The sequence below is a fragment of the Eschrichtius robustus genome, chromosome 5 (assembly GCF_028021215.1).
Source record: "Eschrichtius robustus isolate mEscRob2 chromosome 5, mEscRob2.pri, whole genome shotgun sequence".
Classification (NCBI taxonomy): Eukaryota; Metazoa; Chordata; class Mammalia; order Artiodactyla; family Eschrichtiidae; genus Eschrichtius; species Eschrichtius robustus.
The window spans coordinates 5,601,247-5,745,425 of NC_090828.1; the positions used below are offsets into that span (position 1 = coordinate 5,601,247).

At 50.0% G+C, this 144,179-nt stretch overlaps 1 protein-coding gene across 4 annotated transcripts; it reads right to left on the reverse strand.

Moving 5' to 3' along the window:
- Window positions 1-22,517: 22,517 nt before the first annotated feature.
- Window positions 22,518-113,726, reverse strand: SH3BP4 (SH3 domain binding protein 4). Of its 4 annotated transcripts, XM_068544184.1 has the most exons (6): window positions 113,562-113,724; window positions 77,220-77,295; window positions 42,438-42,685; window positions 35,492-37,851; window positions 25,399-25,587; window positions 22,518-24,584 (listed from the first exon to the last, which is right to left on the reverse strand). In XM_068544184.1, the coding sequence occupies exons 3-6, from the start codon at window positions 42,553-42,555 to the stop codon at window positions 24,360-24,362; spliced, it is 2,892 nt and encodes a 963-aa protein (XP_068400285.1). In that variant the 5' UTR covers window positions 42,556-42,685; window positions 77,220-77,295; window positions 113,562-113,724; the 3' UTR covers window positions 22,518-24,359. The 4 variants fall into 4 exon arrangements, with proteins under 4 accessions (XP_068400285.1, XP_068400284.1, XP_068400286.1 ...); XM_068544183.1 differs by lacking the exon at window positions 77,220-77,295; XM_068544185.1 differs by lacking the exons at window positions 77,220-77,295; window positions 113,562-113,724 and adding an exon at window positions 60,963-61,035.
- Window positions 113,727-144,179: the final 30,453 nt, after the last annotated feature.

Here is a 144,179-nt window from a genome sequence, read left to right on the forward strand (position 1 = left end):
GGGCTGTGGGAGATCTCTGCCCCGGAGGCCACAGCCCTCATTCCTCACCATCCTCCCGCACAGCTGGAGGTGTCAGCTTTTGGGAAACGTGTAGGTGATGCAGTGTGTAGTATCGTGGGTCCCTCTTCTAGGTTTCTTGCTGTTACTGAGATAATTCATGGAAACCAAGCCTGGAAAAGCACGTCCCACCCTCTCCTCCTGCTCCAGCCCAGAAGCTGCGGTGATGGGCAAAGGTCTGGGGGAGGGGGGGGTGTCAATCAGAGCCTCCTCTGTCCCTCCCAGCCAAGGTTCGGTCCGTGCTCCCAGCTCCCCAGGGAGTAGAGGGAGTGCAGCATCGAGGTCAAGGTCAGCCTCTCCCCCTGGTCTCCTCAGAAGGTGCCTCAGGGCTCCAGGGGGCTGCAGGGTGGAGGGGGGGGGGCGGGGGGGCGTGGCAAGTGTCCCATGGGGATGAAGACAAGGAGGCAAGTGGAGGGAACTGTGTGGAGACCCAACTGACCATGTGTGTCCAGGAGTGGGCGTGACTGGGCAGCGGGCCAGGATGGGCTGAGACCAGAAGGAGAGGAGTCCAGCCGCCACTGGTGGGAGGCTCCGTGGGGGAGGGGAGGGGAGGGAGGAGAAGCCCAAAAGGAATGTTCCAGAAGGAGTCGGAAGCATCAGTTTCCAGCCACAGGGTGAAGAGCCTCCTCACAAACACATAAATCCACTTTTTAGAGAAAGCACAATAATTTTCAGGAAAGTAAAACTGTGTCACTCAGGCTCAATTTTGTTTTCTGTTTTTTGGGGTTTTTTGAAAGATTTTTTTTTTTTTTTTTTTTGATGTGGACCATTTTTAAAGTCTTTACTGAATTTGTTACAATATTGCTTCTGTTTTATGCCTTGGCTTTTTGGCTCCGAGGCAGGTGGGATCTCAGCTCCCCGACCAGGGATCAAACCCGCACCGCCTGCCTTGGAAGGCGAAGTCCCAACCACTGCACTGCCAGAGAAGCCCCTCAGGCTCAATTGTGAGTGATGAGTTTGACTCAGGGTGAGGCCTGATTCCCTGCCGCCCCAGCCCTGCGGAGGGAGTATCAGGCCCCCGGTGCTGGGGAGTGCAGAGGAGGGCTTTGGGAGCCTGGCTGCCCCCAGGCGCACAAGGTGGCCGGACACCACTGAGTCCTCGGGAGACGGGGGTGGGGTGGGTAAGGGACCTGGGGACCCTGCGTGTGGGACGCAGCATCTGCACGAAGCCTGAGGTCGTACGAACTGTTTCCTACTCTCGAGAAGGAAGGAAGACACCCCCGGGAGCAGCGTGATGGAAGAGTTGAGGGCCCAGTGTCTGGAGCTCAGGGTTCTGAAGGGGGAGATACAGGTGGGTCCCAGCAGGTACAGGGAGCCTCGGGGTCCCTCTGCAGACAGCTGGGGGAGCCCACAAACCTGGCGGTGGCTTAACGGCGGCTGAATGTGTCCTCCTTGGAAAAGTGGGAGATCTTCCTTTCCCCAGGAGAATGGGGATACAGGCTGGATTCGGAGGAACCGCAGGCAGGTGGAGGGCATAGCTTGTGCCTGGGGATTTTCACATCCCTGCAGGTGCGGCCAAGCCTGCTGTGCACCCGCAGGCTGGTGTGTAAGGGAGCCGCGAGGTCTCAGTTCACACCTGGCACCACGCTCCCCTGATGGAGGACCACACCTTGTCAGGTGGGGACGGGCTCCATCGCAGGCGGCTCTGCTGCTTGGCGTCGGGAAGGAGAGTGGGTTTGCTCCCCGGGCTCCAGGTCACGCTCCCTCTCGCCTCCTCAAGGATGTCAGTCCTGAATCTCCCTTGAGCCTGCATCCTCCGTGTTTCCAGCTACTGGGTGATCCCCATTAGCAAATAAACTAAAAACAAACACACACAAAACCACCTGGGGACCTTACCTGCTCCTCTGGCTGCTCCCTTGTTTCCTTCTCCCCTTCACTGCCCAGCCTCTTGAAAGAGCTGCTTTCTACCCCTTCTCTCCTCCCATGTCCATAGTCTCCTTCTGTGCCCTGTTGGGCCTCATGGACACAGAATCGCATTCATCACAGTCTTCGATTCCTGGTCTACCCTCGTGGTCGATCCATGGCTGCTCCACATTTGTTTATTTACTTACTAGTTATCGTTAAGCACCTTTGAACTCACCACCCAAAATGAAAGCTGGCACATTGACAATGACCTACATGTCACCACATGGTTTTTCTACACCTGCCCATCCTCCTGGCTTCTGCCACCGGAAGCTGATCATCACCCTGAACCCTGGGTGCGTCTTTCCCCGGCTTTCCTTTCTGTATAGTTTTATCACCTTGCTGGGTAATAATGAAGAGGTCTTCTCTCCCATTGACTGGCTTGAGGTTGTTCCCACGTCTTTGCTAAGGCCCTACGGCCGCAATGAACATTCCTGTGAAAGCTTCCTGTTGTATGTGAGCATCGTGTCTCCAGGGTTTGTCTCTCTTCTTTTTAAATTACTTTATCCAGAACTATTTTCAGTGCACACATACCTGTCTCCCTCAGGAAATGCACACAACAGCATGTTCTGTTTCTACTGTCCTCATGTAAAGTTGTCACAAAGTCCACTGCATGGATGTGGCCCTTTACCTGCCAGCTTCCTTATTGTGTGACTCACGGCTGATGCAAATGATTCCACCATGAGCGTACTGATGGCATAACTTCCTTTGAACTCAGAATCTTTGAATCCAGGATCTTCTGGAGGCTTCTTCACACACACGTCTGGTGCTTGGGCTGGGGAGATTTGAAGGCTGATGTTTGACCAGAGCTCTTCTCATGGCCTCCCATGTGGCTTGGGCTTCCTGCAAGCATGGCAGCCTCATAGGACCCCTTACATGGCGGTCAGGATTTCAAGAGCAAATGTTCCAGAGAAATGACAGAAAGTAGGCGGTCCCTTCTGTCCCTCTCCAGATGTCAAACAGCATCACTTGGCCGTACTCTGGTGGGTGAAGCAGTCACGGTCCTTGTAGCTTCAAGGGGAGGGTGCAGAGAATGCACATCTGGATGGGAGGAGTGGGTTGGTGCCATTTTTAAACTACAGACAGCAAGGGAAGGAAGCTCAGTCTGAAAGAAAGGGCAGCTCTGCTGTTCTGAGAGTCCCAGGAGAGAGCACGGTGGGCTGGAGGTGGGGTGGTGGGAGCCCAGCCTGGGGAACTCTGAAGACTTGGTGCCTTGGTCACGTTCTCCCAGAACCTGAGAGCTGGGCAGCTCCACAGCGCCCTTAATCCAGCCACACAGGGAGAAGGACCGACTGTCCAGATTCAAAACTGCCGAGGGGTCCACGGCTCCTGCTCTTCAAGTGTCTTCCCCACCATCGTTTGGGCTTGGCGGCTGCTCCCTGAGTAAGATAAAATGAGTTGAGATTTAACTGGAATAAATCCATTCTAATGAGAAAGAAGAGAATCGGACAACTCTAGTAAAAGAGTGTTTGGGATCCACTGGCTTTTTGGCTGGAGAGAAGGAAACAGGCTGGGGAGCTGGCAGAGGGGAAACGGACTGAGGAAGGGGGCGGCCAGTGGCCTCAACGGGGCCGTGGGGTCAGGAGCTGAGTGGGAACTGAGAGTTTCTTAATTGTGAAAATGGGAACCAACACCTCTACATCACTTTTCCAAAGATAAAATAAGCATCTGTGTGAATGATTAGTAAGAGAATCCCGTGTCCTTCATTTTGCTGTTTTTAAGGTGCAAATAATTTCCCCTTGGGGGCCTTTTTGAGAGAGGGGTCTGGGACCCAGGGCCACTCAGGGACAAAATCCTGCCTTCACAGCACTCCAAACTCAACCGTTATCCCCCTCTGAGCTCTGTGGATGTGTAAATGTTGCTGCTGCCATGGTCACTAGCTGGAGTCCATCCCTGTGCCCCTCACCATGCCAATGGGGACTCTGTATTGGAATCCCCTCAAACCAGTAGATGACTGGTAAAAACTGGTAAAAAACAAAATACACCAAATTCCAAAACATGTCCTTGATCAGGACCTGCAGCTCAAGAGAGTTTCTTATGGCAGGGAACGGAAATGCCTGCCTTGTAGGTGTTCTACACGCTCCCCGTGGGTGAGGGGTGGGTGTGGCAGCAGTCACAACAGTGCTTCTCAAGTCTTTCTTTCCTACAACGTCCCGCGGGGGATTTTCAACATTTTTCACCAAGATACCTGGATTACTAAGAAGATTTTTTACATTGTTTTCCTTTTAAAAAATCTTTTGGTAGCAGTGCCTCGTACCTCTGAGAATACCGACCACATTGCTCTATGTCACTGTTTAGTGGGGACAGGGTTCCCGAGGCCCAGACTAACTTGTGCTCATCCCAAGAGTCAGACAGATTTGGGCATGTCTCTGTGGCCTCTGGGCTGATGTCACCAAGGTCATGTTTGTTGAGAGCCTTTGGAGCTTCCTGGGAGATAAGTCGTCTGAAGGGGAAGGAGAGGGGAAGAGCACAGGGTGACCCAAAGCCAATTTGGGAGGGGAGGGGCCATTGTGATTCAGGACAGTGTCTCTTCCACAAACTGCCCATGGCCCAGCCCATACAGACTCATGCCTGTGTCTTAGAAAGAGGATCTGGAAATTAAAAAGTGAGTTAGGAATGAACAGACTTAATGTTCCACTAAACTTCTCCCATTCTGCAGTGTGGACCATGACAAGGACAGGATATAGAATCGGTGGCTTTGCAGCCTGTCCATCAGTGAGCTGGAATCAGGGGCTGACATCTCATACCTACCCGTGGCTCGGAATGTGGCGACAATTCCTAGGAGCTGTGCATGGAATGGTTTCTGCATCAAGCAGTTCAAAGGGCTTGAGGAGAAGGGCAAGACAAGGAGTAGACCAGAGATGATGAAGACCCAGCAAGGAGACCTGGCAAGGAGGTAGGGAGATGAATCATGGAGGAATCCCTTGACTTGAAAAATAAGCAACAAATAACACCAACCAACTAAAACAGATGGCTCTCATTTCTCAGCTATCAAATTGGCAAAGATAATTTAAAATTATCATTCCAAGGGACAGCTAAAACCATTAGGTGAAAAGTTGACAGGCTGACAACAGCTGATGCCTTTCATTTATCTTAATGTTGCCAAAAGTGGGGCAGCTAGACATCGTGTACCCCCTGAAGCTCTGCAATAGGAAGGTCACAGACCCACCTGAGAAGTATTATTGTTGTTAGATTGAACCTGAACCCAATCAAGCCTCTAGACCTAACTGCCCATTCACAGCAAATGTGAGGTTGAGAAGAGATTTAAATGATGCCCCAATGCGTCAGCCAGCCAAAGCCAGAAGTAAGACATTCTGTTGGACAAGTGACCTGGAAAATGATCAGATTGTTTCTAAGAAATAACTGGCATGGAAAAACCAGAAGAGGAGGTAAACTGTTAAGATTACGAAAGAATTAAGAGTCATATTATCTGAAAGCAAAGAGTAGAGCAAATGAACAATAAAGGCACTTCTGAGACAATCAGGAAAATTAAAGGTAGATTGGTTATCAGGCAATATGAAGAAATTATTGCTAATCTTTTGGGTGTAATAATGGTATTATGTGTGTGTGTTTAGCCTTGATCAATTATTTGTTAGAGATGAACACTGGAGTATTTATGAGTGGAATGATATGCTATCTGAGATTTGTTTTCAATACTCCAGATTTTTTTAAAAAAGCTTTGAGAGGTCAAATGAAACACAAAGAGTAGAATTTGGGTAAATGTTGACATGAGTGATGAGCACCGGGAGTTCATCATACTCTTTTCTATACTTTTGTGTATGTTTGAGATATTTTCATATTAAAAGATAAAAAGAAATTAGTTCCTCTGGATTGGCAAAGGTGTGGAGAATTTTTTATTTCAGATTTGTATTATCCAGCTTATCAGTTTCCTTTGGTTTTATCTTCTATTTCTCTCTTCATTATATTCTTATTTTCCTTAAAGTTCTTAAGCGTATTTATAACAACTGTTTTAAAGTCCTTCTCTGCTAATTCCATCACTTCTTCATCATCTACATCATTTCTGGGTCTGTCTCTATGACTGATCTTTATCACGGTGATGTGTCACATTTTTTCACACCTTTGCATGTAGTAAATTTTGACTGGATATTGGACATTGTGACTATTGCATTATTGAATGTCCAGTTTTTGGTCGTTTTTTTGGTCTTCCTTTAAATAGTATTGCAGGGTTTTTTGGCAGTCTGTTAAATTATTTTTGAATCAGATGGATATTTTTGAGTCTTGTTGTTAAGTTTTTAATGACAGGTTTAGAGTAGCCTTTACTGTTGGGCTAGTTTTATCTATGACTAATACATGACCTTTCTGAGTTCTTTTCTGAATGCCGTGTATGTTCTGTGAGTTCTCTCCACTTGACTGGTTGGAACTGTGTGAGGTCTGGAAATGGTTAACCTTACAAATCCTCTAATAGTTGTTTCCCTGACCTTGGAGAGTTGGTCCTATGCAGGCACATTATGATTTTCACCCAGAGACTCAAGGGCACGGAAGGAGGCCTCACAAAGAGGATTTTTTTCTGTGTAGCTCATTCTACTCCAGTACTCTGCTCCACAAATTCTGGCCTCCTTGGCCTCTCTGAACTCCGATCCCTGATGCTCAAGTCAGCGAGATCTTTACGACCTGCTTGGATTCCCTCTCCCTGTGCTGTGGTCCAGAATGTGCCTCCCAGTGGAAATCTGGGGCCATGGTGGCATTCACCTCATTTGTTTTCCTTCTCTCAAAATCCTGCACTGACACACTGACTTTGGTCCAGTGTCTGAAAACTGCTGTTTCCTGTATTTTGTCCAGTTTTCTCATTGTTTATGGTAGGTAGGCAAGTTCAGAGCTGGTTACACCTCCTGGCTAGAAACAAGAGTCCAACTTTATCATTTCTTTTAAAAAAGTCATATAACCAGTCTAAAAGCTTCTTCTACAGAATGACCAAGACAGAAATGAGATCTAGACAAAAATAGAATCAGTGTTTTATGTCCAATATGAGGGACACTGAAGGGAAGAAGTGACCATGACTCATTATTTCTTCATTTGTTATCTTTACAGGAAGAAAAAAAAAAAGTGGACAAAACGAAACAACAATAAACCAGAATAGGAGAGGGAATCAGTTCCTCTGTGCCTGAAAGACTTTTAAAGATTTCCATCCTTAGAATGAATAATGACCAAGCTCACTGGTTAAAAACAAAACCAAAAATAGAAACAGACGTATCTTTTGCTCCCCAACCACTGACCAACAGCAAGTCCAGAGGACTTGGTCTACTACCCACATATAATAGTATCTGGATTCAATACATTGCAAACTTGCATTGATCTCCATGGCAGGCACAGAGGGCTTTGAATTTCCAACAGCAGTGCTTGAGTGGAGAGGTGTTGGTACAAAACCCCTTTTATTAAGAGTGTGAATTCAAAACAAATGAACCCATTCCAGAGCAGTCAACAAGAAGGGGGAGGATGAACAGTGAAATCCCCACTCATTTTCTCTTTAGGAAACTCCCCACCCTCCTCTCTCTCTTTCTCTCTCTCTCTCTCTCTCTCTCTCTCTCTCAAGCGCTCAGGTGCAGGGCAAAGCAGGCTTCTCTAAGTGCTGGGAGAGCGGTTGGCCTGGTGGAGATCACATCTGATCTTCCAGGGTGGAAGTGGGTTTTCTAGAATGTGGTTCAGGCCAGCCAGGGGAACACGAGCTAGCCACAGCCACTCATGTTCGCAGATGCAGCTGTATCTCCAACATTCTGAGCTGACCTCCTCATGGACTTCCACTTGTAACACAAAGAATCAAGCATTTCCCCTGATGTGAGGTTCAGGTTGACTTTGCAGAACTCAGGCATCATTTTGTCTTTCTTCATTTAACACTGGATGTGTATGGATAACTCAGGAGGAAAAAGCAGCAATGGAAAATATTTGTTGCACAGCACAAGGCTGGTAAGAGCAGTTAAAGGTCCTAAGTTTTTCCAGAAGACTAAAAGGAACTTCAGCTGAGCTCCTGTTGGTCTATGGCAGCCCTCTATTTTGACGATATTGAGCTGTAAAGCCACAGGCAATGGTATTCGAACCAGACGCCTGTAGGCAATTTTCAGAAACGTACCACACATTCAGATCTCTGGGTATAAAATTAGTTTTATAAAACGTGATGGCAGTTTTGTTCCTTTAAGCAACTCTAGGCACGACAGACGATGCTGCTTGAAAGCGACATTAAAAATGGTTCAGGGGCTTCCCTGGTGGCGCAGTGGTTAAGAATCCACCTGCTAATGCAGGGAACACGGGTTCGAGCCCTGGTCCGGGAAGATCCCGCATAAAAAAAAAAAAAAAAAATGGTTCAGGAGCAGCAAGGAAGTTGGCTGAGTTCTCCAAACGAAGGAAATTCTTGCTCTCTGGCTGGCAGTAGCTGGCTGTCTGCCTTTGGATATAATCAAAGCACGCAGCCAAATTAATCCTGTGTTCAGTTCCAATTTTGAGCTCTGTAGGGGCTGTCAGACCAGACAGACCTTCCATGCGGGAATTCGGGTGACTCAGCAATGTGACCCCCCCCCACCCCCCTCCCCCATCCCCAGCAACCCTCTCCCCTTCCCTTCCTTTCTTCCTCCACAAGTGTTTATTGTGCACCCAGGGATGCAGTGGTGAGCAGAGCCCCGAGTCTCCTTGGGGGGGCAGACGTCAAGGAAACAATCATATTAAAGAAGGTGTAATTACAAAGTGAGATCAGTTCTCTGGAGGAAAGGGTCATGGGTCTAACAAAGGAAACAACCAAGGCCAGGGATGGAAGAGCATCCCTAGGACACGCTGGAGAAGAAGCTCCCTGGGGGTGGGGCAGGAAGGAGACGATGGAGAGACAGCTGTCTCCAAGGAGGGGACCCCACGCATGCCAAGGAGGCGTCAGGGAACTGAGAGCAGCTCCCAGATGTGATTTTTCAGGTCTCAAATGTGACCCTCCCGTTCATCTTGTCCCCAGAGGGTTCTCTGCTACGGTATGGCACTATACGGCCTGACAATACATTATTTTGGTCCTCCTGAGTCTGTCCAGATAAGGAAATTCCTGCTGTCTCTCGTCGGAGAGACCGGAGCACCTTGAGGACCTGTGCCAGACACCCAGCACATGTTCGTGCGCTCACTTCACCCATGGCACTTACAGCGCCTACATTTTTTCCCGGGTATCTCTTCAGTTTTGTGTGCAGCTCCCACCGGGACATTTTAAAGATTCACAAGCTGTCGTAGAATGCTTTGAAATACTCTTAAAGAATCAGACTACATGAAATCTACCTCTATAAACATATTTTAGAGCCGTGATAAACAGAGAATATTTATGTGAAAGAAACAGGGATTTAAATTTATCCTCAGAAACTAAACGAAAGGACTGACATTTCCCCAAACTACAGCTTTTGAATCACCTTATAGTTATTCCTTTGGGTGTAGAGAAAACATAAATCAAAGGTACTTTGGAAGATTTTAAAAATACCATCCTGTGTAACCATGAAAGAGAAGCTATGATCTGAATTCGTTCTCAAATAATCTCTCTAAAAGGCTGAGCAAGTATCCATGTATTCTGAGGTTTCTCTTTTGGAAACGAAGAAAATCTTACTCTTTTTTCTTAAGCTGTGGGTACTTCTGTAAGGATATTTACACTCGGTATTTTTTTCCTCATGTATTATATTTTGATCTAGACAAATCTACCATGTTCAGGACAACTATTATATAGTCATAAACAGGAGGGAAAATTTGAACACTATATTTTCCAGTAGCATCTCTTTAAAATACAAGGTTTTCAAATTAAAACTTCAGAGTTACTGTAAAGAAAATGGAAGTTTCCCAAGGGAGAGAACGCTTTTAAGTTTATATTCATACTTAGTTTCTGGTGAAATGCTACCATTAATTAGTGGGTGCTTGGTGTTTGGAGAAACACCACATTGCAAAGATTTTCTTAACAAAACGTCCCCCAAAACAGAGAGAGAGAGACGGGCAGTGGTAGGTGTGATCCCAGGAGGCTGGCTGTTATCCTGCGCGGAGAATGCTTTTAGTTAGAATTCGAGACATCATCACAATAATAATGTCAGTATTATTTCCTTAAACTCAAATTCTATGTCACCGTCTGAACAGTCACTCTCTGTACATTTAAACACCCGTTTGGTCGTTTGGTCCAAGACCTACATCTCATCACTTCCGGCACCCACTTTTCTTCCATCAAAATTCTTCACGGGTGACCCACATCATTGCCTGCCCCAGCCCCAGGCCTCAGGTCCTAGTTCGGAGAAATCCACCCTTGTTGGATGGTATCTGGTGGTGTCTAGGAAAAGAGCTCAGAGAAAAGGCTTCCTTGTTTTGCTTTTTTCACAGTGAAGAATGTGAGCCAGGCTCATGGCATTTTTTGTTGATAACAGAGGTGCCCTGGAGAGTCTGCACAGAATTGGAACTTTGGCTGAATCAGGCACAGGTGGTTGCTTCATTTATTCTTTTCTTGTAGGTCATTTTTATTAAAATGTATTTTCCATTAAACTTATAAACTTAACTCGCTAAACTCATAAACCTTCAACTTAGACGGTGCTGTACGTCAATTATATCTCAATAAAACTGAAAAAGAAATGCGGTTTGCTTCCATCAGGAATTTTTTTACCACGTCCCAAGCTGTGTCATGCACTTTTATTGGAGTTACATTGGAATAGTTTAAAATCATATGATATTCAGCTTTGACTCTAATGGCATTAGTGGATGCAGGTGTGTAAGTTACAGCCCCAGGCTGTACTTTCGAAATGAAGGTATTAGGCCAGTTTTCAGGCCCAACTGACCGAATAATCCATGCTTGTTGCTTCACGGTGCAGGAATAGGTCCAGACACACGTGCTCCCGTGCGTACGTGCGGGCTCCAGTTGGGGTCGTGCAGTCGGCACTGGTCCCTATTCCTCCATCCTAACAGGATTTCTAGTTGGTTTATGGTTACATGACAACCAATTAGTGAACAGAATGCTCCCCGCACCAGGCTCCCTTATAGCTGGGTGGGGGACTGTTTGAGTGTGTGCTAATGAAACACAAAGGAATTCTACTGAGTGCAGTTGCCAGGAAGGTTCTTGTTTCCCTTGTGAGAAAAAGACAGACAGCTGGCAGATCCCATACCCTTTGCCCTCTCCCCCTGTTGCTGACTGGAAAATGGACCTGGTACCCAGAGATGCAGCATGAAGCCACAGCCTAAGGATGGCTGTGCAGGGAGATGAAAGTCTAGTTCCCTGAGCTTGTGCATCAGCCCTGGACCGTGCACTCAGCCTGGGAACTGGTCAAGTTAGAAAAATAAACCCCTTCTTCGGCACAGCCGCTTTCGGCCAGGTTTCAGCTGCAGTCAGCCAAAAGTGGTCCCGGCAGACTGATAGAATGATGCATGTCATATATGTGATATGCGTAAGACGCAGTTTGCTGGAAACATCCGGGAAGGGTGTGCCCTGGGCGTGGGTGGGCTTCATTTGACCAAGGCCAGTACCTATGAGTACCTCTCATACTCATTAATGCTCTGCGTACGAGAGTCTTTTAAACGGATATCGCCTTTTTTTCACAGCCTCTAGGCTAGTGGTTGTTGAACTTTGGGGGACATGAACCTGTGTGAGAATCTGAAAAAAAAAAAACTCCAGACATCCACCTCGGAGGATACACAGACCAAAGTAAAGAAAAAATAAGCGCACCATTTGAGGGTTTCAGAGAACTTCCTAAAACCCATCCAGGGGTGCTGGCTGCAAACGTTCTGTTCTGTTCAATCAGTTTTGATGATCCCTCTCTAAAGGCTCACTGTGCTAATTAACAGGATGCTAATTAGGTACTTGTTTGATTTTTAATTTTGCAAATTGGGGTATTCGTTTTATTCCTTGGATACTTACTAATTCTAAATTATTCTCATTTCATAAATCATTATCTATAGCAAAAAAAAATATCACTGGTACAGAGTAGGAAATCAAATGGCACAAAAACATATACAACGAAAACTGAGTTCTTCCCCCAAAGGCAGGACTCCAGGCCTTAGCAACCCCATGACCAAGCTTCTTGGGTGTCATTCCAGGAATGTTTTGTGTGTAATTTCCATAAATGGGAGATTTTATAGTCACTGTTCTATTTTGTTTTTCACTTAGTATATCTTGGAGATCCTTTCACACCAATTATTATAGATCTGCCTATTCCTTTTAATGGTTGAACAGTATTCCATTGTGTAAGCGTACTGTGATTTATTGAACCACCTCAGTATCAATGGACATTTCTGTTGAGGCAGATTTTAAAATCACTCTTGGTTCAGCAGGCTCTGTGCTGTCTCCATGCCAGCCATTGAAATATGTGGAGAGAATACAGACTAATTACATCTGCTTAACCAAAGGAAATTAAAAACAAAAAGCCTGTTACAAACCCCTCCCCACTTTTCATCATCTCCATGTAGAACATTCTGAAGTCAGAAGTACAATTTTTGCTCTTTACCACTTTCAGTTATGCAAGTCCCCGTTTCCTCCTCTCGCTGGGGTTTTTGACTCACAGGAAAACATCACCTGGGTATGGAAGGAATGGGGTTCAGCAAAGACCTTGGAGCCAGACTGCCTGGGTTTGAATCTCAGCTCCACACTTTGTAGCTGTGTGACCTCGGGAAAGTTACTTAACCTCTCTGTGCCTTACGTTCTCATCTGTCAATGTGGATAATAATTTTACCAGTTGCACAGGGGTGTCAAGAGGATCAAATGAGTTAGAGTCTCTAAAGTTCTTAGGACTGTGACACACAGAGAAAGCGCTAAGTGTTGGCCGTTACTTGTCTAGGTGGCTGTGGAATAAAACTGAGGGGCCAGTGGCTTCTGCAGTGGTGGTGTTGCCCACGGTGAGGAATGCCTGGAGGCTGTCTCAGAAGCCTCCTTGACCTCTGGCGCAGAGGCCCACATGTGTGCTTGCACACTTGTGCACACACAAGTACACCCCGCACACACCGCCCAGGCCCATCCGAGGTCTATCGAGCCAGGGATGGTGTGCAGGAGGGAGGGACTTCTGCAAAGTCCTCCTGGGGACCAGCATTAACCAAATGAGAGACTGTACGTCTGCCTGCACGGTGCCTCCCATGGGGGCAGGAAGCAGCTGGAAATCCCTACAGCCCTGGACATTAGCCCCTGAATGCAGAACACGGGGTAAGGTCCAAACCCCGGGCTGGCCTGGGGGGCACAGTGTCCAGCGGGGATAAACATCACTACCCCTGATGAATAGGAGGCCTGAGAAGGCCCAGGACAGAGGGAGGCGGGCCCATGGCTGAGCACTGGCCCATTTATTCCTCCCATCGGGGACAGTCCAACAAGCCCTAGAGACATCGTTCGTATCAGAGAAGCCTCCCTGAAAATAACTGCCTGGATTTTAATTAAGGTTCAGCAGGAGGTGACTGAAAAGTGGGACAGTGAGGAGAAGCCAGGAAGCCCAGGAGAGGAGTCTGGAGCCAAAGCTGCTGAAATATTTAGAAATCACAAAACGAAGTCCATACCCATCCCCTCCTACTCAGAAATCATTTACATTTCTTTTCTGTCTAGTGTTTTACCATAAAATGAAAAATTGAGCTTGTCCCCATGCTTCAGAGCACCCAAGAATCAGATGGAAAGCTTGGTAAAATACAGATTTCCTGTACAGGTCCCGCAGCATCTGACTCAAAAGCCCTGGGAAATCTTGGAATCTGCATTTTTAATACAGATGAAAATGCCACCTGGAGAGTCCTATTCAGGTGGTCCGTGGATTACACATAAAAAATCAGGCCAGTGGTCACAGCAATTACTGTTTTTAAAAATGGCCTTAAATAGTTGAGCTATTTCATTTTCTCAAGATTACCAAGCTGGTACCCACTTCACTTCCTCCCAGAGTTGTGGATCCAAACCTATGGGAATCCCGAATAATAAGGATATTTTAGCTAGAGCTCTGTTCTGATCTGATTGACTTGCAAAATACCCAAATAAGAGTAAATATTATAAACCTTTGAATAATGTATATATTTTGAAGGCATTTTGAGAATAATTATACTAATAAACCACCTTGTTTGAAGTGAAATATATGAGTACTGTGCAAAGTTCTTTCTTTCAGGGACAGAGTGCTGCCTGATACATCAAAGGTATCCAATCATACTTCCAGCAGAATTTTGGAATATATCACATGTCACAAACAGAAAATGGAGTCGCTTTTACTTGGGTATGAATTTCGGAATGCAAAACCAATTTATTCTTGTTTTGATAGTTTGAGATACACTGTGCGTGGCATCGTGACACCAGCCATCAGGACATCTTTATGCATTTTCCACAAAGCTAATATTTGAAAAATGATCACTGTCTCCCAGGTCCTGGGAAAAATACATAAACCTCCAAGGTCTGTGTAAATTATTTCTAACTAGGTCAAGTGCCCTGAGTCCCTCAATACACATTCAGCACCTTTTCTGTCTTTAATTTCTCAACTCATCTACCACATAGAAAATGTGATAATTAGAAATATGTAAAGGTGTTTTGAAAAATGAACTTGCAGAACTGGAATATGATTTTCCAAATTATTTTAACCCATAATTGTTTTCCTATTAATTCACCAGTTGCACAAAGAATACACCTTCATACAGCACTTCCATATACACACAGGAGGTTGCATTTGTACATTTCAATCTCACATGTCATTAAGCTGACTTGTCAGTGAGGATTTTACTATGAATCCTTCATTCTGCAGATGTTGATTCTAACCAGGCTCAGGGTCAAAAATGAAAGTGACTCAGTTCTCCAGACCCTTTCTCTTCTAGGCAAGAAGGACGGCCCTGTGATTCCTTAGAGTTGCCAGGCAACCACCCTGCCTGCTCTACTCAGGTGACTGTCCAGGGAGGCCTGTGACACCAGGACAGCTGACCTGAGGCTGCAGGTGTTGGCCTTGTGTACCCACGTCTGCTATTCTCACCTAGGTGTGATCATCCACACCTTGGGTGTGAACTGATTTTGCACTTGGAGTGTAGAAAACTATGCTGCTGTGTGAAAAATAAAGCAAACCCTTTTTTTTTTTTTTTCCCCTAAAGTGTGAGCTTCAGCTGAGCTGAACATGTGTAATGTTACAGTGGAAAGACCAGTGAACTAAAACAAGTAGAGATAGAACTTTCTAGAATAAAGCCCAAAATGGACTCGCCACAAAACTTACATTTGTTTGATTTTTAAACATCATTACAATTACACACAAACCTGTTCAGGCACTTGGTACTTGGCCTCCATCCTCCCAAGCGAATCGGTCAGCAGTGGTCATTGGGAAGTTGTTTATTCAACAAGTCATTCATCCAAGAATGTATTGAGTGTGAGTGTGCGTTTCTTGAGCGTGAGCGGGACACTGTGGCATCTGCCTTGCCCAGTTTGCAGTCTGGGAAGGCACAACAAGCAAACACACGGCTCTAACACAGACAGATTCGGGTTATATTTGTGGTAAGGGCAGAGGGCTGGCACGTGGGTTTGCGTTTTCTGGGTTCCACGCATAGCAAGAGTGTCCTCAAGAGGAGGACAAACTGACCGCCTGGAAAGCATAATAAAGCCACTAGCTCAGTGAGGTCGAAACAGCCACAAGAGCAAAGAGCCACGGAAACAGAGAGTTCACCTTGTATCTCCCTTATTTGTCCAACGATCCGAGTCGTGAGGGCTGCACGGGAGTTTGTCATCAGCCAACATTGTACTTTGCCAAGAAAGGCATTAAAACAACTACGACAGGACTTCCCTGGTGGCGCAGCGGTTAAGAACCCGCCTGCTAATGCAGGGGACGCGGGTTCGAGCCCTGGTCCGGGAAGATCCCACATGCCGCGGAGCAACTAAGCCCGCGAGCCACAACCACTGAGCCCGCGTGCTACAACTACTGAAGCCCACACACCTAGGCCCGTGCTCCGCAACAAGAGAAGCCACCACAATGAGAAGCCTGCACACCGCAACGAAGAGTAGCCCCCACTCGCCGCAACTAGAGAAAGCCTGTGTGCAGCAACAAAGACCCAACGCAGCCAAAAATAAATAAATAAATAAATAAATTTAAAAAACAAAACAAAACAAAAAAACAACTACGACAATATACTATCTTTATCAGTTGCCAAAATAAAGCACACGTTAACACTAAAAAGGAACGAAGGCTTAATCTCAGGATCAGGGAGCGTCGCCTGCTTTCTGTAAATCTGGCTTTCACGAAAGCCCTCCATGCACTGTCCTTATTCCTCTCATTTTGGGGGGGCAGGTGGAAGCTTAGCAGGGCCAACAAGAACCTGTGTGCCAGCGTCTGGGAGACATGCCTTCATCGGCCCGCAAGGGTGGGGTTAAGCAGCAAGGGGCACGGGTTTCTAGTTCACAGGGACCACGCTGGCGGCCGTGTGGAGGAAGAGATGAGGGGGCGGGGCTGGAGATGCAGGTACAGGGAGAGGTGATGGTGGCCAGGACCAAGGTGGAGCCCCGGAGAGAGGGGAGAGGAAATGAGAGGGGGCGACCCAGGAGCCTTAGAGGTCGATGTGATGGCACGGGTGCTGGGAGGGGAGGCCCCGTGGAGGATGTCCGTTCAGGTTTCCACACGGTCTGCTCCAGCTTCTCGCTGGCTTTTTTGGTCTAAACTCTTTCAGTGACGCCTTCCATTCTTCTGTCTGGAGCCAGAGTCCTATAACTGCTACCCCCTCACTGCTGCCACCGACAGCCACGTCCTCCACAGCTTTCCTCCCCGACCACGATGCTTAACCAACCCCTGCCCACCTCCCAGTGAAGCCGTTCGTCCACGTCGGGGACCCCCAGCCCTGACCCGCCGTGTTCTCAGAGGCCCCTCTTGGCCTCGCTGCTCCTGCCCAATCAAAAGCCACACCGAGGGCTTCCCTGGTGGCGCAGTGGTTGAGAGTTCACCTGCCAATGCAGGGGACACGGGTTCGAGCCCCGGTCTGGGAAGATCCCACATGCCGCGGAGCAACTAGGCCCGTGAGCCACAAATACTGAGCCTGCGCGTCTGGAGCCTGTGCTCCGCAACAAGAGAGGCCGCGACAGTGAGAGGCCCGCGCACCGTGATGAAGAGTGGCCCCCGCTCGCCGCAACTAGAGAAAGCCCTCGCACAGAAACGAAGACCCAACACAGACAAAAATAAATAAATAAACAAATACTAAAAAAAAAAAAGCCACACCGAGTCCCTCTCCCCCTTCCGTGGCCCACACCCTCCGGCCCCTGACATCCAGGTCAGTGCAGGGGCTTTGGGACCCCGGGCTTCTCCTCGGCTAATCCGACCAACACCTCCTGGCCGGGTCTGTCACCTCCTCACTCCCATCCCCCAGAGCCTCCCCTTCCCTCTGTGTCTAACCTGGCATCAAGCCTGCTCACCCCACTCTCCTTCCCCCAGCCCTTCGTAGAGCAGCGTAAACCCCAGCGCTTCTGACCCCGCACTTGTCCCCAAACTTCGCCTCATCAGAGGCCTTCCAGGCCGTCCTGATCTACACCCGCTCCTTCCCCTAAGGTCACGGTTTTCTCAGTGTCCCTCCTAGCACTTCACCTCCACCTGACCTCACACTGAACATTGATCTAGTTTACCGGCTGTTTCCCCACTAGCGCGTGGGCTCCATGGGGACAGGGGTTACACTCCCAGGGCCCGGAACAGTGCCAGGCAAACAGAAGGTACTCAATCCGCATCTCTTAGTAACCCCCTTCCCCTGCCCTTGCAGAATCTTCTCAGGATTTCCCCTCCACCTTGGGGTTTCTTCTCAGAACCCCCAAATACACAACCGCACTCTCGTTCAAAGCCCCATCACCCAACAGGCTCCGCCCTCCCTGGAATTCCTTCTTGGTCCACTCTCATGACAGTGCCTCAATCTCCCTGGAGCTTTGAATATTTGTCCCTGCTCTGGGTTACAGACTCCTGGAAGCCCAGGAGCTGACTCCTCTCCCTTGATGGGTCGCCCTTGAGCCTCTGCATGCCCACGACGGCACCCAGACCACATATACTGACGAGCAACCCGCTGGCCCTTCCGCCAAGCGGCCTGCATCCCGCTGAAGTCTATGCTGTTCCCTCAGTTTTGGTGGCTCTTTTGCTGTCCCCAAGGTGAAAATTGCCTTGAAAATTGTACCATATACATATGACACGAATATAGATATTCTTGTATTGATAAAAAGTAAACCAATTGAAATAGAAAGTTGAGAAAAATGACTTGAGATATTTAAAAAAATCATAGACACAACCAGCTAATTTCTTCCAGTTTTTCTTCACCCCTGTTAGGTACGCTATTGACTCAGAGAAGCAGAGCTTTAAAAAGACGATTCTTGCCAACCTGGAGCAGAAAATATTAATACAAGCAATTCAAAAAACAGGTATAGCAAATCTTGGTGATTCACTTTCCTTAGGAGGAGCTTTTTTTTTTTTTTTAAATAAGGGAAAGAATTGCGTCTTTACTTTCATGAACTTTTAACTGAACATTAGCATTTCCTTCAAGTATGCATGGAGGCAACGAACCTCTGTAATATTAGAAATTCCTGTGATTTTGTAAACAACTTCTAAATCTCAGATACTTTTATGCCCATTAATGTTTTTGCAGCTATTGAAATCCTCTTCACTATGTGGAGCTTATGGGGGATACGAGACCTGCTACTAGACAGTGTTATTTGGTGCATAAAGCAGCACATCACAATTAAAAAAAATCTTTGGGTAACTGTATGTAAGAATAATTGCTTTCATTTGTGATCCCAGGTCACGAATGCACATTACTTGATGCATTTATGTGATTCTGAGGTGTCTACAGACTTCACCAAACTGTCAAGGGAGTCATGGTACAAAAAGAGTTAAGAGCCCTGAATCTCACTCCCTAGTTTTCATAACCAGACCCTGGAGGTGCAGGGAACTGGAGCTATAACTTTTTTCTTTCACATTAAAAAACTTGCGGTAAAATGAACATAAATTTACCATCTTCCTGATTTTTAAGTGGTTCACTAAGTTCAGCAGCGTCAAGCACACGCATATTGCTGTGTAACCCACCAAGGATGAGCTCTCGGGTGGAAATGACTGGGTCTTAAAAAAGGAAAACTTTGTTTGTATGTTCACTGTACCTCAATAAAGCTAAAATTCCAAAAACAAACCCAAAAGGGAAAACTTTGGCTAAGTGCAAATATTTTAAATACTCCTGATTTTAGGGAAACGGCCACAAAATAGTAATGCCCAGCATGCACACACATCCCGCCAGAGATCTGTGAGGGCAGAGTGGAGACACCCGTCTAACCCTGACCCACAGCTGGGTTGTCAATGAAACTGCCCCGGCTCTGGCTTTGGGCATTTGCTTCTCAAGCAATGGCTTTTACACCGTTTCCTGCTTCTAATGCTCTGTATCTGATGTGGCACGGCTGGGGGTGGACAGAGCTGGGCGTTGGCCACTAGGCCAGCTGGGCCTGTTTGCTTTCCTTGAGTCTCAGGGTTCCCATTTGTGAAACCAAGGTGGTCCAGGGGGTTAAACAGAACCAACCTTTTGTAGAGCACAGGTGCTAAGCAAAGCCTGGGCACTTGGCATTCCCTTTTGCCCCAACATGCAGGTTACTTGACTATTTAGGATGAGGCCATTTCAATCTATTCTATGTAAAACTCAATTTTATTACAGCAAAAACCAAGGTCCAAATATACGTTGCCCTTGTGCTAGGAAATGAATCATTAGGGCGTGTCATTGCTGTCGGTGTACACTCCATTGAGTTCCATCCCTGCCATGCTTTTCCCTTTGAACTCTTTTTACTTTTTAAAAAATTTATTTGGCGGTGCCAGGTCTTAGTCAAAGCACACAGACTGACCAGGGATTGAACCCGGGCCCCCTGCATTGGGAACGCGGAGTCTTAACCACTGGACCACCAGGGAAGCCCCTGAACTCTTTTTAAAATATCAGCTGGGTTTGATGCCTTCCCTGCTGGACAAGTTTCACTTATGTTTAACATTGGTTGTAAACCCAGCACAAAGCCCATTCTACCCACTCCAATAGCCAAAGTCATCCACATTCTGAGATGCATTTTTATGGCAGAGGTATGGGTAGTTCCCTCATGCAACACACATTTATTGCACAAAGCTCTGGGGACTCAGAGACGAGTTTAGACACGGTCACCGCCCCAAGGAGCTCAGTGTGGCTGATGAAGGAAGGACAGGTGTTTCAGCTCAAGAAGAGCCCAGGCAAAAGCAGGGAGCTCTGAGAAGCGGAGACAGTCAAAGGAGTTCTGCAATTGGGCGCTGGGAAACCCAGAGCTGACTGCACAACGGGCCGTAAGAGCGTCTCTGGGTCTTCCTTTGTATCCCATGGAGGGGGGAGGAGAGTGGGCAGGTGCACTAGGTGAGAGGGCGCTGGAGTAGCTTGGCCATGAAAAGCAATGAGAGCAAAGGCACAAGGCAGAGGTCGTTAAGTCCAGGCATGGCAGTAGGGATGGTTGGAAGACCAACTATGGGCTGCGGGGATCTGCAGACCAGACCCCTGGAGGGGAGGGTCCCAGGACTGAAACTGGTCTTGGCCGCTGTGGCCAGGTGACCGGAGACTACCTGAGAGGTGGGGTCTTGGTGACCACAAAGTAAATGATTTGGTGCATACCCCGTATGATGTGACTGCTCGACAGTCAGGTGAAGACCAAGGCAGGAATTGACCAGGCGCAAAATTGCCCTTTTCGTGGGAAATCAGAGCACAGCTTTTTTCAACGAAGTCTTTCTTCTGAATATTTGGTCCTCAAAAACACCTACAAATACCATAATTTTATATGCCAATTATTACCATTATCAATATCAAAATCAACATCAATAAAGGACTGGAAATTTTAACCAAGCTTCTTGGGAGTAGCCCAGAGAATATTCAGTAAAAGTAGAAAAGTCGTTCATGTTCAGACTAGTAGTGCCCAATTCTGGACGTGCGCAAGCCAAGGAAAACTAGTGTGACTAAGTTCTCCTCATCTTTACCTGACATCATTCAGGTGTGAGAGGGATGTTTCCCTTTTAAGAGCGAACCCGTCACCCCTCCAGCTTTTCCGTTTACAGCAGTCATCTGGGAATACCGAACCTGAGATTGAAGAGATGCCGGCCGCCATAACGCCACAGCCTCCAGGGCCTGGAGGTAAACTGGTTGCTGCAAAGCAAGCCTTCTAAGGGGTCATTTGGGGACCTGGGCTTTGCTGCCTGACTCTTCCTCACCTTTAGGTCCCTGGAATTCCTTCTGTTCAATTGGGACAGTGGAGGGGTGCCCGGAAGGTTCTATGGGACTGGCCTGATGGCGCCTGTATCACCAACACTCAAGTGCCACTAGCTGAGTCACTCGGCCACTTACTTGCAAGGGAGGTTGGAAAACACTTGAGCTGTTTGCTCAGGAAGAAAGTAGGTTTGGTGACCTAGCCAGTCCCATCCGAAGTAGTTTCCCCTTTTAAAGATTTACCTTCCTCTGCCCCTCTGACTTTTGCATTAACCTGGGCAGAGACCTCCAGATAGATCCAGCTGGATTCCTTCCCTACCTTCCCCCAAGCAAGCCACATGCAAAGGCCTCGGGGAAGGAGGCGGGGCTGTGAGTTGAACTCTGTCCTTCAAGATCTGTTGGAGGTCCCATCCCCCCAACCTGTGAATGTGACCTTATTTGGAAATAGTGTCTTTGTAGAAGTAATCAAGTTAAGATGAGGTCACACTCATTTCAGGTGGGCCCTCATCCATGACTGGGGTCCTTAAGAAAAGAGAGGTTTGGATGCAGACACAGGGCAGACGGCCAAGTGATGCCTTGATCTTGGGACTTCTGGCCATTAGAACCTCAAGAAAATAAATTTGTTATTTTACGCCACCCGGTACGTGGCACTTTGAGACAGCAGCTCTGGATTAAAACCTTCACTTCTGCCACTAGCCGTGCAAGTCAGTCAACTGCAAAATGGGTGTCAGGATATGGCTGGCGGGGCTGGAACTGAGAAGCACGGAGAGTACAGGTGCACCCCTGTACAACACGCCCCAGGCCCGTGGTGGGGAGGGGGTGAGCCCTTTGTGGTCCCTGTACTCTCAATGCTGCAGACACCCTGTTCCCCAGGTCTGGCCTGGCCCTGGGCTCACTGGTGCCTACTCAGCCTTTGGCCTTGGATTAAAGTTACTTCTCAAGGGGGCTCTCCTTAGCCCCACTCCTCCCCACCACCTGCAGGTGGGGCTGGTCTCCATCAGTTGCCCCCCTACCCTCATCCTGTTCTCTCCCTGGGCTTGGTCCAGAGGGCGTGGTGAGCGCAGGGCCCGTGGGAGTCCAGCTTGTTGTAACCTGATGAAGATGCCCGGCACTGAGAAATGGCTTGGCCCTCAGCTGTGTATTGTGGGTTTGGGATTGGCCAATTCCAGGTACACAGGACCAAGAAAAAGGCAAGCCACCCACTTGCACCCTTTGGGTGCTCTAGGCAACACTGATTCCCATTAGTTAGTTGATGACTGAGATCCCTATATTCCAAGAACAATTAAATCAATAGCAAGAAAACAGATACCCGCTAAACCAACTGTCACACTGTCACCTAGGGGAGACCGGGTTGCGATGGAGCCATTGTTCTATGCACGGATACTTACACTAGGTTTTGTGTTTTATTAAAAGTCTGTGTGGGTACAGAAAAAAAACACACACACTTATGTTAAAATATCCAAAGAAAATTTACTGCAACTTCTGTAGAATTGAATTTGTGCTACAAGACATGTTGCATAGGAAACTATTTAAAGCCCCTGAGGAAAAATCTCAATATTTAAGGTGCGACTGGTTTTGTTTCTTCTTTGGGGAAGAGTGAGAGACGCTCTCTGGGAAGACTGAAGGCGGAGAGTGAAGAACCAGTACGTAACGTGATTTCATGTGATGATTTGGGGGAATTGTGTATCTTGGTTCTTGCAGCATAAAACATGTAGTGTTTTTTTTTTTATTGTTGTTGTTGTTTTCTAGTCAGTTGGTCTTCCGTATTTGAATCAATAGATATATAGGAATGTTTTAGCCCAATAAGGGATTTACATTGATTATACTAAGTAATTAGCATGTTTCCAGAAAGCAGATTTAGAGAATGAGATGCCGGAACCCCAGATGGCCCAGCATCACTCATGTAAGCACAGCGCATATCCTGGCCCCTTCCTGGGGATCAGCTCTATTGATCTGCCAGTATTTCTTCATCCCTGTCCCTCACTCCCTTCCGAGATGCATCCACAACGCAACTGTAGAATTCAGCCCAGCAAGTTGATCTCCAACCATCAAGGTTATCAATGCAACAGTCCGCCAAGTCCCAGATTTTATGTGGGAAACATTTTCAGATGATATTCATCCTGCTCAGATAATCTTCATATTGTTTAAAAAAAAAAAAAAAAGATTTCCCTATGCTATTTATTTCCAAGGAGAGATGGGCACACCAGGAGGGGAGAGGGGTTACATTTTAGGTGGAATGAAGTAGAGAATTTGGCAAATGGCTGCGGGCACCTCTGGACGTCAGCGTAGGGTGTGCTTGTGGCGATGTTTTCTTCGTGCCCAGAGGAGAGGCTTCGAGCTCTGCAGCAAGCACTCCCCTGCCCCCGGGGAGAAGCAGGACCTCTCAGAGCTGCAGGGGCCACCTCTCTCCAAATGGCGTAGCTCTTTTGCAGGATTAAGGGCGCACAGGCAGGGGCCATAGAGAATGCCACCTGCCCGCCGCCCTCTCATCTCCAGTGCACCCAAATTGCTCCTGTTGGATTTCACTCTTCCTGCTAAAGCTCAAAAAAGCTTCCCCTGTGCTGTGGCCGTTCCTTTACTGCAACACGAGGCCAAGGTACAGAAGGTAATAAAAATCACAGGGAATCGCAGGGCTAGGACAGCCTCAGAAAGAACGGGCACGGACCACACTCATTTACTGAAACACCACGTTTCCTATTTGATTTCTTTTTTTTTTTTTTTACAAGTACAGAGGCAAAAAGGTCCACCATCTGAACGAGTGTCTTTCCGTGCTAAGTGTTGAAATGCAAAGAGAATCCGGCAATCAGAGATACCCCCATGACCCTTAAATACATATATACATCTGTAACATAATTTAAAAAGGTCTTTATAGAACATAAAAACCTCAACAGCATCTGCCCCTATGAAGTGTTTTCTTTTTTTTTTTTTTTACCTTTACGGTCCATTAAAAAATTAGATACCACCTTTCTCGTACGCGCCCCCACCCCCATACTTTAAAAAAAAGTGATTTAAATTTAAATTTATACTTAACAAATAGAAAGCTATTTGATTGGCAACAACCTGCAGTAGAAATTCCCTTCAGGTCTCCCCCGTGACAGAGGAGGCGGGTGGAACATCGCGTGTGCTCGGTCCTGGGTGTGGATCCAGCCAGGAGGGACCCTGGGTCTGTCTGAGCTGACCTTCCCTCCCTCCCCAGCTCTATGTGCCCGCCTGGGCATCTGGGGCAGACAGAGGGCATGAGCCCCGGAGCAGCCCTCCGGGAGGGCATCAGGAGGTCAGAGACCCGTTCAAATCACAAAGTCGTCGTGGTCCACGGGACTGAAAGCGGCCGCTCGCAGGATGTCCAGGGAGTTCACCAGGATCAGGGTCCCTGTGAGGTGTTTCCAGCGCTTGGTGATGGGGTTTTTCATCTTATCCAGGCCGATGTGCAGCTCCTGGATGACATCCCGGTAGCTGTCCCCGATCTGGTGGCTCCAGGTGAGTAGAAAGTCGTACGCGGGCTTCCACATGGCCTGGATAGTGGAGTTGTCCAAAACCAAAAGAGAGAGAAAAAATTGGGGGACACTGAGAGACTGGGTCTTAGAACCTCTCCTAGTACCAGCATCTCTGTTCATCACTGATGCTACTTTTTAAAGAGTGAAATGAACCCAAAGAAGCCGCCTCCGTCCCGGGCCAGCACATTTCAGAGGGAAGAACACACTTTGTGTGAGAGCAGGTGTATAGTACCAAGTAGTGACCGAACAAACAGAAAGGGTTTCTCTTTCCTTCCAACCTCCCGTAGCACTTTCCATTTATTTAGAAACTCATCACATCCATAAAGGATGCCCTTATTCTTGCGACTTCTGCTTCCGAGGTCTTGCAAGCCTGACTGTCTTTCCAGAAACTTAAAGTGACCACCACAAAACAAGTGAGAAAACAAAGACTCCCTGAGCAGGAACCCAACCAGCCTTGGCCAAAGCTGACAACATACCAGGTATGCATTTCGCACTGTGCAGGGCAGAGCCCCAGCCAGAACTGATCACAAAGGGCTCCGTCAAGCATCATTGGGCTGAAGGTAATTTAACATCAGGATCAGGGACGGATGGGCAGTTCCAAGGATGCCGTTCCAACGTCCCACTTGACGGGAGAGTGGCCTTGCCGCTGCCGGGGCCCGGCTCACAACTAAGGATCCCGAGGAGGATGAGACTTGCTCCCGCTCGGCGAGAGCCTACTATGTGCCAAGCACTTGCCTCCACATTTTACCTGTGTTGTCCTCGTAAAAATGCTGTACAGTAGACGTCGCCATCACTGCATCTTACAGGTGGAGGGAAGGGCAGCCCCACTCACCTCGCTGTCTACCACCCCGTTCCTGTCGCGGTGAGGGGACTCGTACGCGTCCATCTGTCGCTTGGACACCTTGGCGAGCTTCTCGGCCAGCTCCCTCCAGCGCTGGGCCACCTCGACCGCCGTGGTCAGGAGCACGAAGTCCTGGATGAGTCTGACCACCAGGCCCTGGCAGTCCATCTTCAGTAAGGCCTAAGGAGGAAGGAGCAGGCATGAGGCAGAACAGGCGTGAGGCAGGACAGAGGGCAGGCTCCGGTTTCATGGGAAGCCCGCACCGCAGAGACCACGAGCCAGTACCCTCAACGCGGCAAGGCCTGAGCGCCAGCACCGCCGCGACTCCCAGGTGCAGGAAAAACCACGATCTGTGGGAGGTACCGGGTCCCCCGCCCACAAATTCTCGTCCTCCTGGAACCTCCCAACGTGACCGAATGCCAAAGTAGGGATCTTTGCAGATGTAATTAGCTAACATGAGGCCCCACTGGACTAGGGTGGGCCCCTCATCCAATGACTGGTGTCCTCATAAATAGAGAAACAGACATGCAGAGACAGAGAGAAGAAGTCCACGTAAGGATGGAGGCAGACGTGGGGTGATGCAGCCACGTCACTGGAGCCACCAGGAGCTGGGAGAGGGGCACGGGCCAGGCCCCCGCAGAGCCTCGAGGAGCCAGCCCTGCCGACACCTCCAGACCTGTCCCAGGATAAACCTCTGCGGCTCGGAGCCTCACAGCTTGTGGTACTCTGTCGCGGCAGCCCCGGGACGCCGACAGGCAGGGTGCGTGGGATGACGGCTGTTCATCTGTTCCCTCCCCGGCTGGGGCACCTGGAGAGGTGATGCCCTTTGCCCAGACAGCCAGCTCGGCACGGCCTGGGGCTCAGAGCAGGACAAGCTGACGTCAGCAGGGGGGGAGACCCAACGGGCAGAAGAGGTGCAGGGGAGGGCTCAGATCCAGGCCTCTCAGGTTCAGGCCTCTCAGGTTCTGGAGACACACGAAGGCCTCGCGTGGAGGGGAGGCTAACAGGACCATCAGGAAAGTCTCCAGAATTGCTGGGACTGCTCCCTTGACAAAGCTGCGAGAGCCTTCTGGTGTCTCTAGGACAGGGATCACTGACTATGGAGGGACACAAATGCCCGTCAGCCGGGAAGGAGGCAACGGGCAGAGCCTTGCCCAAGCCCCGGCTTGGCCCGAACAGCACAGGCCCACCTTGGACTCGATCCCCCAATCCAGGAAAGGGGCTGGTCAGTCAGGTGGGCTTCCAACACAGGGCTCGACGTCCTGTGGGTTCTGTGGGGCCCCAGGCTGGAGGCTGTGTCACATGAGCGTTTCTGGCTTAAGGAAACACAAAGCCACATCAGTAGCACAAACCCGCAGGCCTCCTGTCCGCACGCATCACCCCGAGCTACGAGCTACACGGACGGCTGCTGGGTGTCGGGCTGCGGGTCCGGTGAGGCCGGTACAATGAGTGTGCAGCTTTGGGCGGCCAGGATGGAGCCCCAGGCAGGGGGAGAAGGCGCGGTGAGGACCAGCTCTCCTGGGCCATGGAAGGCGCGGCTCGCCCTGCTCTCATCTGCGGACCCTCTGCCGGACTACAGCCTGACACCTGCAGAAGCGACGGGGTCTGAGACCCCCTTGGGTCCTCGGACGTTGAGGATGCAACCAAAGAGATACCGCTACCAGTCACCGGGCCCGGCCCTCTTTCTGTTCCTCTACGCTCTGTCCAAGCACCTGACGTCGCTTCAAGGCTCCGAAGAGAAAGTGTTAAAGACGGCAACCGACCGACCAGCTCAGCCAAACACACCGCTCACGCGCTCCCTTCAAACATTTCACGAAGACGCAGGCGGCCTGGCATCTGTGCAGGATCAATCTGCGGGGCTCCTACTTGAAAGAACGCAGCTATTTTTGAGTATTCTCACCTACGTTTTATGTTTATTTGGGGGCAACTTAACAAATGAAGAAATGGTGACTTTTGGGGGAGTCCCTGAATGCAGAGGCTGACGCCCCAGCATCTCAATCTTTGCCTTTAAAACATAAGATCAATCTGAGGCTGTCCTGGGTCCGAGGGGGCTATAAAGGTGGGAAGAAAGAAGGGAGCTTGAGGACCACGTGGTCCTTTTCTGATTTTTGTTTTTGATTTTAAATAAACTACCTTCACTGAGTGCTTCCAGTGAGCCGGGTGCAGGGCGCATCTACCTCTCAGAACCCCCATGAAGGGAAGCCAAGCTCACCCCAATTTGCAGGTAAAATCGGAGGGAAAGGGAGGGGCTCCCAGACCTGGTGAGGGCCTCCAGGCAGCCTGTCCCCAGCTGCTACCCACCACGTGGGTTGCACTGTGTCTGTTTTATAGACCCCGTAGATGCTGGGTGGCTTGTCCAGGGTCCCACAGCTAGAGGGCACAGAAGTGGAGGCAGGTCCAGATTTCCCGGTGCTCGGGCCAATGGCCTTTCCAACTGTGTGGGCACCACGTGACATCAGCACGAGGCTTCATCTCAACGATTTACAGATTTCAGAAAATGGTCTCTGAACTTTGGTATCTTCAAGTGGAACTGTTTGAAAAAACTTAAATGTTTACTAGATTTGTGCTGCAGAAGATGTGAAGAGTATACAGGGATGTGTTTATGGTATGGGGGAGACGTGTGATAAATTGGTAGAATTCTGGATTTAAATTCTTTTGCTTGAATAAAAAACAACAACAAGGTCCTACTTATAGCATAGGGAACTATATTCAATATGCTGTGATAAACCATAATAGAAAAGAATATGAAAAACAATGTATGTATATGCATAACTGAGCCCTTTTGCTGTACAGCAGAAAGTAACACAACAATGTAATTCAACTCTACTTAAATAAAATAAATTAAAAAAAAAAAGTTAAGAAGAAATTCTTTTGGCGTGGTGTGGTTTGAGCCCAGACACACAGGAGAGGCAGGGTGCCCTCCAGCCACACCTGGTGTCCTGAGAAGGCGTCTGGCCAACCTCCGGTGACAATGGCCCCACCCAGGCTTCCTCACAGTGTCCCAGCAGTGTCTGTGTGCTCAGTTGCCAGGCTCCGCAGGTGGCCTTGTTTTCCAGGTAACAGAACACTTCAGAGTCGCCTGCTTCTGATTCGGGTATCCCTGGCGGGGGCGATCAAAGCTGCTCTCTCCCAGGGCACTGGGTGCAGGCACAAAGGTCCTGAGAAACTCAAACCCTCTCTCTGGCCCCGAGCGGTCACAGCTGGGGCAGAGCGCTGCCCACACCACCGCCAAGGGGTCGTTCATGCATTTATTTTTTCTGAACGGCACATTTTGGGTGCCCACCAAGCCTCAGCAATAGAAAACTTCTCAGTGGCAGGGATATGGTGCTGGAACCTTTTCCCTGAAGCATCCTCTTTCATTTCTGCACACAGAGCAGTATACACAGGTGATACCAGAAATAAAGCACAAGGCTGGTTCCAGCTGGACTCCCACGAGCTGGAGTGACCCATGACTTCAGTCAGGGTGGCCAAGTCTGTTCCAAGGGCAAGACAGGACCTATTTTTGGCTTCGCGGGCATGGCGTCTCTGCCTCAGCCACTCGACTCTGCCAGTGGGGCGTGAGAACAGCACGACAACACTTGAACGAGTGGGCAGGGCTGCGTTCCAGTAAAGTTTCATTTACAGAAGCAGGTGGCCCGCGGGCCAGTGTGTCAATCCCTGTTTGAAGAGACATTCTTATGAAAATACAACGAAACATCCCTTTGCTGTGTGTCCACCCCAGTCATGCTCCCATTCCTGAGATGTTAGAACACCAGAAGGGCAGTCACCATGGCAACCCTGCTCTTCCCTGCATCCGCAGCCTTGGGCTTTGGGACCACCCGGCAGGAAGTCCCCAGGCACCTCCCTAAGTGCACAGCAGGTAGTTTCTGTGTCCTCTCCTGGGGGGTAAAGAGCTTTTCCTCCTGATTCAGAGCCTCGCTCCACACCGTCCTTCTCCAGCCCTAGCTCTCCCCGATCTCAACATCCCCCCTTATTTCCATTAGTTTTCAAGGTTCTCGGTGTTGATTTCACCCGCACCTCACTCCTAAAGCAACCACCCACCTTGACTTATATCCCACAGTAACTTTCCCTTTTTCAGAGAAACTTCTCCGAGAGCCCAGAGCACCCTTCCTTCCTTCCTTCCTTCCTTCCTTCCTTCCTCCCTTCCTTCCTTCTTTCCCTCCCTCCCTCCGCCCTCCCTCCCGGCCAGGAGGACACTGTGCCTCTCTTAATCCCCAAAGTCGGGAACAATCTCTTACACTGAAAGTGTGTCGTTGAATGAAAACACTTCCAGTTCTCAGAGAGCTGGGTTCCTCAGGGTTCTGTCTGCCACCCTCCACACACACACACACACACACACACACACACACAAGCACGAGATGGCCATCACCCCAATCCACGCAGTTCTACAGCATGAGCCAAATCCTTCTCTCTACTCAGTGCTGAGTGTTGTCATTAAGTCCTGGTACAAACACATAGCAATGTCTTCCGCTTGGGCTTTCGACCACACTCAGAAAACCCTTCCCCAAACCCACAAAGTGTATCAGAAGCAACATTAATGCCCTAAAAACAGAGGAACGTACTCTGTCGTTTCTTGCCTTCATGAAACAAAACAAAAACCGACATCGAAACCCAAGGCTCAGAGAGGTGAGGGGAGCGTATACACACCAGCAGGGCTGTCCAGTCTGGTCGCTGCAGTGATAGCTCTCGACACCAGCAGGGCTGTTAAAGCATCCCCTGTCATTCTCAGGCCTTGCACGCCCCGAAGTGACGCCCACTGCCACCCGCCAACGCTGGCTCCTCCCGTGTCTGGAGGGCTCCTACAGCTCGCAGCACGTTGTCATGGAATGCACAGGGACAAGCGTGCAGAGCCACGGGGCCGGGACCCGGCTCGGAGCAGCGGTGGTAACGGTGAGACCAGGCGCCACTGCCCTACCGGAGACCGAGGACCAGAGCACCTGCCCAGCTGGGGGGCCCGCAGGCTCCACGCAGACACAGACAGAGCCGCCTGTACATGCTCTCCAGGCGTGTACAGAATGCAGAATATGGACAGTGCAGGGCAAACACAGGGGACTGAGGAATATCCGCAGTGTCTACACTGCAGACCACTAACACAGGCTGCCTCTGGGAGACGGGCCGGGGGCCTTCTCTGCTGCTGTTCCTCAGGACTGGCAAATAGCAACGCAAAAAGCAGCATCTGCTGTTTTTACAAACAGAAAAGTCAATGAGGATGATCTTCATTCTGGAAAAAAGCAAAACCTGGGGTGAGCCACAGCAGTGGGGCAGACCCCAGGACCCCAGAGGCTCTGACGGTCAGCACCGATGTGCACGTGGCCTGGGAACTGCCCCTCTCAGCCACGCCGCAACCCAGACCCAGGGCCATCGGCCATCCAATCCCCACCCGCCAGGGCAGGATGGAAAAAAACCCAGGGCTACTGCACAGGGCGCCCTCTTGCTAAGGTCGGCCAGGTCTGAAGGCAGATGGGGGCAAAAAGCCAAGGGATCCAGGCACAAGCATGTGAGGGGCTCCCCGCCTCAGAGCACTTCCATTTGACCTGTACTTTTCATCTCTGACCTCTGCTAAAAATGACCCGCCCACTCATTGCCTTAACAAGAGGAGAATCCAGGGATGTGTGTGAAAATTAGATCCTCCACCGCCAGGTGTCCTGGTATTCTGAAAGAATGACACTCAGGGGGGCGGGGGGGAGGGGGAGACTGGCTGTCACCTGAGTGGCTCTAAGACTAGAAGGCAGCAAGGAGCAACACACCTGGGTAGATGCCCAAGGAGCAGGACACACCTGGATCCCCAAGGAGAAGGACACACTTGGATCCCCAAGGAGCACGGACACACCTGGATCCCCAACGCGCAGGGACACACCTGGATCCCCAAGGAGCAGGGACACACCTGGATCCCCAAGGAGCATGACACACCTGGATCCCCAAGGCGCAGGGACACACCTGGCTCCCCAAGGAGAAGGACACACCTGGCTCCCCAAGGAGCAGGGACACACCTGGAACCCCAAGGAGCAGGACACACCTGGGTAGATCCCCAAGGCGCAGGGACACACCTGGATCCACCTGGCTCCCCTTCACGTCCCCTAAAACACTTAACACCCCCCTCCCCAATGCTCATGGAATAAAGCACAAGCATTATCCAGCCCAGGTGGCTGCGTGTCTCCCTCCCATCCCCCCCACGTATCATCAGCTTGATTCAGCCCAGCCTCCGGCCTCTCCCAGCCTCTGGTTCTACCCCATCCCCTGTTCCTCTGCACCCTTGGCCCTTGCCCATACTGTGCTTTCAACCCGACAGCCCCTCCCTGTTGGATGGGATTCTGCACATCCCCCCTGAGTCAGGGGGGATGTCTGCCTTTCCCTGGTCCACCCATGCCAAGGGGATCTTTTCTTCGGGGCCCATTACGAGTCTGTCTTGCACTCCCGTGGTTGTTCACTCCGCATCTCCCTCAGGGAAAGGCCCAACACCCAGCATCCCCACTAAGCACACAGTAGGCACCCAAGAAATGTTGAAAGAGTATGGAGTGCAAACACCTGCCCCTGCCTGGCCGTGATGGCTCTTCCGAGCTCTGTTAGCAGCTGCAGCCATCTACCCGCCACCAGCTCTCGCGGGCCTGTTTCTGACAACAGAATTTGACTTCGAAAGCTCTTCCAATAGGTGGTGCCCATTCCAACCCACAAGTCCCCCCAGCTAAGAGATCCCCAGGGGTTCATTCAGTGCCCTCTAATGCCTGGGGACTCTGGGAGCTCTGTCCACCCCGGTCACTCTCCTTGGGGTCAGCCCAGCATCATGCCTCCCCCCATTTTCATTATAGTCGGCGGGGAAGCACCATCGGTGTTGGATGGTCATCCTCTGTCACAGACATGCACGGCTTCTACTGGAGAGCTGGGCGGACCGGGGACAGAGGGGCATTTTCCACGGTGGTCACACCATGCAGGTAAGCAAGGGCAGCAGAGGCACAGCGGGAGGTCACACGGTTACACAAGATGCCTCTGGACCAGCTCCGAGATTGAAAATATGCACTAAAACAATAGAAAGAGGGAACGGAACCAGAGAGCAGAAACACGTCTGACCTCACGAGACTGCGTCCAGATCAGATTCTTAGCCTGCATCCATTCATTCATTCACTCATCAACTATCTGGTTGTTTCCTACGTGCCAGCGTCCTTTCCCTCGTGGAGTTCATAGCCAGTTAGGGTAATGACAAGAACCATGAATACAAGTAAACAAGACCATTTCAGATTCGAGAAGGCACTGTGAAGACAACGATACAATAACACAGACGGTCAGTGACCCAGAGACACAAGGTTGCTTTATCCAGGGCTGCAGGAAAGGTCTGACAAGAGAACATTTGAGCTGGAATCTGAAGGACGATAAAAAGCCACGACGTGAAACTGGGGGAAGAGAATTCCAGGCAGAGGGAACAGCAGGTGCAAAGGCCTGGGGCAGGGCAGCTGGGTGTGTCCAAGATACAGGAAAAGGCCAGAGTGGCCGGTGTGCAGGGGCAGGTAGGGGCCCCCAGGGTGTGATAGGCGGGGCCGGGTCTTACAGGGCCTGTGGGGCAGAGGAAGGGGCCGGACCTCGTGCAGAGGGCAGTGGCGGGATGGACACCTCAGTCCTTGATTCCTTTCTCCTTCCCATCTCCCCGTAAACTTACCATCCAAAACCTTCACCACTTCTAATTCGTTCAATCACTGCTTCCAAACCAAGGAGCCATACTAAACAGAAAACTACCTTCAAAATGAGAGTGGTGGGGAAGAGGTGATCTGGCTGTGACAGGGCTGGAGAGGGGGTGGGTTAAATCAGTGGTTGAGGCCATAGGAAGCTTGACTGCTCAGTGATTTGTTACGTCCCTGGAAATAAAACACCTGGTTTCCAGTGACTCCTGAGACACGCTGGGATAAATCAGCCTGTGGTTTCTAGAAGTCTGGCCAACCATTCAAATCTGCCAGCCCAGAAGATGAAAACATAGGAGAGGAGTGGGTGAAATGCTGCAAAACCAGTTTCACTTCTGTACCGCAAATCTAACCTGTCTCGGGGCCAAGTTCCTGCCAAGGTCAAGGTACATTTCCTCCTCTCTGGGAGTCCTGGCAGGTGTGGGGCTGGCGGGGGGCGGGGGGCAGGGAGAGGGAGTTGGGACGCACACAGACCCCCGTCCTCACACACACTAACCCAAGGAAGCCACCTGAAAAACCTGCTCTCAGAGAAAGTTCTCCAAGTTGAATAAAAAAAAGATGAAAAGAAATGAGGAGGAAATGGAAGTGAGAGCCACCTCTGTCCAGGGCGGGAGGAAGCCGTTCAGGTTGATGCATCCTGCACGTCTGCCGGTTCCAGGTGGGCGTTTTCTAGCTGTGACGAAGGAACGGTCAATACCCTTTATGTTCCATGAATGCACATCATTCCACCATCGACGGAGGACCCCAGTTGGACGCTCACCCCGCCCACTGTGCGAGGTCCATCCACGAGGGCACCGGGCAGCTCGGGCTGGAAGCAAGCTCCGGGAATTGATCTCACAGGTGGGCCGGCGAGGCAAGCCCCTGAAGGGAGGGTCCTGGGTCCCCGCTGTGCAGGAGCCCCATCCGGCTCGGGGGGAGCTTCCTCTGCTGCCCATCCCCACCCCCGCCTCACCCCCCCATTGCCATGACAACCGGCTTCCTCCCCCGCCTCCCCCAACCGAAGCTGCCATCGGCGACCCATCAGCGATGGATGCCCCCAACGACCCCCCGGTTGCCACCTCCAGTTCCCGTCTCCCTCCTCTGGGCAATGTCAGGCTCTCATCTTGCTCCACGCACCTGGCACTTTCTAGTATCTTGGGGCCACCGATAACGGGTCTTTCTTCATGCCCCGATCCCTTGCCGGGCTGCAATGCATACTCCCTGCAGCAGGGGCCATGCCACCGTGGACCGTATCCCTTCTGTCCCCCCAGCCCCACGGGGCAGCCCAGGACGTTCATGCAACGATGACCCTCAGCTGTACAGCTCTGGCCACGCGTGCACCCTCAGTCACGCAGACACGCCTGGCCCATCCGTTCCAACAGGCGTTCACTCAGAATGGCAAGTGTGGGGGGAAGGAGGGGAGTTGAAGTGGCAGAAATTCAGGGGCGCTGGGAGTCACTCCTTACAGAGATTAGGAGGCGAAAAGGACCGTGTGGAGTCGGCGGAACACGAGAGAAAAGCCTATGACCAAGTCCCGGGGGTTTCCCGTGGGAACAAAAACTAGGGACGTGTCCACATCATGAGGACCAGGAAGAGACCTGAGTCGGCTTCTATCATAGAAAGAAGTCTACAGAGAATGTCCGGCACAGATGTGACCAGGGATGCCCAAGGACATTAGGCTTCTCCCAGGTAACTCCTCCAAGGCCACCATGACTGAACCGGCAGTTAGAGTGGACCACCTGTGGGTGGCATGACCAGCGCAGAGCGCAAGCCTGTTGGAGGCCGTGATCGGGTCCAGAAAGCTTCCCATTTGGCTTGTGGGCCGGCTGTGCCCAGCAGTGGGACTCTTAACTCCCCCCTCTTTACTTCTTAGGGTCCAAGTTCCCAGTTGTGCTGGCAAAACAGAGGCCGTCCTCACCCCAACTCAAACACACGCAAGAAGGAGGAAGAGGAAATGACACAGAGAGAGGGGAGAACCTTCAAGTAAGGCCTGGAGAGAAAAATTCACAGCAAGATAAAGTCAGACTTTGGGGCGGTGGTTCATCAAACTTTCGAGTCACAGATCCCGCTGGGAATCTGATGAAAGGATGGATCTTGTCCCAAGAGATCTAAACAGGGGTGGGTGGAGCACAGGGCCCCCTTGCGTCCCCGACCGGGCAGGCAGAGATGCATTCTGGACCTCCAGGGGAGCTCACAAATTCAGCAGGAAGAGACCTGAACGACCCTCGCCGCAGTGGCTCCGAGTTGTTTGGGGATCCCTACCGGTCCCACGTCAATGCCTATCCCCAGGTGTGTGTGAGTTTCAGGGAGCAGAACGGGGGCCCAGACACCGGTCCACGGACTCCCGACACCACACCCGTTCCCACACGTGCAAGGGGAGAGGCTGAGGCTGGACCGAGCCCCATCCTCCGCGCGTCCGAGCCCCACCGGGCGCTTACCATCATGAGCTCCTTCTGGAAGGACTTCCGGTCTTTGCTCTCCGTGCTGTTACAATCCTCCTTCAGCTTCTCCAGGACGGACGCCACCCGCTCGGGCTCGCTGTCCAGCTCGGCCCGGCAGAAGAAGGTGAGCGGCAGGTTCCCGTAGCCCAGGGCGTCGGCGAAGGAGCGCCAGCTACTGATGTTCTCCATGAGCAGCGTGCGGACGGAGGCGTAGATGTAGGTGAGGAACTTGCACGGGCGCAGGATCTGTTCCAGCAGCACCGCCGTGCTCAGCTCGGGCCCGGACAGGAGGCTGGGCCGCGCCTTGCCCACCACCAGCACGTTCTTGGCGTGCACGAGGCCAACCCTGCCCTGGTGGTAGCCGATGTACCACTCCTTGGTCCACAGCTGCCCCTTCAGCCGGATCTTCTCCTCGCTGAGCAGGGCGATGGCGTCCCCCTTCTTGTACTCCAGCAGGTAGTGGTTCTTGCTCTGCCGCACCACCGTCTTGAGTAACCTGCCGAACTTGAGGCTGGACACAGGGCGGTCCTGAAAAGTCGGGTACTTGGTGGTGGCAGCAAACGGGGACAGGATGATCTTCCCGACCTCGTTCTTCTTGAGGAACCGTCTCTGCCCGGACGGCTTGATGGCACTTTTCGGGGGTGGCTGTGGGGTCTGGACGCAAAACTGGGTCAGGATGGCCTCCTGGTCGTCTTTCACCTGGACCCTCAAGGTGAAGTCGGAGAGCTCGCTGGCGTTGTGGCAGCTGATGGGGAAGATGAGGCGGCTCACCTTGCCCAGCTTCACCTGGAACCCTCTCACGGCCTTGGCCTGCTCGCTGGCTTTGACCTCGTAGTTGGTCATGTTGGAAAACATGCAGACTCGGAGATCCTGGGGCCTAGACAAGATGAACTGGTGCTTGCCCCAGAGCTGCAGTGCCACTGGGGCCGGGCTAGGGGCCTGGCGGGTGACCTCGCTGACCAGCAGGGTCTTGGGGGCACAGTCATGCCCGAAAATGGTCACCACCGTCTTGAAGGATGGGTGGATGTGTTTGGGGCCATAGAGACCCACGGTGACTTTTTTATTGATGAAGTCCCAGACCGTGGAAGGGTAGAGGATGTTTGGGCCGTGGGCAACGATGGCCAGGTACATACAGGGCTCCAGGTTGTCCAGCTGGACCCGGACCGTGTCCCCATAGCTGTACGTGAGTGGGATGGGGACAAAGGGCCCCTCCTTTGAGTCGCTCCTCAGGCACTGGAGGCCCACCGTGCTTTTGCTGAAAATGTCACCTTTCACCTCAGCTGAAACCTTCATCTCCAAGACGATGTGGGTTTTCACCTCCAGGGTGCTCAGCTTCACCTCCAGCACCGGGCTGACGCAGCTGCACCTGTCGCTGTTGAGCTCCAGCGGGGGGTCCAGCAGAGCCTTCATGGAGATCTGCTGCGTCTCCCCTGGGGCCACGTGGCCTTCGGGCACGTGGATGCTGATGTTGGTGTCGGGAAGCTGCACGGCGCCCCCCGAACTCTCCAGCTTGCACACGATGTTCGTCTCCACCGCTTGGGTCTGGCCCCACCCGGGACTTTGGCCCAGCAAGTCCAGGTCGTGGCAGGACCGGGCCAGCTTCCGGTGGCTCAGCCAGGCAGCCCGGAAGTCCTCCCGGCTCTGGAACTGCTCGGGGGCCGGCGATTTCAAGCCCGTGAAAAACCCCGAGGACGCGGGAGTGTCGGACTTGGCTTGGAGGACGGAGAGTTCCGAGAGGCTGTAGGAACGCTTGCTCCGGAAGAAAGGGTTGTCCCGCCTGACCGTCGGCTCCGCGTGAAGGCGGCTGGTGGCCGGCAGCTCGTCGAAGATGTTGCCGGCACTGTTGGTCATCGCTGAGCTGGACTCGGTGAACGAAGATGTGCCCGTATCGAAGAGGAGCAAGTCCACGGTGCTTTTGGGAGTCGGTAGGTCCGCGCTGGGCATGGCTGGCACGTTCCCATTGAGAAACGGGTTTGTCTGGACACCGTTCCAGAAAGGATTATTACTGTAGGTTTTGCTGGACTCCCTCCTGTCATCTGTCCATCCTCCGAGCAAATCTAACTCCTTGGCTACCTCGTCCGGGCTGTCTGGAAGATTGTCGATCATCCCGCTGTCACTTAAGGTGGAGTTCCGGTAGTTTAAGGGCTGCACGTAAGAGGAAGGGATGTAGCCCATCTCCGTGGTGTTGTGTGCGTACCACCACTCCCCGCCTGACGTATCCAGGACGTAGAGGTGGTCGCCCTTGGAGAACTTGAGGGTGGTGAAGTTGGTTGGGCAGTAGTCCTTGATTGCGATCACTTCCTTTGCATTTCCAAAGGGCGTGGGATTGTCTACGAGCAAGGCACTGGGAGAAGGCACTGCGTAAAACACAAAGGACAGGAGGTGAGGGCGGGCCCTAAGGGCGAGGCAGAGCATCCGTCAACACCAGGGAGAAGAGAGGTCTGGAAAACCATCACCCCCGACATGGAGACAACGAGTCCGGCAAGTAAACGACAGACACAAACCAAAGTAAAATCTGATGGGCGATTCACCTGGCCGACAGCCTAAATCGAGCGTTGTCTCCCCAGATTCTATCCCATCCCAACGCGCAGTCTGAGTCAGGTGGAAAGGCCACAGAGAGTCTCTCCACCATCCACAGAAACATGAATCAGCATAATGGAATTATCAATATGTCCCAGGTTTTGAATATCTCATTTTGACCCAACTTTTCTTTATGTTACTAACTTACCGGGACTGCTGCTAGGTCGAAAGAGAAGCTGAATGTGATTTACTTAGAAAACACAGTGATGCTGAGTTAAGCGATCCAATGCATGTAACCAGGGACTGGAAAAGACCCGCAACAGAATCTCTCGGTGTCTAAGAGCTGATTCCATGTCCTGCCTTCAGCATAAAATACATAAACCAAGGGGAAGGTTCCCTTGACTATCAGGCCTGTTTCCTAGTTTCCAAGTTGAACCCATTCTTCATCAAACTGTTTATATGAAATAAGATTTTTGAGGTTGGTCTCTTTCAACCTCTTTTAAACGATCATTCAGAACAACATGGAAATGGTCTCTCTGTCATCCCTTGAAAATCAAAGGTTTAGGTCTGGTCGTAATTCACATTCTTTTTGAACAACTCTTTAAGCAGTCTGAAAAATCCCAACACTTTAAACGGTGACTCAAGCTAATTTATGGTTCTTGGCGTTCAACTGCGTGTTACCAAGGTAAACAGCAATTGGAACAGCAAAAAAAAAAAAAAAAAGTCATCTAAACAAGTAGGGTGTGTTTTGAAAAGTAACAGATAATTAGAAACCTAAGTGTTTTCTCTCCCCCATATATAACAAAGTACATATACTCAGAGGATGAAGAAACTTCTTTCTGATGGAAATAAGCCCATATATTTCTCTCCAACCCCCCCATCCCAACTGTCCCTTGTTTTATGGAGTTTGCTGCCTTCCTGTAACAAACAAATGAAAGTAAACTTTTTTTAGTTGCTTATGTAAACAAGCAAAGAAAGGACTACATTTTTAGTGGAACTACACCTACATCTTGTCTTATGTATGATTAAGTCAACAGACATCCTATTCTACCAAACTGGCCCTCCCCCCCAAAAAAAATCATTTGCCAGTTTCCCTTTCCTTTAAAAGGAAATAGTGAGGGGACTTCCCTGGCAGTCCAGTGGTTAAGACTTCGCCTTCTAATGCAGGGGTTGTGGGTTTGATCCCTGGTGGGGGAGCTAAGATCCCACACACACACAAAAAACCCCAAACATAAAACAGAAGCAATATTGTAACAAATTCAATAAAGACTTAAAAAAATAAAAAAGGTCCACATTAAAGAAAAAAATCTTTAAAAATAAATAAATAAAAGGGAATAATGAAAATTAAATTCCATTTCCTCAGCAAAGTCTCAGGCAATAAAGTAGAAAGCTTCTATTTATTTACACTAACTAAATTACAGAAATATGTTTATTAGCAGGGTGTGAATCTGGGCCTCGAAGGCTGTCACCTACCACCCTGTCTGGGGTGTCGGGGAGAAGCTGGTACTGGGATCACCAGACCTGGGATTTGAATCTACACCCTTAGCAGCAGCGGTGTGATCTCTGGAGCCTGACATTCTTCACGATGGATGAACCACCTTTCCTCGATGGGCTCTGGCGAGGATTAAGCAAGATGATGGTGATGAAGTGATTAGCATAATAATGCTTAGTACAAGGTAAAGACTCACAAAATGTTATGTTTAAATAGACATCTCCGGCCCCCTCCTAATTTAATTTTTCTCCATAGCATTCATCATTAACCAATATAAAATGTACCATACGTATTTACGTTGGTTTTGTCGGGGAGGGCTCCATCGCCCCACTAGGGTGTAAGCTCTGTTAGGCTATGTTTTGCTCGCAGTGGTGTCCTTGGAACAGGGCCTGTGTCACATAGCAGGTGCCCAATAAACATACGTGGAATGAATGCTCATCCTGTAAGCTTACAACAGAGACGCCATACCCATGTTATTGGGACAAGGTGTTGTCCAAAGGCTAAGTTAGAATCCCCCTGGGCTGTGCCCTTCTGCTATAAAATCACACCAGAGAGCAATCACTTAACACTGAAGGGGGGCAGTGAATAAAAACAGCCAAGTCAAAGATAATGGCTTCGAGGGGAGGTGGAAGAAGGCAGATGGGTCAGCTGGGGTCAGGGGATAATATAAGATTTTCCCTCCCACTTTGTTTTCCAGTCACAGGCTCCAGTTTCCTTGACACATCTAATGAAAATGTCACATAAAAATTAAAACCAAATGAAAATCAAAGAAAGCTGGCCAGCTACTAAAATCTTGTTAGAATTCCTCAAAAGTTATATCCCTATTGTGTTCGTCCAGAATAATTCCCTTACGGTAATATTTTTTAAATTGAAAACCAAAGCTATTAGGCAGGCTGTGTACTGTACATAACCTGAGAAAACGTATCAGTGCAAATGATCACTTTAGTCTTCTTAGCAGACCGGAGAATAAAAATGGTTTTACTCAAAATTCCAAGCACACTCTCCTTAGGAGAGGAGCAGTAATAGATATATCACTCAAGGATGAGGCTTGTCTGATGGGAGATGGCGCCCCTTCCCGTCGGGCCCCCGTGGAAGTGGACCGCGGTGTGAGCTCTCTTCCAAGACCCGGCCCTCTATCAGACAAGGGCCACAGACACCTGGGGTGTACACGAGGCTGGGGCTTCCATCCAATCAAATGCAGGAAAATCTGTATCGAATTCCATCTTAATGAATCCTGGAGAGTGTTGCCCAGATTCCCAGGTACCTTGATTTTAATACAAAAAAAATATCCCTGGGTGTCAGGAGGTTCAGTTCACTGGATAATACATTTCCTACCCTCTGCCTCGGTTCTTATGCAGGAAAAACATTCATTAGGGCAGAAGATTCTGCAGCAGCAGATATTCTGGCTGGAATAGATTCCCACCTTGAAGCCGGCTTTACCATCGGCATGTGTGGGGAGCAGCTGGGCCGAAATGCTGCCTGGGCCACAGGCTGCCCCTCGGGAGTGGAGTCAGGGGGTCTCTCTCCCCCCGCCCCCCGCTAACCAGCCCCTCCCCACATCCCCAGCTGTCTCGCGTGTTCCTCCCAGGTGAGCAGCGGCTCATCATTATCTTTTAAAATTCAGTTCTCTGCCCCTCGTTTCAAAATCCCAGCCCAAACTGCACGACTCGAGCTCCCAGTTTCCCGCTTCAGCCACGACTAGCTGGGTTACAAAGTAAGAAAACGATGCCCATTACCAGACCACGGAAAACAAACGGCGTGATTACGTATAGCAACACCCAACAGGTCCGCTGCTCTTATTAATAAAACCTCATGATTCCCTTGCTAGTCTTTTCTTTAAAATAACATTTTAAGCGCTGCTCAGGGCCACAAGCATAAAGGACAGACAGGAAGAAGAGGAACTTGAGGGTAACTGGAAGAGAGAAGAAGAAAGGCAGAAACAGGCACATGATGATTTTAGCACATCGGGGTGGTGCATCATGATTTTATCTGGGAGGCAGCAGATTAGTTCCAGAAATATTTATTTAGCACCGATTTTGTCCCAGGGGCTAACGACACAAAGGTAAAGCAAAAGCTCTTGCCGTTGAGCTGTCTGTGGGCAGCGCAATGGATCACTTCAACAGAATTTGGTAAACGTGGTGGGAAAGTCAACTGACGGTGGTGATGGCGACGAGGACGATGAAGTACAAGATGCCAGGACGCTCACGGGAGACACTGGCCATGGCCGGTGACGGCGGGATGGACTCTAGAAGGAAAATGACCCACTGGCATCCACCTCAGTGTCCAATAGATAGGCTTTATCACCAGCCCAGTTTTACGTGGCTGTTAGGGAAACCCCCAGGGCCACCTCTAAACCAGGGCTTGGCAAACTCTAGCCCCCGGGCCAAATTCAGCCGGCCGTTTCTGTAAAGTTCTGCTGGAACACAGCCATGGCCATTTGTTTTCTCTCTTCCGTGACTGCTTTCTCGTTACAATCTCGGAGTTAAATAGCTGTGACAGAGGCCGTGTGGCCTACACAGATTCAAGTATTCACTCTCTGACCTTCTGCAGAGAAAGCGTGCTGACCCCTGTCCCCGGCCACCCTTTTATTCTCCAGTGGCTCTCAGGACCTCATCGACTTAGTACACTCTCCTTCCCCTTAGTTTTGTACACCACCAAGCTCTTACCTTAATGTCACCAAAACTCATGAAAAGAGAAACATATTCTGCATTAAGAAGAAGTATCATTACAAAGAGGAAAATTCAAAACAACCTCCCAACCCATCAAAACAAAACAAGTGGATATCGTTCCAGGGCTGAATTCATAACACGATGAAGTTTAGAGAGCTGAGATTTAATTATCTGAACGTGAACGTGGCAGCCTGTAAGGAGAGGAGTCCTTGGGTCTTAGAGCTCTTGCAAACCCCAGCCAGTACCGTTCCCAGGAGCTCACCTTTGACATCATTAAAGCTTGCTTCTGAAAACCCTTCACTCAGGTCAATCAAGGTCCCCTCGGACTTGCACCGCGGGAGGCCGCTGGAGTTGGCAGCTCGGATGCGCTGAGCTGCCATCTTGAAACTCTCTTGCCGGGTGAATGGCTAAGGTTTCATATTTCCCCTCCAGTTATTCCAGCAATTGCTGAAGCTTCTGTCTCAGGCAACCATGCTGCGCTACGGCGTCAGCTCTGCAATGTGCTTCTTCCTGTGAGCAGGGGAAGAAGAAAGGAATTGCCCTTGAGCAAGTGAAACACGGTTAAAGGGCAAACTGATGGCAAGTGGGAATCCTCTTTCTTCCAGAGGCCGTGTCACTTTTCCTGGTGCAAGGCAGCAGAGCAGGGCTCACTCCCCGGATTCTATGCCCACTTTATGCCCGTCTCATCTGTTCTCTTGCTGCACACAGCCCCAGCAGTGTTCCCTACCCTGCTGTTTGCCCTCCCTCTTCCTGGGGCACAATGAGGCTTGTGAGATCTGCGTGAGCACCTGGCCGGCCCGTTCATTTTACAGTCAAAGAGGAGGACAAAACAGGATCTGTCCACACCGTGAGTTCCAGGGTGCAGGGAAGGGGAAATAAATCTCCTTCTGCCCAGAAAGTGGCTGGTCCCATCGTAGGAACAGCCACCGCTGTGATTCCAGCCCTGGGCAAGCAGCACTCGGCATCACTGCCGTGGGTCTGAGGGGACGGCTCCCTGCCCACACGCTCCCTAAATCCTCCCTGGACCCCCAAATACACAAACACAAATAAGACACACGTGGCCGCTTGTGGATATAAGGTGTTCTTGTGTGACTTCTGCAGACGAAACGTGGTATATTCACTGGATCACTGTGCTGTTACCAAGTCAGCAAAGGAAATGTTTGTGGGAAAGAACACAGATTCTCTCCTAAGGCCTCGGTTTCTCTGGGAAAGGGGCACCCAGGCGTGTGGCGGGTTCTGGAGGTGAACAAGGTGACTGGTTCCAAGCAGACCTCTCACCAGGGCCAACGGACAGGAAAGGACCTGCCAGGAGCCAATTTCAGAGCAGGGAATTTCACATGCTCTCCCAGAGCGGACCTGGGCAGACAACGCTCCAGCTGGCCACAGCTGGCCACAGCTGGGCCACAGCACTCGGAGCTGAGGGCTACCCGAGGGCAGGTGAATTTCACCCCAGTATGGCTGGGTTCATGTAACCTGTCCTCAGGTCCCTTGTTCTTTGACTGCTGTCCGCAGGCAGCTGGAAATCTGTCTTCTGACACAGGTGGGTGGCCCTACTCATGCGAGGGACCTGGGGGCCCAGCGCCACCCTCCGCAGCTTCTGCAGTGGGGATGACATAGCCCGGCCCCAGGCTCTGCGTGCAGTAAGCATGCAGCCAGCAGACCGAGTTTGCGTCCACACTCTATGGCTCCCAGGGATGACCCTGAGTTAAACAGCTTACACAAGATTCATTTTCACCTTTGTAACATGGGGTAGTAATAGCACTGTTCTGATTTGATTTGCGTGAAGGAGAAAAAGGGAACCCAGGCAAGGCGCTGAGAACAAGGGGCAGGGCTCAGTGACTACTGAACCCCGCCTGCCTCGGCCAACACAGGCGGGCATCAGCAGCCCCAGTCCTGGCTCTGAGTGACCCGCTGGCAGTGGCTCTAGGGTGGATTCCAGGTCATCCCGAGGCCAGAGAAGGCCGCATTCCTGCACCTGAACACCCTGGAGAGAAGACCTGGGTTATGGGCTGAACGCGTCCCCCTCCAAATTCATCTGTTGACGCTCTAACACCCAATGTGGTTATATTTGGAGGAGAGGTCTTTGCCGGGGGGCGGGGAGGGATGAGGTTCGATGAGGTGGGTGGAATCAGGGCTCTTACAGGAGGAGGCACCAGAGAGCTCACTTCTCTCTCTGCTGTCTGCCAGGTGAGGACACAGCAAGAAGGCAGCCGTCTGCAAGCCAGGAATCGGGCCCTCACCCAAGATCCAAATCAGCACCTTGGTCCTGGGCTTCGCAAACTCCAGAAATGTGAGGAAATAAATTTCCATTGTGCAAGCCCCCCATCCTACGGCATTTTGTAAAAGCAGCCCTAGCTGACTCATACAGTGTGTGAGGAGGGCAGAAGGGGAAAGCAAGGGCCCTGGCATCCTCAGGGCAAGGGGGCCTAGACACACATGCACAGGAGGCAGGACAGCAGTGGCTGCCTCTCTGGGGAGGGAGCAAAGGGGGGCCTGGGGGTGACGCGTCCCTTAAAAACATGCCCAACCCGCGCCCAGACCGCCGTCCCTCCCACCCACCTCCCATCCTGGAGTTCCCCAGTCCATCCGGAACACCCCCCTGCAAAACACACACACACACACACACACACACACACACACACACACACACACACACACACACACACACACACACACACACACACACACACACACACACACACACACACACACTTCTATTTGTGACTCATACATCAGCACTCACAAACATGCCAGTTATTTGAAGGAAGGGGTGAAGCACCTGGATGGTTTCCCCAGTTGAGTGGGATCCCAGATTACTTCCATGCCTGCCCTGTGAGGTTACAACGGATGTGACCATGCGCTTGGACTCCCTTTCCCGCCCCCGGGCTCCTCTCCGCAGAGAACCCTGCACGGAGCTGGGCCTCCAGGAGAGGACAGCACTGACCCAGCTGGAGGCACGAGGCAGCTGGGGCCAGGAAGTGCTGCCGGGCTTTGTCTCCCGGTCCCCACGCAGTTCGCATGGCTCCTCCCCACCCAGAGTCCACCCTCCAGCCGGGGACACCGGCCCCCCCCCGCCCATCAGTCGCGGTGGCCGCACGGCTCTGTCCGCACAGGCTGTGTCGGAGCTGGACCAGGGGTCTGGTCACCGGGCTGGCACGGCTCTGCCCCGACCAGGCAACCTGTGGCCGCGTGTGGAGCCATTTACTGAGACGAGAGAACGTGAAAATACTTCGGATCCAAAAGATGAAGCCTTGTTTCCTGATGGGAATCAACGCAGAGGATAAAATGGGATTTGTGGGTGGGCGGGTGAGGGAGGAGAGCCTTATGATGGTTCTGAGCCCGCAGCCTGCGTGTGACGGGTGGGCTGTCACATTAATGACAATTCCTACCTGAGACTCTGGGTCTGACTGGGCCTCTTAGGAAGCGGCAGCCAGACACAGGGGAAGGAGCTGGGAGGCAGTGGTTATGGCCAGGGGATGCGGTTAGCTGCGGGATCTGACGGCTCCGCCAGGCCAGGCTGCTCCCGGGACTGAGAGGCACGTCCAGAGAGGGGACCGCCCTTCCTGCTCCACGTCCTCCAGGGCCCCCACCCCACAGGCTCCTGCTCAGGACACGGGGACCCCAGCAGCGGTGCGCGTCAGGACAAAGGACGCCAGGGCTCTCCCAGGGCAGTGCATCCTGACCACGCTTCGAGAGATCGAGAGATCGGAGTGAAAGAGGCGCCGGCCCTGCCCCCCACCGCCCTTGGGAGTATTACCGCGTCCCACTCACTGCAGGGGTGGGGAGCATCTAGTGGAGGGTTTTAAAAGAAGCCGAGATGGGCACAATCTCGAGGCCTTACTGCACAGCCCTGCTCCCAAAGACCCCAAGGCCTGCTGTACCAGCGAGGCTCCGCAGAACCGGGCCAGCTGCCCAGAGGAGGTGAGGTGCCCCTGGCTTCTAAGCGGGGTGGGCGGGGGGAATAGCCAGGCAGAGCAGGGCACGCAGGCCTGGAGGACACGGCGGGCTGAGCACTGCGGAAGCTGGAGCGCAGGGGCCAGAACGTGACGGCCAAGGGTCTAGCCTCGGCCCTGGACGCTACGGGAAGCCACAGAAGGCTTCTGATCGAGAGACTTTGGCTGCTGATGACATAAACGCAAGCAGCAATGCCGTTTTGTCTTTGAAAACTACTGGCACAGTTTAGGAGAAGCCGCTGAGAGAGCTGGTGGAGGGGAGCGACACAGGTGGACGTGGCAACGGAGAGAGGACATCCAGACGAGCCCCAGCCCGCCTCAAAGCCCCGCACAGACGGCCACGTCCTCAACAGAGGGGCTGGTTGAAGTCCGGATGGGGCGGATTTTACCCAGGGCTGGAAGCCTGAGAGCCGAGAACTCAGCTGAGGCCCCTACAGGACACTGAGACAGCTTGCCAAGGGCGGCCAAGAAAAGCGGAAATTAACATTTAAGAGCGATCAGATTCCTGCCGCCCCTGCCAAGAAGGCAGGAGGGCCAGGGGAGAGGCCGGGAGAGGGGCGGAAAGCAGGGCCTCAGGGCTGGGCAGGGAGAACAGAGCACAGACCACCACTGGGACTCTGGGAGACAGATCCTTGTTCTTGTTTGGTCATTGATGGGGGACACAGTGATTACCCTGAGCCACTGTGTGTTAGCAGCTGCATAGAGATGTGCAGTCCTTTTAAAACACAGATACACGCACTGAGCTTGCCATTCAAGGAAGCTGGAAGCCAGTGTAACTGCGCGGCCCTGACAATGTCGCCACTTCCCAGCCAGGGACTGAAGTCTGAGTCTGATTCCCGGACCACCAGAAGCCTTGTTCACAGGAGCTTCAGTGCGCTCATTCACTCTCTCTTCCGCGGGACCAGGACCCTTTTGTCCCGTGATGTTCAATGCCCCGTGGACAGCCCAGAATGGCAGCTTTTCCCAGGGGCAGGCGGAGACCGTCCTTGGACCCAGTCCTGACGTCCACCAATACATTCGCAGAGTGCAGACACCAACCTTCGCCTCGAGCATGTTATTTGACAGCAGAGACAGACAGGCAGGCAGCCTGGCTGGGCCACGCCTGGGGGGCTCGCCCCTCCTGGCACCCTCAGGGTGAGGGCTCAGGGCTGAGGCTCTGTGTCTCCACCTCCTCCGGACCCCGGCGTGGAGAGACCCCTGGAGGGACCCGCCTGCCCGGAGGCGCAGCTACTAGATTCTGTCAGCTTCCCGCCCTGCTTAACAGAGCTCACACCTTTGCGGCTGCCCGTGGTCGTCAGATCCCTGAATACTCCCTCCCTGGTGCAATCCATATGTGACCTTAATTTTCTCAAAGGTCCCTCCTGCAGCTCAAAACCCTCCAGGTGTGACTTGCTTTTAAAGGTGGACTTCCCGCCCTGGCACTCGGAGCCCTCCACTGCTAGGCTCACCTGGGCACCCAGGTTTATCACTTACCTCCACCCCCATGCGAACCAGGGACACACTTCTCAAGCATGCGTGTCTCACCTTGGAGCTCGCTGCCCTCACTTGTGGCACCAGGAACACCGCCTTCTCTCTCCCCACCCTCTTTCTGCTCCACCCTCCTCCCCACAGCCCTGCAAGCTCCCGGTTGACTCGATGTGCTGACCTCAGCTCTGTAGCCAGTATCCTGGAGCCTCAAATTCAAGTGGCCCAAGTTCAAGGCCACGCCACTTGAGTTAATCCCTGCTTTATTAGAAAATAATGTGGGAAACTGAGTTATTTGTAGTGAGGTGGATGGACCTAGAGTCTGTCATACAGAGTGAAGTCAGAAAGAGAAAAACAAATACCATATGCTAACACATATGTATGGAATCTAAAAAAAAAATGGTTCTGAAGAACCTAGGGGCAGGGCAGGAATAAAGTCACAGATGTAGAGAATGGACTTGAGGACACGGGGAGGGGGAAGGGGAAGCTGGGACGAAGTGAGAGAGTGGCATGGACATTGTATACACTACCAGATATAAAATAGATAGCTAGTGGGAAGCAGCCGCATAGCACAGGGAGATCAGCAAGGTGCTTTGTGACCACCTAGAGGGGTGGGATAGGGAGGGTGGGAGGGAGAACCAAGAGGGAGGGGATATGGGAATATATGTATATGTATATGTATAGCTGACTCACTTTGTTATATAGCAGCAACTAACACACCATTGTAAAGCAATTATACTCCAATAAAGATGTTAAAAAAAAAAAAAAAAAGAAAAGAACGTGGGGGTAGATGACCTGATGGTCTGATCTGCTTTATAATGAGCTCACAAAGGTTCACTAACACTGCATTTTACTGTATGTTATACTACTAGTATATATTACTATACGCTATGCTATTTTTTCTATTTTTTAACCATTTCTCTATTTTCTTATTTAATTTTTATTATTATTACTTTCATTATTAATTATTTTTACCATTTTCTTATTTATGTACATATTTCAAAATGTCAACAAAACATTTTTTAAAATTAGGAAAATAATACTAGGAAAACTTCATCACCTGCCTTTCCAAGAGGGATGTGTCAGGAATGAAGGTGTGTGTGTGTCTGTGTGTGTCTTCTTTTGACTGGGAAAAACTCTAAGGAGCCCTAAATCCAAATGCCCAGGCGGTCTGAGCCCCCTCACAGCACAGGTGGACGTGTCTGGGTTCCCACTTAACTGACAAGTGACCTTGTGAATCCGCCAGATTCAATCACCGAGGGCTCCCTTTTAGGACTGATGGGCATCCAGCACCTCCCAGGTCCAAACCCAACTTGGGGTTTGCCCCAAACCTCCTCCCCAACTTCACCATCTCAGCCAACGGGTGATGGGCTCACTCAGCCAGCCCCAAAGCCCATGTCCCTCCCCAGCGGCCCCTCCCTTACTCCCCCCTCTCCGTGGAGGGCATGCACTGCGTGTGTGCACGCCACCCCAGGCAGCTCCGGCTGAGCTCCCCTCAGCACCTCCACGCCACTGTCACCTCTCAACTCACTAATCAGCTCCCTTCCACCAGGTCTAACGCGTCCAGCTCTGCCCTCCCACAGTCCACCCGTCAATGAGCAGCCAGGACTTTACAAAAGTCAGTCGGGACCCTGTTCAAAACCCTCCAAAGCTCCTTAGGTCTTCGTGCTTACAATGCCCTCAAGGCCAGCATCCTGGGTCCTGCTGGCTCATTGGTCCTGTTTCTTGAAGTTCTCTCCCTCCCACTGCATGGCCTTTGCACATGCTGTTCCTGCGTCCTGGGAGGCCCCTGCCTATTATTCGCCAGACTGGATCCCTCACTGCTTTCAGGTGTCTGCAATAGAAGCATCCCTCAGCCCACCCTCTTCCCCTACTTTCCTTTTTAACACTAGACATATCCTGTGCTCTTCGCTTTCTAGCCTGATTTCTTCAAGAGAACGTAAGCTCTCCGAGGCCACGGGACTCAGCCTGTTTCCTCGCTCCCTGGGTTGTGATAGGCCTGTACAGAGCAGGCGCTCAAATATGAATGAGCAAATGAACTCCATTTAAATAAAGAATACAGCTTTGGAGCTATCTGGTAGGTATCCCTGGGATAATCTCCTTGAAAGAGCCCAAATCCCCCCGAAGTGTCAAATGTCCCCCCAGATGGCTGATGTGACTTAATTATACTCAGCAGGCTAAATTTAGGAATCTTATTCTCTTTTGGAAATCCAAGTTATACATTTCTAAAACACTGATGGGTTAGCTGGGTGGGCACCTGGGATGTACCTGGGCAGCTTGGCCTACAAGTTTGGCCACCCTCCACTAGGGTCTGGACGTCACCCACGGGCCCCAGGAGCCACCACCTCTCGGGTACAGCCTGCAGCTGCACGCACTCCTGGTCAGGGCGGCCGGCACTGGACCTCAGGACATCTCAGAAGGGTAGGCTGTGGCAGCCACTGCATCCCCCACCCCCGGAACCACGCCTCAACTTGGGAAGCCTCCCGCTACCCCCTTCACCTCCACGTGGTAGAGGTCAGGTCTAAGAAGTCAGGAAGGGACATTAAAGCTTACTAATGTCTGAGCCACAGCTAATGAGGTTTTCTTATCTTTAGTATAAAGGCCAATTCACTTAGAGAGAAAAGAGCCTGCTGCCAGCTCCTCCCTGCTAACTACGGGGCTGGCCTCCGAACAGACGACACCGCTGTACAAGGACAGACTTATCTACAGATTCCAGTGGCAAACTCGCGACCCTGCACACAGCCCCTCAGCTACCCCCGTGGATTTGCCACTCCCCAGATCCTAGAATCCCAGAATATTCTTGTGGGGGCCTGTATGCCAACGTTCTGCCCGAGGAACAATTAAAAAACCAACCAACCAAGAAAAGTAACAGAACACGAGCAGCTGCAGGGTGGAGAACACCCTGGTCAGGACCCCAGCATGTGCACAGCCAAGCGCCAGGTCCTCCGGGTGGTCCAGACCCAGGAAGGTACAGAAGGAAGGCGCTGGGCCTGGACCCCTCCCGCAGGAGGGCATCGGGCATCGAGACTGCCTTGGGCTCCTCCCTGGAGAATTCTGTTGGTGCCTTGTTTAAGATGACTCATTCTCCACATTTGATTTTAATTTCTGGAGTAGGAGTATCATGTTGATTTCATCAGATTTCCTCTGGGTTAAAAAGAAAGCATGAGTTTCGACCCGCTCCGGGCGATGTCAGTCACCAGGCTCTGTGGACAGACACTCCAACCCATCTGTCCCCACCTCACTCTCTCCCCAAGAAAGAACATGTTCCCAAGGATGAACGTAATCCAGAGATACCCTCCCTCCCAAGCTGATCTGCTTCCTGTGAGCAACTGCCCGAAACCCAATGCCCTGGGCTCCCAACCCGACGGGCCGCCGCGGAGAAGCCGACGTGCCCGGTCAGGCTGCAGGGATGGACCAGGGACATCTGGTTTCACACCTCCCCACGTCGAGGAAGATCCCATGAGGAAGGCGAGCCGGTGGTGACCCAGCGGGGTGACAGTGAGCCTGTCTGCGTGCCTGTAGACGTCTACGACATCCTTTTCCCTCCAAAGCAAACTGCCCTGGAGGGAGGCCCATCCCACAGACTCCAAACAGCACCCCGGCTCCCCCCGCCTCCTGATCCTTGACCCGACTAGTCTGGGCAACGGCCCAAGTGGAAAGGCAAAACGTGACTGGTGTCCCCTTTCCAGGCTCTCCTCTCTTGGCAGGGAAAGGCACAGGTTCCGGTTACGAGAGCACAGTCCTACACAGCGAAACTCGAACCTTCCCATCGCGGTGGCAGGACGCTGCCTCCCACCTACAGGAGCCTGATCTCCAGAACCCTCCTGTATCCACCTGGAGCAGAGCCGAAAGCGCCGCCCGGTGGCCTGGAGGAGGGCTGCCTCCTTTGGGGGGAAAGCGCACGGCCCCACCGGAGAGAGGGGACCACAGGGAATCAGCTGGTCGTTCCAGCGTTTGGGATGCATTTCACTTTGGTTCAACAGTGACCTCAATTTACGAGCAGCAGCGCAGCTATCGGAGGCCCCCAGCCGGCCATCTGGGCAGAGCAATGAGGTTCGCGGGCAGAATCGTGGGTCCTGGTCCCTGGGCACCTCCCGAGCAGGGGACCACAGTGCCTGGGTGAGCAGCCCAGCCCACGAGAGCTGCACCTGCTTCTAGGAACAAGGCTCTTGTGTGCAGGCGCTGGGCTGGCAACATGCACACGTTCAAGGCCTTCTCTGTTCACCCAAAGCTGGTGACTCAAGCTCAACACCCCCTCAGGCTCTATGGGGTGCGTGGGAGGGGACCCCGCAGTTGCGGGTGCCCGCTTCTCACTTGCTGCTTTTATGGTGTAAAGTGTGATCGTTGGAGAGAGCTGGCCCAATGACTCGGGGTGTTCTCACCAGCCAGTGACAAAGTAAGAAAATCAGAGCCTGGAGAATCACGGGTTGTGGGTAACGGTCAGGGAGGTGAAGGGGTGGCCAAGCCCCTCTCCACCGCCTCTACGGGGCCTGAGCCTCTTACGCCCTGGCCTCTTGTCTCCAGCCTACTTGATGCCCAGCTGTGAGACTGTGCTTCAGGGTGGGCTGGACCAATCCCATCATCTCCTTGGGTAAAAACAACAATCTCAGACTTCCCTGGTGGCGCAGTGGTTAAGAATCCACCTGCCAATTCAGGGGACACGGTTCGATCCCTGGTCCGGGAAGATCCCACATGCTGCGGAGCAAATAAGCCTGCGAGCCACAACTACTGAGCCCGCGTGCCACAACTACTGAAGCTCACGTGCTTAGAGCCCGTGCTCCGCAACAAGAGAAGCCACTGCAATGAGAAGCGTGCACTGCAACAAAGAGTGGCCCCTGCTCGCCGCAACTAGAGAAAGCCCGCGCACAGCAACGAAGACCCAAAGCAGCCAAAAATAAAATAAAATAAAAAATAAATAAATTAAAACAAAACAACAACAATCTCAGCCTCCTCAGAGGCTCCTACAGTCTGTAGAAGTCAATCCAAACCTGGCTTGTCTTTCCAGACCCTCCTTGCACTAACTCACCCTCCATGTCCGCGTCACACTCTCATTTAAGCACAGCGACTGTTTCTTTCACTCGGCTCCAAACACCCCCCCACCCCAGCCATCCCCCGACCTCAAGCCTCCACCTCTCTCCCCACCCCACTGACTTGAAGACCCAACAGTGCCCCCAGTTTCCGCTACGTTAGGACCTACCCATTTGAGAGGGACCCCCGTCAAACAGTGCCTTTGCCGATGGAATCCTACCTCTTCCCTGAGCTCTCTCGGGACTCATCCGTCATCTTCTCTGGGCACTTACCGCTTGCGTTCTGGGCACCACAGCTGTGATTCTGCACGTGATTTCTTAGTTCCCTAACAACTACCCTCGTCTCTTCGAAAGCCAACTGGATACCTGGCTCCTCTGTAATCCTCCAGCACCAAGCACAGTGCCTGGCCCAGGCTGGTGTGTGGTGCCATGTGTTGAAAGGACAAATGCTCCACCCAAACATTTATTCAGCACCACCGTGCAGCGGGGACCACCAAAGACACAAGTGGATGGAGACCTGGTCTTTTCCCTCAACTGCTGAGCATTTAGTTGGATGACAACGTGTATGAAACTGACCCCAAGAGGAGGGGGAGGGGTGATGTCTCCACCACACCTTGCGGGTCTGCTCAGGACCTTCCGGGCCTGCTCGGGACTTTCCGGGCCTGCACGGACCTTCTGGGCCTGCGTGGGACCGGAAGCCCAGACACCTCGGTTTGCCCAACACACCGTGTGTGCTATGTGGACGCCTTCCACCCACATGTCCTCCTGCCCTATCACCCTGCTGCTGACAATGGCAAGGAGTTCAAAGATGACCCGACACGTGCATGTCAAGTGCTCCCCAAGCACGGGGTTTAGGAGGTCTGGTGGAGTGGGGTCAGCCTCCCCGAGTCACATGGGAAGAGCTGCAGCAGACAGGCTGGGAAGTAAAATCTTGTGATCAGCCCAGACTAGAAAAACTTCCCCACTCTGGTCCCCAGCCAGCGACTAGAAAGAAAAAGCACGATTATCCCTGCAGATGTTACAAAAGACATGAGAAGAGAGGCCCATTCACTTGACCGGCTGGCTGGGGGTAGACTCAGATTCCTGACCCCCGTTTGATGAGTTCAACAAAACTGCAAAACATCAGCAATGGAAAGGCTTGTGGTTTCCAAACATTAACCGCTGATCTACTGTCTTCCTTAAAAAAAAAAAAAAAAAAAAAATCAAATTACTGGGCTTCCCTGGTGGTCCAGTGGTTAAGACTCCGTGCTCCCAATTCAGGGGGCCCGGGTTCGATCCCTGGTCAGGGAACTAGATCCCGCGTGCCACAACTAAGAGCCGGAGCAGCCAAATAAATAAACAAATGAATGAATAAATAAATAAATGTTTTAAAAAATCAAATTATTTAATATTTCTCTTTAAACCAACCTACTTTAACAATGTAAGTTTATTCAAGAAAGTTATTTTAAAGGCAGCTTTCTATAGCATTAAAAAGGAAGCTTCTATCCTTTAAAAAGAAAGGTCTTCCTTAGATATACTGATAAATCTTTTCCAGTATATATTAACTTAAAACCTTTTTTTAAAGTTCATCTTAGCTACCATTCTGGGAAACACAACGTAGCTGGTGCCACTCATTCTACAGGTGAGGAAACTGAGGCTTTTTTGGTTTTTATTGAAAGAGGTTTTCCCTGGGGTTCATTTCTGAGACTCAGATGAAAATGCCAGATTCAGACGAGCTAGCTGGCCTGGGGAGGCAGCTCCTAAGGCTTCATGATGCCCCCAAATCTACTGATGGTTCTCATTAATGATAGACGTGCCACGTCTGAGGCTCAAGTTCAAGTGAAGACCAGGGAGGAGGCAAGAGTTGCAGAGACCAAAGTGGTAATGGGGGTGCGGGGGCGGGTGATGAGCAGGGTGAGAACACTCCCCAGGCAGAGACCAGAGCCACGCCCACCAGATGGCACCACTGAAAACAACCGGCAAACACAGTGAGAGCCTGTCGATGGGCCCCCAGAGCTGGGGAAGAGACGGCTACATGCGGCCCAACTGCTGAGGACCCAGGTGAAGTCAGTGCTCAGCTGACTGGTTCACTGCTGCCTCTCAGCCAGACCCTCCCCCGGATGGAAGAACTGTTTCGGCTTTATCCACCCACTTCGGGTGTTATCCACTGTTAGGGCTTTATCCACCCATTTATCGAGGATCTGGCACCTAGCACAGGAAGCAACCAATGAAACTCATGGAATGAACGAATTTCTTTACAGAAGTTCTACCGTGTCCATGAATTACGAATTGAGATATCCAGGGCAATAATCCCATCACTGATCTATACACTTTATCAATATTTATTAAGGGAAGTAGAGGGGACAGGATTCTTGTTCTGCCTCCCATCCCACTGCCCCTCAAACTATCTGTCCTTAGGAAATCAAAGATGTGGATGAAGTGACATGTACAGCACTGTTTACTGTGATCCAGGAGGGGGTTCTACCTCCAGGACGGGTTACGTAGCTGTTAAAATTTGTTTTCTAATACTCAGCAGAATGGAAAACCCATACAACAGAACGCTGAGAAAAATGAAATCCACAAACTTCACAATAAAACTCATTCCACTTTGTTCTTAGAAATGTATATTTACTAGAAAAAAGAAGAGTAATTTTCACACCAAATGCTGACAGCGACCACGTCCAGGTGTGGCAATCGTATGGATCATTTTGTTCTTTATTTTTCCTAAGTTTTCTACTGCTTGTAATTAAAAAAAAAAAACACACATTTTATAAAAGAAACTTCCATTCTCCTTCCCCAACACCATGATTCCAGCAGGTTCTTTCCAGCCTTGCAAGGCCATTTTCTGAGCGTGTATAACAGTATGCCATCTGTGGGGTTAATTCCAAACACCTTCAAACACTTGACTGAGCGCCTAGAACGATGTATTAATCCCAGTGGATCTAAATCTAGCCTTCCGAATTCCAGCTCCATGACTTGGATCAAGTCGTTTTCCCAATAACTGAAAAAAATGCATTCCTATTCCTCCTGACCTCATGATTCTACTAACTAGGAAACAGAGGATACCTGATTGTGATATTGTGATTTATAGTATATAATATATATATTAAATAAATAAATAAATATATATAAGTCTGTGTTCTATTTCTGACACAGAGCTCCTAAAATCCTGGGGGATTTCTTAAGCAAATAGAGCAGTAAACGTATCTTTTGTTATGTTAATGAGGTGACTTTGGGGCCACCCCCAGGTAACCTAAGGATGGGGGCTTTCAGTCCTGCCCTCTGATTTCTGTGGAGGGGCGAGAGGCTGCACAGTCGCATAAATTACAGATGGCCAATGATTTAATCAATCATGTCTGTATAATGAGCCCCCGGTAAAAGCCCAAGGCTGGAGTTCTGAACGCTTCTGGGCTGGTGAACACACGGAGATTTGGGGAGGGGATGCTAGGAGAGGGCGTGGAAGCTCCGTGCTCTTTCTCGATACCTTGCCTTCCGTGTCTCTCCCATCTGGCTGTTCCAGAGTTATATCCTGTTATACTAAACCTGTAATCTAATTAGTAAAATGTTTGACCTCTGTGAGCGGCTCTAGCAAATTAATCAAACCCAAGGAGGGAGGGTCATGGCAAGCTCCAATCTATAGCCAGTTGGTCAGAAGCACAGGTGACAACCTGGACTTGTCATGTGCGTCTGAAGTGGGGAGGTGGGGGGCAGTCTTGTGGGACTGAGCCCTCAACCTGTGGGACCAGACTTCATTCATCTCCAGGTAGACAGTGTCCAAATTGAGCTGACCGGCTGGACACCCAGCCAGTGCCTGAGAATTGGCAGCGGCTTTTGGCGGGAGAAAGCCCTTGGCAGGAAAGAGCTCTCTGCAGGAGGCCCCTCTGTCCCGTCATTAACCTTAAACCAGATGCCCCCATGCGCTACTCACCTCTGGCCCTAGCACACCTTTCAAATCTTTTGATCACGAAATACTCTGCCTAACCTGTTGGTTCTTTCCGTAGATGGAAGAAGTAGAAACGAAGAATAAGTAATTAACAGATGACGAGATCTCTTCTCTAGCTCCCCCTTCAGTAATTTCACCAACAAACTGTGAACAAAATAGTATCTAAAGAAAGATCACGAGGAGTTGACAAGCCTGTACACAAGCCTGCACGCAAGCCTGCACACAGTGGGGGATGGCCACAGTGCTGACCCCCCTACCTCACTGATTAACTGAGATGACTTCCCTGTTTCCCTTCAAAAGCTTTCATGGCTAAGCAGAATCTCTGGAGGTGGTTTTTGGGGGACGCTGAGTCCACCATCTCCCCAGATTGCCGGCATTCCGATTAAGGGCATCTTTCCTTTCTACCAACACTTGCGAGCACTGATTTTGCATGCAGCGAGCAGCGGGACCTGATTCAATAGCAGAATCATTCCTGATGGAAAGTCATCACCAAAGCTCCGACCAGCGGGGCTTGAGGCGGGGGAGCACCCTGACCTGCTGCTCACCGAAGGCTCCCGACTTTCCACTACTACAAACGGCAGGGCGGTTGGTGACCATCTTTATCCCTAATCTTCCTCTGCATTTTGGACTAGTTTCTTAAGATGACTTTCTAGTAGAGGAAGAAGCATTGCCAAATGCTTTCCTGGAAAGCTGCAGACATTTATCCTCGCCACAGCACTGGGGGGTCCCTTTTCACCCTTCTGCCAGCAATTTGAGAAAACCTTCCCTAATATGACAACTGGGCCACGAAATACCAAGTTTAAATTCACATTCCTTTGACCATCGGTCAGAAACTTTCAAATATGGACATCTTATTTCTTGCTTCGTGACTATCATTTTGCATCCTTTGCTTGATTAGAGTCTGAAATTTCATATCAGTTTCAAATACCTTCCCCACTGTTGCTCACGCACACCCATCCATTTGTTAACTTTAGGTAAAGTCTCAGCTCTCTGACCCTATCAATCCTTCCTTTGTAATTTCACCCTGAAGCACAGAAAAGGTTCCCCTAATGAAAAATTTGATAAACGTTTCACATCTATTTTCCTCTATTTAAAAAAAAATGGTATGTGGACTGACATCAATGTACAAAGAATTTATTTTGCTGCTCAGCAGGGAACTTTACAAAATTAATTAGCAAACAGCTAAGCAATTACTCCTTTATCGGCTCCCGAACAATCTGTCCCCTCCGTGATGTCATCTTAATGCTTTTTAAATGTGTAGAGACACCAGGGTTTGAATCTGGCCAATTCCATGTCATGAGTCTGCCTATTTTTATAACAACACCAGCCCTTATGTAACTCCGGGAGCTTTACCAAGTTTGGCCATCTGGAAGGACCAGCCCCCAAGAACCATTCTATTTCAAAGTCTCCTATCAGTTATTTGAACCTGTTTTTTCCTTCCAAATGAACTTTGGAATAATTAAGTAATATGTCTTCCCACCTCTTCATTCCTTCAAAAAAGTTACCCCACTGAGTTTTTGTTTTTGTTGGCACAGCAATGGTAAGAACTGACATCTTTATACTATTTTATCTTTTCTTCCAGAAATAGGGTGGGTCTCTGTTTATTTAAAAATGAGTGCCAGGACAGTGTACAGGGACTGGCACACTCTTCCTGTAAAGGGGCAGAGTGTAAATTAAGCTCTGGGGACCATACGAACTCTGTCAAAACCCCTCACATCCAGGCAGTTGCACAAGTCCAAGCAATTCCACCTCCGAAGTATGTGGATCTGACCTCTTCTCTCTGCTCTCTGCTCCCAGCTAAGCACCTCATCTCTCTCTGGACTTGCCTCAGCAGCCTCCCACCTGGTCTCCCTGCTCCTCCGGCCCCCAAAACACACCACGAAACCATTCTCCTTAGAGTAGCTGGGCCCCTCAGCAAGTAAGTCTCTCCAGGGGCATCTCCCTGCAGTCACAATAAATCGAACCTCCTTCTTGGGACTATGTGACTATGGCCCCACCTGCTCCTCCACGACCTTGTTTCCTTCTTGTGCACTCAGTTTCTGAATTTAACTCATTTCTGTCCCAGGACCCTTGCACTGGCAGTTCCCTCTGGCTGGCAAGCTCTGTTCTGCAAACTTCACTTGCTGACAACTCTTGCCACTCAGGTTGACTCGGGTCAATGTCACACTTCAGAAAAAACCCACCTGACCACTCACCAACGTAGCCATGCTCAGTCTGACCTCTGTGCCTCAATGTCCCCAAGTGCAAGAGGATCATAGCGAGAGCTTGCACGTGGGAATCACGTGTGCCCACACAGGGCACGGGGGCCCCTGGGCACGGTACAACACCCCCCCACAGAGTTTGTGGTCATGCTGTTTACACTGACCCAGTTCACGCATAAGCCCTGTACTTTTCACCAAGTTCAAGACACACCTCTTTTTTTTACACACCACCATGGTCTGGAATGCTATGAGTTTCACTGCAGCAAAGAACTAAACTTCCTTGGCTCATAGGTGCTTTACTAAATGAGGTAGTATAATTTCTTTATAAACCACTAATCACTTCATAAATTCTATCTCCATTGCTAGTTACTACAACTGTGGGTTGTGGGTAGTGAAAGTTTAGTATCACTGTACCTTATTTCCATTTGCTTGAGCTATTTAAGGCCCGACCAAGGGGTTCAGGTCAAGCACTTAAGCAAGCATCTTTTGGCTAAAACCTAAAAGCCACCAGGCTGGGGAGAGGACGGCACTGAGAAGTCACATATGCTCACATTTTTCTAATACCCTCTTGTTACGAGTTGAACTGTGTCCCCCGCAAAGGATGTTGAAGTCCTAACTTCCACTCCCTGCAAATACAACCTTATTTGGAAACAGGGTCTTTGCGGATGACCACGTTCAGATAAAGTGCTTCGGGTGGGTCCTCCTCCAATATGACAGGTGTCCTCACAAAACGGGGAAGTGTGGGCACAGAGTGAAGATGACGCGGAGACAGGGAGAAGGCGGCCGTCTGCAAGCCAAGGAGAGGGGCCCGGGACAGCTTCTCCCTCACGGCCTCAGAAGGAGCCAGCCCTGCCGACACCTCAATCCTGGACTTCAGGCCTCCAGAGCCACGAGAGAATGAATTTCGGTTGTGTTGAGTGACCCAGTGTGTGGCAGTTTGTTCTGGCGGTCTCAGGAAAGTCACACACCCTCCTAGGGGTGTGGACACAGATTCGGCTTCTCAGACCCTCACTCTCCTTGGCCGGCGTGGCCTCCTGCCCCCAGCGAACTTCTCCCCCGCTTCCTCTCTTTCTGTCACATCTAACACAAATGGAACTCCACGAAGCAAATGAAAGCCAAGACCCCAAAACAGAGTCCCGGCCTCTGCAAAGTGTGGTCTTGCCTCCACACTTCCGGAACACTCTCTCCTAAGATCCCAAACTACCAGGCCATCGCCCGACCGCCGCGCACCTCACATTCCTGACAGCTGAGTCTGATGCCGGGGGCAATCGGACCTCTATATCCCGAGTGTTACTGTGGAAAATCTTGCTAAGTCACCACAAGCGCCCCGCAGAGGCATTTCTCGGTGGCAACCAAATAAGTCGGGGTGTGCAACAAGCTACTCTCACCAAGATTCCAGAGCCCTCCATACATTTCGACTCACTGAGAACACACTGGAACCACTAGAAAATAGGAGGCCAGTGCCCCCTAAGCTGCGGGGAGAACCGGGGACAGCCCCCCGCCCCGGGCTCCCACTGCAGGGGCTCCGAGGCCACGAGGTCAGGTTCCTTCCGAGGGGGCCCAACGGGTCTGCAGCAGGACATGCACCAAAGGCACAAACATTTAGTAACACGGAAAGACACCCAATGTAGCCACAGTGCAGAGGCAAAACCCTGACAGAAACTTCCAGCCGCTGGTAGAAGCCGAGTGGGAAAGCAGCTGAGGGTGACAGATAAGGCTGCAGGGGGCACTCGGGCTCCCCAAGGACACGGAGACGGAGGGGGCAGGAGATCACAGCTCCTGATACAACGGAGATTCGATGGGACCCGCTGTCCGGAAGGAGAAAGGCCGGCTGAGGGAATGCCAGGCCGGCGGGGAGAGCAGAGGCCTGCAGGCCAGACAGCCTGCTGATGGGCATTTAGGGGTTTAATATGTCTTCTGGCACAAGCCGAATCCCACCTTCTCTCATTCCTCGACTTACAGTAATACTGGGAAAACGCCAGGGAGGAAAAGGCTGTTTTGGAAACATTTGTTGTGAGCGGATATAAGCTCATCCTCTCCCCCCAGGCCGACCGTCTCTACAGCCTAGGAGATAAGCAGTTCGTTTCATGCGGCACCACCAAGGGGAGACGTGGCAGGTTTGCACGCCCAGCACCTTGCCTCCAGCCCGGACATGGAAAGGCCCAGCTCTGTTCCCTGAGGCCCTGCTTGGTCTTCTAGCATGGCCCTTGGCTTCCTCACCTGATCCTTTATCACCAGCATCTTCCTCCTTCTCCTCGCCTGTAGGCGGGACTAGATTAAGGTTGACAGCATCCTATAAAGAAGGAAACACAGGGTTTTGGAGGCAGGTCGGAGTGTGACCGGCAGCTCCAGCTGTGTGCTCTTGGACAAGTGACTTAACCTCTCTGAGCGTCTATTTGTTATCACCTGCAGCAGGAAGATCGTAAAATCTGGCTCACCAGGTGAGCGCATAGGAGGTGCTCAATGAGGACCATTCCTCGTCATCGTGCCTGGAGATGAACGCCAGTTGGCCCAGCACTGACGTCCCCAAACAGTGATGTACCACGGACTCAAACCAACTTACAAAGTCTCCTGCAAACCACAAATTCTCTGCATTTTCACTTGGAGGCGTTGGCATTTTTACTCAAAACCCAGGTCACCACCTGCTCACCTTTGATGACTTCCCCTTCAGCCCTGGTGGAACCGCTCAGATGGGCATAACTTAACTTCCTGGGGCCTCCACTTCCTCATCTATAACTTGGGGAAAACTACGCTCTTGACCTCTTCAAAGTGTGTGGACAAAATCTGCTGGTTCATGCCAAGTGCTTAGGGAAGGGCCAGCACGCAGCTCTCCCCAAGTCAGGGTTTCCTGCTCTTGGTGCCAGAAACACTTTGGGTGGGACCGCCCTGCCCACTGCAGGATGCCTGGCAGCACCCCTGCCCTCCACCCACCAGAAGCTGGGGGCATCCCCACCCCCAGACAACCCAAATGTCTCCAGGCACTGCCAAGTGTCCCCCAACATCGCCCCTCTCATAACCACTGTCCTTGGTGAGGGCTATTGTTATTAATGTTATTTATCCTCTTCCTTTACCTCTAAGTCTGATCCCGGCTGGTGTGTTGCCACCTCTTCTCTCTGGCTCCCTTCCTTCCATTTCCAATCTCCACCTCCCACGCTCCACCCCATGGCCACGCCCGGCACCCCTGCACCCCAAAGGGCTCCCCTTAACAGTTTCCCCACGCTGGATGTCAATGCCAACCACCTGGAGAGGCTTTTGAATAATACAGTCCCACCCTGGAGATTCAGCAGTATTTTTAAAAAGCTCTCCCGTGATTCTAACGCACACACAGGGCAAAGAATCACTGTGCAGCCCGGACTCACTCACCGGCCACCAAAGAACCTACAACAGTCCTTTCACTTAGAACCCAGGCCCCATTGCCTCAACTTCAAATGGTGGTCCGAGGTCCCGCCCGACCGCTTGAAAAAAAGCCCACTTGTTCAACCCCCTGCTTCATGCCCACCCAACCCCCAGCTACAAGGGTCCCAATGGCCAGCTAACAGGTCCCCTCCCCAAATTCGGCACACTCAGCTGGGCATGCTACTCACTGTACCTGGAAGGTTCTCTCGGGCTCCTCTAACCCTGGCCAAACCCATCTACCCTTCAACAAATCCTCCCTGGAATGCTCTGCTGTCACTGATTCCACACCCCGACCCATCACAGAACCACCCAAGGGCAGTTTCTGGGTCTTACACACAAGGTCCTGGGTCAACACACCCAGGGAACTAAAGTCCTGGAGGCAAGTTCTGCAGACGTACACAAGGCACAGACACAGGGACTCTCCAGATGACTCATCCCCCACAGGGCACAAGCCCGCAGTGCGGGTGATGTAAGCTCTGCGAATCCATGGGCCACTGTGCCCAAAAAGCATTTGACCTTGAAGGGGTCAACATGTGTTTTAACAGGTAAGTGACGGCTGGAGGCTAGACAGAAGGCCCAGTACGGAGCAGCCTGATGTGGCCTCAGGAATCCCAGGACCTCTTCATGGCCTTCAACCCCAATTCCTGGTGTCAATGTCGCTGCCTCCAGAACAGATCCAACCGCACTTCGCTGGGCCTTGAGTCTGAATTGAAGCAGATCACTGGAACACCAAGCACCTGGGAGAACTCCCTGTATCAGGAGGGCCCCGGGAGCACGCAAGGTTTTATTTTTAGAAGCAGGACACATTCTTCAAAGAAAATCTTTGCACAAACCTTGAGCCAGAACTAGGTAAATACAAAGCAGCTCTGTCAGAAGGGTGGAAAGGGGAGGCGTGAGAACAGGTCTGGGGAGGAGACGGGTCCACCCGCTAGCCCACCTGCCGCCTGCCCAGCCCCATCACTTCCTAGCCCAGATGGAGGAATCCTTCACTGACCATCCACCTGCACGAAGCACAGCATCAACACTTTACATGCACCAGACGTCGCCATTCCACCCCAGGCACACGCACCCAAAGGAAAAGGAAGTGGATGTCCACAGAAGGGCCCGCGTACAGATGTTTGGACTGGATTCATTTTTCATAATGGCCCCAAACTGGAAACAACCGTGACGTCCACCAACAGGAGAAAATAAACCAATGGCGGCACATTCATACGGTACCACTGATAGGAAATACACATCCACAACGCACCGAGGTGGCCCACGGGCATGAAGCTGAACACGGAAGCCAAACCCAGGAGCACGTGTCTTACAGGATGTATGAGAACAGGCAGGTGGACCCGCAGACGTCAGCAAGAGTGGATGGCGGGAGGAGGCGGGGCCAGATGGGGAGGGGCGCAGGGAGCCACTGGGTGATGGGGACACAGCTTGAAGGAGTGTGGGTGACGCAGGCGTCAAACCTCAAGGATGCATGACGTACGAAAGTGCAACGATGACATGACACGCCTTTCAGAGTATAAAGAAGTATAAAGAAGCAACCGAAGCAGAAACGTGGGGTTTCTGCCTGCAGCTAGGGAGCTGATCGCAGAGCTGGGCTGAGAACCAGGCCTCCGGGGAGCCTCCACTGACTGGAGGGTTTCACTGCGCCGGACGGAATTATCTGGCATCACCTGCAGCTGATGCCCCAAGCCTGGCCCCCACGTGCCCACACGCACCAGGGTCTTCAACGATCGGCTTTCCAACCACGCAGACAGAGGCCTACCTGACCAGCCCTCCCCCTCCCCCGCCCCCACCCCACGTGGCCGCTCCGAGTCCCCGCGGGCCCCCAGCGTGTGCTGTGCTGGCTAACACCTCGCCAAGGTGCCCTGGGGTCAGCGAGGCCTCGGACGGGCTGGTTCCCGAGCTGCTGTAACAAATCACGCCAAATGGGGTGGCTTAAAACAAAGAAACCATTCTCTGCGGCTCTGGATGCTACAGGTCTCAAATCAAGGTCTCTGCAGGGCCCTGCTCCCAAAGGCTTGGGAAGAATGTGATCCAGGCCTCTCTCCTGGCTCGTGGCGTCACGGGCAAGCCTTGTCTTTCCTTGGTTTGCAGATGCCCCCAAGTCTGCCTCCATCTCACGTGGCCTTCCTCCCTGTGTCTCCACGTGGCTGTCTTCTGTGGACACCAGTCATGGGATGAGGGTCCACTCACTTTGACTAAGCCAGTTACATCTGCAAAGACCCTATTTCCACATAAGGTCACATTCCGAGGTGCCAGTAGACGTGACCTTCCGGGGACACGATAGCACCTTGGACATCGAGTAACAAGGGAAGGCAGGTCGGGGGAAGGCCAGGCAAGGGGCAGGCGGCGGGCTGGTTCCTGCCCAGAGCAGCCCCGCGGGGACTCCGGCCCAGCCGGCCGGGCAGGTGAGACCTGGGCCCTTGTGAGAGTGGCCTGGGACTTCGTGGGACGCTGGCTGGGAGTTAAGGGAACGTCCCTCTCGTCTAGTGAAGCGGTCACATGCCCAGTTAGACGCAGGAGTGTCAACCCCTTTGGGGCCTTCTTTACCTAAGACACGCACGTAAGGGAATCCAGTAACAATACGGGTGAAAACTTGGCAGGTAACTCGGGTTTCACCCTCAGCTCCGGTTAAAAGAACTTCACGGAACACGTTCTTAACTGTTACGCTTCTCACCGGGGCAAACAGAGCCGACTCTGATGACAGACTGTCTGGCGAAGATGCTGGGTCAGTCGCTGCGTCAGTCACTAAACGTTGCCGTACCGCGGGGGCCTGCGCGACACGACACGTGGGCAGGTGCAGGGACGTTCCCGTCCCCTGTGCGCCCATGCTAGGGCAAACGGGGAGCTGCCAGAGTCCGAGGGACGTCCCAAGTCCTTAAAGCAATAGGCTGCCCTCTGCCAACACCACATCTGTGGTCACCAGCCCTGGCACCCCGGGCTCCTCTACAACAGGACCTGATCGCGTGACTGTAACTGCTCATTTAATTGTGTGTCTCTCCAGCCAGGCCGTGAGCTCGAGATCAGCAAGGACCTCTAGCATCCCTGGCACACAGCAACAATCTCTCAATGAGTAGCACTTACACCAACCAAGGGCTTACAGGTTGCTCCAATCTCACAGTATATGAATGGGGTGGCTTCTCCAAAGCAAGACTTCTTATGTTCATAGCCTTCTTCATGTCTGTCCTGAAAACCTGAAGGTCATCAGAAGTGGAGTCCTCTTTGATTTAAGTCACTAACTACAGGGGTGCTGAGCACTTGTCATGCGCCTTGTTAGCTGCTACAAGAACACAAAGAAAAGCAAGGCCATCCTGCTCTTAGCAGGCCCGCAGAAATGATGAAGACACAGACATGAACTACAACAGAAACCATAATACAGGTAAAACAGCCAACCACATCCACTGCTGTCAGCTGAACGGTGTCCCCCCCAGAAAGATATGCTCGAATCCTAAATCACAGACAGACCCTAAATCAATCCCTGGTGTCCCTATAAGACACTGGGATACAGAGACACAGACACACAGAGAGAAGATGGCCACATGACGATGGAGACAGAGATGGAAGAAGTGATGCAGCTTAAGCCAGAGGGCGTCAAGGTGGTGGGTGAACGACCCGAGCCGGAAGGAGGCAAGGAGGAGTCCTCCTTGAGCCCTCAGAGGGAACCTGGCCCTGCAGACATCTTGACTTCAGACTTGCAGCCTCCAGATTGGAGAGGGTCCATTTCTGTTGTTCAAAGCCATGCCGTTTACGGTCATTTGTTATGCAGCCCTGGGAAACTACAGGTAGACCTCCGAGATAACACAGGTTCAGTTCCAGACCACTGCAATAAAGCACATATCAAGATAAAAGCGAGTCACATGAATTTTTTGGTTTCCTGGTGCATAGAAAAGTTTTACTCTACACCCTGTACTATACAGTCTATTGACTGTGCAACAGCATTGTCTAAAAAATGTGCAGGGGCTTCCCTGGTGGCGCAGTGGTTAGGAATCCGCCTGCCAATGCAGGGGACACGGGTTTGAGCCCTGGTCCGGGAAGACCCACATGCCGCGGAGCAACTAAGCCCGTGCAGCACAACTACTGAGCCTGCGCTCTAGCGCCTGTGAGCCACAACTACTGAGCCTCCACTCTAGAGCTCGCGTGCCACAACTACTGAGCCTGCGTGTTGCAACTACTGAAGCCCGCCTGCCTAGAGCCCGTGCTCCGCAACGAAGAGTAGCCCCCGCTCGCCGCAACTAGAGAAAGCCCGCGTGCAGCCACGAAGACCCAACGCAGCCAAAAATAAAATAAATAGAAAAAATACATTTATTAAAAAATAAAAATAAATTAAAAAATAAAAAACGTGCAGGCCTTTATTAAAAAATACTTTATTGCTAAAAAATGTTAACCATCATCTGAGCCTTCAGTGAATCGTCTGTTTGCCATAGTCACATCAAAGATCACTGATCATGGATCCCCAGCACAAATATAATAGTTATTATGTGAAATAGTTAAATAAATATTTATTTTAAAAAGTAAAAAAAAAAAAAAAAGTTTGAAATAGTTGAAGAATTACTGGAACGTGACTCAGAGACACAAAGAGAGGAACTCTTGCTGGAAAAAGGACGCCAACAGACTTGCTCGATGCCCGGTCGCCACAAACCTTCAATTTGTTAAAAAAAAAAAAAAGTATCTGCGAAGTGCAATAAAACGAGGGTGCCTGTTGCCCTGCCCTACCCTCACAGCACTTGTTGGTCGTGTGTCAGGCACTATTCTAAGTGCTTCTGTGCCCACTGACTTACATGTCACAGCCACCCCATGACACAGACGGTTGATCATTCCCTCCAACGAACAGTCGAGAAAACCAAGGTGCAGAGAAGCTAGGTCACTGGTCCAAGGTTTCCCAGCTGGGTGGCCGCAGAGTCTGCTGCGTGAGCCCGAGGCTGGTGTGAGCCCAGCACAAAGACGGCAGGGCTGGAGCAGCTCCTTTCTAGACCATTCCGAGACCACCAGCTGCTCCTCCCCTGCCCGCTGGGCCAACAGCAGCCTGGCTCCTGGAGCAGGACCCCCAAGCTGGGCTGCTGGGCAGAGCTAGCAGGATAGTCTAAGTGTCTGCTCCGTGGTTTTGTTCTGTTTTTGTAATCAATGCATAAATTAACAAACCTGGCGTGAAATCACTCCCTGTTTTTCTGCAGAGCCTCTGGTACAAGTCTGTACCAGGCAGAGATGAAATGGAATCCAACCGACCCGACAGGTTTCCTGCGGGGAGGGTGAGTTCACCAGAGGCCCTGGAATCCAGGTCCCTGTCCTTTTGATAATCAGCTGATTTCCTTCCAGTTCTGAGGGTGACACAGGAGAGGCCCTTGGCCAGGGAGAAAGTGTGACCTGGTGCCAGAGGGCAGTCGGAGAAGCTTTCCTTTCGCCTCCAACTAAAAAGTGCCCGAGGATGATTATTTTATACAGGGAGTAAGAAAAAGGATCAGGGGAAGAAAAAAATTACCCACCGTAGAAAGGGGCTCCTCCTCAACCGTTCCCATCCTCTGCTTTGTTTTGTCACCATTCATACCCAGCCGTCTAACGGATTCTTAGCGGCATCTTCTCCCTGCTGCCACCCCCTGCCCCGTCCTTCCTCCTCCTCCTGGTCCGCAGGAAGGCTGTGCCCTCTGTCACCCAGAGCCTCAGCTTGGACCAGAGCCCCGGGCGGCACCAGGGCTCCCTTTCCTACAGAACCAGCAGCTGGCTCGAGCCCAGGGCTCCTTGCTGGCTGGCGCTGGTGCCTTTCTGCTTACAAATATCCTCCCTGGCTCCCAACGGCCCCCGGGCTGCTGCTCTCCTCCCCTCACGTCCCCCAAAGCGGCTCCTGCCCCAAGCCTTGGACACACTGTTCCCACTGGGGTTGGTGATGAGGCCACCGGAGCCCCAGGTCCTGAGGGCGTTTTCCTGCATGTGTCTCACCGGGCGGCTTTCTAACTACTGACCTCTCCATGGCCTCCCAGGGTGACGGCTCTCTCCTTCCTCTCTGAGCTGGTCTTTGAAGCCTGTCTTGCAGGTGTCTTCCCACCACCTGCATGGCTGGTCCTTCCCCCTTCCTTCCGAGATTTCCCCTCCTCTGTCTGCCTTCAAGTGTCCAATGTCCCGCGTCCATCCTTGCCCTTCTGCTTTTGTCACCTGGAGCGTTCTCCTTAGGGGGCCTAGCCACCCCAGGGAACAGGGCGGGGATGGGACCACCTAGTCTCTGCTGATGCCCAAAGCCTGGTCTGCCTGGCAGCCCTATCTCTGCAGCACCTCCCACACGCCCTCAGGATGGCGACCTCAGGGCCAGCATGCCTGGCTCATCTTCTCCCACCCGAGCCTGCCCCATTTCCTGCATCCCCATTCCAACAAAAGCACTGCCCACCTCCCCCAAACCAGTCCGTTCTCTAGTTGAAACAGATATTTTTTTTTCTGGAAAGCATCGTTTCTCAACGTTGGCACTACTGACATTTGGGGCCGGATCATGTTTTGCTGTGGGACCCATCCTGTGCACTGCAGATGGCCAGCAGCACACTTGCCTCCACCCCCTAGATGCCAGTAGCTGCCCCCAACCTCAGCTGTGACAAGCAAAAATGTCTCCAGACACTGCCAATGTCCCCTGGGGACACCACTGCCGGAAAGGGCCAGACAGGGAAGATCACGGGCTTCGTGGGCCACTTGGCCTCAACTCCAGCCACTCAGCTCTGCCTCTGAAAGGCAAAGACAGCCACAGACAGTGAGTGTGCATGGCTGGGTCCCAATAAAACCTTATTTACAAAAGCAGGGTGCATGCAGGATTTGGTCCACTTGGTCCTGAGGCCACACCCCACTGGCCCCTACTCCGGGCGTCGCCTGCTCTCTGGCCGGCTCCGCGCCCCATCCCCTCCGTGCCTTCTTTGGGGCACTACCCATGCCTCACCTGGACACCCACGTCCTTCAGATTGTCTGCCATCTGGACCCCCTACTCAATTTCTCAGGTACGAGGCCCACCCTGACCCTACAAAAACAGAAATCGTTTGAATCCTAACTAGGAAGATAACACCCTTTATCTTGGGCCAGGCCCTGTGCTACAGGCTTTACCAACTAATTTAAATCTCCAAAGCGGATCCGGTGAGTAGAGGTAACGAAGCAGATGTGGAGAAGCAACTTGTCCTAGGACACACAGATACCGCGTGGACCCCACACCTTCATCCTACCTGGATCCCACGTGGACAATTCGCTGCTGTCACTGCCCGACCCCCTTGGCGCCTTCCTCCACCATCTCCTGTCTCGGCCCCTCTGGGTCCACGGGCAGGGCCACGGGACGGAGGGGTGGCGCTGGAGGCCCGCGGCAGCACAGGCCAACACTCGCATCCTCGGACGGGCTCACGCCCTCCTGGGGACACGGGCCCAGCAGAAATCCAGGCCGGCAGCCCCGGGCGGCATCTCAGAGTGACACCCATGGTTCTGAGCATGCAGTGGTCCTGGCTGCCTCCGTCCGGCTGGTTTCCTTTCTGGAAGGTTTTTGTATTACACTTACAAATCATTAAAAACGAAAAAGAATATACTTTGTTTCCCATAAAAATGCTACGCCAGAGGTTTCCGGTTGATCTATTCTTTATCAAAACCTAGGAATGTCAGGTATGATACCCCCGAAGCAGCAAGTAGCCCTTATGAGGTTTTCTGAACATGCCCAGGCCCAAAGGAAAAGAAAAAAGAAAGGAAACAAAGCAGCAGCTCCCTATGGGAACAAAGCAGGAAGAGATGAGGGGGCGAGCCTGAGCCCCCCTCCCACATGCCGTCCTTTCTCTGTTTCGCACCCCCCGCAGGAAGAGACAGCAGGCTCCCAGCACGGCTTCCCAGTACAGAGAGGGCAGCTTTCTCGGGTGCCCCCGCTCGGCCAGCCCAGGACAGGATTAGGGTCGGAGCCAGAGGGCTGGAGCTGGACAGCTGCAGGGGCTCCGCCTGCTCCCCACCCACCCGGAGGTCAAAACCCCTCCCTCGCAGGACACAGGTTCCTGGGCCCACCTTGAGGTTCTCACTGGGTAGGGACAGACAGGCTGAGCTGCCACTTAGATTAGCATCATTTGAGTCAAGTTTAGTAAAGGTACAATGACAGCAAGGTGGGAGGTTGCAGGAATGCCCTGGGGTAGCGACAGCAGCGGGGTGGTGGAGGGGGAGGAAGGTACTGGAATCTGGGGACACAGGGAAGGGCTGCTCCAACCTCCCCCCGACCTCCTCACCCCCCGGCCTTTCTACTGGAGGCAAGGGAGCCCACCTGATGCACTGATTTCAGATGAACCCCAGGGCCAACACCCCCATCCCCCCGCAGGTGTGGAAAGAGCACGAGGGGCAGCCCCAAGGCAGCCACTGCAGACGAGGCCCAGGAGGCTGCTTTCTCGCAACAAGCCTCCCTGCGGTCCTGATGCAGGCGACCGAGGGGCCACACCTGGAGAGACGCCTGGCCTGGGCCTGCTGTTGACGCCCCTCACTCAGTAAGCAGCACTTCCCGGCACTGCCGTGTTAGCTCACGGATGGCTGAATCCACAGGGGACAGCACCAGACCGGCCACCGCATGACAGTGACCCAAGCCAGTCCATGCCAAGGGTGACTTCAAGTCCAGGGCAAGCCCTGCCTCTTGGAGATCTGTAAGATACCAGGGACAGGCGTGCAGGCGGAGGGACAGGGCTGGTGGGGGCAGGGAGCTGGAGTCTAAAACTAGGGGTCTCGACAAGAACTTGGAAATGAGAGAAGATGGCTCTTAAAATTAAGTCAGAACATCACAGTGTGATGGATCCTAGCAGCGCTATTCACAACAGCCCAAAGGCAGAAACAACCCGAGCATCCAGCGACGGATGAATGGACCCACACAGCGTGGTCCCTCCATACAGTGAATATCACCCAGTGCGAAAAGGAAGGACATTCTGACACATGCTGCAGTGTGGGTGAACCTTGAACACACTACGATAAATGGAAGAAGACAGTCACAAAAAGTCACGTATTGTACAGTTCCGCTTATAAGAAATACCCAGAAGAGGCAAATCAAGAGAGACAGAAAGCAGGTCAGTGGCTGCCAGTAGCTGGGGAGGGGAGGGACGCCCCGTGGCTGCTCCCAGGTCTCCTGTTGGGTTGGTAAAAGGCTTTGGAACTAGAGGTGGTGGTGGTACAACTTCGTGACTATACTAAGTATCACCACATCGGGACACCCGAAAATGTGCCCATCAGAAACCCAATTCAGGCTAAAACGTGTGTGCGCCCGGAGAACAGTCTGAAAAGATACCTTTACTTAAAAAATTGTATACGTTGAGATATATTTTTGTTATAATCGGGGTACACTACTAAAGGATGGAGAAAAAAACCCCTACACTTAGTCAGGAGGGAGGCTGGTCCAGCCAAGGGAAGAAGCCGTAACAGGAGGAATCAAGGCGAACTGCACCCCAGTTACGGCCAGGAGGCAGCCGCTGGTCAAGGGTGCTGATCCAGAGCCCCCAGGCACTGTGGTCCCACTAGAGCAAGGCATCCCCCGTAGGGACAGGTGCGGGGAATCTGGGGGTGGGGTGGGGTGGGGGCGGGGCGGGTTTAGGACTCTAAACACGCAACTCAAACTCACTAAGCAAAAATGGGAACAGACTGGGGCAGCCAAAGCAAGCTGCGGGAGGACAGGATGGGGGCCTGGAGCCACCTGGATGCAGAGACTCAGGCCTCCCAGCCTGCAGGCCCTTGTCCCCACCCCGTGGGTTCAGCTTCATTACACCAGATCCACTTCTCCACCACGACGCGGGAGCGAACTGTGAAGGCACCGCCCTCCCCTAACTGCAGCCCCCATCCCCATTCTGCAGAAGAGCAAACTAAGGCACCACTGAGGGCCGGTGGGCAGAGCCACACCAGCTTTAGTGCCTGAGATCTGCATGTGGACAGGCTTGTTTCAGAGTCCAGGCCGCACCCTGTGGCCAGGACCCCATCAACGGGAGCTCAGTGAGATTCACTCTGAAGCCCACTCTTGAGTGGTACCCTGAAGAATGTCTACCAAAACTTAGCATCCCAAAGAGAGCAAAGTATTTCCTAGCGACATATGCAAACCTGCCTCACGACAAATATTTATGCCCAAGCAGATGGAGGCCCGGTTCTCAAGTTACATTAAATCCGTTGGAAATCTAGAGATCCCTGGGGTGTCCTCTGATGGAGCCCAATGGTCTGGGCCTTGGCCCACTGAACAATCAATCTTTATCAGTAACAGGTGTGTCCCCGTGAGGCTTATGGACCTCTAGCTGTCGGTCCATTTAGAGAGTCCTCAAGACCCCAAAATGATAGGTACAACTTTACAGGTATAGCTGATTTTCTAAAGGGAAAGCCCATAGCCCTTATCAGAGTCCTCAAATGATTTTTGCCCTCAGAAACCCCTGACTTGGAGGAAGGCCTAAGACCGGCTTGGAGATAAGGTGACCGGGAGATAAGCCCGTGTTGGGTCTGACTGAGGGCCTGAAGGTCTGCCCTTGACCAAGAGTATTATTCAGCCCAAGCCCAGATGAAACTCTTCTTTCCTTTATCTGGTTATTATTTCTGTTGCTTTTTGTTCAGTCCCAATGATATTTGCTCTTTTACAGAATGGGAAGGACCTGGCTTATGAAAATCACCTTTGATTGTAGCCGACCTGGGCTTGCTCTGATTCAGACCTGAAAATCGGAGATGTTGTGCGGGTGGTCGACAGGGGCAACTAAGCCCGCGTGCTGCAACTACTGAGCCCTCGAGACGCCTCCTCATTCTCCTGGGAGTTTCACTGCCCGGCCCAGGCACACCCCCAGCCTGGACACCCCATGGCCCTGTCCCCTCCGATGGGTCAGCAACAGATACCACGTACAGGTGAACCGATCCACTGTCTGCCTGCCGACCCAGCAATTGAGGACCAGCTCAAAAGGGTCAGTGGGGCCCAACCCACTTCTAAGAGCAGGGAGCTGAGACAATCAAAAGCGGCCCAGGGGCACATCCTACACAGGACTGCTGGGCCTTGGCTGGTGGCCATTCCTAGGCCAGGTGCACGCTGGCTGAGCAGCAGAGGCCGGGTGACAGGGGAACATGCAATTCGATTCTTGAAGAGCAGTTTCACGTCTCAAATCCCGGTTCCCAGGTCTTCTGTGATCTGGGGGCTGGATCTCTGGATCTTTCCAACAATCCTCCCACTTTTTCTCTTGAGCAAGTTTGACTGCATATTCGATTCCTTTTTATCTCTGAGAACCTTCTGAGACTGGCTCCATCTTTACAGACGAGGAAACCGAGGACCAAGGAAATTAATTTATGCAAAATGCTTATGTGCTCCTAATTGAAATTTGTCTCTGCTTGGAAAAGACCAACGCGATAAGCTCTCTGCATAGACATTTTTCTGACCCAAGAATGAAATACAGTCACTCTGTCCTTCCTAAATTGCAGTCGGCCCAGTCAACTTTAAATAATGAACAAAAGGGGAAAACTCCAGCCAGAGACAGGGAAACTGGGGTTTTCTGATCAGATTGGGAAGTTCTTTGTAGTCTAAGCAGGTTTCAGCGAGATGGAAGGCTCTGGAAATAAACAACGCTGGAATCTTTCTTTGACTCACCTCTTTTATCTCCAGAGCCTCAAGTATGTTAAAAATGTCTCAGCGGTCCTCATGACACGCCTGGCTTTAAGAAGGGTGAAAAGGCAGGCTGGTGATGAGACTAAAACACAAGGCCTGTAAGGATGCAGACGCCGTTTCTGGGGGAGCGTGTGGGTTTCTCACCGGCCCGCATTCTCCAGGCTTCACTCCGTGGCACCTGACCTCACTCACAGTCAACTGCAGCCTTTATTTAATGAGGCAGCACTTACGTGAGGCTTATTCATACAGAGGTTTTGAAAGAGGCTGAGCACCGCCTTACATTCAGGCGATGCGTGGCCAGGTCCCCATCCCCCCAGTGGATCACCTGCCGACCACTGTGATGTCAGACCTCACCGCCAGAGGGGCCCTGCAGGCCTGGGATGCCAGCCTTGGTTGCTCTGTCCCGAGGACACCTGAAAGCCAGGATCTCCCTTACATACAGACTGGCCCCCAATTCAAACCTCAAAAGTAAACCAATTAGTGGTGGTCAGGGCATGGGGACAACAGGGCAATGGTAGTAGTTACTTAATGGGGAGGGCGGTCTTCTTCTGGGGTGATGAAAATGTTTTGAGACCAGAGACAGGTGGTGGTCACACAACACTGTGAATGCACTAAATGCCAATCAATCTGTACCCTTTTAAATGGTTAATTGAATGCTATGTGAATTTCACATCAGAAAAACAAAACAAACTCACACAGTCAGAAAATGTGGAGATCCCCAGTCTGAAAAGTAACCCCTGCAGAGCAAGAATTTGTCAGTGACTGTACACATAGTCCAGACGGTGCCTGGCCAGAGTTCCCCAACAGGAAGAGCAGACAAGTCCAGGCAGCTGGACAGCACTAGCCTTTGAGATCATCCAGCTCACTTCCTAACTGCATCCTATTTTAAATAAATTTACAGTTCTAAGAGAAAAACTTCAATTCCATCTGTTTATTTTTACTCTAAAAATTACCTACGTGGCTCACGTTTGTGACTCACAGTTGATAGCTACTGGCCGGAGTGGGACTCGGGGATACTGGCCCACGTAGCTCATGTGTCCTCCCAATAAGGAAGGATGGCTTGGGGCACACAAACAGGCTTATTAATAACTCTCTGAACTTGAACTTGAATGAGGCACTCTCTGAGCCTCACTTCTTGTCTGTAAAATGGGCAGGACGTACGGAGTGTTCCTGGGCTGGAGGAGATACGACAGAGGGGGGTGAGCGGAAGCTGGAGCTCCCGCTTCCACGGGAGCTCCTTCTCCTGTGGGGAGACCAGCCTTGACCTCCGTTTCCCCACAGGGCTCCTCCTTGGCTGGCACACCCCTCAAGGAGCTGTCGGGCCAAGCTGCTATTTGCCGGTTACACCGGTCCCTCACAGGGGTCTTGAAGTGAAGGGAACTGGAGCCAGGCATCTTTCCTGCCCCCTCACCTGGTCCATCACCTTGAATAGCAGCATCCACCAGCCCTTCAATACACTATTCCTGACAGCGATAACAGAGGTGGAATTACATTCAAATCACACAATTAGGCACCAGCAAAACCCTGGGAAGCTCTGCCTCACAATGAACTTGAGACAAATCAGATCTTGAATATTAAGAAGCAAAGAGGAAACACTGCATTTATGTTTCTGGAGGGAAAAAAGCCACAAAAATTGGCCAGATGTCAAGATCCCATTTTGGCCACAGCCAGTGGGTGGTCTCTTTAAATGCTGGGAGACACATGCCCACTCCCCTAAGTTCCGCACAGGGCCCGTCTGTCATCTCCAAGGCAAGCAGAGGTGATCCTCCAGACTCCCAGGAACCCCTAATGACAAGATGAGAACAGCGGGCACTGCTTCAGGTCACCTTGAGATGGAAGGCTCCGTCTCAACCTCCTGTTTCCTCTTCCCAGAGGTCCTGCTGCCCCGGGGATCCTGGCTCAGTGCCGGACAAAGCAAACCACGTAAATGACACCCAGGGAAGTGCCAGAGCCAGAGAGGGGTCCTAGGCGGGGCCCCATTGACCTCCTTTTCTGCTTTGCTCAGGAGGGGGTCTGCACCAGACCCCCAATTCAAACGCAGAGGTGGGATCCTGTGGGGGTCAGGCAGGGAGCCCTGCCGCACCACCGCTGGCATCTATCACGTTTATCTACAGAAAAGAACCTAGTTGCATACTTGCTTGCTGGACTTCAGAAACCCCAGCATTCAGGCCAATGCCAGTCCAAAAGAATGCGAGGAATGTGGATGCCTTTCACTGGGTTTCACTGCAACCCAAACAGACCACAGCCTCCAGGGCTTGCTGATGGCTGCTTCCTGGGCAGAAATATTTTAAGTCTCTAAGACCTCAGTGGGGTGAGGATTAACCCTGGGACCAGAACACTCCTGAATTCCTCACTCACCATTAAAAGCCCCCGGGTCATAACCTGCAAACATCCCCAAACATTCTTTCGGTTCTAAAGCACAGGCTGATACTGGAAAACAAAGAAATGTGATATAAAAGGTGGGGAGGGAAGAAAGTTGAACCAAAGCCAATCATCTTCCCCCAGGTGAACAGGAGGCGCACATGATGTAAAGAATAACCTTCACTAATTCAGGCACCTTATTTGGAACGGCTTTTATTATTCAAACCTGACCCTGAAAGGAAGCAGCCTCTGAGCCGTTCCTTCTCAACTCCCCTCTTCACCCCGGGTCTGCAAATGACCCCTTTAAATTATACCCACTCCTTTCACCTGGAGAGGAAAGTCTCATTTTTTTTAAACACATGAAGCCTGCACCATATTCTGTAGATGATCTTACTCAACTGATTTTACAAACGATGGTTTTTCCTACTAGTATTGCCAGCCGCAGGAATAAAGATCGAGAACAGCCGAGAAAATATCCGAGAACATTCTACCCGGCCACCCTTTACTCTCCCTTCTGCTGGGAGTTGCCGGATGCCTCCCGTTCTTCCTCCCGAACACGGGCTAATGCTTCCTGTTAACATTTTCTGCCATCGCACTCCTCCTTCCCAGGACTAACCTCTCCCAGACCCACACAGCCAAATGCGTCGCACCTCGTCACTGGTGCCCATTGTTCACGAAACTCAGAACCTCTTAGGTTTTAAGAATAACTCCTTTGTGTAAACACACAGGACAGCCAACCTGGGCTCAGTCCCCCGGCTGTGCTGTCGGGGAGGAGGACAAGCTGCCCGGCTGGTTTCTGGGGAGAGCGAGAACATTCCATTGGTGGCCGCAGAGAGGGACGTCGCGGAGGTAAACAGAAACCAGGGGCTGTTCTGGGAACTCGCCGGTGCCAGGCACACCGGCGACATCTGACCTTCCCACGTGGGGACACGGAGAGCTGACGAGGATGTGAAGACAGGGCTGCAGAGCAGGGAAAGGCCGAGAAAGGTCACAGGGAAGGAGACCTCTCCCTCCCGAGAGGCTCTGCAGGCACGCGGGGCCCGTCTCCCGACACGGGTCTGTGCCTGCCTCTCGGGGCTGACACAGCCGCCTCCATGTGGCAGGCCCCGGTCCGGCTGCTCATCAGATGCCCCGTCTGCAGCACTCACCTGCAACAGGGCCCAGCTCTCTGACGTCAAGAGGACCAGTCCCAGGACCCGGCCTTCTGTCCAGAGCAGGAAGATGCTACCAGACAAAAGAGGGAAATGTGACTGAGATTCAGAGTCTCATTCAGCTGAAGAACTCATTTCCACCTCTTCCCTCCAAGACTCTTCCACGCCAAGAGCAGATTATGTCCTAAACTGCATTTATTGGGAAGGTGAGGACGGCAGTGGATCGCTGGGATGGGGCACCGGGACCCCTTTGCATCCCGGCTGCTGGGAGTGTGGCCGGCTTCCTAGAACTGCCTCCTGGAAAGAGGCACTCCTCCCCCCGGGTCACGGCCCCGCCCTGGGGCAACTATGAAGGGGTGAAAGGATGCCCGCCACCCCTCTCCCAACCCGGACAAATGGGAAGTGCAGTCCCAGGGCCGGAGTGTCTGTGGGGTCTCCAAGGGCTTCCCTCTGCCCCCAACCCCCGGTCCCTTCCAAGGGGGCCGACCCCAAGAGGGTGTCACAGTAAACCTGCATGGTGATCTGTGTCACCGTTGGCTTCTGGGAGCCCAGCCTGCCACAAGGCCTTTTTTTGCTTGTTTCTCCCGGAATGCTGCACCGTCTTCTCTCACCTGCTGTTACTTCTGCTGCAGAGACGGGCAGTGTTGGCTCAACAGAATGATCTTATCAGCTGAACCCAAAAGATGTATTCCCAATGCCTTCCCAGCAGTGGGGTTTCCTCCCCACTTGCTGGTCATTTAGGAGGCGGTTACTAACAAGTAACCATGGAGGCCATGTCTGTGACAGATTCCTTAAACAAGGATGGTGATGGATGGTGGAACTGTAGGTACCACCACCGCATGGCAGCCCCCCGCCACCTCGATGTTCTGGACGGCAGTAACAGAGCTGCTCCGAGCTTTACAGGAACGCTGCACCTGGCCAGACTGTGAAACAGGAGGAAATTTCATCCTGGATACCTTCCCTAAATCACTGTCCTCGCCGGAACAGACAGCCCAGGACAGACCCTCAGCTGCGTAAATGATTCACATGCAATTACAAGGAGCGTCACCAGAGGGCAAGAATTATCCCCCGAGATGCCGGGGCAGCTGGCCGGTCTTCAGAACATCGTTTCCCCCTGGGGCTTCCACGGTTAAACGAATTCCAGATGTACAGAAAGCCCAGAGGGAGGGAGAGGGAGGCACGGAAGGAAATCAACCAGAAGCAAAGAGAAAAGCCGGCAGGTGTACAGTTAACTCTCGAGGTAGAGACAGACCTAAGCGCACAAGCAACGTGTGAAACCACAAAGGCAAAAGCAAAAACTCCAGTGAGATCGATGAACGCTACGAAAAAGGCAGCAACGACCGAGGAAATATATATTTAAATGTGACAAAAGATTTAGATCCTGAGAAGATGAGAAAATGCGGGGATGGGGGAGAATGCTCAGGACTCAGAGGCCGCCGTCCACCCATCACGCGGATTTTGGATGCGTCCGCCATGCTGCTCTCGGGTCCAAGGACCTCGGGGTATCATCAGATGGCCCGCAGGACCCCAAAGACTGTCAAGACAGAGCAGGTGAGAACCTCATTGTATTAGGGGGCGGAGGCACTGAAAACACCCCCCTTTTTTTTTTTCAAGTCACTATACCAGCCTAAATACTTGGATGTCCCCTTTCCTTTATAAACCCCAAAGCCCCCGTATCTAGGCTGGGGGATGGGACTTTCTACCCTACATCCCGACCAGGGGCCCACACTGCTGGGCCTCTGACCCCTGCATGGGTCCATCTGCAGGCCCTTCAGGAAGGGCAAGAAGTGGTTGGGGGCTGGCGAGGCCACGGGGTTTCCCTGCAAAGAGCATCTCCGTGCGGCTAACGGCCTTGACCTCTGGCATCCACGTTACCGCTCACGCTAAAGCCCATCTCCCAGACACAGAGTAACTGCACACTCTGCGGAACCAGAGCAGACGGCCACCAGGTCTTTATGGAGAGAGAAGGATACCTCCCCTCACTGTCCATTTGCAGCATCCTCATTCACCGCGGCTTTAGGCGCCGGGCCGCTCAGCACTTGGGGCGAAGGGCCTAAGGGAGCCACTGGGCTTTTCTCTTGTCTACTCCAGCAGGCTCCTGGGTACAGAGCTTCTGTTTACAGCCCAACGGCCCTGAAGCCGAGCTCTATTTCCTCAAATGGATCCTGGCAGGTTCCTGGATGGGCCATGGGCAGGTACAAGTGCACACCTGGAGCCCTCTACCCACTCGGTGTTCACAACTCTGGCCGTGAACAGTCATGCCGATGAGGTCCAGGGTGGGGGGGATTAGGTGAACAGGACCAGCTGGCCCCTTTCCACCTCCCCAGCTCCAGGCTCTACCCCTCTGGAAGCCCCAGGTTTCTGCACAAAGACCAGCTTTCCTGACAGGAGAGGGGCGTGGTCCTTCGGCCAAAGAAGGAGCCGCCCAGTCACCAGGGGGCCCATCAGTCCCCACGGCCCCCAAAAGAAAACACGGGACTTAGTGTGTGTGGACCAGGTTAGCCCAAAGCTCTGGAGTGTAGAACATGCCTAATTCCCTGATTTTCTGGTTTGTTTCCAGACACATCAGTGCTTTCATTAGCCGAAGTTTGGGGGAAATCTCCGAGAACCACAGAGCTGTAAACAGCAATGCTGAGAAGACTCTGCTGTCTTCCAGAGCCTCCGAGCACGAGTACAGTCCAGTGAGAACAGCACTGAGGTCGCCCTCACGCATCACTTAGTAGCTGTTTTAGCCACAGCTTACAATCTCGGCTGACGATGTAGCTACAGAGTTAATCCTACCTGAGGAAGTCTGGAAAGCTTGGTAGGTAAACTTAGAGATTCAAGAAACTTAGACAGTAGACTCTATTCCAACAAAGACAGAGATGACGGCCCTGCCTTCAATTCTCACCCCAGGACAGGCCCCAACAAGACACTCAGCCATTCTCTCCACTTGCCCTATGTCATGAATGAAATTATGCCCCCCAGCCCATGCCTATGTTGAAGCCCTAACCCCCAGACCCTCAGAATGTGACCGTATTTGGAGAAAGGGTCTTTAAAGAGGTAATCAAGTTATAATGAGGTCATGAGGTCATTGACTCTAAACCCAGTATGACCGGTGTCTTTACAAAGGGGGAAATTTGGAGGCAGATACACACACAGGGAAAACTCCACATAGAGATGAAGGCAGGGGTCAGGGTGATGCTTCTACAAGCCAAGGGTTGCCAGCAAACCACCAGAAGCCGGAGAGAGGCCTGGGACAGCTTCTCTGGGACAGCTTCAGAAGGAACCAACCCTGCGGACACTCAGTCTTAGAGTTCCAGCCTCCAGAACTGTGAGACAATAAATTTCCGTTGTTTAAGCCCCCCAGCTTGTGGTCCTTTGTTACAGCACCCTGGCAAACTAATACAACCTATCTGCAAAACGGGATTAGGAATTCTCACCACGCTGCCTGTCTTCAGAGCTGAAAGTGACAGATTCAAAAATGCTCTGTAACCTCGGATCCACCTCGACCTACAGCTTGGCCTGTGTTAACCCCGCAAGAGCCGTCCGTGCTGCAGGACCAAGCCTCTCGGGGCAGGACCTACGTGGTCCTTTGATGTCACTGAACACCCACACCTGCGTGCTTTGTTCCTACAATCCCAGTATGTGCTCAGTGGCCCTATATCCATGCAGACGCCCAGCACAGTTCTTCAAAGCTGGAGGGGAAGCGTTTCCAGGGTGCTTTGGGGGAAACTGGAAAACCAGGAAGCTTTTTCCTCAGGTTTCCAACCGTCACGATGGAGACAGACGGATCCACCAGCCAAAGGATCCTTTACATCCAGCACCTGACAATAGCTAGACAGGGATTTCTCCGCTGCAGGGCTCGGTTCTCGCCCACCCCTGACCCACCACACCTGGAAACACCAAAGTAGCAGCGCTAAAGCACAAAGCAGAGCCAAACCCAGCCCGACACGTGTCTGAAGAATGAAGAACAGACACGTGTCTGCCCGTGAATGAAGAATAGTTTTCAACAGTTGGAGGGGAAAATCAAAAGACTATCTCATGACATAAGAATTATATGAAATTCAGGTCGCAGTGTCCAGAAATATAATTTTACTGAACACAGGCACACCCGTCGTTCCTTTACGGTTTGTCTGTGGTTCTTTTGTGTGTCAATGACACACAAAAGTAGCTGCTGCAGAGACCCGAGGGGCCACAAAGCCGACATACTTACTGCCTGGCCTTTTACAGTAGAAGTGTGCCGACCCCTGGTCTACACCGCCCTACACAGGCCACGGGGCAGAGGGCCAGGCCGGGGTCGGCTCAAGCCACAGGGAGGTGGACAGCACCCACGGCGCATAGCCGAATGGCGGAGGGCTGGCCAGGTAGCAGACAGGATCTGGGACGGCAAGAGGGAAGGGGAGGCAAACAATGGGAGGTGTGTCTCCATACGGAAACAGGAATGGCCCAAAGGTAAACTTCATGCACTGGGAACTGTTTCCTGGAGCTGGCTCCAACCTCGAGTGAGGAGGGTTCCCGGCCCCCAGCCCTGAGCGCAGGTTAGCACCATTGTCCGGTCCCTTCGCAAGGGGTGCCCAAGGCGCATCGGGGTCCTGTGGCCTGGCCGTGGACTTCACCCTCGGTTTTTCACTGTTTATGGAAGAAACTACAAGGCAACCAATGGACAAAACTGAGAAAAATCACGCTTCTGCAGACTGACCTTTGTATTTAATGCTAACAAAATAAACACTAGTAAAACTGTTCACTGAAACAGTATTTAGGTACGAGGTGGGTGATGCAGCCAAGTGAAATCGTGCGTGATCTATGGGGCAGAATCTTCTTACACAGAATACGGAACTGGTTCACCTACCTCTCCTAAAATTTCATAACATTTCAAACGGTATAGATGGTGCGGTAAGGAATATCCTTTCCTCTCTCGTGTATGAAACCAATATTAAACATGAAGCACAAAAGGGGGATTATTGAGACACACATCAACCAGACGTCCACAGTGGTTTCACCCTGTGCATCTGTGGGTTCCCACCTGGCGCCTGACATGGTATCAAGTGGGTGGGGTTTAGTTCATTGTCCGTGGCCAGCGTTTCTGAGCATCCTTCCTCCCTGGCGGGGCGGGGAAGAGGGTGGAGGCCCCTGTGTGTGACCTGTGCCCACTCCCTCTCAGGTATGTGGACGCCCACACCTGTGGCCAGAAGGCTGCCTTCTCCTCCTCCTTTAGGCTTCTGCTCCCACTGGATGGAGCTGGTGGGCCTTGTTATGGACATTTTAATGGATTTAATTATCACATAAATAATTATGTGAGATGAGCAGCTTCCAGGACTGGTCAGGTGGAATATTTTGTAAAAGACTCAATAATGGGGAATCGCTTAAAAACAGGCTGGCAAACTAGACCACGTTAAACATTTAAGGAAAAAAACAATAAAACTCCAGAAGAACTCTGGACTCAGACGGCTTCGCCAGCCTTTGTGTTGTCACTTGACTTTAAATGGGGAATCAAGAGGATGTACTAGGCTGTGGTCCATGCCAGACACAGCCATGAAACCCACACTCAGAGAAAGACCTTCACCCCATACTGGAAGACTGGAAGATCCACGGACACTGGCTTTTTCCATTAAAAAAAAAAAAAAATTCTATTTCTTCCAGGCTTAGACTAACTTTTTCTACTCACTGACCAATGACTTAGGGACTTTTACAATCTGACCCAGGTCACAGTTCTGGGCTCCCAGCGGGGCTGGAGGCTTAAATACAATGTCTTGATGATCACCACTTAAAAACTGATGAGGGAGTGCTTCCGGGGGGAGTCCTAGGTTTTTGATTCTGACCGTAACCTGCTCCTTTGAAAAATCGGGGAGCCGGCACCAGCCCGGGGCTGGGTGTGGGAGCTACCACCTGAAGGAAGGCAGCCTGGAAACGGAGGCTTCTGAGATGGTCCCCAGTCAGACCTGTGGGCTCACAGGTCAGCGCCGCCCTTCACTGGCCTGATGACCTCTGCTCCATGACCTAAGTTGACTCTGGGCCTTGGTTTCCTCAAGTGTAAAAGGGCTCTCCCATATCATGCGAGAGATTACTCTTTTCTCTCTGTTTTCCTACTTTATCATCTTTTTTCTCCGTATCACGTGAGAGTATACTTTCTCCTTCTTTTCTACTAGCCTATGGACCACCTTGAGGGCAGGGACCCTGCCTTTCTCTTCTTTGAAACATAAAAGTTCAGAGATTTAAGCCACATACATAGTGGAAAACTCGCAAAATGCTTATGGCATAAATGGCTGAGAACTTAACTTCTTACATGTGAATAAAGCAGTGGTTCTCAAACATGGGCACGTATCAGACTCACCTGGAGGGTTTGTTCAAACCCAGACTGCCGGTCTCCACCACCCACCGAGGCCTGAGCCGGGTCTGCGAATACGCATCTCTAACTTGCACCCAGGTGATGCTGGTGCAGCTGGTCCCCCGACCACACTGCGAAAACCACTGACATCATGCACAGTAGCTGACAAGGTGCTTCTCCAGCTGGCCTCCGGGTGGTTGGAGGTGGGCAAGGCCGGCATCACTGTGTCCTTTTCAGCAGACGAGGGAACTGAGGTTCAACAGGGCTTCAATGACTGACCGAGGTCAAGAAATGGGAAGCTGGGATCATAACCCCCGGTGCAGAGCAGCCCCCGTGACCTTGATGAACAGACTAACAGTCAAGTGCAGAGAAAACAAAGGCAGAAAGAGGAGATTGCAGGGACTTCCCTGGCAGTCCAGCGGTTAAGACTCTGTGCTTTCCATGTAGGAGGCGCAGGTTCGATCCCTGATCAGGGAACTAGGATCCCACATGTCACGTGGCTTGGCCAAAAAATAAAAAAAGAAAATATTAAAAAAGAAGAAGACAAAGCAGTCAGACCAGGTGTCTCCACGTGAGGTTATAAAATGCCGGCCTGGGTTCCAACACTGAACGGCCTTCCTTCTTTCCTTCTTCCAAGACAGCAATTACAACCACACACCCCCTTCCCAAGTCTACTAAAGTAGGAAGAAGTGCAATATCCTGCCTGATGTTTATGAACCACAGGAAGGGAGTTTCTATGCCAGTCCTGGGAGATGGCACAGAGCAAAGAGCCTCCCGACAAACGTAGAAGAGGCTGAAAATCCTGGGACAAGTCCGTGGTGGAAGCTCAGGCTCTGTTTGAACAGGGCCTCAAATCCCGGCTCGGCCCCTGAACGTGTGACCCCGGGATGTGTACCCTTGTTCCTCGGCGCCGGGCGGGGCGGGGAATTACCCGGCCTGGTGTGAGTGGCAGCCTCGGCCCCTGCACACATGGTATCCAGCGCTGGTCCCTTTCTGCCAGAATCCCCGCAGCTATCTCCTTCCTCAAAGCTGCCCTCCTGCTGGCTCACCCCTCCTGACCTCGGGCAGAGCTGGGGCAGAGCTGTCGCAATGAGGACCACCCACCCTCTGACCTCTTGGATTCTTCTTCCTGGGGACCTTCACCCGGGCAACCTCTCACCTCAGCAACTGTGAAAGAGGCAGGAGGGGGAAAACGCAGCTGGAGCCACCCTAGCGGACCATTCCAGCTGACCCAAATTCCCCTCCACGCCCGACTCACCCAGAATAAGGCCCCCGAGAGGCCCCTTCCCCGCTGAGCTTTGCAAAGAGGGCTCATTTCAGTTCCATAAACCTAGCCGAAGCGGTGGAGAAAGGGTGGAATACCTACTTTATAAGAGCATCGAACGATTTGTAATTCGTTAATCTGCTACGTATTGCAAAAATCACAGACCACCCCCTACTTTTAGATAACAAGTCCTACTCTCAAAGACATGTAGAAACTGGGTCAGAAACAGAATCACTGCAACAAACATTTTCTGAAGCCCACGACCTGACTCTGGTTATTAGAGGACCATTCTGTATTTTTATTTTTTCCCCCAAAGTGAATCCTCAGTTTCTTAATCACTTCTTTGAGATAAGTACAATGCTATCCAGAAATACAAGGCGGTCCCCAGCCTCGGAATATCCTACTTTTTGAATGAGACTTTTTAAAAAAATGCAATCTTCCCCAAAAAAGTTAAAAAAAAAAAAGCCAACCTGAAGAAGCCATTTCAATGGCCGGCTGTCCACTGGAGTGGTGGGCATTTGGGCGGATGCGTGCATTAGTGGACACAGGGTTGGGTGACCACAATTCCCCACCACCAGCAAGGCTGGGCAAAGGGCACAGCTCCATGGGGTCATTTCTCTCCGATCCCCCAGCTCCTAACTACAGGCTGGAACGAGTGAGCAAGTGTGGAATCAGGTCCTGGTCAGAACCCTCCAGCCCAGGTAGTTATGCGACATGAAAGGTGGGTTGTGTTTACCATCCCTCACTCCCCGCCAGAGCCATCTGAAGCTCTATGATGAGTCTCTCCTCCCAGTGACTGCTCTGCATATCTACTTATTCTTACCTTCGTCACAAGCAACCACCAACCGGTGGTGTAAAAGGATAACACAACTTTAAACACAGTTCAAGCTCTCCTGGCTGGTGTGCATTTGGCTTTGAGGGACATGAGATTAGAGCGTCGACAGATCCCTCCGTCATCTCCCAAATCCTCACTCGGCTCTGTTCCTTGCAAGCTACAGAGGGACGGACAACATAAATACAACACGTGGGTCCTGCGCTCTAGAATGGAAGTTTAAGAGAAAGCAAGTACCTAAATAAAAGACGAGGCTGAAAACAGAAAATGCCAGGACATAAAGCTGCTGGTGTGAGTACAGAACTAGATGGAGAGAGAACCCCTGGATGGAGAAGGGGTTCCTGGGACACGGAGAAGGTACCACCTGGGCTGACCGGGCTCCAAACAGGTATCAAGAGAGGATGCTACACACAGGGGTCAAAAGTCCTTCCACGGGAGAGGTGCTCGGTACCTCTGGGTCCCCATCACTCCCCACACACATCTGAAATTTCTCCAATGATCGTCTGAACACCGTGTGCTTTGCTGGTGACTGACAGTCGTGAGGACAGACCTTGGTGGCTGTCTCAGCTCTCGCTGGATGGGGCTGAAATACCTGCCTTTCTCACGATCCACAGGGAACAGTCAATTCTGGATTTCGTGGAGGCCACACCGTACTGGATTTGTGTGCAATCAGTTACCCCCTCGCTGTGCTGTCAAGATACCCTCCAAATGGGCGGCTACCAGCCCTCCACAGCAGCCAGGCCCACAGCCCTCACTCAGCCTGCAGGGACACGCTCCCCGGGACAGCCCGTCCTCCAGAGGGACGATGCCAAGGTTCCTCGGGAGGGTCCCCAGCAGTCACGGGGACCACGAGCTCGGCAGTCACTCACCCTGCACATGCTTCCCCAACTTCCTCATGTCGCCCTCCTGCGTCCCTTTCCTGCTTCTGGGGACCACCTCTCCCCCAAGTCCTCGCCTCCGGCTCTGCACTCGAGGGTCCCAAACGAGAACAGACGGCAAACGTCAAGCTGGCACTAGGCCACCGGGGGCCTTCTGGTCAAGACACGAGCCCGGCTGAGTGATGTGCGCGCACATTCCCGGTCATTTCTGGTCAAAGCCGGTGGGCTATTTTGTCCTGTTAGAAATTCCCGATTTAGAAAGCCAAGGAAATATTTGGTTCCATTAATAAGATACACTTACACTCAGCTAAAACTGGAGAAAAGCAAAGGGTATTTATATCCCGACTGACATTTTTACATTAAAAACATATAAATGCACTGCGGCTCACTCAGGTCCAGGCTGGAGGCCGTCAGAGCTCATGGTTCCCAAGGAACTTCTGACTCTAAGCTGGGCCTGTATCCCGGTTAAGGCCCCGTGGTCCCAGCCCACAGGTCAGCAGGGAAGCCCACCCCCACCTTCTGAAAGCATCATGAGTTAGGACCTTCGGTCACCTACACCTAGGGCTCTGCTCGAATGCCACCTCTTCAAATCCCCAGGCTTCTGTGTTAACTTTCCTAGGCTGCTGTTACAAACTGCCACAAACTCGGGGGCTTAAAACCAATTTATTCTTACAGTCTGGAGGCCAGAAATCTGAAACCAGTTTCACTGGGCGAAAGTCAAGGCATTGCTGGGTCTGGTGCCTTGTGGAGGCTCTAAAGGGAGAATCCGTTTCCCTGCTGGCATCCCAGCAGCCCCCTGGATTCCCAGCGTGTGGCCCCTTCCTCCATCTTCAAAGCCCATCACTCTGCCTCTGTCTCCATCATCACATGGCCTTCTACTCCGTAATCACATCTCCCTCCGCCTCTCTCATAAAGTGACACTGGTCATTACATTACATTCAGGGCCCCTCCGGATATGCGGGGTAATCTCTCCGTCTCAAGATCCTTAAATTATCACACCTGCCAAGTCCTTTTTGCCATCTAAAGTCACATTCACAGGTTCTGGGAATTAGCATGTGACTATTCCTGCGGGGCCATTATTCAGCCTACTACACACCCTCTCAAAACAGCACAGCTTTTCCGCCCATGCCTCCACCTGGCTTCAGGGATCACTCCCAACATTCTTTGTTTATCATCTGTTTATTTCCTTTCTCTTCCACCAGAGAAAATGCTCCTCGAAGGCAAGGACTCCATGCTGTACCTCCGGAACCACCTGGAACACAGCACACACTCAGTAAATTGCTACAGAATCCCCTCAAGGAATCAGCATCTGTATCTTTCACAAGCTCATCAGTAGGGTCCATGGGCTGGAATCCACCCTCCTGACTCAATGTTGCATCCCAGCCCCTGCACGGAGCACGAGGTGAGACGCTCTATTAGCAGTACCTGTTGCCTGCACATAAAAGAAAAGTCCCCCAGGTACCTGTGATCTGCATCCCAGTTTTGGAGCAAATGATCAGCTATCTCCCGGATGGTCCCAGCTGCACCTACACCATCCATCCTCCAGCTCCCTCACCTTCGGCGATTATTTCCCTACCCATGAACACAAAGTGCCCTTCTCCCTCCTGCCACCACCCCACCTGGGGGCCAGGCTTCTCTGCCCCAGCTCAAGCTCCCCCCAGCTTGGCCCCATCCCACCAGCCTCCTTAGCGCCCACTGCCAATTCCCTTCACTCCGGCCAGATCAGCCACCCACCAGAAAACTCCTACACACACATCCCACCTCCTCCTTCAAGGCCCAGTGGCTAGCCAGGGCTCCCACAAAGAGACCCGTGATTCCAGGTCTCGGTGGCACGCACGCCGCCTCCTCCCGTTAAGGGACGGCACTTCCGGGCAGTGCGGTGCAGGTGAGCTTGTGATGCCTCTGCTTCCCTGGGTGTGAGCCTCTGAAGAGCACTTCTGTTCTCCAGGGAAGATGACGTTCCATCTCTCCTGTGCCTTCCAGCCTCTGGGCTTCGGGTGACAAAGTAGGAGGACTCTGAAGTTTATGAGCTACTCGAGCCCTCAAGCATGCTCTCCATCCATAAACTGGGCACAGCACGATCCATGACCACCTGACCGCAAGCTTTACCCCAGCAGGGGAGAGCGACCAGCCCAGCGCCGGCACGAAGAAGCGTCCAAACACAAAAGGGACAACCCTGGAAAAGAAACAGGTGCCACCAGCCAGCCAAGAGCAGGCGACATCCCTCCTCATCTGGGAGAGACCAAGAGAGACCAAGACCGAGGACCACAAAGTATCGCCGGGGGTGAGAGGTGGGGTGTTAAGGCCTCCAGATAAAATCCAGGACACCCAGTTAAATTTGAATTTCAGATACACAACAAATAATTTTATTACGCTAAGTATGTCCCAAATAGTCAAACATACTGGGATGTAGTACATTTTTACTTGCTAAACCTGGAGGAAGGGCGGTGCGAGGGTGGGCCCCCAGGCTGTGCCAATCAGAGGGGGCTCCCCAAGAAGTCCAGCCTCAAGGGGAGAGGTGGGAGGTGGCCCCCCTGGGAGGGGGCAGGGTGAGCCAAGCCCCCATGGGTCCAGGTCCGCTCCTTGCAGAGCTCACTGACAAAGAGATGCACTCCACGGTATCAACTTCCCATTAAAGAGCTTTCTCAAACAAGAAAACCTTTCTTGCTAGCTATAAAAAGGAGTCGTTTCAAGAATATTTTTTCATGCCGGCATAATTCTACAAGAATCCACAAACAAAGCCGTGACTCTGACAACAAAGATTGCCATGGAAACGGATCACCTCCATCTCGAAAATCATGACTTCACCTCACATTCCACCAGAAACCGACCCCAGATTGTTACCAGAAGAATCCTTGTGCAAACAAACACCAGCCTACTGCGGCTGAATGGCAGGAAGTGTAGCCGCTTTTTCTAATTTTAACTTCCTCCAGGAATGCATTCTTTCTAAACACGCTGGGCCCAGGCTCCCCAGACCCCGCATTCCTTTAGTAAAACACCCACCTCCAGGGGCCACAGTGAAATGCAGATTTAAAGCTGCAGGGCAGGGAGGGGTGCACCCCGCACCAGCCCGAGGTCCAGCGCTGACTCAGATTTTCTCCAAAAATGACTAAGCGACTAAAGCAAGCAATTTGAGCAGGAAAGCACTCCCAGACCAGAGGGTGAGCCAAGAGGGGAACAGAAAGCGAGAGACGCCTTGGGAAGGCAGCAACAAATAATTACGGTAAGTGGGACCTAATCTCCCAGGCACGATGCCTTGGCCAAGACCAAGGACCCATGGGCCAGAACTGGAAACGCCTGGAAAACAGTTCTGCAAATTATCGCCCAGGACAGGATTCGGGAAGTGCCTCATTGGATTTCTGAAGCCCGTGTGGGCAAGTAAACTGGGAGGCAATATCTGCAATGCTCACAGCCAAGAAAGGCTTATTCTCCAGAAAATTCAAAGAACTACAATACGGTAAGAAAAATAGGAAAAACCATGAAAACGATCTTCAGATCAGAAGAAACTGGAGCAGCCAATAAACATTACTTTATGGCTGATAATGAAGAAAGCGTAAATTAAAAGCCCTCTCACCTCCATCAGACCTCCTCCCAAAATGAACAGTCAGACAACATCAGGGATGGAGGGCTGGTGAGGATGTGGAACAACATGAATGACCTGGAATGTGGTTGGTGGGACGTGAAGGGGACACCCTCCATCCCATAGCCAGATTTGTCCCATAGATGGGTATAGAGATGCTATGCTGAAAAGGCGACTTGTAACAGCAAAGCGCTGAAAAGAGCTCTGATCCCCAAGGGCAGAAGGAATAAGGAAACTGAGGTCTAGTACACATGGAAAACCGTGTCAGAGAACTGCAGCTGTGGACCTCACGAACACATGAGCCAGAAGGGAACGCTCAGAAGGATGTTTATCAGTTACCTAGTGCTGGGTAACAAAAGACCACAAACAGGAATCCAGGTGTGACTTAGCTGGGTCCTTTGCTTCAGGCTGCAGTCAATGCCTGGGCCGGGCTGGGGTCTCACTGAAGGCTCGACTGGGGAAGGCTCTCCTCCTACACTCCCATGCTTCATGGCAGCACTCGGTCCCTGGCTGGCTGTTGGACTGAGGGCCTCAGCTCCTTGCCATGTGGGCCCCTCTATATGGAAGCTTGCTTCGCCAAAGCTAGCCAGAGAGAAAGTCCGTTCTCAAGAAGGACGTGATAATCTTATGTATCCTGTTCGTGGCAGGGACACCCATCACTTTGGATGAATTCCATCAGTTAGAAGCAGGTCGCTAGGCTGGCCACATCCCGGGGAGGATGACACAAGGCTGTGAATGCCTGCAGGTGGGGATCACGGGGGCCACATTAGGGATGGCCAGCCACAGACAGATAGCGTGTGGTTCCATTTACATAAATGAGAAGACGTGAAAAACAAACGATATTGCTTGAGGAGACGATGTACGTGTATGCTGTACAACTATAAATAGCAAGGGAATGACAACCACAAAATTCAGGAGGGACTACCTTGAACACCTATGGCATATCAGATAAAACACATTTGGAAGGGGGCAGGTGAGAGGGTGTTGGGATGGGGAGAGGCAACAGAACTTCAAAGTCAAGGGTAAAGTTCCACTTCTTGGCCTTGGTAGAGGCTATCCCAGTCTATACGAGTGTTCCCTGTTTCTGCATTTGCTATTCATCTCAGATATTTAAGTTTTATTTGTATCTATTCAAGATTTAGGGACCACATGGCTTGGCCCCTGATACCCCATGGAATAGGGGTATCACTGCAGGGCTGGGGATTGAGCCACTGCTTCCCGTTCACCTCGCCCTGCAGAGAAACAGACCAGCTGTGACCTGAAGTAGGGCCCCACCCAGAAATCCTCCTCCCAAACCAAACTCACAGGCCTCCAGCTTCACCTGGAAGCCGTGTCCTCCTGGGCTGGATTATGACTCTCAGAATTCGCCCCACCTCTTCCCGCTCCCTCCCCTGCAATTAAAGGTGCAGGTCCCAGACGCTGCTGAGCTGGGCTCTTCATTAATCCAGGGCTCCCCACCCAGGGCCCTGAAGTGCCCTGTGACTGTGGGGTTTGTCCCTCTCCAGGCAGCAGAAAACAAGAACCTTCGATTGCTGGAAGTTGGGAGTGACCCAGACCACATCCTGTTTGGCTGCGGCATGGATTCAATCATGGCAATATCATGGAACAAAAGAACTTTCTACGCGGGCTGATGGGCGAGACTGCAGCCTGCAGCAGGGAAGGAGCCCAGCCAGAGGTCTGCGTGCAGGGTGACTCTGTTCGGTGAGCACACACGGCCAAGTGCACGCCAGCTGGGCCTGGGGTGTCGTGGGGTGCAGGGAAAGGGTATCTGGTCCCTGCTGCCCACGGACGGAAAGCGGACTGTGCCGGGAGCCCTGTCCTTTGCCCACCGCCTACACCCCTGGACGCAGCGGGCTCTCAAATACTTGTTGAATGAATGAGTGACAAAGCGCTTCCAGATGGAGTGAGGAAGGGAGGTGAAGCTGCTCTTGGCCGTGAGAGCAAAGCCCCTGAGGACCACGGCAAGGCCGCCACCCTGCTCCTGGGGTTCCTGTCCCATAGCCGGCAGAGACACAGGGAACATTCAGTACCGAAAAGTCAGGCTCTCTGTAGAAAACCCTCCACAAGCTGCACAGCCTGCTCGCCCTGAAGAGCTGAAAAGACCAGAAAAGGTGTTTTCACAGCACACCCTAAGCATGTAAGGAATCTGGAGGAGTTTCTTCCAGGAACGGCTGGGGAATGACGGTCCAGTGGTTAGGATTCCGCGCTTCCACTGCAGGGGGCACGAGTTCGATCCCTGATCAGGGAACTAAGATCCTTCATGCTGCACGGCACGGCCCACCCCCCCCCCGCCAAAAAAATTAATTAAAATAAATAAATAAAAAGGCGCAAAAACGGCATCCAAACGGACATCCAACTCGCAGGCTGCTGTGGGGAGTGAACGGCACATGTGAAGCGCTTAGAACAGCTCGGGGTCCTCGGGGCCGACACTACCTAGGTGCTCGCGGTTTTACTCTCCGATGAGGGACCACGTGTGCACACAAGGGCCACCCAGGACGGCTGCCATCTCTCCTGCTCTCCCACCTGCCACGCCCTTGTCGCTTGCCAGCTGAATCTCATCCCTGTACTCACGTTCAGGCTTACCTCCCGATTTATCCACCTGAAAAAATTTCAGTCCCAGCCCCCAAGGAGAAGCATGAGCCCCACTCCTTCCAGAAGTCACCCCCCACCAGCCCAGACTGAGCCTCTGCCACTCAGAGTGCGGTCCCCAGGCCGGCCACCTCCTCCCTATCACTCGGGAGCTGGTCAGGAATGCCCCTGTCCCGGGCGATTCCTGGGCACGTAAGACTGGCCGGAGGACGGCAGGACCAGCTGGAGATGGACATTTGTCCCCACGCCATCCTGGAGCTCGGTCCTCTAGGAAAGCCTTCTGGCCTAAGAAGATTACAAGCTCCAGTGCAGGGGCCCTGTGCCTGCGTGCGTGTGTACGCGTGTGCACGTGCGCTCAGTGACTTTCCCAGTGCTGGGCGTGTAACAGTGCTTATTCCCTGAGCCCTGACTCACCGCATCAGCAGAAAGTACCTAAAGGAGCCGATGCCTCGATGCAGCCGTGCATACTTTAATCAGCCATCTTCGGAGCAGAGATGGTCTCACCATCTCATGCCATTTTCCGTGCATCAACCCCTGATCCGCTAACAGGATTAGCGGGACCCTCGGTCACCACCGCAACTCCCACCGCCAGCCTAATGCTCCACATTCTGAATTTGAGAGCAGTTTATAAGCAGGCCCATTGTCCCCACTGCTCTGCTGCCTTTCTCAAGTTCACCTGGCAGAGATGACCTGTGTTTGTGTTTGGAAGCCGGCTTCCTCGCTGGCCGGGAGAGCAGCTCACCGTTCAAAGTCTGGTCCAGGAGAGAACAAAGAACACGCTGGCCGGAAGAGACACGCCGTGGCCTGACCTGGAGGGGACTGGGCACCATGCTTGGCAGAAAAGGCAGCTACTAGCCCGGGTGTGGAGGCCGGGGCTTCTCCCTGGCAGGGGGCGGCCGGTACCACTGGCCGGCACTGCAGGGCGCCCTCCGGACACCACCTGCGGTTTCTGCACAAAGCAGATGCAAGAGCAGAGGCCCATCCCTGGCCTGAGAGCCGCGCCAGGGAATCCCTGCCACCCACTGGCCTTCCCTGCCGCTGTTTCGTCTCTTTTCTAAAATAAACTTTCTTTCAGAATAGGTTTAGATTTATAGAAAAGATAGCACAGGGCGTTCCCATACGCCAACCAACATCTAATTCCCCCATGATTAAATCGTGCACTAGGACAGCCCGTTCGCCAACGAATGAGGATGACACGTTATTACGATCGAAAGTCCGTTCCTTGTTCAGATTCCCTTAGTTTCTCCCTCATGTCCTTCTTCTGCTCCAGGACCCCATCCAAGCACCACATGACATTCAGCCCTGTCTCCTGAGGCTCCTCTGGGCTGTGACAATTCCATAGAGGCTCTTTGTTTTCAACGACCTTGACAGTTTTGAGCAGGACCCGGCAGGTACTTTGTAAGTGCCCCTCAGCTGGAATGTGTCTGATGGTTTTTTTCATGGTGAGACTAGGTTTGTGGATTCGGGGGAGGAAGGGGGCAGAGGTGAAGTACCCTCATCACACCGTATCAAGGGCATGTACTGTCAACAGGACTTAATACTGATGATGTTGACCTTGGTCACCTGGCCTGGCCTCTATGAACCCCCTTCTCCAGGCCCCTCCCTCCTTCTCCGCTGAAAGATCCCCCTACATCCATTGCCAGCCAGAAGGGCAAAAAATACAAGCTTTTCTATTTATTATAAAACAAGCAACAGAAGTGCTCAGCCCAAGTGCAAGAGAACAAAGGCCTAGCGTGGCTGCAGGAAGCTCTATGTAAAGGCCTCTCAACCACACACACACTGCCCTCCACTCTCCTAAGGATTTAAGTTGGCGACTCAGAACTTTCAGTTGACTATAATAACATCAACAGGAAGTCACAACCTGAGAGGCTGGATAAATAAATAGAGGTGAAAACCTGGCCTGTATTTATAAAAAAGCAATTTCTAGGAGAAGGGCCCAAATACCACCTGTCCTGCTTGGGCCTTTATACATACCTGGCCAGGTGACCTGGGGGGCCCCCCTGCACGGATGGATGGATTACCTGATGAGGTCCCTCAAGTCTGGGGGTGTCCTTCAGAGGGGTCACTGGATCAGAGCTGGGCCCTGAATCCTAGGAGACGCCGGCATGTATGGGGACATACACTGTCCCTGACACTGAACTCTGCCCCAGACCCCTGTGCTCTGGAGTCATCAATCAGTTTACAGAAGTGCTCAGCGTCTGTGTGCGACCTGGAAACTCTGGGTGGAGGATCCCCGAGGATGAGAGGGGAGGAAAGAAACACATCCTCTTTTAGCGCCTTTCTGGAAGAGAAGCAGCAAAGTGGCTGGGGGGTGGGGAGGGAAGAGAAAAGGCTCCAAGTCAAACCACTTTTGTTCGATTTTTGACCCTCAAAGTTTGGGGGAACTTCTCGATGCCTCGGTTTCCCCAAACGCTGAATGAAGACGCTTCCTAGGTAGGATTCTAGAACCAGGCATGAGCCTCCAGGCAAGCGTAGGTGAAAGCTGGTTAGAGGATGGAATTCAGGCCCTGGATGGAAGGGGCCCCAGGCTCGGGGGCAGCAGGATGTCTGGGTTCAGGTCTGCCACGGTGGCCTTGGCATGTGACTGAACTTCCCCAGGGAAGTTCTTCCAACTGTGAAAGTGACAAAGGGCAGCAGCTGCGGGCAGAGGGCTCAGTACTGCGCTGCCCCCGTGCTCACAGGCTGGAAGGATTCCTGTTGGGGAAAACAACTCAACCCAAACCAAGCTCCTTTCTCCCGAAGAGCTCTCCAAAACAGAGCTGCTGGACGCTGCCAGGCACGTCCAGCTCTGCACCAAGCCAATCGCAAGAAATCACCGCACCCCCAGCCAACACACACCCATGTCCCTGCCCTGTCTCCCCGGGGTGCCAGGCAGCTACCAGCTGGGCTGAGACGTGAGCCAGGCACACTCCACACGCGCCTGTAATCGGGGTTAAGTTTTACGATTATCCCCGTCACAAATCGCCACGTCTCGGGCAGCAGGCTTGAGCGGTTCAGGATAAACTGCATGCCCCAGGGTGGGCACACAGACTGGCTCAGAGCCACCTAATTCCTGCCCCTCCTCCCACCCAGCGGCCAAAAGCAACCCAATACCTGTTAGTGAATGGGGAAGCCGGTGGGGGGGTACAGAGAAGCCGGAGCAGGTGTGCTGGGCACGGACCCCTCACTCTTTCCGAGCTAAGGAAGCTGGTCCATGCAGCGAGGGAACGGAGCTCCAGCCTCGCGGAGCAGCTGAAGGGCCAGCCCATCAAGGCAGGCGCCTCAGGGCCAAGTGGAGCTAAAGATTCCAGAAGCTTCTGGGCTCCCAGCAGGCCTGGCAAACCCAGAGCTGCATTTCAGGTTAACTGTTAGCCAAGGGCTGCGAGCCCACAGGGCCGCCCACCCTACCCGCCCCCACACTGCACATTTTAGGGGGCAGCAAAGGATCCAGCTCACGCCTTTCTCGAATCTCCAACTGACCTTCCCCCAGGTGAAGAGCTGACCCACTGAGGCAAGTGAAAACATTCCTTCTCGAAGGTTCCAAACCACACCTACCAAAGTGGACGCAGGAAAAACACTTCGAGATTGGCTCGCACTCCGTGTGGGCAGTGTGAGCTACAGCCCCCGAATTCAGGCTTCAGAAAAAGGAGGGGGTCTCTGGGAAGCGTCCGGCCAAAAGGGGTGAGGCAGCCTCACGATCCCAGAGGGTGTGTAACGTGCATTTCTCCCCCGGAAGCTGGAGTCACTTCCAGCCTGGTGCCACCGCAGGACAGGCAGTGAGGGGCTAGCTCCTTGCTGGCTCCATTTCGGAACAGAGCACGGAAGCTACCAATCTGCAGCGCGAAGGTGCTTCTCCTGCCGGAGGCCGCCTGCTGCAATTCCACCTTAGGCAGCGAGGCTGGGAGGGAGATGTCCAAACCGGAATGCACAGGAGTGGGTGAGCTACTGCTTTCAATCAATGCAGGGGTCGTGAAGAAGTGCTGACATCACCCCCTCAGACCACGGCACTCAACTCGTCCCAGGGACAGCTAAGGAGCCGCATGGCATGGGTGACATCGGTGTGGCCAGAGGACGCCGTTCCTCACAGCTGCTCAGTGAAAAAAGCAGGCTGCAGGAGTGAGCACGAATGACCCCGTTTCTAACACCACATCCATGTGACAGCGATGGGGTGACAGGGAGTCAGATGACTTTTCATTTCTTCTGCAGGCTGTATTTTCTACATCTGTGATAAGCATGGACTACTTGTAAAGAAACAGAGAAGACAACCGATGGCCCCTCTTTAGAGGCATTGGGTGGTTTCATTTCTCACATTTCAAGTCTACAGGGTGACAGTCGTGTTTTACAGGTATCATTCATCACAATGCACTTGAACTATATCGACTCTTTAAACAACCTGCAAAGGGGAAAGTGGCTTTCTGGGATGAATGCGGGGGAAGGGGGGCGGGGTGGGAGCGGAGGCGTGCCCATTTTTCACAAGGAACTCCTCCTTCTAAATGGTCTATTCAGAAATAAGCTCCCCCAGCACACGTACGTGGGAGAATCCCTTCAAAATCTACAACAATTCACTTGAGCTTTCATTTCTACCACAAGTACCTATAAAGAAAAAGGCTCCTCAAAAACACTTTAAAGAAAATCTAACTAAATACTGTTTAAAAAGGGCAGGCTAAGCCAATAAGCGTATGAAAAGATGCTCAGTACCACTGATCTTTAGAGAATGCAAATCAAAACCATGGGCTGTCACCTCACACCCCTTAGGCTGGCTATGGGCAAAAAAACAGAAACTGACAAGTGTGGACGAGAATGGAAAAACTGGAACCCTTGTGCGGCGCTGGTGGGAATGTAAACTGGTACAACCACCGTGGAAAACGGTATGCAGGATCCTCCAAAAGTTAAACATAAAACTATCCTATGATAAAGTAACCCCACCTCTGGGTTATCTATCCAAAGGAAGTGAAAGCAGCACCTCAAAGAGATATCTGCCCACCCACATTCGTGGCAGCGTCGTTCACAATGGCCAAGAGGTACAAAACGGATGTCCAAGAACAGAGGGATGGATAAACAAATTGTGGTCTCTCCATATAACAGAATATCTTTCAGCCTTAAGAAGGCAGGCAGTTGTCACGTGCTACAACTAACACCACATCCATGGTGTTGATGAACCTTGCTGGATGAACCTGGAGGACATTATAAGTGAAATAAACACCAGTCACAAAAAGACAAATACTATATGATTCCACTCATATGGGCTGTGTAAAAGAGTCAAATTCACAGAAACGGAAAGCAGAACGGTGGTTAGTTATCAGGGGGTGCTAGGGGAGAGGGGGAAATGGGGAAAAGTTTAATGGGTAAGTTTCAGGTTTCCAAGAGGAAAAAGTTTTAAAGACCTGTTGTACCACCATGTGAATACAATTTACACTACTCAACTGTACACTTTAAAGAACTGTTAAGATGGTAAATTTTTTACTAGGTTTTTTTTTTTTTAAACCACAATTCAAAATAAATAAAATTTTTAAAAAGAGAGGGAGGTCCTATACAGTAGCCTATTTTGTTTTCTTCACGTAGTTTCTGGAATTTGAGTCTGGCAACGCCCTGCAGCAACACACATCTAACTCCTTTCCACTGGGGCCTGGTGCCCCACAAGATAGGTCTGAAGCAGTTTAAAAAAAAGTCTCCTTGCCAATCGCTTTAAGAGGCAAAAAGTGATCCTGATCCGTAAAGCTAACAAACGAAAAAGGAACCTATACCTAAACCCCACTTGGGAATACAGACTCGGAAACCTGAGCGATACAGGTCGGCAGAAGAATCCACAACACAATGGAATTAGCCCGAGGAAGGTTGTTAAAAGCAGAGACACAGCCTGCTCCAGTGGGGACGAGTGACTCACTTTTCACTTGCCAGGTGTCGGTAATATTTGGAATTGTTACAAAAGCACTCTATTCTTACAATAAAACAATTTAATAAGCACAGCGACATTTTTGAAAAACCATCGTCTAAGGAATGATACCATTCAAGACATGCGTTCCAATGGGGGTCACTCTAAGCTGGGCATAGAGTCACCCAGGATGCTTTTAAAACGAAGGATGCAAGGGGCCCAGCCAACGCATCAGGTTGGGGACCACTGTGGCATCTCAGGGACCAGCGGGCGGCTGCAGAGACGGGCAGGCCAGACAGAAAGCTCGAAGGCCGGCCTGCCAGACCCAATGCCGTGCCGAAAAGGTCAGGCTCACTCTGTGAAACCAGGAAGGCCTCGGAGTGTGCAGGTCAGGAAGAAACACGATCAGCTTGTGTTCTCAGCTCTTGGCAAAGGGCAAAGGTCACAGCTGAACCGTGTCCAGCACGCTGAAGCCGCCAGGCGTGTCTGCTGAGGGAACCAAGGAATGAGCAGGAAGAACAGGAGGGGGTCGGCCTCCCAGGCAAAGGCAGGTCACAGAGCCACACCAGGCACAACTGAGGCCAGCACCCGGTGCCATGCGACCCCGGGGTCCCACCGAAACCCACAGCCCACGTGACAACACACAGCCTCCCAGACACGCAGAAGGGACCGAGCGCTGGGGAGGGGGCCCCGAAAGTCTACGGGCTAGACTCTGACTGCACCTCAGTCATCCCCAGGTCCAAGTGTTACACACACAAAATCAAACCACACTCAAGACCGCAAACCCCAACCGATTAGAGAACCAGAGAACTCGGCAACATCACCGATGCAACATCGCAGGAGGAAAACGGCGCCTGTGGACCCTGGGAAGAGGGCACCTGGGGGAGGAGGCCTGGCTGAAATGCTCGCTTTGTCCGGGGAGCAGCAGGCCCGAGTCCTGACACGGCTCTCAACACGCACCAAGCACTTACAGCAGGAATTTCCCCTTTTCAATGAATGTAACTAAGCCACCGGCCACGGGTCTACCTTCCAAACCACAGTCAGCAAGAGGAAGCAAGAAGCAAGCCCTTCAAGGAACAGGGCAGCAATGGAACCAAGCATATGAGTTACTACACCAAACGGGAATCACCCAGGAAGGGGTTCTAACCCAGTGAGGAGAAGCACTTGTCTCTGCGTGAAACACACCTGAAAATGACCCAGAAGGGGTGACAGTAAAGCGGTATCAGAAAAGGTAAAATTCAGGCCACAAACACTGAATACACACACAAGAGCATTTTTTGATTGACAAAATGGTGAAGCGATCAAAAGATCCAATTATGCTGAAAGAACAGCTAATATGTACGGAGGAGAAGCTGCTAGGGTTGATCCAGAGACCTCGACAAAACCGCAGTCACGTCGGGAAACAGGAGCCCGACCCGCGAATCTGACAGCGCAGCGGACAGAGTATCACCTGGTTACAACGTGAAACATAACATCATCAACGAGCATCATCTAAATGATCCACACCCACCTCCGCGTCCTGGAGAAAACGCAAAGGCCGTGCGAGTATCCAAGGAATGTTCGCAAACACTCAGAAGCATTCTTGAAACCCAAAAAACTCTCCAAATTAGAAAACTGTATGGGACAGCCCCTGGCCCCAATGCAGTCATACCAGAAGTTAACCAGAAAGTAAGAGGGAGGAAAAAGGGGAAAACAGACAAGGAAAAAAATTAAATACTTAAACAAATAACTCCTGGGTTAAAGAGAATATTAAAATAAAAAGGAGAGATGCCTTAGAAAACAACAAGGACGGCATTGGGGTCCACCTGGCGCCAGGCACTCAGGTGCCTCTCCAGAGTACCCCATCACGGAAGCACAACTGTAAACCCACCCACCTCACGGCCCACCAATGGTTCTACTGATGTTCCTACTTCCAAATATTCCCCCATGAGTTCAAGTGGCCAAAGAGGCAAGATCTGGAACCTTTCATCAGTCATCACTGTGGTCACCAAGGTAACCGGAGTCCCAGATCCCTTGGTGGACCAAAGCCCAACCTTTCATGCCATCAGCCGTGGATGGATGGGTCCCAGAGGACTAGATGGCCGCCCTTACTTGATGGAGGGAAGTCCAGTGGGGCTCCTCCATGGCTGGCAGGCAGGAAAACCAGAGGCACCATGACAGTAAGCAGGAAGCTTCCCGTACTGCACTAATTCTTAGTTGAACATGTCACGGCTAATCAGAAAAGCAATATAAAACAGAGTTACTTGAGTACAAGCTCTTTAGGTACAAAGATTTACCTCTAAAACATTTACCACGCAGAGTCATGAAGACACCTTGACCGAGTGTCTGGCACAGGGCCTGATGGGGTGCAGATGTTGATAAACGACAGCTTTGAAGGAGGCAGGAGAGGACTAGGCCACAGCAGGAGGGCTCACATGTGTGCCAAATGTGACAGTGCAGTGGGCGGGGGGGGGGGGGGGACACTGAGATGCCCCTTCCTGCCCAGCTCCCCCGCCCACCCCCCCCCCAGCATTAAGGCCTCTCTCCCGTGTTCAAGCCTTGGCTCTGGCTGGGGGTCGGGAATCGTCCCCGTCAGATGAGCCACCTGGCTGTTACCTGCCCATCCTCATCTCACCTGAGACTTCACGTTCCCTGACCCGTCCCCCCTGCCCCCCCGCCTGGTTCCCATAAGCACCTTCTGGGCCCCAGGATTTCCCTGCCTGGGGGAGACCTGGCCCCCGGTGCGGGGCAGAACAGGTAAAAGTTGATGGCTCAGACTCAGATCCTGGCTTCTGCACTCATGGGTCAGACAAGTCCCTTCCCCTTTGGCACCCTAGCTTCCCTGTAATCCAGACATGCTAAGAGTCCCTCCCATCATAGGATGGAAAGATGAATAGTTTAGAGGTAAAACGCTGAAGACGTTGGCTGGCATACGGCATATGCTACTGGTGTCCTAATTATTACCATCATTATGAGCACAGCATAAAGGTGCTATGTAAGAACGCCAGACAAGGACCCAAAAGAGAGGGGATATGTAAACACAGTTTGCTAGCAAAGTGGGATTACATATTTTTTTACTACTCCTATTATCAAGGATAATGTTAGCTTCGTTAAGGAGAGCATGTATGCCTTCTCCGCAGACAGGCAATGTTCACATTAGTTTGATACGGGCACTATTTGCCACCAGTGAAAAGAACTATTTCCGAAGTTTCTGAGTATCCTTGTAATTCAAAGGAAGATAAGAGAGTCACGGTGCAGGCATCCTCAAATGCAGGATGTGAGAAAGAGTCGGTATAACATTAAAAACAAGATGCCGGTGTCTAAGACGGGCTCACAGGGGCGAGAAGTGGGCGGCGTGTCGCAGCGCTGATCTGACGGGTGCTCGTGAACGAATACCCTCCAGGGCCACGTCTGGTTTTGTGTCATTTTCAATGCACTTAATCCTCCCACTCCAATAGCCCACGGATCCACAATGGGACAGCTGCACGTAAGGCCTGGCATTCATGTTTTGGGTAAATAACCCCCTCGGTTAATATCCAGGCATAAGGACCACATAAAACTGTTTACTCCCTGGTATATTCCGATACTCACTGTGTCCATGGACACAATAACTACCCTCTCGGTTTCAGTTTCATCATCGGTAAGATGTGAACAATGCCACCTGCCCCGCTGCGTTTTGGGAGGATCTCATGGGTAAGTGAGAGGACCTGGTATACTGACTGCCTGTAGGTGTTTTACAAATATTAGCCGCCATTTCTCGTCTTTCTCCCCAAAACATGTTAAATTTACAGTTTACTTTGTCTTGTTAAAGACAACGGAGGGGGTTGCGGTTGGGCGGGAGATGACGGCCCCAGACCTGTCCCCCAATTTTCACACCCAAACCACTGTTATTTCTGTTCACTCCCTTCCAGCCCTGTGTGCAAGCTCTACAGAGCGGCCTATCTGCAATTCCCAGCAGTAAAACCTGAAGGCAAAGGACAAACAACCTGACATATTCAAAGTCACACATGCTCAAGTTTTCCCCTTAATGCCTAATTTACAATCATCTGCTAAGCCGCAAATCGGCACTTTGTCCTGAATGCCTTACTCACCTGTTACTCTCAGGCTGCCAACACCGGATCCCCAAGGGAATCACTGCTATTCTTTCCATTTTCCTGCTCATCAAAATAACCCTGCTTCTTTCCAGAATAATAATGACCCTCAATTTAGCAAGCAGCCAACTTCTTGACAATTTCACTAATGACAAAAAAAGCGGTGTTTATGACATCATTTTCCAGCTTTCAGTTCTGTCCCTTTTAACCTTGATAAAGTCACGGCTTTACCCTGAGCAAGTTGAGGACAGCTGGTTGTCTGACTGGAGCAGAAGATTGGACTGAAGTTTTTCCACAGAAGTAGACACAGGATTAGCCAGGTTAATGTGGGTTAAACACAGAAATCCTCCAGAAGGCCAGCAAAGCTCCAACTCTGCAGCGACCAACCCAAGTGGGGTAGAGAAGGGGGAATGTCAGGAGGGGAATGACTGCCCGGCCTGGTGAGTTTCGCAACCTGACAAGGAAAACCAGGACTCGCCCTGCCTGTGCCCCCGAGCCGTGTCCTGGGGGGACAGCCACGCTCAGAGACCGCCAGGGACTCAACTGACCAGGGCGAGGTGCTCTGATCTGTCTCACTGGGTCCCTCCGATGTTGTTTTATCTGGAAAATCTCCACACCTTCATCAGTACCTTTTCCTTTCTGGAATATAAGATGCTGGGACTCTTTTAACGACCCGACAGTTGGCTCAGTTTCTAAGTGTCATTTTGGGTAAGAAGCGTAACTCTTAAAACTGAACAAGGTGGTCATTTAATCAATCGGATGATTCTATGAGACTCTCACAACAGGTCAGGAGGGAGAGGGGCCCCATGTGGGTCGCAGAGTAGGGCGCCAGGAGCCCCAGGAGGGGAACCCAAGGCGGCTGCGGGGCGTCAGGGCTGTGAGAGGGAGGCACGGTCATCCTCTCACCTCCCGGGCCCCTTGCAAGTCAGGCTCACACGTGTGATCGTCTCCTGGTGGCCTGAGATAAAAGTTCAAAGCTGACTGAAGTGAAGCCCAGAAGGACCTGCCCTTCCAGCCACCTGCCACCTGCCTCTTGCATCCCCACCAGGTGCTCCCAGAAGGCCGGCACCCCTATCGGTTCCTGGCACTCACTCAACCACCCACCGCCCCCAAGTCCCCCCTGTAGGCACCCACCCAATTCCTTCCGGTCCCCCTACTTAATAGTAGGGCTTCTTTGGGGAGCCAGTCCCGAACCCCAGCACACCCAGGGAAACTTGACCTCCTCTCCTGGGGCACTGGTGGCCGATTCCCTGCACAGAGGCTGTCCCTGGTGGTCTCTCCATCCCCCCAATCCCCCACCCCCCATCTGGCACACACTGGATTTGGAGTGAGGGAGGGAATGAGTGAGTTCAAGTCAAACACGAGCTAACAAGTGGGGAGGGAGAGGGGCTAGGGCAACGTCCCAGAGAGCTGCAAGAGGGCACGGCTCTCAAGCCCCCCAAAACTCCATGAGGTGGACCTGGCACCCAGAACAAATAGCCAGCACGAAAGGACAGCCCGAAAAGTGCCGCCTCATCTTACACTAGTGGGCAATGACTCATGGATACCTCAGATCCAAGACAGAGGAGGCAGCCAGGCCCCCTGCAAAACCACACTCAGGACACAGGCCAACAAATATTCTGCCCATAACTCAGCTTCCCTCTCCTGCCAGAATGCAGAAGTCCTGTGACACCAGACCACAGCTAGAAATAAAAATTACCGCCTTACCATCAGTGGAAGGTATTAAGTACTTTCTCCTCTTAATGAACCCGAAGGTCTCAAAAATGAAGTCTGTGCCATCACCGTGTGCCAGATCAAACTGCAGCTCATCAAGGGATGCATCTCCACGAATCACTCAACACCCATAGTGACAGGACCCTGGGGAGCTTGAAGTGACAGTTCTTGAAGCTGAATGCATGGAAATCACATTCGTCCCCTTCTGGGAAGGAGTGAGCCCTGAAGACGTCCACCAGAAACATCTCCTAGGTTTTAGGACACACGGTTTCCCCCATATGTTACTGTTTCTGAAACTGGCATGTACATGCTCTCCCTAAAATTGAGATGTGCACTTCCAACCCCTGCCCGCAAAGCTTACAAGGCAGAGAACATTAGCACTCTTGATGATCAGAAATCGATTCCCCCCAAAGGAGTCCCAGCAAGGCTAAGACTGGTCTCAAAGTTCACCAAGTCTTATTCAACAGATAGAGAAACTTTCCTGAATATCACTCTCTTTGGACGTGCTTTTCTGAGCAGCAACTATACGGTTCACCCAACTGTTAATATAGTTAAAAGTTCTTTATACATTTTAAGGATAAAAGAAAAAAAACTCATTGGAAGGAGAAACTTACATGTATTGAAAGATGTTCACTGCAGTGCTGTTTATAATTTCAAAGTCACTGGAAAGTGTCCATGAACGTGGACTTGTTAAAGAGGGTGCATCCCCGAATACATTTGACGGCAAAACTGCGGATGCAAACCTGTACTTACTGATCTGGAGATATGTCAACAATTTTCAATAAAAAGCATAATGTTCATTCAACAATGAATGACTGATTGAAGGATTACTACACGTCAGGTATCTAGTGAACTAAAAACAAGTTCCCACTCCACCATCCTGTTTTGTTTGGAAGAGTCTAGATTTACATGTGAAAATACCTGAAAGACACAAAAATGCCCAGAGCAGTTACCATGAGTGGCAGAATTCCACTGATGAAACTTTTTTCTCCTTTTGCATTTTCTAAGGTTTCTAAGATGAACATACGATTACTTGAGTAACTGAGGGGGGGGTTGGGGGGGGGACTTAAGCAGACAGGGTTTTTTTAAGAAAAGAATGAAAAATCACAACAAACTCTTTCCCTCTTCCCATAACAATTTATATATCTAGAAAGGACATATGTTGAACACAAGATGCTTCACCTCCCTCCCCCTCCCCCCAAGGTAGCTAGGGCAGGTAAGGCCTTCTTGCAAAGAGGCACAGAGGCCTCCAGCCACTGGCTGCTGGTCCCCCCAGCCTACCAGCCAGGGCCATTCTGGATCCCAGGTCTCGGACTGGGGTGCCACTTGCTGACTCCACCCCTCTCCTCACTTGTCACCTTCCAGTCGGTGAAAACTTATTTCAGCTATTTCTGTTCCCTGGCGATGCCTTGGGTACAAAAAACAGTGTTTAGGAGAACATGATGGATGGTTAGCCACTTAATTCTTGAATCACCTATGATGAATTTCAGTTGTGCAAATCGTGTTGCTTCATATTTGGTTGACGGCAAAGAAAGAGCCATTTACAGAAGACTCCAACATGGGCCTGAAATGTGACCAAAATTTGAAATTTTGGTTTCCTAATCCAGCACGTAAAGGTGAAACAGCCAAATGGCTGCCAACCGGCACAAAACCAGAATAGAGCTGTCCTCCTAAAAATGTCGTAAACACTGATTTCTGAAGTCACAAGGGGGAAAAAACCACAACTTCTGCAAGGGGATATTTGGGACGGTATGATGGGGAGGAAAAGTGAGACCCGACGAGAGTAGGCGACTGCTTTTACACCATCACTACCGCCACCACAGGCTGCCGAGTGGCCCTGGATCACATGAATTACTTATATGTGCTATCAATACACCAGCTCCAACCATTATTCCCAGTTAAATTCAAACACAGACCTTTATTTTCTACTTCTGTAAGGGACATATACAAGTATTTGACACCACTTGTCAAAACGATGATTCTTAGGGTAATTTTAAAATGCTTAAAGGTACCTGCATTTTTTCAGGTATTCCATTTACAGATGGTCCCTGACTTACATCTCTTGACTTTACGAGGGTGTGAAAGCAATATGCATTCAGTAGAAATAGTACTTCGAATTTTGAATTTTGCTCTTTTCTGGAGCTAGCGTATGTGGGTTTGATGCTTTCCCATGATGCTGGGCAGGGCAGGGAGTGATCACCAGGGCCAGGAACGGACACACTTAAAACTATTCTGCACCCAGACTACCATTCTGTTTCTCACTTTCAGTACAATATTCAATCAATTACATGAGATATTCAAAACTCGATTACCAAACGGGCTTTGTGTTCGATGACTCTGCCCAACTGTCGGCTACTCTAAGTGTCTGGAGCACGTTTAAGTTAGAGAAGGCTAAACTATGACGTTGGGTAGTTTAGGTGTAATTAAGTGCACTTGCAGCTGACGACATTTTCAGCGTACGATGGATTTATCGGGACACAACCCCATCCTAAGTTGAGGAAGAGCTGTATTTCTCTGTATCCGAAAGCTATAAAAATTAAAATCCTTTCCAAAAGGGCAACAGCATGAACGGGTAAACAAAGGCGGGAAGCCGGACTCAATGAAACAGTAAAGGGCAGAGCTGCGAGGGGGCCACTGGACAGCGTTTACAAGTCAGCTGATCATGATTCACAGAAGTTACTTCTGTCCTCTGGCGTAATTTTTAGCTGTGACGACGTCTAAGGAGACTCTCAGCGTTGCTGCTGTACGGTTACGTGGTAAGGCACCACCCTCGGTCTTCATCCTGGCTGGTCCCTCTTCGTTCACGGAATGTGCTGTCTGCGCAGCGAGGATGCAGAGATAACGATGCAGCCCAATGCCTAGCAGAGCCCCGCCTAGGCGGGCAACGGACGGGTGAGGAAGCAGCGGTCAGCTCCTGGCCTGGGCAGTCAGGAAAGGCTTCCATGAGAAGCCTCAGGGAGCTGGGACTTAGGGGCAAATGAGGCCCCCAGCCAGCCCCCAAAAGAGGCTGGTGAAAAGGCATGGGGGGCGAGGGAGTCTTCTAACCAGTTCCTCCTGATGAGAACCACTCACACCCACCTCTCTGCCTCACAGTCCGGGCCGCTCACACCCCCTCACTGGACCCTCCATCGCTCCGGGCTGGTCCTAACACCCCGTCAGCCCCCGACCAGGCCTCCGCAGTCCGGAACATCCCAAGCCCTCTGACGCAACTCTGGGTCCTTCCTGCCTTGATATCCTCAAAAGACAGTCCTTTTTCTTTTATCACTAACTCAGCAGCCTACGCCCCTTGTCCTTGGTTTTCTAGAAGCTTCCCCACTACCACAGTCACATGGTTCTAACAAGCCAAACCCAGTGGCCCCTAGACTTCCGGGTGTTACTTCTCTGATCATTCATAACCCAGAACTGTCCTGTTTGCACGGGGCTCCCAAGCCCCTTCCTCCACACCCCAGCCTTCTCCTCGGCTTCAGGGACACACGGTACACATTCTCCCACCTCCAGGTGCTTCTCTCCTCCGCCCCCTTGGCCTTCCCACCCCATCTTCATGGGGTGACTGAGAAGCATGCTCCCAGGCCCACTCCACACTCAAGTCTGCAGTGAGCTCTTCCACGATCACGGGTTCGACTCTAAGGAAGTGAGGTCCGAGCCAGCACTCTCTCACACGGGCGCCCCCTGACCAGCAGCGCGGACCCTGCGTGGGTACAACCCAAGGGTGATGTCTCCTTAAATCTGCACCTGCGGGCCTGGCTGGCCCCTTCCTGCTCCCAAACCTGCTCACAAAAATGGCTCAGAAGTTCAGTGACACTCCCCTTCCCACGCTTGCTGCCTTTCAAGGAAGCTCTTACATTTTAAATAATTTGACTGCTAATTATGACAGAGAAAAAGTAATCAGCTTACGTGAGCAACCAAGCCCAGAGTCTTAAAGAGCCCTCAGCCATGGAGTTTCTCCTTTCTTCACTTGCGTGTTCCTGGGAAGCTCCTCTAGACGCCAGCTCTCTGCTGCAACATCCGAGGTCAGCTCACCAAACTGACCCAAGGAGCCGTCTCCCCAAGGAGCGACCTCTCACTTCATCCTGACCCCTTCCTCTGCGAAGACCCATCTCCGTTCCAGACCAGCAGAAGCAACCAAGGCAAAACAATGTCGACCGCCACCATGGAGGGCCACTGGAGTCAGACTGGCAACTGGGAAAATGTGGGCCCTTCCTCCACTCCGAGGCTTCTGCTGGAAAACCTTCCCTCACCCCACACGGAAAACGTTCAACTCCTTGGCCTCAAATACAGGGTCTGCCATGCCTAATCCCGAACCACACCTCTAATTTTCTTCTTACACATATTCCCTACATCAGTGGAGTTCAACCCCGGATACGCACAGAATGCCGATTCCACTGGGCAGCTTTTAAAATCCCCCAGGTGATTTTAATGCGGAGTCTGAGTTTTGAAGCACTCTACTCTTGCTGGCCAAACTAGGCTACTCAAGGACATCCAAATCCCCTCAGTACATACAGCTCCTGGCAGCCGTGGTCCAAGCAGAAGCCAGGCAACCATTTCATCCATTCTACAAGGGGGGCTGTGCTGGTGAGCTCAGTGCAATGAAAGGCAAGCTGCAGCCCACTCTTGTTGGCTATACAGATTGTCAAATACTTAGTAATATTGCCAGACCCAACTGGCAGCTTGAAATCAGCCATGGTGGGAGGATTTACACCAGGGCAGTTGACAGATGCTACCATCAAGACGCTTTGTTTTTTTTCCTGGGAGCAGGTTGACCAGCACACTTCGGACTCAGGGACCTGCAACATGGAAAAAGCCAGGAAAGGGAACATGTGAATTCCTTCCAGGCCTACAGAGCTTAGGCGGCTTCCTTGTTTCACAAGAACAGGGCAGGGTTTTCCTCAATAAAGCAGACTGGGAGAACAGGGAAGGGGAGAGAGATGAGAGGGAGATTTAGTAAGAACATGGAACCACAGAAATCCTTTCACGGAGAGGATTCTTTTCAATCTGTTCAGAAGAGTCGGGCTACCAGGCATCAGCTCTGAGAGTTCCCCAAAGACGAGCTTTGATGGAGCAGATAAGAATAATCTCATTAGCATATCCTTTATTTGATTGTAAAGTGGAAGGTGGACCCTCATCTTACATTTACTTAACAGCCTTCCCATAATCTTAAACTTATTTTAGTGACCTCATCTGCCCAGAATACCCTCTTTTCATGGTACAAGGACAAACTTCAGAGCCGATTCTGTCTGAGTTGTCCCACCTTCAAAATCGCAATCTTCCAAATACATCAAACTTTACCTTGCAGACCGGGCGCAAGGGCACGGCTCTCGGGGAGCAAAGGTGCAAACGGGTTGCTTTCCATTTAGACTACGAAAATTCTTACGGTTTTAAAGACTTCATCACCTTTTTTTGGTCATTGTGTAAGGGAGGCAGGCACTCTGCTATCTCCATGCCTGTGTCTTCACGCTCCCGAAGGTGTGACCTGTTTCTATCGTTCTGGCACACTGGGAGCTGTGAAGAAGAGCTCTGGGCCCAGGCAGGTCCAGGTTCAAATCAAGCACTTACTGGGACGATTAGATTGGAGCAACTACCTCAATTCTAGCTTCCCTGTAAAATGGAACCCCTCGCTGTTTTTGCGAGGATGAAAGTGTGCACCCCGGACCTAGCCTATCACAAACCCTCAGCAAGCTATGCCCGTTAAAAAACACCCCGAATCTCGACCTAAATTAGTTGAACTCAGGACACCATTCTACTCCCACAAGTCCATATTTTCTTATCGAAGGTTTGGGAAGCTATTTTTTTACACCTGGTGGATGGGAAGCAGTGAGGCACGATAAGGAATTTCACCCTTCCTAGAAACACATCACACACCCTGTTTCTAAAATACCTTCGGCGTTCTCTTGCTTTCTAAAGGCTGAACATCGCGACATCCTTTCCCCTGAGACACTGGTCCTCATGGCATCAGACGTGCGGTCCAATAACACACGATGCCCTCGGGGCCCACGGAGAAGCAGGCTCGGGCTCCCCGAAGACCCTGAGTAAGTAGCTGGATGGTTCCGTTGTGTGTGAGGGCTGGCTGAACTGTTTTTTTGTTAACTCTCCAGGGCGTGATGGGAGAACATGGGGCTTCTATTGTGCAAACAGCTGGGGAGGCGGGAGACCCAGCTCGCTGGAAGCTGAGTGCGACACTGGATGGCCCCCGGGCTCCCCTCCTGGCCACGCAGTCATGGCAAAGTCTACTTACCTGCACGGTGACCCTTCCCAGTTCCTGGTTATCAGGCAGTGACCTCAGGGCAAAGAAGTCCTAGCGCCCATCTTCAGGGCCTTAGGAAATATCCCAGGGGCCTGAAATCCAATTCTCAGAAGAAAAACTGCAACGTGGCCCAATGCGGGTGTCGAATCTGAAAATAACAAAGCTAAGGGAAACCCACGTGGATGGAGCAAGGCCCACTGGCTGAACAACGGCTTCTCCTCAGTTGAGCATCCGGCAAGCGCAAGGCTGGTTCCTCAAACACGGAGCCATGGAGGTTTGCCCCGAGCTGGGGGTGAGGTCAGCCAGGGCCCAACACAGCAGTTAACTCCTAACCTTGTCTGGGCCAAGGGCTCCCCTTAAGAAGCTGAGGGAAGCCAGCTGGCCTCCTCCCCGGGAAGAAGGAAGCGCACACACCCTCCCACACTTCGCAGGCCCGGGTGCCAGGATTTAAACTCAGGAGTGGTCTCCCAGGACCCAGGGCGCAAACCCCCCACTTACGTTAGCAAATCTTATTATCACACTAGAACCATTAGAATAAGAAAAAGGTCTGTTGAAGCAGCCGGCAGGAAAACAATTCCAGGCTACTGGGCAACCAGAACTCCAGTTAGCAAACAGCAGTAGAGAAGAAAATCCAGGAAGGCTCTCCCTTTCCTCCCTACGTGGAGAAAATTCGGGGCACAGTACTAAGAGCCGATGAGCCCCGGAAGGACACTTATAAGCAACTTGTCCAGACCACTTTCTGGGTCCCCCCTGTGTCTGGGCTGTGGTCAGCTACTAGACATTGGGCAGAACAAAGTGCTGGTGGCAGCGACAATAAAAAAAAAAAAAAAGAAACTATCAAATGACAAACTGGAGCCCTCGAGACCTGCTAAAGAAAGAGGAGCTTCCATCACCGCTGCTTTGTGCAAGGGGAACAAAAGGCAACCTGTGCGGCACCTCCCGCTTTCGGTATCAGACGTTAACAACTGATACGAGTTTCTCCCAATTGTTTAAAAAGCCCCGTAAAGCACGATGCCAGAGGCTTGGGACAACAGGAAAAAAATTAAAGCTCACAGAAGCTTCTCAGGCACCGCAGATCTGAGCTGGTCATTGTTCATTTCGTAAACAAGAGAGCCATAAAACAAATGCCTAGGAAGCCAGGGTTGTTCACAGCCTGAGCCCTTCTCCCAGAACTAACTGTTCCCTCTTGGATCAGCAGGCCTCGGCATTCTGGATGGGCGGGCATCAGGCCTGTGAACCCTGGGTCCCGTCTTAACGTCAAAGCCCCCTCACACTCTCCACATCTGCCCACGTGCAGAAAGCAGACAGGGAAGGTGGACTGGGGAGTTCTGTCTCCTTCCAAGCCCCCCATTTTCTGCGGGGCTTAGCCTGGGCCGACTGTACCGAGCAGGGAACCAAGGAACCTTCTCCGGAGCCCACCAGTCACTCCTGGCGCCCGTTTCCTGGTCAGGATGGCCAAGTAGGAGACAGACTGTTTTATTTGATGACGAAAGCAAGGGACACTCCCAGCCCCGCAAAGCACCGCCGCTGTCCACCCAAGGGTGTCAAAACGCTTTGCAAACCACCCATTAATTTTTATGGTGCCCTGAGCAGCAGATTGAGAATCATTACCTTCATTTTTTCAAGGCAAGGAACCAAAACCACAGCCAATCCAGTCTGAGCCAGTGGTCTAGCTGACTGCTGGCTTCTCTCTCCATCTCCAGCCTACAGAAGGCATGGAGAACACCGCACACTGGAAAGGGGACTCAGCCTGAGAAGGGAGCCTGGCCGGTACACCCAAACTTTGGTGCTCGGAGACAAACCCATTTAGAAGGGTGGGAAGGGGAGAGTTGCACAAAGGGACTGCTTTCATTTAGTCAAGAGAGGCTCCACTTGTAAACTTATCGATTAGATCGGCAAGCCTGTGAAATGTGAATATCAAAGAGTGTAAATACTGAGGCCGGCAGGAACTGTGGGATCAATGATGGTTTGTTTTACTGTTTATATTTCTGATTTCTACCCAGAGAATATATCGCTTTTGTGATCGGAACAAAAGTTATGCGAACTTCTTACTACTGACAAAGCACACGGTACCGATCTGCTGCACTAACTTTGAAAGAATAAGCACGGATAAAATCCAGCCCGGCGTTCCCTTTTTAAATCTCATTGACCGGTGAGGCTCCACCCGCCTCTCCTCACGCAGGAAGCCCGGCCGCCGTCCCGCTGCGCCCCCCTGGCGGCACCGCCGGCCGCCCAACACCCCGGGGAAGAGCCAGCGCGGCCTGGTCCCACCGGCTGCACGACCTGCCCCGGGCTAGGAGCCGCCGCACTCCAAGGCTGGGATCCTACAGACCACCAATCCGCACCGCGGAGCGGGCTTCCCGGGAAACACCACTCAGCAACGTGCGTCTCTGCCGGCCGTCCCCACCCGCCCGCCGCCGGCGCTGTCACCTCGCGGCTGCTCGGTCCCCGGACGGCCAACCCAGAAATCGGGGTTTTCATTTCCATCCTAAAATAAAAGGTCTCCGAAGAAGTTGAAATATGCATTGTCACCAAGTTTAACCCGGGACCGCGTGCCCTTCCCTCCTCCCCAGGGCCGCGCCAGAGGAAGCCCCGGCCCCTCCAGCCCTGGGAGCGCCCAAGCCCCCCGAGCCGAGCGCCCCGAGGACGCGTCCGGTCGCCGAGGCGGGCCACCCTTCAGGGCCGGCCTCGGGAAGCGCTAGGGCCAGGGGAGGGGGATCCCCCGGGCGCACGCGGGGGCCATGAGTGCCGCTCCGTGCCCGGAACCCCGGCTCGCCCGCCTGCGCCGGGGTGACTGGGTCCCCCAGGAGCACGAGGGGCGCGAGAGGCTTCCCGAAGCCGTCCGGCGCCAGCCGCGCCCGGGCACCCCGGAGCCCCGAACTCAGGCGGCGAGGGAACGAGCGGCTCCCGCGAGGCGTGCAAACCCGCCGAGCCCCAGCAGGCGCCGCGGGAGAGAGGCTGAGCGCGGGGCTGGAGCGGCCCGCAGGGGACGGCCCGGGGTGCAGCCTGCCTACCTGGCTCGCATTGCGTCCCACGGGTTCCTGCGGCTCTCCTCGCGGTCTGAGAGCTCTCCCGGCCGGCGGCGCGCGCGGATCCGCAGGAACCACCGCGCGGCGGCGGCAGCGGCGACGGCGAAGGGCCGGGACAGCCGAGAGTGCCCCGAGCGCTTGGCCCCCGCCTCCGCGGGCGGAGGGTGGTCCCCGCGCCGGGGCGGGGCCGCGGGGGCGGGGGCGGGGCGCGCGAGACCAAGACCAGGGAGCCGGCTGCAGGGGTGGTCTCCCGACCCGGGCGCGGTCCAGGGGGCGGGGGTTCGGAGGCGGGGCCGCGGGAGAGGGGTGGCCCTGCGCCGGCGCTGGGCCTTGGGCGGCGGGGGCAGAGTCTGAGCCGAGCCCCCTGGGGAGACTGGGGTGGGAGGAAAACCTGGAGAAGGAGGTGACGGGTCCTATCCTGGGCCTCCGGGAGTCAGGGGCGGAGTGTGGACTAGCAGGGGGCGGGGCAAGCTCAGAGGGGGCGGGGTCTAGAAGGCGGCCGAAAGGCGGGGCGGGGTGTGAATAATTAGTGGGCGAGGCTATAGTGGAGGGGCGGGGCCTATCTGAAGCTGCCGAGGGGAGGGCGGGGGTGAGGGGTGGAAAAGCAGGGGGTGGGGCCGAGCCTTTGTCGCCTGGAGGCTGGGGGAGGGGCGAGCCGCGGCGGCCGGGAGGCGGGGGTGGGATGTGGTCCGCGGGGGCGGGGCGAGGGCGGAGGGGCGTGGCCGAGCCGGGGCGCGCGGGGAGGCCGGGCGGGGGAGCGCGCGCAGGCTGGGTCTGGCGCCGCGTCTCCTTGAGCCCCGGCGGGGATCCGGCCTTGGCGTCTCCTCCTCTTCCTCCTTTAGGCGCCGGCCAGGGAGCGAGGTCCAGGCGGCCGGGCGCCCCCGGGATCGTGGTCCTTGATACCGAGCAAATCTAGAAGTGGCTGTTGCATCGCGACCTTTTGGCAGCGCTCATAAGCCCCTGGCATCTCCATCCTCCCACTCCTTCTCTGGGAGCCCCAAGCGGAGACCCCTGGGTGAGGTTTGGATCCGCAAGCTGGCGTTGACCAGGCCGCGGACGGTGGCGCCTAATTCTCAAAATCCTTCTTACAACATACTTGTCTAGGACCGTGGATAAAAAGCAGGTACGAGACTGCGGACCAGCGCCAAGTTTAAAAAGTAAGAACAAGAAAAAGGCAGTCACATCGAGAATTACAAAGAACTTCCTGCTAAGCAGATCGCAAATGGAATACATAGCGTCTAGCCATTTACACTTTCAATGGCCGGTACACCGCTGGGTCACCATCGCCTAGAACATGCCTGGCACGTAGCAGGTACTCAATAAATGCTCTGTGAATGAACGCACCACTTACTGTGTGGCAAGCACTTTCCATGGACTGGAACATTTAATCCTCAAGAAATCCCACACTTGGCTACCCTCCTTAGTCCATTTCATGCGTGAGTAGCCTGAACCTTGGAGAATTAATTTGACAGCAACAAACTGGTAGAACCAGAATTTGACCCGAGGCCACTCCAGAGGTTGGGCTCTGACCGATTCGGGGACCACCAACTACCCTACTGCAGGCCTGGAAGCCCCCTGCAACGCAGAAAGCAGAAGGAAGCACAGGTCTTCAGCGGGAGAAACGCTAACGTTTGCTGTTCCGTGGCCAGAACTAGACACTCCTTGAGTCATTCCTCACCATTACCTAGCAAAGCCAAGAGTATTACTATTCCCATTTTGTAGGTGACTTTAGACCTTATGTACTGTGTCATGATCCCTTGGGGCATGAGTCTAAATTTAAACCCACTATTTTCTGGATCCCAAGCCCTTGCAGCTCCGTTGGTCTTGGAGACCTCCCTTTACCTCAGGGATCTGGTTTTCTACCACCTCAACTTGAAGTCCGTGTTGAATTTTCAGAAGGAGACACAGGAAGATAGAGACATGGATCTGGAAGGGTGGAGACTGGTGTTCTGATTTGGGTGTCATCTATGTGTTAGGACAATTGAATTTCTGAAAATGGATACAATTAGTCCTAAAATATATGTTGCAGATTTCAAAAGGAAGCAGTCACCCTGAAAGGACAGGTAGAAAAGCCTCGGAGAGGAGGAGGGTGTCTAGGGCGTGTGAGGGCCCAGGATGTCCTTAGTGGTATAAGAACACGTTGGGAGCACTAACCTGGGAGCCAGCCTGCTGGGCTTGAATCTCTGTGACTGAGGTTCCTAAATGAGAATGAAAATTCAGTGGAGCATGTAAAGTGCGTAGCAGAGGGCCTGGCGCAGAGTAGCATTCGTTATGCTTTAGCTACAATTATTACTGCTTTTCCCAATGACTAATAGCCTTACTGTGTAAAAATGGCTGTAAAGCACTGAACAAGACAGGCCAGTAGAAAATGGACAAAGGGTATGAAAAAACAATCCCCAGAAGCACACAAATGGCCCAACGCATGGCAAAGCTCGCAGCCACGCTGAGGAAGGGAGCAAGGGCAAAACGCAAAAACAATCAAATAAGAAAGTCAAGGTCCAGTCTGGGAAAAGCTGAGTTCACTGATCAGTGAGGGAGGAAGAGATGTTAAAACGCACAAAGAACGAATTGCGGTAGAAATGCAGGGTACAGTGCAAATAAGCAAAGCGCCTGCTCCGTTCACCTGGAGGGACAAAGAGCATGTCTCATGGTGTCCACAGCTGTACCAACCCAGTACTTGGTATCGTGGTGCCATGAGCATCTTCAAACCAGCCGGCATCCTTCGAGAGGATGAGTTTATGGAAGTCAGAATGTTTAAAGAGAGTCGCGAAAAAGACATGAACAGATTCTCTTGTACTCTTACTGCCGAAGCGCTTGGATTTGAGGCAGGAATGAGCTGGAGAGACAGTGTCCCGTGGCCAGGGGTAAGTTGTCTGTGGACTGTTCGGTCCTTGGTGTTCTGGAAGGCAAGGAGGTCTCAGGAAGCTGCTGCCTGTTAACTTTATGCTTTCTCATCCCGCCAGTTTTTCCTACTTGCCCTTCCAAAGGCAAAAGAAAAGAAAAAAACATGAGCCATACATAACATTCACTGACTCAGTAAACATTTCTAGTGGAGACACATTCAGCAAAATCGATAACTTGGTTTTTTTCAGTACAGAAATAATCCATGTTTGTTTCAAAGGATTCTCAAATGATTAGAGGAGTGGCTAGGGTAACAAGTAGGCGTCGACCCCCAATTTCATACCCTTTCCCATAGTTAACAGAGTATTGTGTCCACCCAGAAACTTTTCTTAAGCATTTACATGTACGTTAGCACGTGTGTATGTATATATGGTACGTGTGTGATGTGGATGTGTGTACATATACATAATATGAATGTACACACGCACAAATAGAGTACTGAAATCAAGCTGCCTGGGGTCGAATGCCAGCCCCACCACTTAATGGCTGGGTGTTTTCTCATCTTGAGATGGGCACAATACTTGCAAGGATTAAATGGAATATTTTGTGCAGATTGCTCAGCGCAGAGCATACAGCATTTATAAATATAAGCTATTGTTATCATGTATACACACACATACTTACAAGTTATTCTCTCATTCCTGGTTTTATATCAGCTGTACATAGACATACCTCTTTGCAAGCCACCTTAGTTCCCAAGGAACTGACCACATTACCCTGAGGGAAAAGTGTTGATCAGAGAGTGCAAGAAAGTGACCTTCAGACTTCACAAAATGACTTCATCTGCCAAATTTCTCCAGGAGTGTGGGCTCCTCTATAACGGCATGTACTCAGTGTATCGGAGAAAATGCCGTTTGAGGAAGTCTCCTGTGTGTAGGAAAGTGAAAGGCACAGGAAGTTAGAGCAGGCTGGAGTGGATTTGGGCCGTCAACATGGCAGCGCTTTTATTTAAGGCAGCGGTGGTGTGAGCTTAATCCACACCAACCATCACCACCAAAGATTCATTCCTGGGGCTTCCCAAAGTACATACAGCACTGCCAGAAATAGCAGCTCAAACAAGAATAACTCCTAAGGGATATATACTGCCCTGAACTCTACCAAAGCTTGCTGATGTTGTAGCATTCTAGCCGCCTGTAAAAATATTCTTCACATTAGGAAGTAACTACTCAGAAATCTCAGGTGGGCTCTTGGTGAAAGTATCTTTCTATGCACAAGGGCATTCTCAACAAGGAAATCAAAAGAATAATGTTCTTTTGGTGAAGTGAAATCAGTAATGACCAAACGTCCACGTCATGGGGAAAAGAGAATAAAAAGATACAAAACACCGCTAAGGGAGAAAAGATGAGCGTAAGGCATAAGGTATTTTTCCAGTGGAATCTATATCATCAATGTGGCCGAATGGAATTTCAAATTGGCAGTCTGTGACTCAGAATGTGAAGGGGGGCTCTTAGGAAAACCCTGGCCTGAGAGTCCGGTGGTGGTTTGAGACAGAAGGAGAGGGACAAGCCTGTGGGTGGCACATGCTCTAAAGGAAATCACCTGAGCCAAGAGATAAGGAGACACCTGACTTAGGTAGGACAGGGGACATCAGACCCAAAGTGAAAGAAATCAGGGAGGGGCACGCCAGGCAGAGAGAACAGCATATGCGAAGACTTTGAGGTGTCGATGGAAAAAAATGGCGCAACCTAAAAGTTGAGCGTTACGTTTTATTTGGCAGGCATTCCGAGGACTTCAGGCCCAGGACACAGCATCTCAGATAACGCTAAGAAACTGTTCTGAAGAGGCGAGGGCGGTGGAGGGAGCCAGGATGTACAGGAGTTTTTGCAACAAAGATCAGGTAGTCGGAACATCAAAAGATTACTGTTAGTAAAGGAAAACCAGGTATCTCAAGTTAAGGAGTGTAGCGCTTTTTTACATATGGGAAGATGCAAGAGTCTGGGCGTACTGAAATCATTCCTTTGATATGCACCTCAGCTATCTGGGGCCAGTGTCCTGTGCTCTCTTATCCTGAGTCTCCTCGGGTGCACCATGCGTGGGGTGGGTGGCTGCAGCCTGATGATTCGATGGGGGGGGGGGCATCCTGCCTCCATTCAGAGTTCCCTTGGGGCTCACCATCAGGGCAGCTTTAATGTGATGGCTTGATGGCTGCAACGTCCTTTGTTTACTGATACGGCAGGCAATAGAAACAAGCTGCTCACTGGGTGTCGTGCCAGGTGGGATGTGTGACCCCAGGGACGCTGTGGCTGGACAGACAGGCTAGCTCCAACCCTGGGGTGTCCTGCACAGCGCAGAACCCCAATTGCATAAGGCTGGCCTCACCACAGTGAATATTTCAATGTCAGACTATGAGAATTTAACAAAATTCAGTCAGTTTGAGAATTTAAGGGTGAGGTCAGTGTGGGAATTGCAAGCGGTGCTTAGGAAGCAGCATGAAGAGCAGAAAAGTCTGCCTGGAGGTCTGAGATTTGCCTGGACTTGTTCCTATTGTGTGCACATGGCTTTCCATGTGGCCAGGGGCGTGCTGCTTTCTTCTTTTTCAAAAAAATCAGTTCCTACTGGTCATATCAACATGGGTTTAAATTAGGCTTAAATATGGGTTCAAATTGGGATTAGAATTTTCCAGAACCAGTGAAAACTGTTGCCCTGCTGCTGTAGGGAGTGCTGATTGCTTTTCGCAGTGCCCTTGCCATAAAACACGTAGTCCACTGCTTTCTGTTAAGCAGTCCGTTGGGAAAGACCCTTGGGTGGATTTCAAATATGTCAGTGTGGCGGGAAGGAGAGCCTTTTAGAATCCTAGGTGTCTAAAACCTTCCAGGGGGAAGTCATTGTTTATAAGAATTCATTGTTTGTAAGAAAAAGAGAATTACACTGGAAAATAGTACCTTGGTCCAAAACCCACCATGTCTTTCATAAAACTCAACTATCAACATAAATTTTTCAATTTTTATAGAGCATGAACAGCCACAAGCAGCATTAGACTCTCTTCCTAATGACAGAGAAGTGATGTGGACACAGGTTCCTTAGCAAAGTTTTTCTTCTGTTTTGCTGTTATGTCTTCTCGTGGAGTGGGTTTTTCTATGTATAAGATTTTAAGAAGAGCATTCTTCTCCTTCCCTCACTCCCTCTCTCCTTTCCTTCCTTCTTCTTTCCTTTTTCTTTTTCTCTGCTGTGATAAGAAGCTTTTCTTCACATTGTACCCATCTTAGCCACATTTTTGCTTTCGTAGTCTTTTTTGGGGTCAGAGAGAAAAATGGACTTGAGGTGACTAATTAAATAGCATGTTTCTCACTGGATAGAGACAAAGTTCTGGTCCTCATGTGGTTTTTAACCCTTCAAAAGTTAACAACAACCATTTGAACTACTGGCTTCTAGTGTGTGCTTGGATTATCTTATCTACCATCTAAACCCCCTCGGTTTCTTTCAGGGAATCATACTCTATGTGTGCTTCTAGTAGGGCTCACCCCACCCCCAGCTCCAGGCCCTGCCAATCAGAACCTCCAAATCTGGGGCTTCCCTGGTGGCGCAGTGGTTGAGAATCTGCCTGCCAATGCAGGGGGACACGAGTTCGAGCCCTGGTCCGGGAAGATCCCACATGCCGCAGAGTGACCAAGCCCGCGAGCCGCAACTACTGAGCGCGTGTGCTGCAACTACTGAAGCCTGTGCGCCTAGAGCCCGTGCTCCGCAGCAAGAGAAGCCACCACAATGAGAAGACTGCACACCACAACGAAGAGTAGCCCCCGCTCGCCCCAACTAGAGAAAGCCCACGTACAGCAACGAAGACCCAACGCAGCCAAAAATAAATAAATAAAATAAATTAAAAAAAAAAAACAAAAAAACTCCACATCTTAAGTATGGACACAGAACAAGTCAGCCAACAGGACATAAATCTGTCACTTTTTCTGGAAGCGTGGCCCTGGGATGTAGAGGTTTTCAGGTAATGAAGATGGTAATAATTGCCACAGTGTATCAGTCCTGGCAGGGGCCTTGTGCCAGCACCTTAGGTGGGTGACTGTGCTCAGCCCCCACAGCAGCCCTAGAAGGTGGGCATAACCCTCATCATCCCCACTCTGAAGTTATGGAAACTGTTTTCAGGGTACCCAGGATTTGTCCTAATCATGTATGATAGGACACGCAGATGCAGAAGTGACAAAGACAAAGAAGCCTATCATACAGTTCCCTAGAAACAGGAGACGTGGCCCCCAGGGCCACATGGAGAGGCACCAGACTTTGGTGGGAGGCAGAGGGAATAGGGGGATGTGGGCAAGAAAGCTGTACTGTGCTTTCCAAGGGAAGGAATGGGCACCGCAGGGTAAGCAGGCTTGGACTGGCTATTTTGAATAATTGCAGCAGGTTCTGGGGCATACGAGCTGCCCCTAGCTGTCTGCTATCTGGCCCTAGTGTGATTAGGGCAGGTGGATAATAGCCTGGAATGTGAGGGCCTAATAAATGAGGTGTGTGAACTCTGGACTGGTTGCTTTGCATTTGAAAAGCACGCTTCAGGGCAAGTTGTTTACTATGTTGAGGAATTGGCCCCAGGTGTCATCGAAGTACCACATGGTTAATCCAGAAACAGAGGCTCAGAGAATTTGAATGACTCAGCTAAGAATAGACATAGACTTTGACTCTGGGTCTGCCCCACTCTAAAATCTGAGATTCCAGCCACTGACGAGTGCACGGGCCCTATTTCTCCAGTGCACTTGGCATCAAGGGGAGGTCATGCTCATTGGGCCTCCACAACAGTCTCAGTCTTGACTTCATGATTCATTCTTCCCCAGCCACCAGCAGACCTTACTGCTCATCTGAACGTCCTGGAAGTGAATCCGGAAGCTGTCAGGCAGACCTTCCCTCTGGTCAGCAGCAAGTCAAGCATCCTCGGAACCACTACACAGGAGGAGAGGATGGTGCTGGGAGGTGGCCGGCTCTGGGCTTGGCCCCGGGGTGACCCCCACCCCTGCTCCAGTGCCTCCCTTTGAGCTGATTGTTCAGCATATCAGCCTGAGGGGCTTCAGCCACTGTCCCCCAGACAAAGCCAAATTAGGGTTAGGGTAGGGCAGAGAGCAGGTGACAGTTGACCTGCCCTCTCTCCAGATAACCAGGTATGTTCAGAGAGAACCGCCATGAGACAGCAATCAGATAGATTCTCTGTCCAGATGCACTTGGAAAGAGGGCCCATGGGGCTTTTTTGTTTCCACTCTGAGCAACAGAATCTAAACGTTCAGAGATGGGGGAGGGGAGCCATCTGTTTCTGGAGTCGAATACATTAGAGATTCTTTTAGACAGCAGCAAAAGCACTTGCTCTTGAAGTATGGATCAAGAACTGTCACATGTTACGAATGTGTAACTATGTACTGCACACAAAAAAAGATGCCCAGGTGTCCGGTACCCATTTCTGGTTCTTCCTCCTAGAGGCCAGGGTGTGGCCTTAAGGGAGCAGGATGCTGGTTCCTGGGTTGTTTCTTAGTTCTTTGCTGAGCTGATCTATTTCATCCGCACTAGGACCCTGTGACTAGGTCCTTGTTACTGCATCTCTCAGATGAGGACTCTCAGGCCCAGGTGATTGGCACTCTGTTTGCACACTTGCTCAGAATACCAGCTTTGGATTCCAAGTCTTTATCAGTTGTTTCCATGGGAAGCTCCTCCTGACATTTATTCTGCTCTGCACCGTGCAGGTGGACCACCTAGCCTGAGCTTGGGGACTCTCTGATCCCCTCACCTCTGGGTCTAGCTTCGCAGGCAGCTGCAAAAAGAGTCAAAGGCACAGACGATCTCCATCATCATAGGATCCCGAGCATGCTTTCCAAGGCAGCTCTTCCCCAAGAAACACTGAGTCAAATTTAACTCACAGTTCTTGAGTGCTTCTAGCATGCCAGATGTTATGCTACGTGCTTGACCTCGTATTATTTTCATTTTTACAAAAGTCATTCTCAATGATTAAATAGGTGCTCAAGATCACACATAGCTAGAAAGTGGCACAGCGGAGACTTGAACCCAGGTCTGTTTAACATCAGATGTTCTTCACCAGCCACTGTTGCACCTGCTACTGCTTCCTAGCAAGTGAGGCCTGTAGGCCTAGGTGTGCCCACTGCTGCCTCTGTGACCATGAATGGGTTACTTTTCCTCTCTGAGTTTGGGTCAAATAAGCAGATGGCCCAGACCATCTCTGAAGTCCCCTCAAGCTCCAAGATTCTAGCTTCATTTATTCACTTAACAAATATTGAAGAGCTGTTATGGGCTGAATTGTGTCCCCCCTGCACCATATTCCCATGTTGTAGCCCTAACTCCGGTGTGACTGTATTTGGTGACACAGGCTGTAGGGAGTTAATTAAGCTTAAATGAGGTCATGAGGGTGGGGCCCTAATCTAAGAGGATTGGTGTCCTTATAAGAAGAGGAAGAGACACCAGAGAGCTCTCCCTTTCCAAGCCAAGGAAAGGCCATGTGAAGACACAGTGAGAAGGTGGCCATCTGCAAGCCAGGAAGAGAGCTCTCACAAGAAACCAAATTTTCCAGCACCTTGATCTTGGACTTCCAACCTCCAGAACTGTGAGAAAATAAACACCTCTTATTGAAGCAACTCAGTCTGTGATATTTTGCATGACAGCCCAGCGGATTAATAGAAGAGCTTTCTATGTGCCAGGCATTGTTGTAACCATGGGGAATATAGCCGGGGGTACGCACTCACAACATTAAAAATCTGGTAGAGGAAACAAACAATAAGTAACTACATTAAAAAGTCTAGGTTGGGGGAGTTTCCCTGGTGGCGTAGTGGTTGAGAATCTGCCTGCCAATGCAGGGGACACGGGTTCGAGCCCTGGTCTGGGAAGATCCCACATGCCGCGGAGCAACTAGGCCCGTGAGCCACAACTACTGAGCCTGCGTGTCTGGAGCCTGTGCTCCGCAACAAGAGAGGCCGCGACGGTGAGAGGCCCGCGCACCACAATGAAGAGTGGACCCTGCTCGCCGCAACTGGAGAAAGCCCTCGCACAGAAACGAAGACCCAACACAGCCAAAAATAAATAAATTAAAACACTTAGTAGCAATATTTAAATTAAAAAAAGTCTAGGTTGGTTGTTTTTCTTTCTCTTTTCCCCAAACATGACAACCATTGCAAAAGAAGATCATCAGTGGTTCAGAGGGAAGAAAGAACAGTTCAGAAGAAGGGGTGGCTACCATCAACAGGGGTGCCCTGGGCTGCAGGTAAGTCCCCATCAGGGGCTGGACACACCTGGAAAGCTGTGATGGAAAGAAGGGAGATCTTCCTTCAGGCTTATTTTTCATGCTCATGTGTCTCCCAAAGGATTTAGACAGTTTATGATAAGTAATACATAGGCCATAAAGCCATTAAAAGGAAAATAAATGTTTAAGAGCCTTGAAATGTTATTTAAAGATGGAAGTAGTTTTTCCTCAGCAAAACTTGACTGATCAGAGTGCCTGCAATTGAGTCTAGAATTGGACTCTGAGCTCCCTGGCAACCAAAGAGAAGGGAAAACCCAGGAACCCATGAATAAGTAAGTCATCTGTTAACAAGAACTTTATCACTTCATCCAGAGAGACCGACTGTTTTCACATCTAATGTGCAGAGCCCATCTTATGGATATATATTTTTTCTCTCTCTCAATGTACTTAGAAACTTCTTTGTTTCCAGGTTGTGAAACTTCTTGAGCTCTCTCTTGATGTTTTTCATCTATTCTGGTTTGTGATGGATAATTTAACAGCCCTTTCAATCTGGAAACACGTATCTTTAAATTGTGGGAAATTTTTCTGAATTTTTTTCTTTAATAAACTGAGAAATAAATTGTTACTCCATTTTCTCTTTCTGGAGCTCCTATTATTCAGATGTTTGACTTCCTGGATTGATGCCGTTTTTCTTATATTTTCCCCCCACCTATTTTCTATCTCTTTGTCCTTTGCTCTGTTTTTTTCTCCCTTTTTTTTTTTTTTTGTGGTTTGTATTCTTTTTTTTTTAACATCTTTATTGGAGTATAATTGCTTTACAATGTTGTGTTAGTTTCTGCTGTATAACAAAGTGAATCAGGTAGACGTGTACATATATCCCCACATCCCCTCCCTCTTGCATGCTCTGTTTTTAAAAGATATCACCTCCATTTTCTTTTTCAAATATTCTACCAAATTATCTTTACTTCTGCTATTGTATTTCTAATATTCTTTTTTTGCCCACAAATGATAGCATCCCATGCACAACATTCTGCAGCTTGCTTTTTTGCATAAACAGAAAATCCTACAGATGCTTCTGAAGCAGTTTACAGAGCTCTGCCTCCTTCTGTTTAATGAGAATAGTGTTTCTTTATATGGATGTGCCAGCATTTACTTAACCAGCTGGGGCTATATTTTGAAGCAAGATAGGCATAAATTAATTGAAGAGGTTCTAGGCATTATAAGCAGAGGAACACGGGAGACGGGTGGGGGAAGGCATGGGGATACAGAACAGCAAGAGATAAAGCCAGGGCTAACTGGTGACTCAGGGGTGCGATGGAAGAGTGTGTGTGCGTGTGTGTGTGTGTGTTGGGGAGGAGTACACTTAAGAGTCAAATGATGGACAGATCCCCTTTCCAAGTGATTTGGACTAAAAACTCTAGACTTAAAGCAGGGTAGGAATATAGTGAAATCAGTTCTTCAAATGTCCCCTCTGTCAGGCATATACAGGATGTACCAGAAGAGGGTCAGATTTAGGTCACAGAGAACAGTTAACTGGTTGTTACATTTGTGGCGAGAACTGCTGAGTACTGGGACCAGGATGGTGGCATTGTAACAAAGCAGAGGGCACAGGCAGAGGTGGTAGATCTAAAGGAGCAGAAACTATACAGTTTGGTGGTTGCGTTGGGGGGATGAGGGAGGAGGGGTCTGGAGAGAGGCCTCAAGTTCAGCCTGGTGGCCTTAGTGGACCATGACTCCTTTCCTGGCATGGCAAATCCTAGATGAGGAGAAGTTCTGGGGGGAAATGATGTAATCAGGTTTGGACATGTTGAGTCTGAGATGCATATGGCACATCTGAGTAGAGCTGCCTTAACTAGGATCTGATTCTTCACTGAGAAGTTTGAGCTGAAGTAGACTTGGCTTCACTGGGATGAAGGTGGTAATGGAAGTTCTAGGCTTGGATGAGGTCCCTCTCTGAAAATATACAAAGAAAAAAGACTAATGGCAGCTCCCTGGAGAACACTGGCCTTCCTCCTTGGTGTGCAGGTGCCTTTGTCATTTACCCCTGGACACCTTGGCTTTCACTTTCCCTCTCATCTTCCTTCTCCCACCATATTCCCCTTGCTGCTCTTGGAACATGCCTAATAGACATCTACCTCAGCATATTTGGACTTGCTGTTCTATTTTCCAGATGCATGGTCCCCCAGGTCTTCACATCCGTCACTCGCTCACATTATTCCAGCTCTGAGGAAGTGTCTCCTTGGAGATGTCTTCTCTGATCACCTTAATCCAATGAAAGACCCCATCCCACTGTTACTCTCTATTAGCTTTGCCTTGCTTTATTTTGCTGCCTAGAACTTATGACCCTTTGACATCAGATGACATACTTATTCATTCACCACTCGCTCCTTGCTCTTCCTCCCTCCCCCGACATTGGATTGTAAGTTCCACTAGAGAAGAGACTATTGTCACTGCTCTATCCACCGGCCAATAGTCGGTGCTCCATAAATATTTGTTGAGTGAATGAATGAGTATCCAAAGAGTAGTTGAGAGAAGGGACAGACAAAGTCATAGAAAGGAAGTCAGGGTAGATAAGGGTCTCTCAAGGAAAATAGTGAAAATATTTCTAGTAAGAGAAAGGGTTCGGCAGTGTCAAATGTCAGGGAGATGACTAAAAAGATGAATGCAGGAAAACATTGGCTTGGCCATGGGAAGATCATGGGTCACTTTAGTGATGGCATGGCAGAGGGGCAGGGGGGAAGAGGGCAGACTGCAGGGGATTGGGCAAGGCACAGGAAGTGAAGGCGGGTGACCAGTGCTCAGGACTTTCTCAAGAAATTGGACTGAATGGATGAGGACAAGGAGGGCAATAACAAGAGGGTGACCAATTTTTTTCAACTTGCTGTATGTTGGTTTTAGGGGCAGCAGCCAGACAGATGAGAGGGTGCAGTCTGAATGGGAGTCTGGGAGCACCATTTCAGAGGCGGAAGCATTTGGGATGGTGGTCACAAAGGTGGGTGATGGGAGGGACCACGGTGGCTCTGCATCTGCTTTCTTCAATATTCATCCCGCTGAGGTCAAGTCAGGATTAGAGTCTCCTGCTTCATCCCTTCTGCTGCTCCTGATTTCCTTTTAAGTGGTATGCTGACAAAATTGGCTTCTGTAAATACCTATTTTCTGCCAGGGACAGTGCTGCTAGAAGCAAATAGAAGAATCACAGCCCATTGTCTTATAAAGGGGGGTGTAAGTGTATGTTTTTGTCCCCCTAAAATTCATATGTTGAAACCCTAACCCACAAGGTGATGGTATTTGGAGATGGGGCCTTTGGGAGGTCATTAGGTCATGAGGGTAGAGCCCTCATTGTGGGATTAGTGCCTTTATAAGAGAGACCCTAGAGGGCTTCCTTATCTCTCTGCTCTCCACCATGTGCAGACACAGTGAGGAGGTGGCCATCTGCAAACCAGGAAGAGGGTTCACACCTCGCCTGACAGAGCTGGTTCCCTGATCTCAGACTTCCAGTCTCCAGAACTGTGAGACATAAAAGTCTATTGTTTAAGTCACCTAGTCTGTGCTATTTGTCAGAGCAGCCTGAGCTGACTAAACTAAGAGAGAAGGAAAAACTGTATGAAGGACAGCTCTAAAGATTACAGAAAGGGAGTGCAGAATGGAGATGGAGCAAAACCAATAATTAAAGAAGTAGTGGAATTAAAGAAATTTAAAAAATAGTGGAATAAAATAAAAATCAGCCCTAAAATAGAACTCAAAATTGAGGAAATCATGGCTGGAAAGAGCAGAGGGTGAGCAGAGTTAAATACTGAAATAAAGGTAATTTTTAAACAAACCCACTGTCTTCCTCAAGGGATATTACAATGTCTGCCTACCTGCTCACTCTGATGGCTGGTTTCCCTTAAGGTTAAGAATGAATTTTAAATGCATTTTAAAAATCTATGATGTGACAATTAACAGAATTAAAAGGCTATTTGCCCTACATACAGATCACAAAGAAGTCTAGTATCGCAAAAGAAAAAAATGGAAAAACAAAAACATACCCAAACAAAATAGACTAGAAAGCAAACAATCAGAAAACAAAGAAAAGAGCATAAAACAAGAAGACAGAAGCAAGTTGAAATATAAATGATGATGCTGAGTAAAAATGGGTTATTTCTCTAAGTAAAAGGGGACAATTGAATTAAAAAACCAAAAAAACCACGATATGCTCCTTACAAAATCAGGCCTAACATATGATGATGAAAGAAGTGGTACATAGAGGCAAACACATATCAGGTAAACGAGGACTGAAAAGGAAGTGAGGGAGGATATGTTAGTAACTGTCAACAAGTTTAATGTGAGAAGCATCCCCAGGAAAGTGGAGGTCAGTTCACTTTGATGAGCGAGAACTCGCGTTCTCTCCCTGCACCCAGTTCATTATCAGCCATGTGCTAACCACCCCCAATTTACACCTCAGGCCCAGATCCATCCTATCCACTCCATACAACTGTCTGCTCACCACCCCTTCCCAGCAGTGGCCACTCCTACCTGCTAGGTGACCAACCAATTTCCAGTTTGCCCAGGACTGAGTGACTTTTGGCACTGAACTGGGACAGTCCCAGGCAAACCAGGATGGTCGGTCAGCCCGAGTCCCTCCGTCACAAGACGTCACAAGAAGGGAGATGTCTTGCCACTTTCCTCAGGGTCGCTCACCAGATTGTTTTCATTCCAGGCTTACTTCTGTTTCCTTGTCTCTAAGTTCAGGAGGGCAAAGCCTGTGCTTGGGTGTGTTTACCTTTGTATGCCACCCTCTCTCACAGTGTCTGATGCTCAGTCAGTCCTGGTTGGATGAGAGAATACATGAATGATGGCATTATCGTCAGGAACCTTCCTGTGCTACATAACAGCATCAGAACATGCAAGGCAACTTCCAAATAATTTGCTCATTTAAATACATTTCTAAAAAACAGTACAAAATGACAAAACGTAACTGCCTGTGTGTGTGTGTGTGTGTGTGTGTGTATTCCATTTGGCCATCTTCTCTCACAGAGATCATTCTGGAACACTTCTGTCTCCACAAAACCCATCCCCTGCCCTTCAATTGTCTGCATCCCTTTGTTTTGCTTCCCCAAAGCTTAACTTTTGCAGGCATTTTAGTTTCCTAAGATTTTGGAATTTATTCCACTTTGTTGAGTAAGTTCGGATTCCCAAAATCAAGAATTAAAATAGATTCACTGCTTATTACCAACTAAAGATTTTCCTCTTGACGTAAGAATTGCTCATCTTGGTACCATTTACAGAAACACTTTCACGTCCCTAAATATTTATTAATGAAATATTTTAATCGGCCAACATGCCTTCTAAATATTTACTTCTTAGGAATCCTCTTACAATGCTCTGTTTAGAAAAGTGCTCAGAACAGGCGAGAGCAACCCTGCCTTCACGGGACTGGAGTGATTTTGACAACCGAGGTGAAAGTTTGTTTGGCTCTTGGCTTCGCTGCTATTTTCTGAGTAGATCTGATGCTGTCATGTTTTGTGCAGTTGTTCTAATGTTTAGAAATACTTATCCAAGAATAGATGCATGCAGATTCTCTGGAGGGGCTCTCCTGTTAGTCCCAAAGAGGAGAGTGAAACGTGAGACTCAGGACTGGGGACTCTAATTTTTGGTTCACAGCAGTGCAGGCTGGTGGACACAGCCCCGTGCTGCCTCGCCAGGCACAAAGACATGCCCACCACGCACACCTTATGCTCACATGGATCGGGCAGCTCCCCCCACTCCTCTCTGCCCTCTGGATCTTTTTCGCTCCCTAACTGTCCACCTCTGTCCCCATTTGGGCTGAGCACCTCAGTGCTTCCCTTGCCTGACTTCACGACATCTTAGATTTTACAGGACCATCTTGAATTTAAATATTTAGTCTGTTTTTTGACCATCTGCAGCAGATTTGTTCCAATTTGGGGCTTGGAAAATGTGATCTTCCCAGAGCTGGGTGCCTTTGAGTACTTTACTTGGTAAAAGAGAATGGATATTCTTCAGTGTGCCTATCCCCAACTCCCTAGGAGACTTTGGGCTTAGATTTAATGTGTTTAGTTGCTTGCAAAATAACTGCCATTTTTTTTTTTTTTTTTGGAGTGTGTCACTTAAGATGACGAGGTTGTTTTATTCTATACTCTGTGCCAGCTCATTTCGTCTGGGCTGTTGCAACACGCGGCGGTAGCCTGCATGCCTGGTGTACTCCAAGTAATTTGTTACTGGCAACGTGTGAAGGACTAAAGTTGGTGAATGACTTACTTTACAACAAGTCAGAGATGCTACTTCCGGGATGGAATCCTCACTGACTCACATGTGTTTTGCTTTATTGGAAGGGGAGGAGGATTGGAATGACAGCCAGCAAGCAGGGTCTTGCTCCTGCACCCGGGCAAAGCCCCGGGACTGTGTCACGCCTGTGAGCATCATGTGGTCAGTGTAACTGGGGGGGAGCCAAGCTTGAGGATGCCTGCATTATGTCCCTTGTTTTCCAAAAATGCTTCCAGCTCTTTTCTTTCTCTCTGAGGTGAAGGAGGCAGCTCTGGGAAAGGTGCTGGAGGTCTGATTGGAAATGGAAACCTTTAAGCAGAGCAAAGGAAATCGTTTATTACAAGAGTCATAATAGTTTCCATGTACTTTATACAACTGTATTATTTGTGCTAATGGAGGAGGTAATGAGAAGACAATGCAAAATGGGTGCAAAACCTAATGGTCTTTATTTTTAGCTTTAGATTGTGCCTCTGTGTGTCTCCAACCAATTGTCCTGCCCAATTCTATTTTCTTAGGTCAGTGTTACACTGAATAGCATTCCCATTTGTGGTGAGCAAGCTGTAGCCAATCACAAGAAATGTGTCCAAAATGGCTAAATGAGAAAACCTAGAACTTAATGTTGATTATAGAAATCCACAAATTGGATACTCTGCACTCCCTTAGTTGCATGTTAGTTAAAAACAAACAGACAGGGGTGGGGGGCTGGGAGGGATAAATTAGGAGCTTGGGATTAACAGATACACACCACTATATATGAAATAAACAACAAGGACCTACTGTATGGCACAGAGACTATATTCAATATCTTGTAATAACCTGTAATGGAAAAGAATCTCAAAAGAATATATATGTATATAAAACTGCATCACTTTGCTGTACACCTGAAGCTAACACAACATTGTAAATCAACTATACTTCAATTAAAAACAAAAAAAACAGACAAACAGAAACCAGCACTGTGTCCCAGTAAATGGAAATGTAATAATTTATGAAGGCTCTAATAATGAGTGATGTCATCAAGATCTAGTGAAACTGACCACTTAACGAATTTATCCTACTTACTCATTCTGCTGAAAAATATGTCTTCTAGATGTCTATGGGAGTATGTCTAAAATTCAGTATTCTTCAAATAGCAATTTTATCTTTAAAATTCACCTAGCAATTATTCCTCAACTGCCATAGGGTATCCACCCAATTGTTTAGCTGCTATTTAGAATTTTAATTATTCAACTTTTTGCATGCTTTCTTTTCATCTGTTCAGTATTAGGGATTATTTTAGTAACCAGAACCCTCTGAAGGGCTGAGAACAATGTCTACACGGGGTAAAGTTCCTGCCAATTTTAATTCGATTTGCTTCTCTCCTCTCAGAGCACAAGGTCTCCTTTCCTTTCAAGGTCACAGAGAATGTTAAATACCATCTCTTTACACAGACAGGACTCACCCCAGACGTGGGGTTCAGAAAGCATCACCTCAGGGCTGGAGAGCGGACCACAGGGTGTGCTGGGTTAATGGAGCAGCTGTGTGGTTGATCCTGTTTTTAGCTTCTGCCACTTTGAGGATGTTGTTGAGAAACCTGGATGATTCTCCGTCTCGCAGCCCCGTGGGGGGGTTGAGCACCACCCGCTGCCCTCCATTGCTGGGCCCTAGAGCTGAGCTCCTTGTGGGCGCCCACCAGCAGCTCAGTTCTCTTCCTTCACTGCCTTTGCCTCTGAACAACGGTGAGCCGTGGAGTTTCACTGTGAATGCTTTGTCACGGTGATGTGCTCTTGACCCAGCTGTACATCCAGGATCTGCTACAGGCAGGCCACACAGACGGGGCAGCTCTCACTGATGGAAGATCTGGCTCCTTGAGTTTTCCCTGGGAATTACAGGTTTTCCTGCAGATCATGGGGAGCGTGTCTTTTGTGCCCCAGTCTGGCATGGGACTCGAACACGTTTCCCAGTGTGCCCAGCTCGGTCGTGAAGGACTAGCTGGAGAACTCCTGAGGCCACCTGTGGGCACTTGAGATCTACTTTTCTTGTCTTCTTTGTAATCCCCCCATGACAAAGTTCATACAGATGAATGCATTTTCTAGAAAAATGGAAAGCACATGAGGAACAAATTACAAAATGCTCATGATTCCTCCTACTTTGTTTCCTAGAATAGACTGAATATAAAACGATGTATATTGGAGGCTTGCTGTTCTAGTAACAGAATTTATGACTCGGGATTATGTTGAGAAGCAAGTTTTAAATATGTTTCCCCTGGTATTTCCAGGAATTTGCCCTCTAAAATGGACTTGAGGGACTTCCCAGGTGGTCCAGTGGTTAAGACTTGGCCCTTCCAATGCAGGGGCCTCTGGTTCCATCCTTGGTTGGGGAACTAAGATCCCATAGGCCACGTGGCGTGGCCAAAAATAAATAAATAAATAAATAAATAAATAAATAAAATAGGCTTGGAGATGGAGGTTGCTTCCACCACCCTGTTTTACTGTGGTTGACTCTGAGTGAGCTCTGAAGAGTGCTAAGCCTGCATTCCTATTTTCTGAATATTTAACAACCCACAAATGTGTTTAATGTACCATCTGAATGCGTAACCATTTATCTTTCACTGTAAAATGCATGGTCAAAATGATGTACTGTTCACTGAGCTGTGTGTGTGTCAAAGATTTGATATCAAATGTCTTAGTCCAATTATAAGGGATCTCAAACAGGCAGGTGTGGCTGGAGGCACTATATCACCATAGAAACTGGAGGCTTCTAACAGAGAGTGAAATAATTAGCATCATGTTTTCCTGAAATCTTGAAAATGCAGTATTGTTAAGGAAAGTCTACATTTCCATCTATCTATCTATCTATTTATCTATCAATCAGCTATCTATCTATCATCCTCCGTACCTGTAGGAAGGTGTAAATTTTACTAGCTTAAGAATTAGAACTAGAACTTTTCTTGGGAAAGTAGCTGTCTATTGAAGAAAACACTGTGACAAGCCACTTGATGAAAATCTAAAACCCTGAGAGTATTGGATGGTAAAGTACAGAGAGACAAAAAGTTAGCTAATCTGCTTCTAATCTAATTTTAAAACGATATGCAGGAAAAAATGGATGAGAGGCCTAAGGGGAGATGAGTGATGTAGGCAACCTAGAATCTAAGTTGTGAAAATAGGTAGAGGACTTCTAAGAATTGGCACATTGGCCATTATATTTTTAAAAACTAATTTAATATTATAAAAATATACAAACATAAATATTTATAGTAAGTCTTGAAATCAGGTAGTGTTAGCTCTTCAACCCATTCTTCGTTTTCAATATTGTTTTGGCTATTCTAGATACTTTGCATTTCCAAATAAATTGTAGAATCGGCTTGTAGAATCCCAACTACCAAAATGCTTGTTGGGATTTTGGTTGGGATTGCATTAAATCTATAGATCACTTTGGGGACATGTGACATTTTAACAATATTGGATTATCCAATTCATTAACTTGATATACTTCTTTATTTATTTCGGTCTCTTTTAATTATTTGCAGCAGCACTTTGTAATTTCCAGCATAGAGGTCTTGCACGTAGTTTGTTAAATTTCTCCCTCAGTATTCCATAGTTTTTTGATGCTGTTGTAAATGGTGTTGTTTTTGTTTCAAATTTTATTTTCTAATTATTTGTTGCTAGTATATAGAAATTCAATTGCTTTTCATATACGTATTGTTACTTTATCCTGTGATCTTGCTAAATTCACTTAGTAGTTTTAATAGCTTTGTTATCATCAGATCCTTTGGATTTTCCCTATGAATGACCTGCAAACAAAACAGCTTTACTTCTTCTTTTCCAAGTTTATACTTTTATTTCATTTTATTTTCTTGTTGAACTGGCTAGAAACTCAAGGACAAAATTGAACAAGATTGGTGAGAGTGAAAACACTTGCCTTGTTCCCAGTATTAGGGGAAAGCATCCAGTTTCTCACCATTAAGTACAATGTAAGCTGTAGTTTTTTAATAGATGCCCTTTATCAGCTTGGGGAGGGATGCTTTTATTCTCAGTTTGTTGAAGGTGTTTTTTAAAAATCATGAATGAGTATTGGATTGTGTTAAATTCTTTTTATTTTTTTGCCTCTCTTCAATTTATTCTGAATTTATTCAGAATAATTTATTCTGTTAATAAATTATGTTGATTGATTTTTAAATGTTAAATCAACCTTTCATTCCTGGAATAAACCCAACTGATCATGATGTAGTTTCCTTGTTACTGGGTTCAATTTGCTAACAAAGATGGTTGTATCTATGTTCCTAAAGGATATATGTCTGTAATTTTCCTTTTTTGTAATGTCTTTTTTGGTTTTGGTATGAGGGTAACACAAGCCTCACAAAGTGAGTTGGGGAATGTTTACTATTTTTCTATTTTCCAAACAAATGTATACAGCTGGTCTTATTTCTTTCCTAAAGTTTTTCTAGCATTCAGCAATAAGGCCATTTGTCTGGTGTTTTCTTTATGGAAATAATTTTTATTGCTTTGAACTCAATCTCTTTAATAGGTATAGAGCTACTCAGATTTTATATTTTTTGTTTTGTCAGTTTTGGTTACTTGTGTTTTTCAAGGAATTTATCTAAGTTATTATTGGCATGAAAATGTTCATAATATTTCCTTATTATTCTAATATCTCTAATATCTATAGCAATGTCTTCTTCGTTATTTCTGATATTAATTTGTATGTTTCTGTTTTCTTAATGACTTTAGCTAAGGTTTATCTATTTTAATAATTCTTTTTCAAAAAATCAGCTTTTGGTTTTATCAGTATTCCCTGTTATTTATCTGTTTGCAATTTTATTCATTTTTACTCATTTTTAAATTTCTTCTACTTACTTTGGTTCTAAAGCTCTTAATTTTTACCTTAAGGTGGAAGATTAAATAATTGTTATTAGACTTAAACTTTTCTAATATAAGCATTTAAGCTATAAATTCCTTTATAAGTACAGTTTTGACATATCGTATTTTTATTTTCATTCATTTGGAAATATTTTCTTGTATCTCTTCTTTTTTCTTAAACCAATGGGTTATTTAAAAATGTGTTATTTAACTTCCACATGTTTGGAAGTTTTCCAGATTTCTTTTTCTTATGGATTTCTAATTTAATTCCATCATGTTTAGAGAACATACTCTGTGTGATTTCAGTCCTTCTATATTTATTAAGGCTTGCTTTATGGACAGCACAAGGTTTTTCTTGGTGAATGGTCTGTATGCATTTGTAAAGAATGTTTTGTAAATAATTGTAAAGAATGTAAAGAACTGCATTTTTTGGGTGGACTTTTCTAGCAAAGTCAATTACGTTATGTTGGTTTACAGTGTTGTTCAGATCTCCTATATCTTTACTCATTTTCTGTCTATTTGTTCTATCAGTATCACTTTTTAAGTTGCTAGCACTGCCACAATATAACTATTTCCATCTTCCTTAACACAAATACCTTTTCTAAATGTTTTATAGACTAATCCAATTTAAAAGGCTGAATTTCAATGCAATCAGAAGAGAGACAGCCCAAGGAGCATGGAGACAAGGTACCAAAATTGAATTGTTAGAAATCCCAGATGGTAAGAACCAGAAGTGTCCATGGAATATCTAGACCTCCCTAGAAAACCTGGAGAAGGCTTGGGGGAGGAGGGGTCATTGGACTATTATATAATATATGGAGAGTAATTTAAAACAACTCTATCTGGAATCCAAGAGACTGAGTGACACTAACGTCTATACATTAAGCCGGTATTTTTTAATTGTGCACTTACTATGTTGCAAATACTATTCTGGGCTTTGCGTCACAGTAGTGAAGAGAGTAGTTACTCCCTTTCCTAGTACAGATTACATCTTAGTGGAGAAGACATCTATTAAGCAAATAATTAGATGTATAAAGTACAGGTGATAATAAACCTGTGAAGACAAATGAAGCAGAATATGAATATGGAGAGTAATGGGCACATGTACTTTTAGACGTGTAATTGTGGAAGACCACTCTAAGGAGGTAACGTTGTGTGGAGGTCTGAACATAGACCATGTGAAGGTTTGAAAGCAGAGAGACTATTTCAGAAAGAGCAGCTAGTGCAAAGGGCCTGAGGTGGCAGCTTGCTTGAAGGGGAGTTATAGTCTGGTTATTGCAATACCACCAGAAGAGGGAAACTTCTGTGTCCTGTTAGAGGTTGCAAGAGAAGATGAGGATGGAGTTCTCATGGTGGTGGGGCATGCATACTGATTTTGAATGAGGGGTAAGGCTGTTCCGTGAAGGAGATACTTCCTCTTTGGAATACTCTGAGGCCTTTGGAAAAAAAGCTAGGAAAGGCCTCCCACCATCAACCCAGGGTCTCTAAAGCAGGGAAGAAGGACACAAAAAATGCAGGTATGGTGACTAGTTGTCTTGTTTGCCCAAAACTAAGTCACTTCTCAGGACACGTCCTGGGCAAACCAGGACCAGCTGGTCACTCTGGGAGCAGATCCAGGCTATGGGCTGGACCTTCTTGTCCCCTGAGGCACAGTCCTCTCCTAGGGATCCTCGGACCTGTTGACCACCCAGCTGTGACTCAGGATACTCCACGCTTGAGGTTCTTTACAACTGGGTGGAGCTGAGCTCCGTGGCAAGGAGCCAGCTTTTTGCACAGACCATGGCTGATGCAAGGGGTCTCATGAGGCCCCAGTGACGTCTCTTAAGGGAATCGCCTGCTCAGCCAAACCTTGTTGAAGAGTTAAGAAACCTGGGAGCTGATGCCAGCAGGGCTACTGAGAGCCCATTGCAAAGATTGCCCCTTATCCCATCTCTCCAAGCAAAAAAGGATCCTTGGGCAAGGAAAGAAGCATTGGCAAAGGACAGCAAAGTTTTACTCAGGAAGGGGAACCATGGAACCTCAACTTGAATGTGAGCTTTGTCTACCCATGGCTGGACACTTAGCTGCACATCACCATGGAGACCAGACTCTGTATGTGGTCTCCACGACGTTTCCCTTGGGGGGTTCCCAGCAATGACTGGGGGTGAGGTGGGCTGGGAGCTGACATAGCAGACGGTGGCCAGAACAACAACAAATTCTATGAATGATCATTATTGGGATCAGAAACTTCTCTCCAGAGTGGTGTTATCTGGATCCCTTACCTGTGTAGCTCTTTGTCATTCATGATGCTGAGTCATTCGCCATACTACAGTGGACATGTGCCAGAAGCTCCTATTTGCTCTTCACCACATTTTTGCGTCAGTGAAGAGTACTCTAAATGTGACACCTACAATTAGAGATCAAAAGGAACAGCAAAAGAAGCAGAAAGGAGAAGGACCCTGACGTCACGGCTTCTGCTGGATGTGGCTGTAAACGTATGTCAGACAGAACTAGGAAAGACAGCTCTGGGTTAGAGGGACTGCCATTAATCCAGGTAGAAATATGCACTCCACCAGACAAGGGAAAATGAGACCCATCTGCTGGTTAGCATTTCTCTATTTAATGACTCCTTCTTTATGGAAGATTTAAGGCCTGTTAAGAAGCGAGCCGTAAAAGATACACAGATTCTAGGACCAGGATTTTTTGGGCTCGAGGGACAATTTAAACTTATGACAGTGAACTTTCCTCTATAAGATGTGATTTTTCTAGATTAGGTTAGTGAACATGCTGAAAATATGACTCTCCTTAAAGACTTGTTTGAAAGTATATTTCACGTTGATTCATGAGGCAAAGGGAAAGGAATAAAAAATGGAGGCTGCTCATTTGAACCATGAATACAGAAGTGACTAGACATTTTTCTCATGGGAAAAAAAAGGAAGATAGTAAATGAAGCCAAGATAGAATTATGCATAAAGACTCTGAGAACTTTGCTGTGTGTTTGGGATGTGGTTACGCACCTCTGCAAGTCTGTGTGCTTGCCGTGCTTTCTGACGAGAGTGGCCCTGGCAATGAGGGGGTCCAGGCCACTGTCACCTTAGGGACCACTGAGGCGGCTGCTCCAGTCCTTCGTGTGGCCTGAGGGCAGGATTGGACAGTGCCCCTTGTCACACCCAAGGTCTCATCTCCTGTCTCTGGGCATCCCTGTTGTCACCGAGGATGGACCATGGGGGAACCACCAGTGTCATGTGTGCCCCAACCCGAAAGTTCAGGGCCATGATGCTCTGATGAACAAGCTTTGACAAACAGGGGTGGAGGCTGGAGGATCCATTTTTCCCCACTCCTCCTTCTGGTTGGACAGTTTGGATCCGCAGTCACTCTTAAGAGTACGTATAGCTGATTCATTTTGTTGTACAGCAGAAACTAACACAACATTGTAAAGCAAATATACTCCAATAATAAAAAAAAAAAAGAGTCTCTCTAAAACTGTCCCGTGAGACACTCAGTCAGCTTGTCTCAGAGTGGTGGCCAGCTGGGTAACAGGCTCTTTACACCCACGGCCCCCCTTCTCTGCCAAGTTAAATCTGGGCCTCTAAGTACTCAACAAAGATTTGAAAATAAATAACTTTAAAAAATTTCGTAGGGGGTGCCTTCAAGATGGTGGAGGAGTAAGACGTGGAGATCACCTTCCTCCCCACCAGTACATCAAAACTACATCTACATGTGGAACAGCTCCTACAGAACACTTACTGAATGCTGGCAGAAGACCTCAGACGTCCCACAAGACGCTCTCAGGCGACCTACACGCAGAGGTGGGCCAAATCCAAAGCTGAACCGCAGGAGCTGTGTGAACAAAGAAGAGAAAGGGAAATCTCTCCCAGCAGCCTCAGGAGCAATGGATTAAATCTCCACAATCAACTTGATGTACCCTGCATCTGTGGAATATCTGAATAGACAACAAATCATCCCAAAATTGAGGCGCTGGACTTTGGGAGCATAGACTTGGGGTTTGCTTTCTGCATCTAACTTGTTTCTGGTTTTATGTTTATCTTAGTTTAGTATTTAGAGCTTATTATCATTGGTAGATTTGTTTATTAATTTGGTTGCTCTCTTCCTTTTAAAATTTTTTATATATATATATTTTTTCTTTTTGCTCTTTTTGTGAGTGTGTATGTGTATGCTTCTTTGTGTGATTTTGTCTGTATAGCTTTGCTTTTGCCATTTGTTCTAGGGTTCTGACTGTCTGTTTTTTGTTTTCTGGGGTTTTTTTAGTATAGTTTTTAGCACTTTTTATCATTGCTGGATTTATTTTTTGGTTAGGTTGCTCTCTTCTTTCTCTCCTTTTTTATTACTTTTTAATTTTTTTATTTTTAATAAATTTTTTTCTATTTTAATAACTTTATTTTATTTATTTATTTTCTTTCTTTTTCCTCCCTTTTCTTCTGAGCTGTGTGGCAGACAGGGTCTTGGTGCTCTGGCTTGTGTCAGGCCTGAGCCTCTGAGGTGGGAGAGCCGAGTTCAGGACATTGGTCCACCAGAGACCTCCTGGCCCAATGTAATATCAAATGGCAAAAGCTCTCCTAGAGATCTCCATCTCAACGCTAAGACCCAGCTCCACTCAACGACCAGCAAGCTACAGTGCTGGACACCCTATGCCAAATTCATTCTACAAGGCTACCATCACCCTGATACCAAAACCAGACAAAGATGCCACAAAATAAGAAAACTACAGGCCAATATCACTGATGAACCTAGATGCAAAAATCCTCAACAAAATACTAGCAAACAGAATCCAACAGCACATGAAAAGGATCATACACCATGATCAAGTGGGGTTTATCCCAGGAATGCAAGGATTCTTCAGTATACGCAAGTCAGTCAATGTGATAAACCATATTAACAAATTGAAGGAGAAAAACCGTATGATCATCTCAACAGATGCAGAAAAAGCTTTTGACAAAATTCAACACCCATTTATGGTAAAAACTCTCCAGAAAGTAGGCATAGAGGGAACTTATCTCAACATAATAAAGGCCATATATGACAAACCCACAGCTAACATTGTTCTCAGTGGTGAAAAACTGAAACCATTTCCACTAACATCAGGAACAAGATAAGGTTGCCCACTCTTATCACTATTATTCAACATAGTTTTGGAAGTTTTAGCCACAGCAATCAGAGAAGAAAAAGAAATAAAAGGAATCCAAATCAGAAAAGAAGAAGTAAAACTGTCACTGTTTGCAGATGACATGATACTACACATAGAGAATCCTAAAGATGTTACCAGAAAACTACTAGAGCTAATCAATGAATTTGGTAAAGTAGCAGGATACTAAATTAATGCACAGAAATCTCTTGCATTCCTATACACTAACGATGAAAAATCTGAAAGAGAAATTAAGGAAACACTCCCAGTTACCACTGCAACGAAAAGAATAAAATACCCAGGAATAAACCTACCTAAGGAGACAAAAGACCTGTATGCAGAAAACTATAAGACAGTGATGAAAGAAATTAAAGATGATACAAACAGATGGAGAGATATACCATGTTCTTGGATTGGAAGAATCAACATTGTGAAAATGACTCTACTACCCAAAGCAATCTACAGATTCAATGCAACCCCTATCAAACTACCAATGGCATTTTCACAGAACTAGAACAAAAATTTCACAATTTGTATGGAAACACAAAAGACCCTGAATAGCCAAAGCAATCTTGAGAAAGAAAAATGGAGCTGAGGAATCAGGCTCCCGGACTTCACGCTATACTACAAAGCTACAGTAATCAAGACAGTACGGTACTGGCATAAAAACAGAAATATAGATCAATGGAGCAGGTTAGAAAGCCCAGAGATAAACCCACGCACATATGTCACCTTATCTTTGATAAAGGAGGCAAGAATATACAATGGAGAAAAGATAGCCTCTTCAGTAAGTGGTGCTGGGAAAACTGGACAGCTACATGTAAAAGAATGAAATTAGAACACTCCCTAACACCATTTACAAAAATAAACTCAAAATGGATTAAAGACCTAAATGTAAGGCCAGACACTATAAAACTCTTAGAGGAAAACATAGGCAGAACACTCCATGACATAAATCACAGCAAGATCCTTTTTGACCGACCTCCTAGAGAAATGGAAATAAAAACAAAAATAAACAAATGGGAGCTAATGAAACTTAAAAGCTTTTGCACAGCAAAGGAAACCATAAACAAGACAAAAAGCCAACACTCAGAATGGGAGAAAATATTTGCAAAAGAAGCAATTGACAAAGGATTAATCTCCAAAATATACAAGCAGCTCATGTAGCTCAATATCAAAAAGACAAACAACCCAATCCAAAATGGGCAGAAGAGCTAAATAGATATTTCTCCAAAGAAGATTTACAGATTGCCAACAAACACATGAAAGGATGCTCAACATCACTAATCATTAGAGAAATGCAAATCAAAACTACAATGAGGTATCACCTCACACCGGTCAGAATGGCCATCATCAAAAAATCTACAAACAATAAATGCTGGAGAGGATGTGTAGAAAAGGGAACCCTCCTGCACTGTTGGTGGGAATGTAAATTGATACAGCCACTATGGAGAACAATATGGAGGTTCCTTAAAAAACTAATAATAGAACTACCATACGACCCAGCAATCCCACTACTGGGCATATACCCTGAGAAAACCATATTTCAAAAAAAGTCATGTACCACAACGTTCACTGCAGCTCTATTTACAATAGCCAGGACATGGAAGCAACCTAAGTGTCCATCGACAGATGAATGGATAAAGAAGATGTGGCACGTATATACAATGGAATATTTCTCAGCCATAAAAAGAAACGAAATTGAGTTATTTGTAGTGAGGTGGATGGACCTAGAGTCTGTCATACAGAGAGAAGTACGTCAGAAAGAGAAAAACAAATACCATATGCTAACACATATATATGGAATCTAAAAATAAAAAAAAGGTTCTGAAGAAACTAGTGGCAGAACAGGAATAAAGACGCAGAGATAGAGAATGGACTTGAGGACACGGGGAGGGGGGAGGGTAAGCTGGGACGAAGTGAGAGAGTAGCATGGACATATACACACTACCAAATGTAAAATAGATAGCTAGTGGGAAACAGCCGCATAGCACAGGGAGATCAGCTCAGTGCTTTGTGACCACCTAGAGGAATGGGATAGGGAGGGTGGGAGGGAGACACAAGAGGGAGGAGTTATGCAGATGTATGTATATGTATAGCTGATTCACTTTGCTATACAGCAGAAACTAACACACCATTGTAAAGCAATTATACTCCAATAAAGATATTAAAAAAAAAATTTCAGAGATATTTGGAACATTTCACTGTTAGCTGTTTTGAATATTTATATGTATATATACATGAAAGTATGTATAGTCTGAATATGTATACATGCATATATACAAATGTATATATTCAAAGCTAATGTACTTCAATTCATCAATTCAGTTATACCTTTATTATTCTTTTATTTCAAATTGAAATGTGCAAGGGCTGTCACGTCTGTTGATTATTTGGTTGACCAATGATGATTTGTAGGTCAGGATGGCTGCTCTTTCTACTGTAGGGTAATTGCATTGAAACCTCTCTGCTGGACATCTTCACTGCTGGTCATTGAAGCCTGGGCTGTGGGCACAGCCATGCCCCTCCTTCCCATGTGCCCCTTTTAAGTGACCAGAGTCCTGTTGGTCATCCTGGCAGCTCTTTCTCAGGTGTGTTCAGACTGTAGCCTGCCTGCTGAGAGCAGCCCGCACTCCTGTTTAGTGATGGGTAAACAGAGATTTTTGTATATTGAGAAAACTTTTTAACCCAATATTTGATGATTGAGATCCATGCTTTAGGATTTTACCTTGATTATAATTTTACCTTGATTATAAGCCACATGTTCAAAGACAAATCAAGTTGAATTTAATGGTGTGGAATCACAGAAATCAGAGCTAGTGTAGTTCACCTTCATTGCCCCCGAGGGGAAACTGAGTCCCAGAGTCCCCTTTACACGGACTTGCCCAGGGCCTCACGATCAATGCCAGCCCTGAGACTGGAGCCCAGGTCTTCAAATGACCAGTTCACAGTTCTTCTGTCACAAATGCTGTTTTTTGTTTTTTGTTTGTTCTTTTACTTTATTCGTTCATGTTCCAGTGCATGTAACTTCAACCTTTTATCTTTCCGTATGACTGAGTATTCTCAACTGTTTTGTAGTATTAAATGAGAATCTTTTAAAAGAGCTATAAACATGACTCATACTGATTTAGGAGAAACACGTCCTGCTATTTAACTCATCAATAAATGAGGGAACCAGTGAGATGTTATGACCTGTTCAAAGGAGAATTCCAAGTGCCACACATACAACGGCAGGTAAGAGACGCAGAAAAGATCCTACAGATAGATGGAAACGGGTCAGTAATCAATTGCATTACGCCAGATGCAAATAATTTACATTTTTATGGGCAAAAATAATTTGTATTAGTGTCAATTTTCTAAAACTTACAACGTTGTAAAATAATTCAAAGACAGTGAACAGGGGCCTTGGAAAGGTGTGCTAGATGGGACACACAGTAATTTTTTCCCTCACTTTAAAGTCTTTTACAATTTTCCCTAACAATAGTAGGAACTAATAGGTGTGATTTAAGAACTGAGAGTCTACAGTAACAGGTTTTTAAGCAAAGTTCCTTTGTGATTTTCTTCTCTTGGTATATACGCCCTATTCACTTACTGAACAGAAATCTGAATTTAAAAGCAATTAAGTTTGGGAACAAATACTAATTATTGCCTCTTCCCCTTTCTCCCTGTTTTTACAATAGGGGTTTTACAATCACTGGGTCAAATGAAATGATTTTATAGCCTTGGCGGAATGATTTCTGTTTAATCGTATTTTCTAGGGCCGTTCCCACTTCTTCTGTAGCCCAGACTCCAAGTTCCTCTTCTTTCTTTAGCTGGGGTTATAGGGACATTCCATGCTCCCTTTTCCTTCTTGGACAGATACTTAAACTTGTCCAGACCAACCCTGAGAGGCTGAGCAAGGTTTCCCTTTCACAACAAGCGTCACTCTGACCAGACGGCCGTTATAAATGAATCCTCCTTTATTCCTGAGCCCCAAGACACTGGACCCATTGCAGATCCAGGTAATTCCACCTGGACCTTGGGTTTGGTCCTTATTTTCCCTCCTGTGATGGGTCTAGTGTCTGTCGCACTTCACGTATGGCCCTGTCCCACTTCATGTATGGCCCTGTCCCGTGGGTGCTGGATGTGTCCATCTCGGGAACTGAAATCTAACACATCCCTGTGCTTCTCTCCCTCTACAGACCAGTGATAACTTCCTGCCTGAGGTTGACCATTTTCCATCCCACATCAGCAAGCCTCCCCACTTTGATCTTGCCGTAGATTTCCTGAGCCATGTCTGGATACCTTTACATCCCTTCCTCCCG

Coding starts and splice junctions, on each gene's coding strand:
- SH3BP4 (XM_068544183.1), bottom strand. CDS start 42,555: ATGGCAGCTCAGCGCATCCGAGCTGCCAACTCCAGCGGCCTCCCGCGG. Junction 37,852..42,437: donor AAGCTTTAATGATGTCAAAG/GTGAGCTCCTGG, acceptor TGTTTTACGCAG/TGCCTTCTCCCAGTGCCTTG. Junction 24,585..25,398: donor ACGGGGTGGTAGACAGCGAG/GTGAGTGGGGCT, acceptor TCCACTATCCAG/GCCATGTGGAAGCCCGCGTA.